Source organism: Adiantum capillus-veneris, chromosome 5, assembly GCF_014529385.1.
Source record: "Adiantum capillus-veneris isolate H3 chromosome 5, ASM1452938v2, whole genome shotgun sequence".
NCBI lineage: Eukaryota > Viridiplantae > Streptophyta > Polypodiopsida > Polypodiales > Pteridaceae > Adiantum > Adiantum capillus-veneris.
Genome location: NC_140935.1, coordinates 100,943,122 through 101,087,300, shown reverse-complemented (window position 1 = coordinate 101,087,300; position 144,179 = coordinate 100,943,122). Strand labels below are relative to the sequence as shown.

At 42.0% G+C, this 144,179-nt stretch overlaps 1 protein-coding gene across 1 annotated transcript; it reads left to right on the top strand.

Moving 5' to 3' along the window:
* The first annotated feature begins 45,704 nt into the window (after positions 1-45,704).
* Positions 45,705-105,902, top strand: LOC147457826 (uncharacterized). Its single transcript, XM_086512614.1, has 9 exons — positions 45,705-45,888; positions 46,622-47,579; positions 55,323-55,564; positions 55,920-55,938; positions 56,119-56,321; positions 104,493-104,602; positions 104,680-104,778; positions 104,915-105,368; positions 105,491-105,902. Exons 2-9 carry the CDS (start codon positions 46,672-46,674, stop codon positions 105,577-105,579), a joined length of 2,124 nt encoding a protein of 707 aa, XP_086368740.1. The 5' UTR covers positions 45,705-45,888; positions 46,622-46,671; the 3' UTR covers positions 105,580-105,902.
* Positions 105,903-144,179: the final 38,277 nt, after the last annotated feature.

Genomic DNA, 144,179 nt, shown 5'->3' with positions numbered 1-144,179 from the left:
AAGCTGAAATTTCTTCCAAGTGCTTGCCAGCGATCAAAATGTCATCCACATACAAAATAAGGATCAGCCAACTGCCATCCTTAGCCTTCTTTGTATATAGACAGTGATCGAACTCACTACGTTTGTAGCCTTGAGAAGGCATAAACTTGTGGAATTTATGGTACCATGCCCTCGGTGATTGTTTTAAGCCATAAAGACTCTTTAACAACTGGCATACCCAATCTTCCTTGCCTTTCTCAACAAACCCTTCTGGCTGCTGCATGTAAATTTCCACGTCTAAATCACCATGCAAGAACGCTGTCTTGACATCCATTTGGTGCAACACCAAATCTAATATGGCAACCAATGCAAGAAAGCATCTCAATGTAGTCATCTTGACCACCGGAGAGAAGACTTCATCAAAGTCAATGCCTTGTTCTTGCTTAAAGCCCTTGGCAGCAAGCCTTGCTTTGTACTTTGGCTAACTATCATGAGCGGTGATCTTATACCTGTAAACACATTTACAAGGTAGAGCCTTTTTGCCCTGTGGTAATTTAACTAGCTTCCATGTCTTGTTTTTATGCAGAGCTGTCATCTCTGACTGCATGGCCAATTGCCAATTCCCGGAGTCCTTCATTTGCACTGCTTCCTTGTAACATGAAGGCTCATTGCAATCAGTCAATATGACATAGTTCATAGATGGAACAAACCTATCAGGAGGTCGCGTGACACGTCCAGATCTACGCACAATAGGTGGCTCAGGCTCAGCCACAACCTGTGGTTCCACTCTATCCTATCCTTGCTCCTCTTGAGCTCTGACATTTTGTCTTCAACGTGCAGGTCCATCTTCTTGGAAGACAACTCTTCTAATCTCCTCAACCCTCTCTGGTTTAGAATGATATTTGGATTCATTAAAGTGAACATCATTGCTGGGGACAACCTTTCTGGATTCGGGATCCCAAAGTCTGTACCCCATCTCACCAAAATTACCATAGCCTAGAAAGATGCACTTTCTACTCTTTGGCTCAAGTTTGTTCCTAAATTCCTTTGGAACGTGAGTATATGCCTCACAGCCAAAGACTCTGAGATGCTTGTATGAGGGCATTTTGCCTGACCATACCATCTCTGGCACTGAATCCTTCTGCAAAACCTTGCTAGGAGATCTATTTACAAGATGAACAGCTGTTGATACAGCTTCAGCCCAAAACCCATTTGGCAGTTGTGCATTAGACAACATACTTCTGACCTTCTCTTGTATGGTCCTATTCATCCTCTTAGCAACACCATTTTGAGGAGGATTGTAAGGAGCAGTAAGTTCACGTTTTATACCTTTTGACTCACAAAAGTCCTGAAAGGCCTTTGAAACATACTCTCCACCACTGTCAGTGCGTAAGCATTTAAGCTTCTTGCCACTCTGATTCTCCACAAGTGTCACAAACGTTTTGAAAACACTAAACGCTTCATCCTTGTGCTTGAGAAAGTAAACCCATACTTTCCTCGAGTAATCATCTATTAATGTCATAAAGTAAGAAGCTCCCCCTAGAGATAGGTTAGGCATAGGTCCACACAAATCACTATGAACAAGTGCCAACTGTGTATCTCTTCTACTACTTCTATGCTTATGTGGCTGCTGTGTTTGCTTACCATATAGACAATGTTCACAGAATTCAAAATCATTAAATGAAAATCCAGACAAATAACCAGAATGAGACAAGATTTCCATTCCCTTCTTGGACATATGTCCTAACCGGCTATGCCACAAAGAAACGTTCGGCTGCTCGGTTACATTGATTACATTTTTAGAGACATTTGATACATAAATCATGTAAAGTCCTCCAGACTTTACTCCATGTGCTATTGTTATAGCACCCTTGGATATCTTCCACATGTTCTGTCCAAAAGTGGTGACGTAGCCAGCATCATCAAGTAAACCTGTGCTGATCAAGCTCTTTGTAATTGCGGGAACATGTCTCACATTCTTCAGCGTGAAAGAAGAGCCATTCTGAAACTTCAATTGAACATCTCCAACACCTAAGATCTCACATGTCTACCCATTGCCTAGCCGAACATGATCTTTAGTGGTCACATAAGAGGTAAACCACTCCTTATTTGGAGACACATGAAGTGATGCCCCTAAGTCCATAATCTAGTCACTCAGTGCATTTCCATCAGATGCTGTAAGAAGAGCTGAGTCCATTGTATTCTTCAAGAAGTAGATGTCTCCTGACACTAGACTGTCATCCTCTACAAGAGTGTTTGTCACATTTATTTCTTGAATCTTCACTGAGGACTTGTTCTTCTCACCATGGTCTTCAGCTTTCTCTTTGCCTTTTTCTGCTTTCCATTCTCTACAGTCTCTTTTCATGTGACCCTTCTTGCCACAATGGTAGCATTCTATGTCACTCTTGCCTTTAGCACTGCGGGACTTGCTACGAGACTGATTCCTCTTTCCACCTTTGTACTTTTCTTTGGTCCTTCCCCTGACAACTAAGGCTGTTCCTTTGCCTTTGTCCATTGTCTTTCTATTGGTTTCTTCAGTAAGCGGACTTCCTTCTACACCTGCTATGTTCAAACCATCTGGAGGTGCAGAATTACTCAAAGCTGTGCGAAAAGTGTCCCAACTTTCCGGCAATGTGATCAACAGGAACATAGCTCTAACAGGTTCATCAAACTTGAAACCTTGAGTTGACAACTGACTATAGATTGTGTTGAATTCATTTAGATGATTGGACATAGGTGTCCCTTCTTTCATCTTCAAGTCAACAAGCTTCTTAAGCCAGTATACCTGTGAAGCTGCACTCTGCTTCTCATAAAGATCACTCAGCTTTAACCATGCTTGATAAGCCGACATCTCGTCTGCTACATTGAAGTAAACGCTTTCTGCCAAAGTCAGCATAATGGTAGAAAGTGCCAATTTATCCATTTCGCTCCATTCATCTTCGTCCATATCTTCTGGTTTTATCCCTTTGAGCTTTATAGGTTTTATCTGCTTCTCTTGTACCAACACGTGCCAAATCTGCTTCTTCCACAATGGGAAATTGGTTCCATCCAACTTCTTGATATTGTAAAGAGCAGTGTCCTGTGATCCAACCATAGCTACGCTTCACAGTAGTTTACTTTCCTGGGAAAAATTCGGCAGAGTTTCCCCTGTAAACTGACCTCTGAACCAATATGAACCTGTCAAATGAAACAAGAAATCTTGAGATTTTGCAGAAATTTTGGCAGAGTCTCCTTTGTAAAATGGCTCTGGTGTACTAAAAAACAGACCCAAAAAACAGCTCAAAACCACTGTCGCTCTGACACTGTAAGCTGTAGGTAAACCTGTCCTGCACCTGTACTGTCTCTGACTGTCCTGTCACTGTCCTGTAAGCATAGACTTCGACAATGCCTCAACGGCAGTAAAGAAAAGATGCAATCCCAACTGTCTAACTCACAGTCAATACATCCTAGCTGCCTATCTAAGGGTGCTCGAGGGATCTCTCCAAGACCTGTATCACCGAAAGGATCTCAACATTCGAGAATCCCCCAACTCAATAAAACCTCACTCGACCCTCAACAAAGGCTACAGTAAATCTGACAGTACATAGACTTCCCACAAAGTCATACATCCACAAATTTCCCACTGTATGCTGTAACCGTTGCGGCGGTTGTTTGCTGCGTGACTCACAGCCAGCAAACCCTCAACAGACATACATCATCTCTGACAATACATCCCATGTGGAAGTACCTGCAATGTCAGGATGAAATCTGGAATATCAAGCAGCAAACACAAGCTACCTGATGAACTAGTGGATGTCGCCTACAGTCTGTGTGTAGATGCGCCCGTGTCGTATGTGACACGCCTCCAAGAACTGTGAGCCGTCCTTCGATGTGTAGACAGCCACAAATCAACACTCTAGGAGTGTCGATATCCTCACCACCTGCAATCGTAGGCCGAAAACCCCAAATTTGCAGAGTCGGATCTGCACCCGCTGAGACCACGTCGTCGAAAATGGCCTGCGCAGACCTTTGTCGAAGCCGAACGGTGGCCGAGATGACCTCAGAATGAAATTCTGAGCACACCAAGCCCTTCGAGCTGTCCCACAGGATTTGAGGCCGTGTCTTCGCCTATCGAATTTCACTCCAATTTGAGCTTGTGACTCTAGCCTCCTGCAGTGATGCCCCGAGCCTCGATCTGAGCTCTGATACCAGTTGAAGGAGTACGAGCGAAAGTGCGACACGAGAGAGAGTGCGAGAAGAAGAGCACGACGATATGGTGAACTCGCTCTACTATAATGTGTAGAGCATAGTGGTTCTTATTAGGTTTTTACAAAAGAATATGTGTACATACCTGGCGGCCCGCCCACTTACCTGGGCGACCACATTGGGCTTTATACCCCAACAATCATATGACCACTATTCATTTTCTATGTGCATTGGCAGCTCATTTTGGATGGAATGTACATCAATTAGACATTGCTCCTACTTTTTTGAATGGTGATATATTTGAGGAAGTTTATGTAATGCAACCTCGTGGTTTTGTCAAGAAAAGGCAAGAAAATAAAGTGTGCAAATTTAAGAAATCTTTGTATGGGTTGAAGCAATCTCCTCGTGTTTGGTATGAGAAATTTGACACTCATTTGGTTAAACAAGGCTTTCATAACAGTCCAACTGAAAGCACTTTGTGTATCAAGCTTGAGGGTGATGTATTTCTCATCATCGTTCTATATGTAGATGATTTGTTGATTACTGGTTTGAATGAGACACACATTGTTGAATTCAAGGATGATTTGAATGCTGATTTCAAGATGAAAGGCTTGGGGCTTTTGCATCATTACTTGGGCATACAGTTTAAGTAGTGTGATGGACGTACTATATTGTGTCAAACAAGCTACATAGAGATATTACTATGTAAGTTTGGCCTTAAGGAGACTGCAAACTTATTGCTACTCCAATAGAAACAAATTTGAAATTAAGTCTTCATGATGCTGGTAATCTTGTCGATGTTACTCTTTATCAGACTTCTGTTGGGGATGCCTTATTTATGTATGCAATATGAGGCCAGATATTCAATTTTAATCTCATAAATCAACAAATTTATGCATAGCCTAGGGTCTAAGCATTGGTAGGTTGTAAAGAGGATCTTTTTCTATTTGAGTGGCACTTTACAACTTGGGTTATTTTATCCCAAGGGGGGATCCTTGCCACTAGATTTTCATGCCGATTGAGACTCAAATTGGGTGGGGTTATTATGACATGTGAGTGTCCACAAGTGGTTTTTGTTTCATGCTCGGCAGTTCATACATATCATGGTTGAGCAAAGAGAAACCTATTGTGGCCTCTTCTAGTTGTGAAGTTGAGTACGTTGCAATCTTCACATCTACAGTTAAGTGTGTATGGCTTAAACGCCTTATCGCTAATTTGGGCGTTGGACAGGACATTGCCAACATCATCTACACTAACAGACAGCAGTTGCAAGGAACCCAGTTTTTCATGCTCACACAAAGCACATTGAGGTGCATTATCACTATGTTAGAGAGAGACTCTCAGCAAGAGAAATCAACTTGGTTTATGTGCCGATATAGGACAATCTTGCAGATTTGTTTACAAAGGAATTGCCTTGTGAGAAGTTTGAAGCTTTTTGTAAATTTTGGGCTTGCTGCCCTTTGTGGATTGATCATGTCCTTGGGGCATGGCACTTCTCTATACACTATGTGCCAGCTCTCGTTCACCACATCACTCCCATGGAGGATTTGTTACCATATATGTGGTAGTGACGTGTGTGAACACACTGAGGACTGTTCGGGCATTTTTTCCCTCACTAGGAGGTTTTTTCCTATGCACTGTATTTTAAAAATCATTCTAGGGCTAATTTATCTTTCCATTTGTGCACTAAGCAATACACTCTTCGTTGCATGCCTTGAGCTTATTTGTTGTCTCCAAGCTGTGTGTGTTTCCTTGCAACCCTAATTCTAGCATTATGATTGATTCCTGTTTTAGAAAAGGTAGCCATAAATCTTTTCACAAGTTTTTGAAGATTTTCTCTACTTTTAATTCCCAAAGTTTAAAACCAAGTCAAAGATTTTTCCTCAACGATCATGCCAAGACCCTCGTATTATGTATGGAAATCATATACTCACTCGACGTGCAACACTTGGTTAAAACTCACCATATAATCATATGAATCTCCATTTCCATTATACTTTTCACCCATTTGAGGAAATCTGTGAGTATTCTTGAATCTACTCTTGCTCGTCTATGAGCTAGAGGTTTTGAGCCCATACCAACTTGTAGCAACCCAAAACCACCCAACTCATCCAGTTAACTTTGGAGGCATCAAAGACCAGATAGCAATCAGTTGATTACACTTGTAGATTCAAGCCAAGGTAGTATTTAGAAGAGTGAAGCATTGGAAAGTTTTCAAAGCTCCTTCTATGATGTCATCAACTCATGTGGTGCTACAAGGCATTCGCAATTATTTGTCTAAGTGGAATCACTTTGATGGTGGCGGATCGGCTAGAAATACAAACCTATTTTATGTCAGCAAACATGACCCTTTGACAGAATTACCACATGGGGAGTATGCAGTGGGAGAATCCAACCTTGTGTTTAGTGATTTATAGCTAGCTTAACAATATTAACATGCAACCTATGTAGGTGAGAAGCTTATAGCAAGGATAAGTATATTGAAGCTCTACTAATTGGGTCGCTCTTTAAAGAGTTATGATTTTTTCCCTACTTAAGGCAAGGAGATTCTTATCACAAGAAGGGAAGAGTTTTGACTCCCCACAAAAATATTGTCCAAAACCAGGCAATATGTAGGCCTCTATGTTACCATATACATGTGGTAGTGATGTGTGTGAACACACTAGGACCGCCGGGGCATTTTTTCCCTCTTTAGGAGGTTTTTTCCCCCGTGCATTGTATATACGCCCATCACTCTAGGGCTATCTATCTTTTCCATTGCACACTAAGTAATACACTCTCTATTGTGTGCCTTGAGCTTCCTTCGTCTTCTCCAAACTGTGTGTGTTTCTCTGCAACCCTAATTCCAACACTCTATTGGTCCCGTAAGGAAAAAATTACAAATGGCAAGGTGGGTAGAATCTTGAGTGTATAGCTGGTGATGGAATCATAGTGTACGACAAAATGCAAGTTTTTCATGTCAAACAAGGTGAGTGTTTGCAAAGGCCATGATCTCTTCATGGAATTGTCATATTTTCCGACATGCACATGTAAGGACTTTCAAGAAAAGGAAAGTAAAAGGCTCACGTAGGTGTCTTCTAAGGACCATTTATGTTTTTAGGCTTTTAGGCTCATAAGTTCTTACATCAACCTACGTTGATAACATATGCACTTTTTCAAGCATTGAGAGGTGCTAGGGTGAATCATAAGCAGTCATACAATGTTTCCATGAATATGAGATTGTATATATCAGACATATGATTTCAATTAATCATAATAATATGGGAAAGATGTTGGTGTATACTCAATTGTATACAGGGGTAGTTCTTGCTAAGCAGATAGATTTATTCACCTATTATGATTTCTTTAAAGAACACAAGCAGCCACTAATGGCTTCAAAAAAATTAAAAGGTACTCTTACTTCAAATATTCCCTCAACAACAACAAAAATGATACGCTAGTCTATAGCACGTCGCCACGGGCAATGACGAAGCATGTAGATCTACAACGATGTTAGCTATAAAAGAAGAATGCAACATTGAGAGAGAGAGAGAGAGAGAGAGAGAGAGAGAGAGGACACTTTGAAGAAAAGAAAATGCTAAAAGAAAAATAAAGTAAAAGAGAAACACCTCTTTATATGGACACAAAAGGTCTTTTTACTTTCCACCTTTATGTGTCTTTTGATTTTTTCCACCTTCATATGCCTGTTGACTTTCCACTTTCATCTGTCTTTTCATTTCCTAAACTCACCCTTCACTTATGCACTTAATATGTTTTGAGAGAATTTTTATTTTTGTGAGATTAGGGAGACCTAATGGCTTTGTGTTTGTTTATTTTGAAACGTTTAATGTGAGACCAACTAAAAGCTCAAAATCTATCTACGTGAAACTCTGTTGCATCCAATAGAAGATATATTTTAGGTTGTTTAGCATTGCTTCCATTTGTTTAATTGAGTTCAAATTCAAATAGTGATCTAAGTTTGGCTACCACTCTATATGAATTATTTTAAAATGAGGGGCTAAGCCAAATGTTACTTGGGTTTGCATAAGTCGGATATTTTTCTTGAAATGTGTATTTCCTCCCAATGGCGCTCCACATTAACCACTACACCAATGTGGTTTCCATGAAAAAAATTTGCATGCACAATATCATAGGGGCTCTAGCTCTATAGCAATGTGGGCCACCATGATATGGATCCTTAAACAGATGGGAAAAATCCCCTCTTATATATGCATCATTTGCTTGTTAAAATAAGGTCCTCAAGCAAGGTCGGGGGGACAAATAAAAAAGGCAACCAAGGTGATGGGACCATTGTGGGAGCTTGATAGAATGCACACAACAAAAAATTATTGAATCCCTTGCATGATGAAAAGGGCGGGAGAAAAAATATTTGATTCTCTATTGATTTACTCTGATAACAAAGTCAGCACCCACTAAATACTGCTTCCAAATTTTAAGTGCATCTTCATCAATTGTAACTTGTGAGTTCTTTATTGCAAGTGCTATACTTATTTCTTTGCAACTTTCAAATGGAATGAGATGATTTTCTTGCATAAGTGGAGCACCAATTCCCTTACCACTCGCATTACTAGTAACAACAAAAAATGAAGACAAAATCTAGTAATTTCAAAACTAGTTCAAATGGTAATTTGTTACCATATACATGTGGTAGTGATGTGTGTGAACACACTAGGACCGCCGGGGCATTTTTTCCCTCTTTAGGAGGTTTTTTCCCCCGTGCATTGTATATACGCCCATCACTCTAGGGCTATCTATCTTTCCATTGCACACTAAGTAACACACTCTCTATTGTGTGCCTTGAGCTTCCTTCGTCTTCTCCAAGCTGTGTGTGTTTCTCTGCAACCCTAATTCCAACAATTGGTATCAGAGCAGGTCACGTCCTCCCGGGCTTAGTCGCCAGCTGCTCCAGCACACGCCTGCTCACTTTCTCCGATTTCAGTGAGCTTTGGCAAGCGTTCGCAGGTCGACAAATATTTTGGGAAAGCTCAAAGAGCTGGGTCTGCTCAGAATTTTGATTTGGGCTCATTTCGGCCTCCGTTTCCACTACGGGCAGTACTGCACAGGTTATTTCGTCATTTTGTGCAGATTTTCTATCGGTGCCGTTTTCTGCATAACAGGTGCCTTATAGTCTTCTACGGTTTGTGCTATATAGCACAAGTTGTTCCCGCTCCATTTCTCCTATTTTCGGGCAGTTTTCACATCAGGTGCAGCATTTACCATGGCTGACAACAACAACACAGATGTGTTCAAGATGTTTGCTGCTGAGGACAGGTTGGATGGGGACAACTACCCTATGTGGGCTTATATGATGCAACATGTTCTTGTGTCAAAAGGTGTTTGGAACATTGTGCAAGGCATTGATGTACGTCCTGGTTCTGAAGATGTAGGCGATGTTGAGGATGTTGCAGGTCTTGCTGCAAGGATTGCAGCTGTTAGAGTTGTTTTGCCTACAGCAGAACAAGCTCGTTGGGATGTTAAGGATGCGCAGGCTCATGCATTGATTGCGTTGTCTGTGAAGCGCACCATTATTCCTCACATCCGTTCAGCAAAATCTGCAAAACAGGCTTGGGATATTCTAGCAGGTCTTTATGCAAGCCGCAATGAGGCTAAAATTGCATTGCTGCGTAAAGAGCTAGAGTCGAAGATTATGCATGAGGAAGATGATATGGACACTTTCCTTGCTAGTGTCAAGGATATCAATGAGCAACTCATTTCTGCAGGTGAAGTCATTTCTGACAGTTCCCTTGTGCAGACTGTTCTTGATGCCTTACCAGATTCCTACCAGACTTTTGCTAGTACTTGGAGACTGATGACCCAAGGAAATCCTGAAGTTGTCAAGTTTGATGCATTATGCACATTGCTGTTGCAAGAGTCACTTTCTAGAAAAAACAGGACTAGGCAGCGTGCAGTTGAACAGGCTTTTATTGCTTCTCAAAGAAAGGGTGGTAACAGTAATGCAGCCACTTCTTATGGTTCTGCTGCGAGTGGCAAAATTTCTGTTCCTAATGCTTCTGCTGACAGCACTTCGTCTGGCAATTCTGGTGATAAGGGCAAAAAGAAGATGCGTTGCCATTATTGTAAAGCCAATGATCACTTGATCAAGTTGTGTCCTAAGTTGAAGGCCAAAGAGGCTAAGAAGAAAGAGGGTGGTTCCACTGCAAATGCTGGTTCCACTACAAATGCAGCCATTGTTGAGTCTTCTGTGAAAGGAGATTGTGATGCTGATGTTGATGCAGAATGGGCTTTTAGCGCAGAGTGCACTTACAATCCTGTTGTCCATGATGCATGCTTGTCAGTTGCTGCAGATTCACATGTGTGGTATTTCGACAGTGGTACTACAAAGCACATTACCTCACATCGTGAATTGTTTACCTCTCTCGAGTCTGTCCCTCATGGGAATTCAGTCACTTGTGCCAACAACGCCTCTTATCCAGTTCAGGGAGTTGGAAAGATTGTGCTCACTACTGCTAATGGCAGTTCCTTCACACTTGTTGATGCACTTTATGTACCTGGGATCAAGAAGAATCTCTTGTCTGTATCCGCACTTGCTAGACTTGGACTTGTAGTCAAATTTGTGGATGACAGATGTACAGTTCATGATCTAAGTTTTGGTTATGAAATTGTTGCATCTGGGCTTTTGTGCCGTGGGCTGTATAAGCTCACTTTGTATGACAAGTGTGGACAAAATTTTGCAAATGCTGTTGCACATTCAAGGGCTATTTCAGATGCAAAACTTTGGCATGCACGTTTTGGTCATCTGAATTTTGCCAGTTTGCTGCGTTTGCAGAAATCTGATATGGTTGCTTCTTTGCCGCCTCTTGAAGCACCTATCAAACATGTTTGTGAAGGCTGTATTCTGGGTAAAATGCAGCGTTCTAAGTTTCCAAAGGATGGTTCAGTTAGGGCCACATGCAGGTTGCAGCTTGTGCATGACGTTTGTGGGCCCATGCAAACTCCGTCCTTGGGCAATTACATGTACTTCGTGACTTTCATTGATGATTACTCCAGGCATGCGTGGGTATTTCCGCTTAAAGCGAAGTCCGAAGTTTTTATGTGCTTCAAACAATTTTTGGCTATGGCTGAAAATGTCTCAAAATGTACTATGGGCACCCTCCGTTCCGATCGAGGGGGGGAGTATATGTCTCATGAATTTAATGCATTTCTGGCTAGTCGTGGGATAAAACACCAATGTACAGTGCCTTATACACCTCAGCAAAATGGTGTTGCTGAGAGGAAAAACAGGTCACTAACGGAAATGGTACGATGTATGGTCAAAAGTCAAGCTTTGCCGCATTCTTTTTGGCTTGAGGCCATCATGTGTGCCACTTATGTACTTAACAGGTGTCCTACGAAAGCTTTGCAGTCTATTACTCCATATGAAGCATGGCATGATAGAAAACCTTCTATTGAGCACATGCGTGTTTTTGGCTGTTTGGCATATGCTTTGGTGCCACAAGTGCAGCGCAGAAAATTGGATGATAAGGCTGTCAAATGTATTTTTGTTGGTTATAGTGCTGAAAGGAAAGGTTACAGGTTGTATCATCCGCAAACAAAACGTATTTTGGTTTCACGGGATGTAGTGTTTGTGGAAGATTCTGTTCAACCCTTGCTGTCATGTACTAGAGACAGTAATGTAAGCTCACAGGACATTTATGACACTTTGTTGCCTCTTTTCAGTGGTGGAAATACGAATGTAAGTTCCAATGAGGCAAATGTACAGCCTATGGGGGTTTCTGAAAATGTTTTAGAACAGCCTATTACTGATGCAGATGTACATGATGTACTTGATGAGGAAAGGGCTGAAAATGAGCAGGCTAGAGGTATGCCAAAATGGCTGGTGCACACTTTGCGTGACAGTAAATTGGATGCACCTTTATCTAGTCGTACTCGTTCAGGCTCTCGCCATGCATCTTATGCATCAGATTGTTATGCTTTGGCTGTGTCTAGTTTACATGATGTTGAGGAGCCTCTGTCTTTTGATGAAGCACAGAATTCAGAAAATTGGATTGCTGCCATGAAATCAGAATATGATGCACTTATAGAGAATGACACATGGACTTTATGTGATTTGCCTCCTGGCAAAAAAGGCCATTGGTACGAAGTGGGTTTACAAGTTGAAACGCAAGCCAGATGGTGAGATCCATCGCCATAAGGCTCGACTTGTTGCAAAGGGTTATGCACAACAAAAAGGCATAGATTATGAAGAGACTTTTGCTCCCACTTGTCGTATGACTACTGTGCGTTTTCTATGTGCATTGGCAGCTCATTTTGGTTGGGATGTACATCAATCAGACATTGTTACTGCTTTCTTGAATGGTGACATATTTGAGGAAGTTTATGTAACGCAGCCTCGCGGTTTTGTCATAAAAGGACAAGAGGACAAAGTGTGCAAATGTAACAAGGCTTTGTATGGGTTGAAGCAATCTCCTCATGCTTGGTATGAGAAAGCTGACACTCATTTGGTCAAACAAGGCTTTTGTAAGAGTCCAACAGAAAGCACATTGTATGTAAAGTGTGAGGGTGATGTACTTCTCATTGTGGTTCTTTATGTCGATGATTTGCTGATCACTGGACCAAATGAGAGACATATTGCTGAATTTAAGGCTGATTTGAATGCTACTTTCAAGATGAAAGACTTGGGGCTGTTGCATCATTACTTGGGTATACAGTTTAAGCAGTGTGATGGTGGTATTGCCTTGTGTCAGAAAAGTTACATAGAGACATTGCTATGTAAGTTTGGACTTGAGGATTGCAAACCTATTGCCACTCCCATGGAAACAGGTTTGAAGTTGAGTCTACATGATGCTGGCGATCCTGCTGATGTCACTCTTTACCAAGCTGCTGTTGGCTGCCTCATTTATGTATGCAACATGAGGCCAGATATTCAGTTTGCAGTCTCGCAGGTCAGCAGATTTATGCATAGCCCAGGGTCTAAGCATTGGCAGGCTGTCAAGAGAATTTTCCGCTACCTTAGTGGCACTTTACATCTTGGCTTGTTTTATCCCAAGGGGGGATCATTGCCGCCAGACTTACATGCTTTTTCGGACTCAGATTGGGCTGGTTGTTTTGACACGCGAGTGTCCACAAGTGGTTTTTGTTTCATGCTTGGCAGTTCATGTATATCATGGTTGAGCAAGAAGCAACCTACTGTGGCCACTTCGAGTTGTGAGGCTGAGTACAGGGCAGTCTTCACAGCTACGGTTGAGTGTGTATGGCTCAGACGCCTTATGGCTGACTTGGGTGTTGGACAGGACACTGCCAACACTATCTACACTGACAGTCAGAGCGCATTGGCAGTTGTGAGGAACCCAGTTTTTCATGCTCGCACAAAGCACATTGAGGTGCATTACCACTATGTCAGGGAGAGGCTCTCAGCATGAGAGATCAGCTTGGCTTATGTGCCAACACAGGACAACCTTGCAGATCTTTTCACAAAGGCATTGTCTCGTGAGAAGCTTGAAGCTTTCCGCAAAGCTTTGGGCTTACTCCCCTTTGTGGACTGATCCTGTCCTCAGGGCATGGCACTTCCCTTTACTCATGTGCCAGCTCTCATTCACCGCATCACTCCAGAGGGGATTTGTTACCATATACATGTGGTAGTGATGTGTGTGAACACACTAGGACCGCCGGGGCATTTTTTCCCTCTTTAGGAGGTTTTTTCCCCCGTGCATTGTATATACGCCCATCACTCTAGGGCTATCTATCTTTCCATTGCACACTAAGTAACACACTCTCTATTGTGTGCCTTGAGCTTCCTTCGTCTTCTCCAAGCTGTGTGTGTTTCTCTGCAACCCTAATTCCAACATAATTGAATCTTATGATGCTTCGAATGAACAATCATGCAAATCAATACAATATGTAGTGTGGTCTTTCTTGACAACAAAGTGAATGGTGTGCCTCGTATGCAAAATTATTGACAAATTTACTATAAGAGGCACACAAGCCAAGGAAAGGCATATATTATAAGTTTTTGGCCGAGATCTAATGGGATCAACAAGAATGCTTGCTTTAGAGATTGTGTGATCTAAGTACTCAATTTCAGATTGAAAAAAAGTGCTTTTGTCAAGACTTAAAACAAATTTTTCATTCTTAGCAAGTCCGAAAACATGTGCAAGATGCTCTTTATGTTTCATCCAGACTCATCATGCGAGTGAAAGTAGAGGTGCATTAGCTACCCCAAATGGCATAACAAGAATTTCATACTACTTTGTTTAAGTCCTAAACGAAATTTTGTAAATGTACTCTTGTGCAATTTTTACATGATGATATCTTGACTTAAGGTCAATCTTGCTAAAGACACTAGCCCCTTTCAACTTATCTAGCATGTCATGTACCCTAGGAGTATGAAGCCTATTCTTGATAGAGATCTTTCTTTAAGGCTCTATAGCCAATCCAAAAATGGAAGGTACCATTCTTCTTCTTAACAATGAGAACATGAGCTCCATATGGTAAGCTACTAGGCCTTATGACATCCTATGAAGTGAATCCTCTGCTTGTAACTACTACCTAGATCTTGCATTGTGCTAGAGGATTCACTCTAGAATGATGTCTATCCTATGGTCTTCTAGCCGAGAGGGTGGTACTCCAAGAGGCAAGTCATGCATGAAATAATCTTTGAGAAATGACTTGTATATCTTCACAATTCATGGATGCATCAATAGACACTTCATCTACAAGAACTAAATATGTTTTTGCTTCTTCAAGGGTTGCTCGTTTTGCTTGTGTGTGAGATAAGAGTGTAAGTTTTTTGTGTTTCAATGATAGCTTGCAAATGGATTTGTTGATCTTTTTGTAAATGTAAATGAGAGAACTTGTAAGATAGCTAATTGAGCCAAGTATCATATAAGCATCATGCAATGGTTGTAAGGTTTCCACCTTTTTGAAAGTAGGAAAATGAACCCTAAGCTTTATTTGAGAGCATCGAATATCCAAACTAGTAAACCCTTATCCTGAAACATAGTTGAAATTGGTATTTTTGGATTCTTAACACTAGTTTGGTACCAAAACAGGACACTTGGTGTCCTTTTTTTACAAATTCAAATTAAATGCTACTTGCATTAAACGGTTTATTTAAGAAATCCTCTTGATATGCTTAAATATGCTATCTAGAGGGTCTTTTAAAAATATGATCTTGCATTTTAGAATCTACCATGATCAAGAAATATACTCATCAAGTTGACCCTGGTAAGACTGCAATTGATGGTTTGAAGAAATCAACTTTATAAGCTAAAGAAAAAATGAAGCGACCTTGTAGAAAATTTTAGGTGTCTTTTCCACAATTTTTCTATACATAATTGAAAGTTTCATGTGAAAAAAAATTGACTTGGGAGTATAAAATAATGGAAAGTTCTATATGTTTGATATAACCATTTCAAGCATATCGTTGTAAGAAAAATATTTTTTTGATGTATTTGTGAGTTTTAAAAAGTGATACATTGTTTACCCTTTCCATTGAGGGCTGAAGGTGGCAAGTACAAGGGCTTTAGTATTCAACAATTATTGGATTATTTTAAAGATTCAAAACTGCATAAGAGAGAACTTTCATATTTTCATTCTTGAGACATAAGCATTCAAAACCTCAAATAATATCAAACTTTCTATGTAGATCAACTAAATGTATCAAAGTACGTGGTACATACACAATTGGGGTACCCAAAATCTTGGTTTTATTGTTATTATGGAGAACTCAAGATTTTCAAGAGTTTTTGCATGAAAAAAATTTCAAGATAGAGTTCAAGCAACGAGATTTAATTGAGTTAGGGAGCCCAAAAAAATGCGTAGTTTCTTGGTTTCAACATATAAAGTCATTTGTAGTTGTCAAATTGCACTAGAATAGCCCCAATTTCATGAGGGAACCTTTGGAAGACCAAATTATGCTCTTATTCAGCACATGCTCAAGTATGAAATTATGTCTATAACATGCGTGTGACTTGGAAACTTGTCTTTAAAGTGCACTCCGTTGTTTTGTAACACTAAGTGCTAATACTTGACTTTCATAAACAAAAAAAGTCCATCTCTACAAAAAGATATAAGAATTTCATGATTTTTTGGCAAAACAGCTTGAAATTTTACTAGAATTTATGAGTTAGAACTTACCAAAATTCTATCGATACGGATTGTAATTTGACATGGAGAAAAATCCAGTGTTTTCTTTCCCTCATAACAAACCCTTGGTAGAAGCAAGGTATAAAAAACTTCTTTCTAGCCTGACAAATAAATTGTCAAAACTTGGAATGAAAAGAGGACACTTTAGTGTCTCAAGACACTTAAGTCTTCAATTACAGAACTAGTGTTAAGCACAGCTTTGCTTCAGCCAGAAATTTTTGGAATCGACTTCGGACAAAAATTGACCCCTAAATCGTTGCTAAACGTTTCCATGGTCAGGACTGTCCCACCCCCCTCTTGTGGGTCCCTTGTACTTTGTCTATGAAAATTCTACTTTCCTCAAAAAAAAAAGTTTTCATGGTCATTTTAATTAAATAAAAGAATTGGAAACCTTTAAAATTATTAAATCACATGGGCTTTTCACATGGCCTAGTAGATATTTTAAATACATGGGCTAGATAATTCCAGTTAAAGCAAAAAATTAAACTCGACATAGCAGATTTGAAACCTTAAGATAAGCAGGTGATAAGGGGGGATATTCTAGACCTACACAAATTAGATTTAGCAATAGGGGGCGCTAGGGGCTGCTAGAGGGTTGCTTGGGAAGTGGGCAATTGCCAAATGGAGGCCCTGAGTGCCAAAAAATCTATAAATAGGTCCCTAAGCTTCACATTTTCTCACTAACTGGGAGACACAATCTCTCTATAACAGAGAGAGAGTCTACCCAAAAATCATTAGAGAGAAAAATCTCAAATTGATTAATCAAGGTATTTAACCCTACTGATCACGTTAGATTATTGTTAATTTAGGTCTAGTTCCATAATTATATGATTAATTAGAAAAGATTAAGCTTCTCTCTATTAATAATTACTCTCTTATATCTAATCAAATTGTAAAATACTAGATCTTTGATTATTAACAATAATATAATTAGTTATTAACCTATGTTAGGATTGAAATTACCTAATTTTGGCTTTAATTAAAGAAGAAAAATACCAAATCAATTTAGATAATTATGAATTAATTTTTAGAGCTTCTACACACTGCTAGAAAGTTGTGGAGATTATATCAAAACTTTTTACCTATTTTTGATATTTATTAAAGAAAACATTATTTATTTTTAGCCTAAAATTAATGATAAATTTAGAATTATAGCTTAATAAATCATGAAAATTTTTCCAAAGGTAGATTATAGTGTCAAAAACATGTGATAAGTATCTTATAATTAGTTAGTTAGCCTTAAAAATTACCATTTCTTAAATTCACTAATTCTAACACAAAATTAAGTAAGATAATTTATAAAATAGCTTGAAGTTAATGAGATAATTTTTAGAGGTGGACTACAATGTTAGAGACCCATGATAAATATCTCAAAATTAGTTAATTAGTTTTTTTAATTACCATTTCTTAAATTATTTTATATAGTAAAAAACTAAGTAAGATCATTAGTAAATCAGCTTGGAAGTTGATGAGATAATTGTTAGAGGGAGATTACAGTGTTAGGGACTTGTGATAAATATATCATAATTAGTTAATTGGTTTAAATTCTTTGATTTTAGCAAAAAATTAAGTAAGATAATTAGTAAATAATCTTAGAAGTTGTTGAGGTAACTTTTAGAGATAGATTATAGTGTTAGAAATCCATGATAAATATATCATAATTAGCTAATTAGTTTTGCTAATTACCATTGCTTAAATCTTTGATTTTAATAAAACATTACATAGATAAGTAATAAAGTATCTTAGAAGTTGATGAGATAATCTTTAGAGGTGAATTACAATGTTAGAAAGTTGTAGTAAATGTCTCCTAAATATCATAATTAACTAATTAGTTTTGCTAAATTATAATTACTTAAACTTTTCAATTTTAACAAAAAACATATAGAACCCACAATAAAGATATCATACAAAAAGAAAATTTATAATACTATAATTTAATAAACATGCTTAGACTCTAGAAAAATTGAAATTAGAGTAAATTAAAATGCGTCATGGAAAGCCTTATGGTAAGTTTTGAGTTTTGATACTTTACCTAATAATTAAGCAACCTTTTATAAGGATAAAGACTATGGCCCCCAAAAGAATCCGTGCAAATCAACAACCAAAGGATGATGTCAATACCAAGAAGGCCAAGGCCACTCACGACCATGAGGTGGGTCCAAGTAGCATCCCGATGGACGAGAGTGTTCGTACCCTCGAGCCTCAACAGATTTTGGACCAGTCACATGAGTCGATATGTACTTAGGAGATATTAAACTGACTGACAACTGAAGGATACCTTCCAAGAAACATTGTGCATTTGTTTGTTAAATTAGGAAAGAAATGTTTTGGTTTATTTGGTTGAACTAGGAAAGATCTTATTGATCATTGTTAAGACAACTTTGTCTCAAGTCAACTCTGATTCCTTGAAATATTTTCACTTCAAATGATGAGCAATGAAGTCTTTTCATCCAATGATAAGTTGGTTACACCCATATACGGAGAGTTTTTACTCCATGCATGTGTATGTATGTACATATCTTAGGATACCATTTTTATCCTAGAGAAGCCACCGGGTTGTATGGGCAACTAGTTTGGTGTAGAGGTGCCCCGAACTTTTTGGTGTTATTTTTGAACCTTGAATTATGAATAAGGAATGGGTTCCATTTTTCACCATTATGTGATCTTGAGACAAGAAGAGTACTGGCCATGGTTATTATAGTCAGGAATTTGGTTGAAAATACCCTATCTTAAGTTTAAAGATGTTTGTTTGATAAATAATGGTTTTCAATTGTTTCAATATTTGTTTTAAGGAATCATTGTTATTAAAAATTAAAAGGATAGTAATTAAATAATAACAAATCATGTGTGAGTGAGGGGTGGTAAGTGGGGATTAATTAAGGTTATCAATCATGGACGACTGGACCCGATGAGTCATCCCTATGCATTAATGTTTAGAAACTCTTTAGTGGAAAAGGATTCCACCAACGGCTATGCCCTCGCTCACGCAGAGGGAAAAAAGAGTTGGAAGAGGATTCCTTAGCCCATTTGTAGAGGTTATATAGCCAAAAAAAATTAGGTCTTTGGATTTTGTCTCGTTTTTGCTTACAAGATAGGAGTAGGTTTTTTCTAGGGCTATAATCCCAAGCCATTGCCAATGGTAAGGGTATGTTCCTTGGAATTTTTCTTGCTTAGAGACCCTAATTTTTATTAGGCCTAGAGATCTGTCAAGGACCCCATCATGACTTTAGAGTCGGCAGGTTGGGGACCTCTCAATGGTGCACCCAGAAATTTTCTTTCTTGTGTGACATTATGCATGCTTATCTTTAAATTTTCAACTTGGTGCTTGCAAAATTGTATCTTTGGTCATTAAACACAAATTTGTTTGTGCATTGTGAGCTAATTTAAGTAAGTGAAAGTTGTGTGCGCCAAATGTATAGAAATAAAATCATGGCCATGCTCATCGTCAAAGACAAGGTGATGCTAGTATTTTTCACTATGCCTTTGACCTTAAAGAGTGAGTTGAAATAGAGTCTCTTTGAGAAATTTGATTGTGATTACCATCATAGCTTGGGTCATAAGCCTCTCCAAAGTTGCCATCGACTTCAAGGTCATCTTTAATTTAAAGTTCATGTTCTATCATATTGATAGATCAGGGTTATTGCAGTTGTTGTGGTCAGTGCAATTATTATTATTAGAGTGTTTATGGGTATTGTTGCTAGACCCCTTGGGAAGAGGACACCTATCTGCAAAACGACCAAAATCGATGGACATTCTTCATAACTTCTCCATTGGGTTTTAGCTCATAATTAACATTGGGGAGATCATGAGGAGGATTCATTGCAAGTGAGCATAACTTTGCCTTCTCAAGCTAAAACCCAGAGTGTCCTTCCTCTAGAAGAAGGGTCTCTAAAAGCTTTAGACTTGTCAAAATTGGAAGAGTTTTGGTCCTTTTGTGATTAGCCACTTGAAGTCCATTAGTAGGTCGACCACCACCATTCTTTCTTTTGTTGTTGAGATCTAGAGAAATAGCTTTTGCAAGCTTGTCAAGATTAAACACATCCACACCTAGAGATGATGCTAGGCTAGAAACAAATTCTCATCTAAGATTTATCTTGCTAACACGTTAAATTGACTAGAATTCTATTAGATGGTTTTACAAGCAATGTGCATATTCTTGCACATTCTTGCTCGTACTTTTCCTCACAAGATTCCATTGTCTATACACTTTGGATTTGTATTGTGCACAAAATTGGTATGTAAAGAGATTTTGGAATGGATTCAATGGCTAGGATGCTTGTCATGTTGCTTCATGGCATTCCACCATAGAGCAGAACTACCAATGAGATGGTTAGTAGCAAGAGTTGCTATCGCAACAATTGGAAATTGTAGACAAAGAGATGAGTTCCAAAGAAATTTTTGCTCTTGCAATAGCATGCAACACTTGTGAGTTGAATTTTTTGGTTTTGAAGGTCCAAGTTTTGCAAAAAACTTTGTCATGCCTGGGTGCATGCAGTCATCAAGTTTGCCCTTTTTGCTTTGTAGCTTGAGTATTTTCTTGTATTATTTATGAGAAAGAACCCCAAAAAAGGGATGCTCAAATTGAATGCCCCAACCTTTAAACTCTTGGGTTCACTTAATGTGAACATTAAACTCTGTAGCCCATGGTGATGTGGAGCCAAGGACTTGCGGAGAAGAATTGCTTGTGGGCTACACACGAGGGATTTTTAGCTCTTGCTTCAATAGGTATTGTATATCCCAATGCAACCAACATGGGTGGTAGTGGCACAAAAAGTCATGCAGGTTGCAGCCCACCTCTTGTATGTTTAAGAGAAGGTTCACGCAGAGACCCCTCGAAATCTCTCTCCAATTTGTTGCAAATAGTTTTCCAAGGAAACCAATATTATGAATCCCTCTTTGAATAGTTTTGGAGGTGCTTTGGAACTTGCTATTGCATGAGAACACCACGTGCAATCGACCTCACCGTGTGTGAACACTTCAACTTCTTTTGCAAGAATCTACCATTACCAAGATCATCGAACCCAGATTCTTTAATGCCACTATTGTCAGAAGGGATGGAAGAAACATCCCTTATTCTCTCTCTCTCTCTCTCTCTCTCTCTCTCTCTCTCTCTCTCTCTCTCTCTCTCTCTCTCTCTCTCTCTCTCTCTCTCTCTCTCTCTAAAAGGAGGCTCATTTTCTATTACTTGAAAATCTCCCAAAACGTCCAAATGGTGCCTATTCTTAGAGCAAGTACATCATGGTTTACATGACAGGCCCGTAGGCATCAAACAAAAAAATGAAAAATCGGATACAACTAGGCACAAATGGAAAAGACTAATGGCCAAGGTAAAAACCCTCTCCTAAAGAGAGTAAAAAGTATACCGGCAAGCTACATGGAGAGAGAATGTCAATAACCTCTAAAAGATATGTAATTGCAAAAAGCCTAATCAATAACTATAAATCAAGAACCAAAACTGTAATGGAACTAAAAAATCTCTTATTTAATGCAGATGACAAGTGACAAAAGCTAAGGCCTGTGCAAAAGGATATCACATTTATGTACATTTTTTTATTCAATTGCTCTTTATGAGCTAAGATCGTTATTATGGTATCCATTTTGAGCATTCAAGAAATCTATAAATAAGTACGTACAAGAGAACAATGATTGCTCTTGCACACGGGGAGGTTGCACCCAATGCGAATGAGAGAGAGAGAGAGAGAGAGAGAGAGAGAGAGAGAGAGAGAGAGAGAGAGAGAGAGAGAGAGAGAGAGAGACCTAGCTTGAATACACAAGCTTGAATCTGCTAGTTAATGGGAGTCCTAGATCATTTCAAGCAAGGGGAGTAGCATTGTGACAAGTGTCCTTCTTTCCCCCTTTGAGAGAGTGTTTAATTCATTAATTAAATGGAGCTAAATTAGTATAGGCTCTCATGGTCAACTGGCCAATAGGAATTAAGCTTACACATGGTCTGCTCAATTCTCATTGCACCCCTTGGTACACTGTCCAATAGGAATAAAGGAGGTCCTAATTCTTATTGGTTCATTTAATGGCCCATCCCATAAGGTTTAAGCTTGTTTTTAGAAAGCTTGATTCTCATCGGTCCTTCACATTGGCCATCCAATAGCAAAACAATTAATTTTCATTGGGGGGCAACATGGCTAGGAGTTTAACATGTGTACTATATGCCGTATGTGAAAAGGTGACTCTTGGTGAGTGAGTGAGTGTGTGTGTGTGTGTGTGTGTGTGTTCTCTCTCATCCCTATACAAGGAGGGCTTGCCCCTTGCAAGTGGGAGATCCACTTGGCCACTTGCACCCAGTAGGAGACCTTAGACCACAATTTCAAAGGTTAAAATTACCTAGCAATGGCAATAGACTAGCCCATTGGTCTTGGCCCTAAGGACTTTTAACACTAACCTTTGGAGGATTTAATGAATCTTAACATAAGGTATTTTGAAGCTTCATTAAGTGTACATTGCTCTTTGGTAGACCTCTCTCCATTTGGACCCTTAATGAGATAAGCTTATCTCTATTTTGAGTCCCCTGCTGAGGGTAGATCTAGCAACACATATCATATCCTAACTCTTGTTCCCTTTTATCTTCCCATATTAAATGATTTGTTTAGTATGGGAAAATCATTTGGGATAGGTAGATATTAGATTTTATGAGATATTGTGTCGATCTTCTCCCCCGTCTCTTTTGGTTAAGAGTTTATGTATTTATAGCTTGTCGAGTATTTGCATGCACTCCCATTTGTGATAATGGTATCAAAGCTCGGTCGCCTCTCTTTTTCTACAAAGGAGGATGATCTGGAGAAGAAATGGGAAAAATCATGACGAACCACCAAACGCTCAAGACGGGTCGAATTGCAGTAGTTTTTCACGTTGTTGGCTATCCATAAGGTTTTGAACGGGATCAAGGAGCTGCAAGGATAGGTGTTGATGGGTGTCAGGAAATTCCTACCGGTGGTAATAACCCACAGCTAGAGGAGAACGTGAAAAGAGGTGCCAAAACGCACAAGGAATCTCCAGATTGGAACAAATGGCCTTCCAAGAGCAAGGGCCAAGAAAAAGAACTATCTCTGTTGAATGAGAGCAAGGACATCTCTATCTCGTCTCCATCATACTCTCGTGATTATAGTACTACTTCCAATTCTCATATAGTATCTAAGCCTTCGTCAAAATAGAGAATGCCTACTACTTCCCTCTGTAGTATTAAAGAGAAGCCCAAGTTCAAGAAGGATAACCGCAAGCGTCACCACAAGATGCGGGTTTTTAAATCCAGTGACAAGGATGTCAAGTTTGACAATTACACGGGACAAAGAGACATCTCCAAGGTACTATCTTTTATCAGATAGTTTGAATTTGGTTTTGCCAATGGAAACTTTATCAAAAAATCCAAGTTGCATCATGTGGGGATATATCTCAAGGAGACGGCAAGTAACTGGTGGGTAGACAGGATTTTGGAAGGCACTGAAAAATATCAAAATTAACATAGTACAAGCCATAAAACGACAGATCTACATATCTAGCAAATTCCACAAGCATGTAATCAACACTATACATTATCTGAGAGAGCCAAAGAGCGGGATAGAGCAATGGAGCGTGTGCATGTGCACCTCCTAGAGCGGAGTGCTACATTGTCACAACGTGAGAGAAAATATAAGAAGGGAGAAGAAGATGAACACACACATTGGGTGCAATCTCCCCCCGTGCAAGAGTGATCATTTCCCTCTTGCACGTATTTATCTATAGATTTCTTGAATGTTCAAAATGAATATAGACTGCCCAGCTAGACATAATAATTACTATAGCTCATAAAGAGCACTTGAATAATAGAATGTACATAAACGTGATATCCTTTTGCATATGCCTTAGATTTTGCCACAAGTCATTTGCAATAAATAAGTGATTTTCCATTTTCAAGTAGGCAAAAGCGTGCATATTGCGTAGTGCAATGCCTGCTTATTGATTAGGGCCAACACACTAACACAAAACCGAGCCCACTTGCATAGCCCACTCCTCCTCCCACAAACTGCCCTCTATGGCACAGAACCACCCTTGCAAACCAGATTCCTACCCCCACCAACTCCTAGCTTGCCATGCAGCAGTCAGAAACCAACTCGGTGGCTCGCCCATCAATTAATTATTATTTAGTTTTTGATATTGTCACCAGCATGCAACGGTCACTGTTGTGCCATTTTTCATTAGTTGATGTACAGCCGCCTTTACACACCACAACGACCACCTAAAACCCTCTCTCTCTCTCTCTCTCTCTCTCTCTCTCCACACACCATCAGTCTATCCAATTAATGCATCTGCCCACCATCCAACGATGCATACATTCTCAGCCTCTCAAGGCCTGAAGACCTCCCAATCTCATCATCTATCTCTTCTTTGACTAGCGACCACATGCCAACCTTAACTCTCTCTCTCTCTCTCTCTCTCTCTCTCTCTCTCTCTCTCTCTCTCTCTCTCTCTCTCTCTCTCTCTCTCTCTCTCTCACACACACACACACACACACACACATGGTTTCCCAACCACTCGATTGTGTGTCTATGCAATGCCATGCATATGAACATGTACAAAAACATAGCTGCAACAAGCTCTCAAACTACTCTGCATGGTGGTGGGAAGGGCATTGGCTCTTAACCACTTGCATGCATATTGGTGATGCATCCATATGGAAGCCAATCCACCCCCTCACCAAAATAGCACAAACCTTCATACAAGCCTGCAAATTCTCCTCGCCTCCTTTTTTCCAGTTGATGCCAAACCACGCCTTAGTTTGAAGGGTGGCCACTAGCATCCATTTATGGAGTAAATTATAATTTGCCCTTCATTAAAATAAACTTCCTCTCCTATTCACTTTCATTAGCCAATTGAAGCCTCCCTCTCCTCCTCTATCTACTCTCTCTCTTGCTCTCTTTCTTTTTCATGTGCTTCTCTCTCTCTCTCTCTCTCTCTCTCTCTCTCTCTCTCTCTCTCTCTCTCTCTCTCTCTCTCTCTCTCTCTCTCTCTCTTTGGTCTTTGGATTGGTATGTGCCATCCCACTACCACCTCTCAAAAACCAACCGAGCTTCCTCTCTCTCGTCTCTCAGAGAAGCCACTCAACCAATTTGTTCGTGCGAATCCAACTTGTAGCCAACCTCTACCCTTTCTCAACCCTCCATTCACTACATTATCTAATTTTATTGCACGCTCAAAGGTAGATCATTTTAATTATGCTTCTAGACGAGTAGGACAAACTTGGGGATAATCAAATGCTATGATCATCTTGATTGCTCTCATCCCTTTATCAAAATACCTTATGGGTCTGAAGAGATCAACCATGGCATCATAGTCGATGGTTAGCACAATTGCAAGACGCATAAGAGTTAATGTTAGTAACTAGGGTATAAATTAGTGAATTTGCACTTGTGCTACCTAAACCAAAAAAATTGCACTGATATTATTTAAATTAGTGAATCTGTTGTTTGTTGATGTGCTGCCTAACTTGGTAAATATGCACTTGTGCTGTCTAAATCGGTGAATTTGCATACATAACTGGTGTTGCCTAAATAAGCATATCTACACAAAGATGTGCATTTATACACTGCCTAAATTGGCAACTCTGTGAGCACGTGACCAATGGACTAAGCAAGGCATAAAAAACAAAACATTTACTATCTGCTTGGTACCAAATTGGAGTAGGTTGGAATGCTAAAGTATGTATCAAATATTAATGATCATCCCAAATCAACTGAGCTCAAGTGAGTATTTGTATAGTTTCATGACAAATCGTGTCAGTAGAAGCTCCAATCAATGTGAGTACAAGCCATGATGTTAGAGATAATTGATTTTACAACTTATAACACAATGTAGACAAGTAAAAGAACTCTATCTTCTAAAAGTGTTCGACAATATTCTTGCTTGTTGTAAAATTGCTTAGGTATAGCCTCGTGGAAATATCCACAAAGAAAGTCACTTATAAGAAGTGAAATATAATGAGCATTAATTTATCAAACAAATATTAAACTGGGGATTGTCATATAAGAAGATGTTGTAAATGATGGGAGGGAATTTGGAGTTCTTAGATAAGAAAGAAGGTGGAATAAGCACTTGGGTGGTGTATCATATATACATGGCATTTGGGTTTAAAGATAAATAGAGAAAGCTTACTCAGTAGAGATAATTGAAATGATCTTGCTAGATATATCTTATCAAAATGCATTGAAAGATTTAATACATGGAGGGTCTTTGATATGGTAGCATTGTACTTAGCTTGATTTTCCAAAGTGTTTCTAAAAGAAAAATTCCTAATGATTTCTTGTTGATTTCAAAAACAATTTAACCACACACTAAAGAAATTAGCATTTCATTTATAAGCCGTTAATGGTAAAAAGTTGGGATTGCTTGCTAATGAAAGCATACAAATTTGAGTACGGAAAAAGAGAATAAGGACTTGAGGTGCTATATAATTTATAGAGTGGTTTGCAAGGGTTATAGGGGTTGTATCCTAGTAGTACTAAGCTCAAATATGACTCCAAATGAAAGACTAACCATGGGGCTTTATTTAAACAATCACCAAGAAGTATATCCCTGAATGATTATGCAAGTGCATAACATTATCCTTGGGAATGAGTTCTAAGATTGATAAAGTGTAAAACTAATCGACGAATATTTATTGAGCCCATGATGAAGCACACAAACATATAATGTTTAATGACTAAATTTTTGGGTAGGCTACTTCTTATTGGTGTAGATTTTCCGATTTAGGCAACACCAATCACAAAATCATAATACAGTGGTTGGCCACCATTGTCACTGGTATGATTTTCTTACTGTGTACATAATGGAAGCTATTTGGACTTAAACTTATAATTGAATTTGGTATATGATAATTTTTTGTCTCGACAATGGTTTATGGAATTTGACTTGAAATTTATGAAAATTGATTATTGAATGATGAGTGTGATCAATGATATCCTAATACATCAGGATATGACATATACTACTTATTCTATTGGTATGGGACACTAGAATATGCATTATGTGGATGACAACATGCATAAGAAAATGTTGTTTAATTTCATAAATTTTTCTTTCAATATATGATACTTTTGACACAAAATGCTAACCATTGTTTTTTACAAGTATGATTTGCAAATTATTATTTTGTCAATTGAGGACAAATGCTTTCTAATGCAGAGGTATGTAATGGAAATGGAAAATCACTTTTTTATTGTAGAGATAACTGGTGACAAAAGTTAAGGCCTATGGAAAAGCATATCACTATTATGTACATTTTATTATTCAACTGCTCTTTATGCTCGAGCAATTATCATTATTATGTCCAGTCATGGAGTCTGTATCCATTTTGAGCATTCAAGACATCTATAAATAAATATGTACAAGAGGAAAATGATCATTGTTGCACAGCGGGGGATTGCACCCAGTGCCTATGTTCATCTTCTTCTCTCTTCACATCTTTTCTCTCACACCATGCCAGTGTAGCACTCCGCTCTAAGAGGTGCACCTGCACCTCTTACCTTGCTCTATCTAGCTCTTTGTCTCTCTCAGATCCTGTATATTGTTGATTACATGCTTGTGGAATCCACCAGGTATGCAGATCTATCATTTTATGGCTTGTATCATGTTAATTTTGATATTTTGTGTGCCTTCCATGCTCCCAACTATAGCAAAAACCACCAAAAGCCACTAGCGGTGAAGATGATAATGAGTAGCTATGAGAAACTTGGGGAGAACTTGGGCCAACTTGTAAAATTTGATTGTAAGAGGTAAGGGATGAACAAAAGGGAGAGAGCAGTTGGTGGAGAAGATGAGGAAGAAGAGGCAATTAACATCATCAAGATACTTTAGGAGTATGACATTAGGTGGGTACCAAAACATTCCATCGGTGCTGACAAGGAGCTTCCATCCAGAAGAGCGAGTAGTCCACTTTTCTAAAGATGGCTCTTGAAGATCATACTTGGAGAGGTAACTACAAGGAGGCAGTGTAGGAGGCTTTGACATGGCATCCAAGTGGAAACTGGTAGAAGAAGCTTGGTAGAAAGAGCCGAGATAAGCGCCACTAGCCAACCTCGAGAAAATCAATCGTGAACAAGCAACAACCAAAACTAAACGCCCAAACAACCAACCCAAGCCAATCAAAAGTAGATAAAAGAAAACAAAAGAAACAAAAATGATAGAAACAAAAACTAGACAAAGAAAACCTTAAGGACAAGTATCTACAAACACACACTTGCACAGGCACACACATCCAAAAGCAAACCTTAAGGACACACACACTCAGACTCTAAAGGCAAGCTTCCACTCACACACTCAAAGCCACACACACTCAGAAGCAAACCATTAGACACACACACACACACTTGGACACATGCTAGCACAAACACAAGAGCAAAAGTAAAACAAGAAATAAAATGAAAAATCAAACCCGAAACTAGCAGGGCACGAACGAACCAACATAACCAACATGAGGAGAAACACCTGAACAAGTGCCAGAGACTCTGCAACACCAGGAAGGGAGGCTGGTGTGGGAGCAAGGGCACAAAGGTAGCCTTCTCTCTCTCTCTCTCTCTCTCTCTCTCTCTCTCTCTCTCTCTCTCTCTCTCTCTCTCTCTCTCTCTCTCTCTCTCTCTCTCTCTCTCTCTCTCTCCTACAAGATCGAGACATGACAATTAAGCTCATAGACATAATATTCGGAGAAAATCATAAGACATAGGAAGAGAGAATGTGCATACTATTGGATCAAAAGGAGGGGGAAGGGGGTGGGGGGGGGGGAAATGCAGAAGGGTGTTGAAAAGATGATCTTGGATTTTTTTAACAAGAAAAGGGTCCCTTCTATTGGTGATAAATTCATAGCTAAGGGGTTTTATAAATAGTTCTTCAATGCACGTGATATATATGTTCTACATACAGTGACCCCCCTCCCTCTTCGGAATGTTGGGCTCAAATTTTAGCCCTCAAGTGCACAGCACACTGTGCACAGTTAAGTATTTGATGTTATCAAAAGTACTTGTGCAAACATATATACCTCTCCTTTTACAAGTAGTTAACATGTTTTGGCTCTTCCACAAGAGCTAAAGGGAGGTGGTCCAATTATTTAGCTTATTCTATGTACAACTTAACGTATTGAAGAGCACCACTATGGCTAAATTTTGGAGAGTCAAACCGCATCACATACCTCCTTGCTTCATGAGCTCCAATCTATTGTTGGATGCCTCATTTATGTATGCAACACGAGGCTTGTTGATGCACTTTATGTACCTGGGATCAAGAAGAATCTTTTTTTTGTATCTGCACTTGCTAGACTTAGACTTGTAGTCAAATTTGTGGATGACAGATGTACAGTTCATGATCTCAGTTTTGGTGATGAAATTGTTGCATCTGGCCTTTTGTGTCGTGGGCTGTATAAGCTCACTTTGTATGACAAGTGTGGACAAAATTTTGCAAATGTTGTTACAGATTCAAGGGCTATTTCAGATGCAAAACTTTGGCATGCACGTTTTGGTCATCTGAATTTTGCTAGTTTGCTGCGTTTGCAGAAACCTGATATGGTTGCTTCTTTGCCGCCTCTTGAAGCACCTGTCAAACATGTTTGTGAAGGCTGTATTTTGGGTAAGATGCAGCGTTCTAAGTTTCCAAAGGATGGTTCAGTTCGGGCCACATGCAGGTTGCAGCTTGTGCATAGTGATGTTTGTGGGCCCATGCAAACTCCGTCCTTGGGCAATTACCTGTACTTCGTGACTTTCATTGATGATTACTCCAGGCATGCATGGGTATTTTCGCTTAAAGAGAAGTCTGAAGTTTTTATGTGCTTCAAACAATTTCTAGCTATGGCTGAAAATGTCTTGAAATGTACTATGGGCACCCTCCGTTCCGATCGAGGGGGGGAGTATATGTCTCATGAATTTAATGCATTTCTGGCTAGTCCTGAGATAAAACACCAATGTACAGTGAATTATACACCTAAGCAAAATGGTGTTGCTGAGAGGAAAAACAGGTCACTGACGGAAATGGCACGATGTATGGTCAAAAGTCAAGCTTTGCCACATTCTTTTTGGCTTGAGGCCATCATGTGTGCCACTTATGTACTTAACAGGTGTCTTACGAAAGCTTTGCAGTCTATTACTCCATATGAAGCATGGCATGATAGAAATCCTTCTATTGAGCACATGCGTGTTTTTGGTTGTTTGGCATATGCTTTGGTACATCAAGTGCAGTGCAAAAAATTGGATGATAAGGCTATCAAATGTATTTTTTTGGTTATAGTGTTGAAAGCAAAGGTTACAGGTTGTATCATCCGCAAACAAAACGTATTTTGGTTTCTCGGGATGTAGTGTTTGTGGAAGATTCTGTTCAGCCCTTGTTGTCATGTACTAGAGACAGTAATGTAAGCTCACAGGACATTTATGACACTTTGTCGCTTCTTTTCAGTAGTGTAAATACGAGTGTAAGTTCCAATGAGGCAAATGTATAGCCTATGGGGGTTTCTGAAAATGTTCTAGATCAGCCTATTACTGATGAAGATGTACATGATGTACTTGATGAGGAAAGGGCTGAAAATGAGCAGGCTAGAGGTATGCCGAAATGGCTGGTGCACACTGTGCGTGACAATAAATTGGATGCACCTTTGTTTAGTCGTACTCGTTCAGGCTCTCGCCATGCATCTTATGCATCTGATTGTTATGCTTTGGCTGTGTCTAGCTTACATGATGTTGAGGAGCCTCTGTATTTTGATGAAGCACAGAATTCAAAAAATTGGATGGCTGCCATGCAATCAGAATATGATGCACTCATAGAAAATGACACATGGACTTTATGTGATTTGCCTCCTGGCAAAAAGGCCATTGGTACGAAGTGGGTTTACAAGTTGAAACGCAAGCCGGATGGTGAGATTGATTGCCATAAGGCTCGACTTGTTGCAAAGGGATATGCACAGCAAAAAGCCATTGATTATGAAGAGACTTTTGCTCCCACTTGTTGTATGACTACTGTGCATTTTCTATGTGCATTGGCAGCTCGTTTTGGTTGGGATGTACATCAATCAGACATTGTTACTGCTTTCTTGAATGGTGAAATATTTGAGGAAGTTTATGTAACGCAGCCTCGCAGTTTTGTCATAAAAGGACAAGAGGACAAAGTGTGCAAATGTAAGAAGGCTTTGTATGGGTTGAAGCAATCTCCTCGTGCTTGGTATGAGAAAGCTGACACTCATTTGGTTAAACAAGGCTTTCATAACATTCCAACAGAAAGCACATTGTATGTAAAGCGTGAGGGTGATGTACTTCTCATTGTGGTTCTTTATGTCGATGATTTGCTGATCACTGGACCAAACGAGAGACATATTGCTGAATTTAAGGCTGATTTGAATGCTACTTTCAAGATGAAAGATTTGGGGCTGTTGCATCATTACTTGGGTATACAGTTTAAGCAGTGTGATGGTGGTATTGCCTTGTGTCAGAAAAGTTACATAGAGACATTGCTATGTAAGTTTGGACTTGAGGATTGCAAACCTATTGCCACTCCCATGGAAACAGGTTTGAAGTTGAGTCTACATGATGCTGGCGATCCTGTTGATGTCACTCTTTATCAAACTGCTGTTGGCTGCCTCATTTATGTATGCAACACGAGGCTGGATATTCAGTTTGCAGTCTCACAGGTCAGCAGATTTATGCATAGCCCAGGGTCTAAGCATTGGCAGGCTGTCAAGAGAATTTTCCGCTACCTTAGTGGCACTTTACATCTTAGCTTGTTTTATCCCAAGGGGGGATCATTGCCGCCACACTTAAATGCTTTTTCAGACTCAGATTGGGCTAGTTGTTTTGACATGAGAGTGTCCACAAGTGGTTTTTGTTTCATTCTTGGTAGTTCATGTATATCATGGTTGAGCAAGAAGCAACCTACTGTGGCCACTTCGAGTTGTGAGGCTGAGTAGAGGGCAGTCTTCACAGCTACGGTTGAGTGTGTATGGCTCAGACGCCTTATGGATGATTTGGGTGTTGGACAGGACACTGCCAACACTATCTACACTGACAATCAGAGCGCATTGGCAGTTGCGAGGAACCCAGTTTTTCATGCTCACACAAAGCACATTGAGGTGTATTACCACTATGTCAGGGAGAGGCTCTCAGCAGGAGTGATCAGCTTGGCTTATGTGCCAACACATGACAACCTTGCAGATCTTTTCACAAAGGCATTGTCTCGTGAGAAGCTTGAAGCTTTCCGCAAATCTTTGGGCTTACTCCCCTTTGTGGACTGATCATGTTCTTAGGGCATGGCACTTCCCTTTACTCATGTGCCAGCTCTCGTTCACCACATCACTCCAAGGGGGATTTGTTACCATATACATGTGGTAGTGATGTGTGTCAACACACTAGGACTGCCGGGGCGTTTTTTCCCTCTTTAGGAGGTTTTTTCCCCGAGCATTGATATATACGCCCATCACTCTAGGGCTATCTATCTTTCCATTGCACACTAAGTTATACACTCTCTATTGTGTGCCTTGAGATTCCTTCGTCTTCTCCAAGCTGTGTGTGTTTCTCTGCAACCCCTAATTCCAACATGAACCGACCTGGTTAAAGAGTGTACTTCATACTGAGTGCGCACCTCGTATGGTAGTTGGTAGATCCACACTAAATCTTATAGAAATAGTACATATGTGGTGCAATATGCTTCGTAAGTTATCTTGTCCATGAATTCACATGCCTTTCCAAACAAGCATGTGCTAAACACTAGGGCCCGTAACACTCAGTGTGCATGCATTCAACACATCTAGGTACCAACAATGAAACATTTTCATTAACTGAGTATAGCTGTGCTATATATGTAAACAACCATCCGTCAATGTTGTTTACAGTACTTGTCACCTCAACAAGTCTGTAATTAGTTCTTGACAATTTTTGGCCACTGAAATTGCTCCTGATACTATGTGCTCAAAATGGTCGAATAAACAGATGTGACCAGCACCTAGGGACTCTGTTGCAACACATCATTAGGAAATAGGTGCTAGTGTCAGTCCCAGAGACTCATATTCTCTACATGTGGAATATGTCTCATAAAATGATGTAATTAAAAAAATGACATTTAGCAAGTACAAGATGTACTTGTTTGTCTCCGGAGGTAAATGCAAAATACTGGGACCCTCATGAACCTCTCTCCACACTAGCTAAACCAAACTCCATGAGTTCCTAGACCATGTTGCACACCTTGTGACTAACAACATGTGCCAAACAAAACCGTACCATATAGGCCTATCACTGCAAAGTGCAAAAATTGTCTGGTACAATACTTAAAGTGTTTTGCTCCAACATGACCTTGCCATGTGTCTGGCAAGCAAAATGCAAGCATCATATACATCCCATTCTGGGAACATGTAATCAAAGCATATACAAATAGGAACAGCCAAAGTACATGTTGAGAGTAAGTTAGAAACATATTGTGGAGTACCAAAGCCCTGCTTCAAGGGGCTTAGTACTGACACAACATGTCAAGTGAATACTAAAGAGAAATTATTGAATAGACACTGACAATTACCTAATGATTATTGTCCTCATCTTGGTAATCTAAAACCCTTGGTAGATTGCAAATGATACAACAACTAATTCTTGGCAAATAAGAAGATCTTTCCTTGAAAGTTCAAGTGGCAAGGTTCCAAGAATTGACCACGAACACTTAGTAAGTGATTTAGTAACCGTGAGATGGGTCTTACCCCGAAACTATGCTTGTATGGACACTCTCGGTGCTATAAACAAAATAGGAGATCCACAGAAGTTGGAATCAGATTCACAACTAGACTTTGGTGAACTTGAAAATCCATAATCTTGGGTTTTTAATGGACAACCATGCTGTTTGAAATGTTTGCTTCATCTATACACCTTGGTAGAAATAAGTCTTTACGAGTTTAAGACTCTCAAATACTCAACTTAATCTTCACACTAAAAGTATGTAGTGCTAAAGTAACACCCAAAAAATACTAATAGCAAGACTCTTGCTTGTCCATTAGGATGGATGGGCACTCAACTGGATAGAATTGTCCGATCTTGATAGCAATCACTGATGGATTACAAACAGATGGCTCTTAGCCATTCCAAAATAGATGACTATTAGCCCTTCAAAAACAGATGGCTCTTAGCTCCTCCTTTTATCATACCGGCATAGAAAGATTTTAGTAAAATCATGCCTAGTATCACTATCCCAACAGAGAATTAGGAGAGAGAGGGAGAGGGAGAATGCTGTGTTGGGATTAAAGCCCAAGTGGCCTCTTATGCGGATATGGCCGGCCGCCCGCCTAACTCACTTACCTCTAACTCTTTGTATATACTAACATATTCTTTGTGAATACTAAGGATTTTGGGAGATAACCCTTCTAACATCTCTCTGCGTACTGTACTGTGTAAGCTCACTGTGTGTGTGTGTGAGAGAGAGAGTCGACCCACGCTCCGCTCCGCGACTTCAATTGGTATCAGAGCCTTGGTGCCTTGGTTCAGTGCGGATTTGCGCAATCGCGCGCGCGCACTTTTCCGGCAGATTCTGGATCCGGAGTTCGAAAATTCACACTCGGCGTTCCGGGAGCGTTTCCAGCAGGTGACCTGCGGTTTTACCCCCCTTTCGAAGCCGTTTATGCCCTCAGAATTTCGTTCTGAGCACTACAGCAGAAGATAGATTTCAGCCGCAAAGAAATCCGTCTTGTGTAGATTGGCAAGCAGGAGGTGGTCGACATCAATATCGACATCGACATACATCACTTATTCGTCTTCAGAGCATCATCTATAGACCAGGTACACATATATATCATCAGATATATATATTGCAGTCTGCATTGCTACTTCTTGTGCTTGCCAGGTTCCAGGGGAGGTGTGGCCATACGACGGCTTGACACCACTGGCATGTATTGCAGATTGATGTACTATGATTGTGGGTCTGCTAGTTGTGAGTCACGCTAGCAGACAGACCGCCACAGCGGTCATAGGACAGTGATTGGTCTATTATAGGATGTATGCTAGTTCTGGGCAGTTTGCTGAGCCATCTGAGAGGGTCGTGTGTGAGGTTTTTTGAAGCCAAGCACTGGGGGCTGGGTTACCCAGTGTGAGGTGGATTAGGTTGCTGGAGTTCCCCTCTACACGCATCCTCTTCGGCGACTTTTATCCCTTAGGATGTATGACTTTGTGTAGACACTGGATTGCATCTTATGCGTCAGGCCGTTGAGGCATTGTTCAGAGTTCAGTCTTGAGACAGATACAGGTTCTGTCATCGCCCAGAGAGGAGACAGTGTATGCTTACAGGATTTGTCACTGGTCAGCTATTTATGATTTTTTTTTGAGCTATCTTTTGGTTCCCAGAGCTCAGTTTACAGGGGAGACTCTGTCAAAAATTTTCAAAATACTGACAGTTCCTGAGGAGAGGTGTTCAGCTTGTTGATTACAGCTTGTTTACTGTGTACAGAGGCCAGTTTACAGGGGAAACTCTGCCGAATTTTTCTCAGGAGTAAACAGTTTGGCAGATATGGCATCTTCTCAAAGTGAGACTCTTTACAACATAAAGAAGCTGGATGGCACAAACTTTCCATTCTGGAAGAAGCAGATTTGGCAGGTTTTGGTGCAGAAAAAACAAGTGAAGCCATTGAAGCTCAAAGGGGAGAGACCAGAATTTATGGCTCAAGATGAGTGGGAAGAGCTTGACGAGTTAGCTTGTTCCACAATCATGCTGACACTGGCAGAAAATGTTTACTTCAATGTAGCAGAAGAGACTACAGCGTATGGCGTATGGCAAAAGCTATGTGATATGTACGAGAAACAAAGTGCTGCTTCTCAGATTTACTGGCTCAAGAAATTGGTGGATTTGAAGATGAAGGAAGGGACAGCCATGTCAAATCATCTGAATGAATTTCACTCAATTTTCAGCCAGTTAACAGCACAGGAGATAGTCTTTCCAGATTCAGTGAAGGCTATGTTTCTCTTAATCACTTTGCCAGACAGTTGGGATACTTTTCGTACAGCGTTAAGTAATTCTGTCGCGCCAGAAGGTCTTACGAGTGCCAATGTAGAAGGCAGCTTGCTCACAGAGGAAGTGAACAGGAAGAACATTGACAAAGGCAAAGGCAATAGTGCTTTGGTCGTTCGAGGGAGACAACAGTTTAAAGAGAAGAAGGGTAAGAAGGCACAAAACCGAAGTAAGTCTCGTGATTCGAAGTCAAAGGATGACATAGAATGCTACCATTGTGGCAAGAAGGGTCACATGAAGCGAGACTGTACGAAGTGGAAACAAGAAAAAGGCAAAACAAAGAGTTCTGAGCAAGATGAAAAGAAGAGTTCAGTGAAGATTGAAGAGGTGAATGTCACAGGATCTGGTTCAGACAGTGATTCTGGTATAGCAGCTGGTGACATCTTCCTTACAAGCAATCTTGATTCTGTTTTCTTGACTGCAGAGGATGGACATGCTATGAGTGATTGGATTATCGACTCAGGGGCATCTTTACATGTTTCTCCGCACAAAGAGTGGTTTACATCATATGTGGCTACTAAAGACTATGTCAGACTTGGCAATGAGCAGGTTTGTGACATACTTGGAGTGGGAGATGTGCAGTTGAAGTTTCAGAATGGCTCTTCTTTATGGCTCAAGAATGTCAGACATGTTCCAGCAATCCGAAAGAGCTTGATTAGTACAGGGAAGTTGGATGATGCGGGTTATGTGACAGTTTTTGGGAACAGCGCTTGGAAGATCTCCAAAGGTTCGATGACTGTAGCACATGGCAGCAAGTCAGGAACTCTGTACACTTTACATGTTTCAGAGGTTAAAAACCATGTAATTAATGTGATTGAGCAGCCAAGTGTGTCACTGTGGCATCGTAGGTTGGGACATATGTCAAAAAGAGGAATGGAAATACTTTCTCATTATGGTTATTTGCCTGGCTTTTCATTTCAAGATTTCGAGTTTTGTGAGCATTGTGTTTATGGTAAGCAAACACAGGAACCGCACAGATCAAAGAGGAATCGTAGGGACGAACGGTTAGCTCTTGTACACAGTGACCTATGCGGACCAATGCCTAGTTTGTCACTAGGGGGAGCAGCGTACTTTTGTACATTCATAGATGACTATTCTCGCAAAGTATGGGTTTACTTCTTGAAGCACAAGGATGAGGTGCTCAAGGTCTTTAAGACATTCTTGCAGCTGGTGGAGAATCAGAGTGGTCAGAAGCTGAAGTGCTTGAGAACTGACAATGGTGGAGAGTACGTTTCCAAAGCTTTTCAAGACTTTTGTCAAGAAAAAGGGATTAAGCGGGAACTTACTGCACCATATAATCCTTCACAGAATGGGGTTGCAGAACGTATGAATAGGACCATACAAGAGAAGGTCAGAAGCATGTTGTCAAATGCTGAGTTGCCTGATGGATTTTGGGCGGAAGCAGTGGCTACAGCAGTCCATTTGATCAACAGGTCTCCTAGTAGGGTTCTGGATAAGAGTGCAGTGGCCGAGATGCTATGGACAGGCAAGGCACCTTCGTATAAGCATCTCAGAGTCTTTGGTTGTGAAGCTTATAGCCATATTCCTAAGGAGTTCAGAAATAAGTTAGAACCAAAGAGCAAGAAGTGTATATTTCTTGGCTACGGAGAATCGGGCGAGATGGGTTACCGGCTTTGGGATCCTGAGTCCAGAAAGCTTATTCGTAGCAATGATGTGCATTTCAATGAAGCCAAGTTTCACGCTAAGCCAGAGAAGACAGAGGAGATCATAAGAGTTGTCTTCAGGGAAGATGGACCCAGTGCTAGCACATCAAGACAGCATGGTCAGGCTCAGGAACAGCCTATAGTGGCTAGAGAGGCAGAATCAGTTGTGGTGAGACGTTCTGAGCGTGTCTCCAAACCACCTGATCGTTATGTGCCATCTCTAAATTATGTCATGCTCACAGATTGCGGAGAACCATCTTGTTACAAGGAAGCATTACAAGTGGTTGACTCGAAAAAATGGCAGTTGGCCATGCAGTCAGAGATGACAGCTCTGCATAAAAACCAGACATGGAAGTTGGTTAAATTACCACAGGGCAAAAAGGCTCTACCTTGTAAATGGGTTTACAGGTATAAGATCACCGCTCATGATAGTCAGCCAAAGTACAAAGCAAGGCTTGTTGCCAAGGGCTTTAAGCAAGAACAAGGCATTGACTTTGATGAAGTCTTCTCTCCAGTGGTCAAGATGACTACATTGAGATGCTTTCTTGCATTGGTTGCTATATTGGATTTGGTGTTGCACCAAATGGATGTCAAGACAGCGTTCTTGCATGGTGATTTAGATGTGGAAATTTACATGCAGCAGCCAGAAGGGTTTGTTGAGAAAGGCATGGAACATTTGGTATGCCAGTTGTTAAAGAGTCTTTATGGCTTAAAACAATCACCGAGGGCATGGTACCATAAGTTCCACCAGTTTATGCTTTCTCAAGGCTACAAACGTAGTGAGTTCGATCACTGTCTATATACAAAGAAGGCTAAGGATGGCAGTTGGCTGATCCTTATTTTGTATGTGGATCACATGTTGATTGCTGGCAAACACTTGGAAGAAATTTCAGCTTTGAAGTCAAAGATGGCAAAATCGTTTGACATGAAAGACATGGGTGAGGCAAGTCATATACTTGGTATGCGCATTGAGAGAGACAGATCAAAGAAGTTGATTTGGTTATCTCAAACAGAGTATATTGACAAGGTTTTGCAACGTTTCAATATGGAGAAGGGAAAGGCATTGAGTGTTCCATTGCCACCATATGTGAAACTTAGCAAACAAGATTGTCCTGTGTCTGAGGAAGAAAAGGCTGAAATGGATAAGATTCCATATGCGTCTGCAGTGGGTAGTTTGATGTATGCAATGATTGCTACACGTCCGGATATTGCATTTGCAGTGGGAGTGGTTAGCAGATATATGTCAAATCCCGGCAAGAAACATTGGGAGGCAGTGAAAGGTATCATGAGATACTTAAAACATACAAAGAGTATGCGCATATGCTATGGTAGTCAGGATTTGAGTGTCAGAGGATACACTGACTCAGATTATGCAGGAGACTTGGATAAGAGGAGATCTACATCAGGCTATGTCTTTACATTGGCTGGAGGTGCCATATCATGGCGATCTCGATTACAAGATTGTGTTACGCAGTCTACTACAGAAGCTGAGTATGTTGCAGCAAATGAGGCATGCAAAGAAGCTATTTGGCTTGGTAGATTGGTTGCAGACTTGGGAATCAATGCAGATATGCCAGAGTTATATTGTGATAGTCAAAGTGCTATACAATTGGCAAAGAATCCAGTGTTCCATTCGAAGACTAAGCATATTGATGTCAAATATCACTTCATTAGGGAAGTACTTGAAGACAAGCAGATACAGCTGCTGAAGATCCACACCAAGGACAATCCTGCTGATCTACTCACAAAGGGACTTCCAGGAGAGGGCTTTGTGCATTGTCGTGAGTTATTGGGCATTGGATAGATGGCAGTCATGTAAATCTTTGTACATTTATGTTCATAGATTTACAGTTACTTAAAGTGCCACATTGGACTTTAAGTGGGAGGTTGTTGGGATTAAAGCCCAAGTGGCCTCTTATGCGGATATGGCCGGCCGCCCACCTAACTCACTTACCTCTAACTCTTTGTATATACTAACATATTCTTTGTGAATACTAAGGATTTTGGGAGATAACCCTTCTAACATCTCTCTGCGTACTGTACTGTGTAAGCTCACTGTGTGTGTGTGTGAGAGAGAGAGTCGACCCACGCTCCGCTCCGCGACTTCATGCTGGACTAAGGAAAATCACTTCTTCTAATGTGTTGTATGTCCCGTGCGTATGCTTCTGTGAAAACGATGTATGTGTTGTAGCTTATCCTATAAGCATACAATAGTGTGCTTGTGAAATGCTCTCTCATAGAGATGCAACAAAAAACATAAGTCACAGCTTGATCCACCTAACCTTGGTAGTGATTTGATTGTATCAGATTGACTTACTTTTGGTGCTTCGCCCTTGAATGAAGTTCGTTCGATTTAATGGTTTTAAACATTCAATATTTGATTGTATCCTTGACAGAGTGGTTGGTGTTATAGCGGAAGCGTAAAAAATGATGAGGTGGAATTAAATACAAACGCATAAGAAAAAATGATAAGCCCTTGGCTAGAGTGACGGTCTCAACAAAGGGAGCCGAAACCATAAGAGTTGTGCACAATCAAGATTGGCATGGATACATCACAATTTGACGTTTCCAAACATAAAATGTAAGCTTATATCCCTATATTGCCAAATCCCCGAACCTGTATGCCAATGCCCTTGATCCCAAGTCAGTGGGAAATACCTAAGCATGGGTTAGAAGCGTTGCTTCTTGTGAATTCTGTCAAAGCACGTTGCTCTGTTTGACAAGTAATCCTTTCAAAATTAAAGGAGAAAACATAGAAAAACAAGAAAAACTTTATATTATCTGACCTTCTCACCGTGTTGTGGCCAGTTGTCTCTTGAAATTCCGAGGGAATATCTCTCTTTGAGAGTGAATTTAGCATGATTCTGATGTCCATGCTGGAATCTAGCTCATAGTCATTTCTTCTACTAGTGTGAGAGCTGTTATATATACCATATAGGCTCTCTTGGCACATAATAACCTGCAGGACACCTTGGCAAGTTTCCCTAAGTTCGTATGCTAATAGCATATTCCAAACTTTGGAAACCATGATGCCACATGCCGAAATTGAAACCTTGCTTCACATGAGTACTGATGGAGTTCTTGCGCTGATAGCTAACAAATACTCTTGTCAACTTACAAGTGTCATAGCAAAAAAAGGTCGACCTTGTTGAGCATTCACAGAGAATCGACCTTGTTGAATTGTACATCGTATTGAAAAACAAAAAAGTACACGATATGCTAAGAGCATATGTTAGCAAAAATAAATTTGATTGGGAAGATTATCTCCCTATATTGTCAAACATGTGACGACTGGTTTTAGTCCTTTCATGCTCATGTATGGTTTTCACCATAGAGTAACGATTATGGTGGGGTTGGCAACTGAGAAACTTTAGCAGGTCAAGGATTTTCTCCAAGACCACATGGATATGCTGAAACTTGCTGATGAGAAACAACAAAGAGTAAATTCACGGAGGGGAAAGAGGTATTTTTACGTGTTCCAGAGCATTCAATAATTTTGAAGGCTGGACCAACACCTAAATTATCTCTAAGATATCGTGGGCCTTTTAAAACAATGAAGCGAGTTGGAGATATGGCCAACAAACTCTCTTACCAGTGCACTCTCCCATTCATGAGGTAATTCATGTACGTCCTTTATATAAGCGCTTGCATATGTATGACAATGTTATTGGCCAGTAGATTTTGGTTGATTTTCATTGAACCTCCAACCCAACAGCACGAACTTGAGTGCATTCTTGACTATCATGATCTTCATACGTGTCATCATGTGCATCGACGAGCATTAGTTAAGTGGAAAGATAGACTTGAGGAAGGTGCCACTTGGAAATACATTAGTGTTCTTAAGAAGAGATTTTTCCACTTTTGTTTTCAAAGACAAAAACACTTCTCCAAGGGGGAGTAATGCCAAGCCAAGGGCCAGAGGCTAGGGGCTAGTCTGAACTGAGTTTGAGGGTTGCCTATATAAGGGCAAGTGGTTGGGAGGTGAGAGAGGTTTTGGACACCCTAGTCTCACATCTCTCATCAACGTGGATCTGCATTTTTCTTCACAAAAACATCCTTTCAATCTTGATATTGAGGTGGCAATGCTTCTATGCTTTTTTTTTTAAATGTGTCAATCGGCATTGTGAATATCAAGAAAGTTGGATTCCTTTTTGCTGCATGCATGAAGATCTTGGCTCCAATGTATGTATGCTTCCCTTTCTTCTTTTGAACTTGTCTTGGCTCAATCCTTCGAGCCCTCCAATCAATGCTAGGGTTGTGCAACTCAAGCCATGGTAGACCAATACAAATTGGACTGCTTGGACATTGTATGATATTGAACACAATCCTTGAAACATGATCCTTTACTGTTACTTCTATGGGGTGAGTTTCGTACCTGACATCCCCTAAAGTGAGGGAACGACCATTAATTGCTTATGTGGTTACTAGACTAGAATTCTCCACAAGTGGTATGCCTTGTTCTTTTGCAAATTCTTTGTCCATGAAGCACGTCGTTGTGTCTAAATCCAGTAATGCTTCACAATCCATTTCTCTATCCAACATATGGATCTTGACTGGTAGCATACAACTTGAATTGGGATCAGCGGGGAGAAAGAGACCTTCTTTTACTTGGATTTTTTCCAACTCCTCGGTCTCTATTGAGGTTGGACGTATATGTTTCCCAAAATGTTAAGGTTGTTGCACCATGACCCTTCATCCTTCTCTTCTTAACAATGTTGGGCAATGTGTCCAAGCTCTCCATACTATATACACATGCCATTGATGCATCACCTTTGCTTCTCTTGACCTGAGAGAGGTTTAACCTGTGTTGAATCAATTTGCATGGGCTCAATGCTTGGTTCATGGCCCTCTTGGATTGTAGGATTGTCATGTGTCATCGCTATTCAAGACTGTAATGATGCCCCATCATGCTTCTCTTGTCGTCTCTCAAATAGCCGATTATCACATTCTATTGCTTGAGGGATGAACTCGCTTAATGCATGAACCTTTGGCATAGTCAATATGTAATGGAATTGGCCTATTTAACTTGAGAGTAGGGGAAGTTAATGAGTGTACTTTTGAGAAATAACTTTGTGAGCATAGCGGGTGAAGATAATTGAAGATAGAAACATAATCATAGCAATTAGTTAACTTGGCATGAACAATACTTTTGCAAGAGAGAGAATTTAGAGAACATGACAATAGTTGAGGACCGGATTTATGTGGAGCCGGTCCCCCCTCCAATAGGCATTTGTATTATGATTTGTCCCATTAAGAGAGACTTGTTACAATAGAATCTTTGTGTTCCTTGTGACCTAGGTGATGCAATGAAGATGGAAAGCTTCATGCATCACAAGCATAACATAAACTTGAAGAAAGATTTAACTATCCTAAGCCTCAGTCCCAAGATCTCAAACACCTTCGAAGGTGGATTAGAGCTAGCAGGGAATGAGGGTAGGGAAGAGGAAGAAGAAACATTTCATACGAGAAAGAATTAGTTCCTCACTTATCATACTCTTCTTGCTAGCATACATAATAGCATAGTAATGAAGATGGAGAAGATGGCAAGCTTAAGCATTGAAGCATGGCTCTTGGTTGGATTTGCACTCCATAGCCAAGAGTGTTGGTGTAGGCTCTCAACCTCTACTTGCTTGGAGAAGGAGAGGCACTTTGCACATTGCATAATGACAGTGTGTGTGAGTGTGTGTGGGTGAGTATACCCCATAAGCAACCCCCTAGCTTGCTTGGGTCGACCCCCCTTGTAGCTCATGCTTGAAGCTCATTGGACCCCTCTAGGCCTAGCCAATCATAAGCAGGAGTCATACAAAGCAACAAGGGTAGCCTTGGGACAAGTGTCCCCCTTTCCCCTTTGAGAGAGAGGACTTGATAAATGCAAAATCAATCAATTAAATCTCGTAAATTATCATTGGACCCCTTGGGTGGCCAACCAATAGGCTTCAGGCACACCATGAGGGCAACACGAGGAGGAACTTGCCAAGTGTCCTTTATGCTTTCTTTGTACCAAGTAGATCTTGTGTGAGTGTGTGGGTGTTCTCTCATCCCCCCTCTTGTAGGGCTCGCCCCCTCCTTGTAGGGATTGGATTTTTGACTTTTTGACACCTCAACCCCTCATGCATAGGCCCAGTTCCCACCACAAGCTTGGCCCTTAAGCACTTTAAGCTTGGGCTGGGTTCTACAGCCCTAGCATCTCAAGCATGTCAAGCACCTCCAACATCTCAATCATCAAGCACCTCAAGCACCTTAGTCATCAAGCATGACAAGCAGAACCAACACCTCGAGCTTGGTCAGGTTCCCACCTCAAGCTCATCCCTAGCTTACATAAGGTCAAAAGACTTTTACACACATTGTTGGAGGTCTTCAATGAAGCTAACCCTAAGGTCTTATACTCCATCGGTTAGACTTGCTCTTTAATAGACCATCTCTCATTTGGGCCCCTTTACCATTGGCCCCGTGTTGAGATAGATCTATAAGCATATGTCTATATCTTAACCCTTCTTCCCGTTTATTCTCCCACATTAAGTGATCACTTTAATATGAGAAAATCATTTGGGTTGGTTAGATATTAGATTTTATGACACAATAAAAGATCTTTTATATCATCTTTTAATCCCCATCAAAATTGGCTAATGAAATGTTCTTCATGCCAAGTTAAATCACATGTGAATTTTCACAATTCAGATGCATAGACTGATGCAAGCCTTGACCCTTGGTGGAGATCTCTAAGCTTTGTTTCAACAACCCTTACTCTATCAATATCTCCAAAGGTCGTAGAAAACTCCCATAAAAAAGCATCAAAGTCATGGAGAAGGGGAGATTCCTTTTTAAGTAAAGGAGTAAAACAAGAGAGAGTCATACATGAGAGGAGTGTGCCAACAAGGCCCACTTGAGAAGCTCCATCATTCGGATGAAGAGCCCCACTTGTTGGAGAAAGCCTCTAAAGTTTGATGTAGTTTCATCAAATTTTTCAAGCAAACTGACCTTTGGATCTTTCTTCTGTTGTTGTTGGAAATTGCTAGATCTTGGGGCTTTTGCTTGATGTATGCTTGTCTCTTGAAGCTCTTAGTTTTGACGTTGCAAATCTTGCACCAGTAGACCAAAGACTTGGGGTTGTTATGCTTGAAGTTAAGCATTACTCTCATGTAGCTCTTGAAGTTGTTGTTGGATGCTTTGCAAGCTAGTGATGACACCTTCCATCATTGACTCCATGAAGGCTCGACAAGATTAAGAGATGAGAGTCTTGCCAAACTGTTATGAGCACGTCTTGAGCTAGAAGAGAGTGAGAGAAGGCGCTCACAATATATAAAAGAGTGAGACTTGATTATAAACTTAATATTGATTACAAGACTTAATACTTGATTAAAAATGGGAGGATATTAAGAACGATGTGTTGTCAAGCCTAGTTCCACTCTTCATCTTTCTTTGTGTTAATGAAGTGGGTAGTATTACCTTCCATTACAAGGGAGGCGTGTATGGAAAGAAAATTTGTGGCTTCAAAAATCACTCCCTTTTTCCACATGTTGGCTCCACTGACCATCGTTTGTATGCCAACGTCCTAAGAGGTTTAGAATAATTGATGGGATGACTTAGGCAAGTACTGTAAGGATTGGTCAATAAAAAAAGAACAGCTCATTCTAAACTTGGGAGCCTTCCACCCTTGGACTTGAGGGTTCCATCTAGCTTTTAAACACCAAAGACCACTAAAGGCTTTGATTTGGGAGGCCTACACGAATCATGTAATAAATAGGCAGATTTTTGCTTCAAATTCTATAAGTTTTATGCAAAGTTTTGATGTTGGTCCATTGTGGCTATGCATAGCAGAGAGAGAGGCGATTTGCTGTTGGTGGATAAGTGAACGCATTGGCAAACAAGCATTGATGCATTTCTTCACAAATTCAACGTAATAGCTCGCAGACGGCCCGACGGGGCGTCATCTTCAGCCTCCACAACCATTTGTCTGCTATCGGTTAAGGTAAGCTCTTTCTATCTTCTCTTGTGGTTTCGATTTTTCATGGACTTTCAGTGCAGAATTCCTTCACGTTAACTGCTCAAAATTCTTTATGTTTCGACCGATTTTGGTGCACATATCGTTGCTTTCAAAGCAGAGCCTTGGATGCATCAATTGCTGCCTTTATCTGTACTATCAATTGAGGTTTTTTCACATTAGGATTTCCTAAAGGACGGGGTTGCTCAAGTGTAAACGTATGGTAATGCCTACTTATGCCATTTGCATGTTCAGGGATATTCAACATTGTGGGATTACTCGTATGTACAGTTGTGAACCCAAAGTACAATACAGATGCAAAGGAAAATAAAGTATAGCTTAGATTCATTGATCTTGCGAGTGTAAGGAATATATTCCAATATATAAGAAGTTTTTGAAATATGAATGAGGTTAGAATTTGCAGTTTTGTGTGCATGCAATTTTCCAATCATGGCACGGTAAGGTTACCGCATCAACATTATTCAACCTTGTGTAATTTACAGTGTCAAAATGGGGCAAACCTTTCATCAAGATAGAGGATGTCAATCCATGTACCAATACTGAATTCTTGGGGGAGGGGATTCACCAACTGTACATGTTTTCACTTGTGACCCCTCACATGATATTGATGCTTTAGGGTTTTCGCATTGGTCATGTGTGTAAAAAGGGATCATGCATTTCAACCCGTGCTAAGGTGATGTTATTTGGGTTTTATGTGCAGGCATGCTTCTCAACTTGAAGATACATGTTTCTCTGCTGGTCTTTTTGTAAATGGTTGTGCTGCTAGTTCCTTCCTCAGCAAGTGCAGCTGTGCTAGAAACCTCTTCTGTTGCCTCTGCATATGGTGGTGTTGTATCCCCTTCTACCAGTGATGCAGCAAGCTTAGTGCTAAACGTGAAGTCACAGAATCTAACTTCCAATGGTGATGTTTCATGCTTTCACTCTACATACTTGAATCATCAGGCTCACAGGAGGAGCAGGAGGTTTTTGCACAAGTTCCGCGCAGATTCAGCAAGGAGGGATACGGTTTCAGCATTGAATTTGGATCTCTTTGAACTGGCTAGGAGGACACCCAGCTTCCGAGCTAGTTCAACTATCTTGGAGGAAGATTCAAAGAAAGATTTGCAGGAGCTTAAAACCACCAACTTTAACTTAGATCCTCTGAAAAGCAGTCGTTTATTTTTACCAAAATGGAAGCGAAGTCTTGGGCAATATCTGGGGAGCAGTTCGTCAAGCTTGGATGCACCACCCAATGCTCCTGTACCACCCTTTACAGGTGGTCTTATTTCTTTACTGGGATTGGTGCTCATTTGCGGAGTTATCCTTGATAAGTGGATATGGCGCTCGTCCAGAAAGGGGCAGTCAACAAATGCTGGGAATACACAGTGGGAAGGTTCAGGCCCTCAACTGTCTTCGACTGGGATCGCCATGTTTTTGCGAAGAGACCTGAGGACAAAGGAATCTGTAGAGTGGGTCAACATGGTTCTTGGAAAGCTTTGGAAGGTCTATAGACTTGGTCTAGAGACCTGGCTTGTTGGTTTGCTTCAGCCTCTCATTGATAACCTTCAAAAACCTGCCTATGTCAAAAGGGTTCAAATCAAGCAGTTCTATCTCGGTGATGAGCCAATCTCAGTTAGAAGTGTCCAGAGAAGAGCTTCACGACGTTCTAACGACCTGCAGTAAGTCATGTTTCTTCTTTATCTATGGAAAAGCTCAATGGCAAGTACCTTCAATCACACTTGGGTACTCCATTGGAAAAATTAATAGGACTACAATATGCCTCTTGGCAAATAAGGTTTCAAGGTGTGGACATCGATATGTATTTGGAAAGGATTATTTATGTTGTTTGATTAGGAGGCTATAGCACATATGGAACAATACAATAGATATGCATTTTGGAGGGGTTAATGATGTGATTTTATGTAGGAGGCTATGGCACACAAGGACCAAGGTACATTAGACATGAATGATGCTTATTGATTCATAATGATTTGATTTGGCAGTGTGCTAATATCATGTCTCTACTGTTAGACGCTGGCCAGGTTACAGAAATTCAATAGAAGTGCCCTACATAGTACACGTTCTAAGTGGTACCTTTGCAGCTTGGTTTATTGCTGATGTATTGGTGGGGCATTTTGAGCTAAAGAAACAATGAAGATGTGTTTCTATAGCAAGCTCAAATCATTTATCATAAAGGCAAGGGAAATTCCTTGAAGCATTTGCATTTGGTTTTGAATCGCATGTTTTGGCAGACTAGCAGTTTTTAAGGAATAATTAGTTGATTGCTTTTCGCAAAATGACAATTAGCAGTTCATATATGTTAGTGATAAAGTAATTTATTGCTCAAGTAACACATAGAACTAGTTCGAAAGGTTCCTACATGCTTAGGGAACGTTATGGAGTAAAGAAGGTTCGATATATTGATCGATTGATCACTTGGAAAGTACATAAGATATGGACCAAATCGAAAGGGATGGTCTCCTCATGGATCTTGGTATCTCCTATTTGGTATCTCGTATATACCTTGAATTTGATTATAGCTATGAAGAAAAATTGCTCATTACTCTTCATGTACCTTGAAGGCAAAGATTCATACCATCCTTTTGTCATTGCCTTTGATCAAAATGCATGTTTTGCTTGTGAGTGTATTTTAACACCGGTATAGTTCATACGTTGCCATAGTGTATTTGCTCTCAACACTCTAATCAAGGGAAAGTTACCAAAATGCCCCCTAAAATTTGCGAGTATTTCTACAATATCCCTCATTTTTGGGACATTATCAAAAAATTCCTAAAATAGTCTTTCATTTGGAAAAATTCCTTGTACACCCCTTCTCAATTTCGCCTTCACAAAGGCAAGGAGGCCAAAGAGGGACTGGTGGATCAAGGATGCTACAAGCTCTGAGCTCTTTCCTTGGTTGGACGCTCCCCCATATGTAATCTTTGGCATTATAGTTTTGGTCACTTGAATGTTGATGCTCTTCGCCGAGCCTTTCGAGAGTAGATTGGGGGTAAGCAAGATCAATGTAGTCTAGCATTTGTGGGAAGCGGCATGGAGAGGTTATTTGTCACGAACAAGAGCGCATAACAATATTAAATATACTATGATAAATAGACTTTATCACTTAATATGAAGCTAATTGGTATATATATATATATATATATATATATATATATATATATATATATATATATATAGAGAGAGAGAGAGAGAGAGAGAGAGAGAGAGAGAGAGAGAGAGAGAGAGAGAGGATCGACACAGTACTGGACCAGAAGATGGGCTGGCCTCCCCTTGTAAAGAGTATTTTTATTACTGGGGGAAGGCATCATACAAGCACATGAACCAAATGTATTACGATGTCCATTCTAGATTTTAGTCTCAATTGAACTCGAAAGCCTCTGCTTCCTCATCTCAAGGAAAACCCCTAGTCCTAGGAAACTCTTTTCCTTACCTAGAATCCTCAAGAACCAAGGTGCTCACCTCTAGAACCCACCTTCAAGTCTCAGGGCATGGCATCCCTATAACTCTATTCCGAGAGTCCTCTTCCGTAGAAATCTTATCAACTCTATTCCGAGAGGCCTCTTTCGTAGAAATCTTATCAACTCTGCTATCTTGGACACAAAGCCTCTCCTCGGGAATCTCTACTTGTTGATCCCAACTCGAGAGTCTTACCATTCTCAGATTTACGGGTCTACTTCCAAGCTTAGGGTGTGAAACCCTTGGAGAGGAATTGCACGTGCAAACAAACACTCATAGATCAAAACATGAAAAGCATCACATGTGAAGACTCGAAGCTTGGAAAGTAACTTGGTTCTTTGAAAGCAACTCCCTAGAAGAGTTCTCTATATGCAGATAAGTTTCTTTATAATTCTACACACAAAAGAGGTGTTTTCTCGGCTAGCTTGCTTTTATTGGTCCAAGTACCTGGCAAGAATAGAGAGAGTTTGCTAAGAATAGTTGGGATATAGGGCGCCTAGAGAGAGGATGGTCCTTAGCTTGCTGCCCAAGCCAGAAAGAAGGGAGAGAGATCACCTACTGCTAGATAAAGCAAAGAAGAGGGGGCGCCAGCTTTTTGGTCTCTAAATCTGCACCTGGCTGGGCGGCCAAACAACTTTAAAAATGGTATGAACCTGGCAAAAACTCAGTAAAAACTTATAAGCGAGAAAACCCTCTCACTTATGTATCTGGTTGCTTCCAATAATTCAATCAGAACCATTTTCTTTCAAATAAAATTAATTTAGCAACATCCCTCTCACTTATAAACAGTTGCACTCAATTGTAGCGGTCCAACCGAACTTCTCGGGGAAGCTGGAAAATCGCAAATCTCGCTCAATGATGAGTTGAGCTGGTTCTTGCTTGAGAGAATACATAAAAATGTAATCAAATAGAAATTCAATACTTACTTTACTAGTTCGAAACGAGATTTGGAACTTGAGGGTAAAGGTACTTCTTCAGGATGGAACTCGTCTACATGGTCTTGGCGATGACTGGTGCACTTGGGGCAGCCATAGGAGTTGGCGACATCATCTTGGCGTCTGAAATTTGCAGCGGCACAGGGGAAACACTGGCGCCTTGGTTTTCTAACCCTGCAACTCTCCAACTTAGCGGCTGAAGTCTGCAGCAGCATGGGGGAAACACTAGTACCTTGCTATTCAAACCCCGTGATCCTCCAACTGATGCCCAGAATTGATGGGGCTAGCTTGCTTTATAGGTGCTAGTACTTGGCAGGAATAGAGAGAGAGAGTCCGCCAAGAATAGGGGGATTATAGGGCGCCTAGAGAGAGGATGGTCCTTGGCTTGCTAGTGAGAGTTTTCTCGCTCATATGTTTTTACTGAGTTTGCAGTAGGTTTAGACCATTTTTAAAGTTGTCTGGCCACCCACTTTAGCGCAGAGTTAGAGACCAAAAATCTGGCGCCCCCTCTACTTTGCTTGATCTGGCAATAGGCGATTTCTCTCCTCCCTCTTTGTGGCTTGTGCGGTTTTTTCTAATAATCAGAAATATGTTTCTTTCAAAGTCAATTTAGCAAATTATTCCAAAGCACTCTGCACAATGAGTTTCTGTATTTTGAAGTTGGTTCACACTGATCACCTATAGTCGGAGATTTTGGGATACTTCTATACTTCAGCTTCTTTTGGAGAGGTGTCTCTCAAGGATAGATGGAAAGATACTGTTGCAGTATATTGAAAGAAATTCAACGCTACTGTCAAAAACGTACTTTCATGTGCTCTTTCTACAACTGTGTCGTGCCAAGGAAGAGACATGGAATGTGACTTCCGTGAATGCATACTTTTCAGCTTTTCATGAAAAATCCGCATAATTTTGTGCTCATTCATGAGTGAAACGTGCTCAACGTACAATATGCCATGCCTAGGAAAAGGGATCACATAAAGACGCTGACGAAAATACAGGTAACGATCACGAATGAAACACTCGTACAATGCGTGTTGACCAATCATGCGAACACATAGTACTTCCTGTAAGGGTTCTATGGACCTAGGCTCGAGAGCCAAGATCGATCCTTCGTGAGTGATCGAATCTGCAACGAGGTTAGCTTCGCTAGAAAAAGCATCCTCTAACACATCATCCTTGTGAACAATCACATCATCTTCATGCAAATCATCATGCTTGTGAGAAATTACATCGTGATCATCCTGCAAATCATCACGCTCGTGATAAATCACATCTTGATCATCATGCAAATCATCATGATTCTCATAATCATGCAAATCCTGTGTCATGCTTGGGAGAAGAAGGGAGTGAACGAGGCTCCTTTTCCTAATTCTGTGCAAAGTATGCGTGCACTTGAGAAAAAAGTCGCCACAACTCTTTCATGTGTTGGTCGCCCTTCTCTTGTCCTGCTTTGTTCTCGCGATCATATTCTGCTTGTCTTTCGTTGTTCTCGCGATCAAATTTTGCTTGTCTTTCTTTGGCTTCCAAGCGTGCTTGCTCGTGCTCACGCTCTATGGCTGCCATTCCTTCTTTGTATTCACGATCTATGGCTGCCCTTCGTTCTTCGTAGGCCTTTCTTTCTGCTTTTCTTTCTTCGCGTTCTAACTGTCTTTCCATAAACAATTGCTTCAACTCATCCATAGGAGTTAGTGCAATCCTTGGTGTAGATGGGGAAGGGGAAGGGTCGGAAAGACCTCCTGGTGGGGAAAATTCTTCTTCGCCTCTCTCATGCTCATCACCTTCATGCGAAGTATCCATTCCGCTTCGGGTGATAACCATCCACTAAAGTCTTGGGTTCTTGTGGGTTCTTGTGGTCTTGGGTTCTTAAGTTCACGAGGAACTTGGGTTCTTGGGGGTCTTGGTTTCTTGGGGTTCTTGAGGTTCTTCTTTCGCTTGCAATCTATGTTAGGGAAGGATCTTCTCTTCACCCGAGTTCTGCTCTTTTTTGCAGGCGCACCCCTTAGCGGCCTTGCGCTCACACCAAGGTTGCTTTTTCCCACCTCACGTCGATTGGCCGGCCGCTAAGTGCACGGTCCGCTCTCAATGAGTGAAAAGAGGCACAAGGGGAGGCTGGACAAGCCCTTCTTTCCTGGGATTCCTGTCACTCTTCAAAAACACGATTAGGAATTGACACGCCCAAGCGAACTTGGGTTCGTGCGACCGCAACAAGCAAAAAAATTCTTGTGATTCTTGTGGTTCTTTCCTTGAGTGATATAGAACACTGCCAAAGCTCTGATACCAATGTTAGGTGCAGCGGAATGAATGCTGAACTTTGCTCAAGATGAGTGCTCCGAAGTGTGCTCAAGGTTCCTTTTGTTCTTATGGAAGGGAGAGCCTTTTGTTCTTAATGAGAGAGTGCAATGATCATAAACAAAGTGAATGCACACTGTGCATGAGAGTGTATGAGACTGAGAGATAGAGAGAGAAGAGAAAATACGACACCAGAGACGTCGTAAAACCTTCCTCCGAAGGCCCCACTCTCGTTGGCGAGAGTGGTCTACTATTGATTGCACAAACTGGTACAAAGTGGATGCATGTGGCTGATGCAAGTCTAGGCTAGGTCGATGTCGACGACGGGGATGACGAGACCGACGCTATGGCTGAAATCTGATGCTCCTTATCTGTTGTCCAAAAACGCTAATAGGCTGAATTCTGCTGGGACCAAAAACGCTGGTCTCGGGCTGAATTCGCTGAAAATTCTGCTCATAAAAACGCTGATCTGGCTGGTTCTTAATGGCTGAAATCTGCTGGTCTTTAGGTGGTCAAAGGCTGAAAACTGTTGGGGCTTTATCTGCTGAAAACGCCATGCAAAAAGGGGGGCGATTTGGGGTTCTGGAAACGCTAGGGGCTTAGGTTGTCTGGCGAAGGATGCTTGATGAAAAACGCCAATGCTTGCAAAGGCTATGGCGAGGGTGACTTGCTGAAAACGCCAAGGGCTGAAGCTGTATGGCGTTAGGTGCTTGCTGATGAAAACGCTAGGGCTAGGGTGTCTTGCTTGGAGGAGAAACGCCACCAAGGGGGGGATCTTGCTGAGAAGTTGCCTGTTGAGCAAGGTGCTCCTGCTGCCTCTTCTGCCAATTAGTGCTAGCCTAGGTTTGCTTATATACAAACTTACTCAATTTGCCCTACCTACTTTCCAACAAAAGTCACTTAAAAATAATAGGAAAAATAGGCTAAATGCACTGGAAAATGTCAAAAATAGAAAAAATAGGCTAAATGCACTTGAAAATTCCCGTGAAGGATTCTGATGGGAATGCTTATGATCATGCTGTGTGCAACCAGAGGATATGCATCTACTTTAAGTGTCTGGACATGCACGGTTTGCGAATAGACTCACAAAAGTGCCGGATCACTTCTAAATCTAGACTGACTGGATTGACTGAACCCTTGTCGTGTTGTAGCTTGTCCACGGACACATAGGGTTGGATGTGTCACGTGACACATGCAAATACTAACATGGAATGGTAGCAAGATCTGCGCCACAAAGTGTGACTGCCACGTGGCAGTCTGTATAGCAGGTTTTATGGGAGTTTGTGAAGAGATTTTGGTGTGGAGTTTTTAGCATGCAAAAAGGAGAGCTGCTGGGTGCCTAGATTTAGGGGCCCATGTACTCTTCAAAATAGTGAATTGGGGGTGGCTTGGACCTTGGTAGATTAGCTTGGGAGCCGACCTAGAGCACACCCCTTCGGCCACTGTACTTTGTGAACCATCAATAAAGAAAGAATTACCAAAAGGGGCGCCAGTCTTTGGGGAGAGTGCATTTGGAAACATAACTCCGTCGCTTTGCATTGACTCTCTCTCTCTCTCTCTTCAAGTTCAGTTCTCACAATTTCTGTTCGTGTGTTGCTGTTGTTTCTCACTTGAGTGTCCAAGCTTGTTCTGCAGATGGATGGCGTGGCATGACCCGTATTGGACCTCCCGAAAAATGCGACAGGAATCATGGCAGCACTAGTCGCGATTGATTTTACGTTGGTTGGTACGGACTTTGTTGATGTGGCTTATTCACGCCGGATGCTTTCGCGGCATTAGTTTTTGGGAAAGTTGACTTTTTAGAGTTTTTTGTTATGAATTCTTAAATTTTTTGAGCTTTTGGGTGGCAGCTTTTGATATCAGTTGTTTTTAAGAGCTTTGAGCTCCATATAATGCACGGCTAAGTGCCTATAAAAAGAGGCCGTGTGTGTGCTTAGTTTTGGGATTGGAGCCCACACCCGTAGGTGTACACATCAACTCTTGGCAATATAAAGAAAAATTGTAAGGGCCACTTAGATGAGAGGCCAATGCATCTGCCACCTAGACGAGGGGCCAATGCATCTAGGAGTGGAACTCTGCCACTCGTCGTCTTGTCTCAAGTGTTAAAGTTCTCTTTCAGTTCAAGTATTTAAAGTGTCAAGATTTGTTCCGGTTGCTTTAAAGTTTGTTCGAGTTGATCTTCCTGTTAGCATGTCATGCCCTCCGGCTACAAGTGAGACTAGAATTTTTCCAAGCATGATTGGGGAATCTTTTGGAGTTCAAGTCTACAGCATCTCTCAAGATAACATGCTTGTACTACTCCACAAGGGCCTATATATCTTGGACTGTATTGCCACCTTGCTGCTGAGTCCTTGGTTGGACGAAACAGGAACAGAGGTCAATACCTAGGCTCAGTCACTACCGCTTGTCAAAGCTTGATAAAAAGCACAGGATCTGGATCATTAAATTATTCGACCCTGATGTAGCAAGTTACATTAGTTATATGCTTCCTTTTTTCAAGGTATTGCAGCCTTCGGAATTTTTCCTAGACCTCTACTGGCAAAGCACCTAGGAGAGCTGTTATTTTCTCAAGAATCTGAGACATATGGAAAAGAATGCATAGAATCTCACCTTCATCTTTTGTAATGTGTGTCTTGGAAAATTATGATAGCTATGCCAGCTGTTTTGGTACTTCAAAAGTTGCTTTATAAGATGATTTTGGAAGTTCATGTTTGTTTACAGGTATCATATAGGACTTCGCTACACTGGTGGTGCCCGTATGCTTTTGCTGCTGAAATTAAAAGCAGGATTTCTTCCCATAACTATACCTGTTGGTGTTCGCAATCTAGATGTGGATGGGGAATTGTGGGTAAAGTTGCGGCTTGTGCCTTCCCAACCTTGGGTAGGAGCTGCAACCTGGGCTTTCGTTTCCTTGCCAAAAATAAAGCTCGATCTGTCTCCATTTCGTCTCTTCAATCTCATGGGTAAGTAGGTTTTTATGTACCCAAACAAACACAACCCCCCACCCCACCCCACCCCACGCCCATCACCACCACCACAGTGCACTCAGTACTTCAGACTTATCTGTGATGCATGGGTGTGTTAGTGTTTCTTCTCTTGCAAAAACGCCCTTGCCTGTTTTTTTCTCTGCACATAGAAGCACATAAGTTTGCTGTGATACACTGGCTTGCTTACATAACCAATATTGTGTTGCATTGAGAGGTGTGCCGATGCAGATGCTTTAAAGTTACACAAGACAGCAGCATACAGCGGATTCAAAGCTTCAAAATTCTGCTGACATGTGTTTGTTTATCTTGTTTCATGGAATCAACCATGCAGCCATTCCCTTCCTTTCAGTGTATCATTCTATCCCCCTTCTTTCAATACTCTTTTGTTAGTGAGTTTTGTTGATGAATTGTATGGAACTATGCTCAGTTTTGATCGCGTTTGTTAGTCTCTTTGCTTCAACACAGAAATGTTTCTTTTGCATTTGGTATTACATATTTGATGGTTTCTCAATTGTATTGTTATTTATCAGATTTTTGACGAAGCTTTTAGCTGAAGACCTTCCGCAGCTCTTTGTTCTACCGAAAAGGATTTCAATGGACTTTCTAAAAGGTAGAGCCAATGGGCCTGTACCTAAAGACTTCAAAGGAGCCGCATCAGAGGGCAACAAAGACTTCTCAGGGGAACTTTCAGTGACCCTTGTGGATGCTAGAAAGTTAATTTATACACCCTATGGTAATACTTCAAGCTCATTTCTTTTTGAATTGTTTAAAAAAAAAGAAAAGGGCTTGGCAACGTCCAGAATCAATCCCAGAGCTTACACATAATGTTTCTGTGCCAGTTAGTTCCTTAACAAAAACTCAGGATGCAGGCGCCTTTGTGGTAAAGTATGCTCATGTGCGTGTGTGCATGTGTGTGGGAGCCCATATTGATACCTGTTTCTATACCCACAATTGGCCTGGCAGTGATGGTATTAGGAACTTAGTGGGGTCGACAGTGTTTCGTCAATATCATGTAGATGGTAAAATTTTATTCTGGACAACGACCATGTGTCTACAATTTGCGCTTTCTTTTAGGGAGGAATCTGGGCTTTTCCTGGGTTTCTGTAAGTATAGGTGTCAAGATATCAATTAGTTTAATCCAGCAAAGTAGTTTTGGAGACGCATCCCTTTGCCTGCTCATTTCTTGCAGGATCTATGTCTCTCAATACTCTAAAACCTTGTTCACGGCACCTGTGATGCTTTGCTACATACTTGGAGAAATAATATCAAAGAATGTGCCTACATACCGCCTTTGCTCTCGAAAAATCCTGTTCATCATCCTGTTGAACATTGTAGGAGCATTGATAAGCCCAAACGGCATTACCGAATACTCATATAATCCAAAGGGCAAATTGAAGGTGGACTTAATATACATCCAAGAGCGATCCTAATTTAATGATATCCACTCTTCATATCGATCTTACTGAAACAAGTAAAACCTTGTACTCTTGTCAAGTATATCATCAATGATGGGTGTAGGAGACCTGTTCTTGATGGTGATTTTTCTAAGAGCTCTATAGTCTAAGCACATTGGCGAACAAAAAGGCGATGCATTCAACTGAATCAAGCCCTTTGCTGATAGCATATTTATGATTTGGTTCTCAATTCCTTCTTGCTATGCTCGGCTAACATTGTACAGGGATCTGTTTGGAGGTGAACTCCTTGGAATTAAATCAATAGCGAGATCTTCAGGCCGCATAGGAGATACCTCACCTGGAAGCATAGTTACCCGGAACGGGAACGGGAACGGGAGGGTCCGGAGCGGGGAGGAGGAGGGGGGGCCGTAACGGGAACGGGGCTGGAACGGTCCACCTAAAGTAAGAATTGAATTACCTCCATTCAGCTTAGTCCCAAATAAACTCCTAAACAACCCCAAAACTGCCCCCAAATCTGCCCCCTAACCTGCCCTCAAACTGCACCAAATATGTTCCCCGAACAGCCCTAAATCTGCCCCCAAAAGCCCACTTTTTTTCCCCAAATGCCTACTTTTACCCGTTCCGCCTCATGTTCCGCCCATTCCGGAACACCGTCCCGGTTACACCCTGTTCCAGAACGGCGTTCCGTTCCCATCTCCGTTTCGGGAACGGGACTCATCCGAAACACCGTTTTAGAACGTTTGGGATGTGTTCCCCCCGTTCTCTGTTATAGTGCCTGGAAGACCCCCTGGGAAGCAATCCCCATGAGACTCGAGGAATTCCAGACATGCTGATTGTAGTTTAGACAAATTAGATGAATTCTCAGATTCTCTCTTCCCTTTTGACATATATTGACTAGGTAGAAAGACTTGATTTTGCTAATTTAGAATCCGATACAAGATCTACATACTTGTCAGTGTGCAACGGAAAAGAGAAAGACATATGCAAGACAGATGTAGACAGTGAAGCTAACAACTCAATAACTCTTGGCGGCAATACTCGTGCAAGTATTGGATATGTGTCATGTAGTGCATCGTTAATTAGAGTCAATGTTTACTGAGCTAGTTTTTGTCCTATGTCAGTTTTTGTAGGCGTAATCGAGGGTGAGTAATATTCTTTCAAGAGGGGGGAATGCCACATAGTGATAACGTGGCATGACCTAAAGGACGGACTATGGACAGAGAAGGGAAAGATGCAGAAGAAGTTTCACCAACTTGCAAATCTTGCCGAGTGGCTTATTTTTAAAAGTTCGGTTCCTACCACCTTATGGGACCCTGTTCGATGGGGCCTAAGGGACACAAGGAGATTAAAAATAAAGCAGGACCCAGAGATTGCATAAAAAGGTTGATGATGTGGCAGTTGACACCTTTGAATCGCGCTACTGACGTGGCAAGCAGTATGGATTTCTGCAAATTGTGCTGGTAGCTTCTAGTGGTAGCTAATGGGCCAAGATGCTTTTAGACTTGAAGCTTTTCATGCACATTGCTTTTGGAAGGCCCAGAGCCTATAAATTCATGAGGCAGATTAGGTTGGGACTCGGGCCGCTAAGAAGAGGACCCTCGGACATTGTACTTCGTGAAGCATTAATAATAAAGAAATATCGAAAAGGGCGCCATTCTTTGGGGCTAGTTTCTCTGGGCACAAAACTTTGCTGTGCCGTGTCGTCTCTCTCTCTCTCTCTCTCTCTCTCTCTCTCTCTCTGCTTTGTTCTGTTCTTTAAGTTTTCTTTCGTTTGTTGTGGTAGATTCTTTGCTCGGAGTGTTCAAATCTATTACTTGGTACCTAGGTAGTCCCTGGAGGCTGGAGGACCTGATGCTCGAATGGAGCGGATCACCATTGAGGAGTGGTGCCATGACTTTGCCTACCATACATAGTTAGGCTTCTCTTGGACCCAGTGTTGGGGTCAGCCCAACTTGGGTGGTTGCCTATGTGTGAACTTGTTTGTAAAGCCTTTATAAGGCTCACTAAAACCTAATTGAATCTCTCCTTTTTCATTTCTACAACATACTAGTCTTATCTTCTTCTCCTCTCCTCTCTTGTCTGTTCTCTCACTCTGTCACAAACTGCTAACATGTCAAAGCCTAAGAATGGAGCCAACTTACAGATGCCGGCCGAGGGGCCTAAACCCTAAGAAGAACAAGTAGCAGAAGAAGAAGAAGTCCTACCAACTTATGGGGACCGCGTGCGATGGGGCCCAGTGACATAAAGGGATTAAAATAAAGCAAGACTCACACACACACTCTCACGCAAAGCTGATGACGTGGTAGCTATACGGAAGTTCCGGAAATTACGCTGGCTGATGACGTGGTAGGCTGTACGGATTTTCGTAAATTACGCTGGCAGCTTTTGGCATTGCTTTTGGGACCAGAAGCTTTTGAGTTTTTAAGGCTTTTCACTGTAACTGCTTTTCAGGCCAAGGGCCTTTAAATATGAGGTTAGGGCTCATTCTCTGGCATGCTTCCTGGAGAAGGTGCAGAGTCTGGAGTACCGGCTTGTACTTTGTTGATGCAATAAGAAATACCGAAAGGGGTGCCAAGGTTTGGGGCCAATACTCTCTAGGGTGGAATTCCGCCAGTCCGTGTCGCGTGTCGTCTCTCTCTCTCAATTCTATTTTTATTGAAGTGCTAAAAGTCTGTTCAGTCTGTTCTTTTCTATTGGCATGTTGTGCCCGTCTTGTGACAGTGGTATCAAAGCATAGCTTTTACCGGTCCTACAAAAGAGCAGATAGACAGAGCTATTGGAATTTTATTTGAGGTATCTTCGGCCTCCGACCGTGGACCTATTAGCCACTCCCACCCTTACTTCATCGCGCATCGGGCGCGCTCCTGCCTTCATCGCTATGTCTTACAGGGCATAAGCCATAAAGATCACTTGCAAGAGAAGGATCCAAGATTTGTTCCGAACTGTTATTTTTCTGAGAGGCAGTGCCATGCAGATGTTGATAGCTACCAAGCGGCATACTCCAAGTACTTGGCAAGCTTTCAAGAAATTTTTTGCCTGAAGTTATATGGTTTCTGACATCTTCCTTCGGAGTGCAACTTCTGTCAGAGTGGGGTATCTTGAAATGCTTGCCATGAAACCCTAGCAGATTATAACTTGAAATTTCTCAACATATCCCATAAGATGTCTCTTCACGAGCAGATGATCTTAAAGGTCCAGTGCGATTGCTATTTTGGGACTACCATCGCCGCCAAAGACACACTGTCTGTCCAAGAGCTGATGGACCATGATGTCGTCGACTACGACCTTGTGGAAGGAACCTAACCCTAATTTTTTTGGTGCAGGTTTTAGGATGGAAAGTCAGTCGACTTTTCGAGCTCGGCTGATGTCGAATTGCTTTTTAAGTTTGAGTTCTGTTTGAGAACTTGTTTGGTGAACCTGTTTGGAATTTGTTTGAAATGGATGGTTTCTGTTTTGAACCCGTCTTGGTGCCGATTTCAATTGTTTGACTCTGGTTTGATATTGGTTTCAATGATTGGTGATTTTACTCCCTGGTGGAGAAGTATTATTTTGGTATTGTTTGAACCTCGGAACGACGCAAGCTGATGCTTGGGGAGTGTTTCGTTGTATGTTTGAAAACCTCCGAACGACGCAGGCCAATGCCTGGGGAGCGTTTGGTTGTATGCTTGTAAAATAATTGTTGTTGTGACTCCCGGCCTAGACTTGGATGGTTATACGGGAGGAGTATTAAGAAGTCTGAGCAGTGGTTACTCTCAGCACCTCCAAACGACGCAGCCTGCGGTCTGGGGGGCGTTTGGTTGTAAAAGGCCTCTATATCTCCCGGTCCGGTATAACCGGCCTATACAACATAGAGGGCGGTACTAGTTCAATTACATGTTAACTTTACACAGAGCACTGAGAAGGGAAGAGAACACAGTTGCGTCAAGCGACTAGAATGTCACTGTGCACACGAGACCGACACCCTGTAGGCCCCAAAGACTGGCGCCCCTTTCGGTATTTCTTTATTCAAATTAAGGTAGACGATCCGACCACTTAGCATAAGCTTTCACAAAGCTGTCCAAACCTGGCGAGGGCTGAAAACGTAGGTTTTCGACCGGATTTCGACAGATTAACGGCGCAAAAACCCCTGTAGGTCAAAAACACCTGTCTAGGACGGATTCCCTCGATATCTGGAAGCTTTTTGGTGAGCTGTCACAGAAATTCAGCGGGCTGTAATTCTCTGTTTTTCACTGCCGGGAGCCCAAAAGCTTGTACACGCATCCCAAGGCTCTCACGAGGCTCCCCCGATGTTCCCTTGCAGTTTAGGTGCGAAACCCTAAACCTGCAGAAAAACACAGCAGGCTGTAATTCCCTGTTTCGGATCGTTTTTAGCGGAGGGAACACGCTTACGCGTGTCCTAAGGGCTCCCGCACGCAATGGGACAGTTCCCCTGTGAATTGGACGAGTTTTCACGCGAGAAAACTCTCCAAACTCGCAATCTTTCGTGATGGAACTGTGCGTACCTGTGGGGGATTAGCAATTAGCTAATCCGGTTCCTGTTCAGAAGGCTCTTGCCTTGGCAAACGCGCATAAACCCCCAGAACTGTACATAGGTCAAATGAGAAGCCCACTAGTGGGGCATAACATACTGTACGTAGGGGAGAAAGAGAGCAGTATGTAGCGTGCGGGGCATCACTCCCGTCACCATACTGTGCATAGAGGGCAAGGTAAGCATTCCATAGCTTTTGTACCTGCTACAATCCACCTGAGGCTGAAAATGGCACCCCCTTTGTTGATATGCAGCTCGTTTTTGCCTCCCAGAGTGGCAGAATCGCTCACAGGCTGACACGTTGCCCAATTTCCGAGTTTGGGCTTTCCCTGCTAAAAATATCTCAACTGGTGCGTCAGTTGACTTGGCAGCAAAGCAATAAAATGTTCCCCTTGTCATTCCAGAGCTAATGACGCGAACACATTTTCCGGTCAAAAATAGCAGTTCCCTAAATTTTAGGAGATGCTTCCATGGCGTCCCTATCGGTCTCCTGACCATCATTGAAGACTACCATTTGACCAACATCTACAATGTGGGTTAATTTACTGGCCCCTTTCAACTTATAAAGTTGCAGTGACTTGACGAGTGGCCCAAATTCTAGTTTGGCGCACACGAGCTTCCATACTCATCAGAATTCAGTGCTAACTGGCCCGGGCAGTCCCTGTCTGACCGGCCTAGATCCCCGATGTGAGAAACCCATTTGGCTGCAGCCGTTTCACACTGGCCATGCAATGTCCACTTGCACCTTTTCAAGGGTTCCGGGACAAACAAGTAAAAAAATAAAATAAATATATCTAATACTTATTTACGGAAGGCAACAGGAAAAATACACCTCCTGGTGACATCCGGACCATTTTAGCTACGCGGGAGGAGTGATGAGGGAGTCGTTGAATATCTCCCGACCCAGACTTTGTTAGGTTATGCGGGTGGAGTGTTCATCGGCGGCTTTATGTTTCTATGTCTTGTAACATGCATATGTAAGCATTTGTGTTGCATTGTGATGTGCCAACTACTGAATGTTCCTAATTGGATGAGATTGCTTGGGTATGTAATTTTAGTGCATCAAGAGACCCATGGCAGATCAATACGGTCTGGGTGTGATGGTTAATTTTACTACGCCGGAATATCAAGAGTTCCGATCTGGACAAAAGGAGAAGCTAACTCCTTGATCAAAAGAGCCGAAAGGAGAAGCTAACTCCTTAACAAAAAGAGCAAAGTGATTGTCCCTCGGAACGACCCTCGGAAATTTTTTGAGCTAACTTGAGTTGTTATAAAGCAAGACTCACACACACACTCACGCAAAGCTGATGACGTGGTAGCTGTATGGAAGTTTCGGAAATTACGTTGGTTGATGACGTGGCAGGCTGTACGGTGCCAATCTGTCATGACGCCGGCGTCAAATTCATTTGACAGCCAAGCAGATGCAAACATTTGCTTGAAGTAAACCCAAGTGGCGGGTGCCTGTCCTTGCATTAACAATGTCGTCCACCATGTAAGCGCATTGTCCTTTAAGAAAGTGGCAGCTTTCTTGACCTTCGAGGCCTCTGTAAAATTCCCTCCCGCATAAGCTGTATCAAACTGCTGGAGGAAAGTGAGGGCCTTTGTCTTATCCTCGAAACCACTTAAGGTACTGAACTTTACCGCTGCACCACCTTCTTTATAAGCCTTCGGCTTCTCTAGTGCCCCCAAGTTGTCATACGGAATGGTCTGCAACATGGGCACTGTAGTAGGCATGATCGGCATGTCTTGGCCATTCACATTTTGCGTCAGAGGTGCGATATCTGGCTGCTGTTAAAAAAAACCAGCCATGCCAAAATAACCCTGTGGCACCCCAAACTGGCCCTGGTTGCAGTGGAAACCTTGCTGCATGCCGATACTACCATACATGGGGTTTGGCATGATGCCTTGCTTACCCCCGAACACTGTTCCTGGCATGTACGGCTGACTTCCAGGCGCATAACCAGCCATACTTTGGAACATTGATCTACCCCCGAAATACCCAGGATGTACCGTTGGTGGTGGAAAAACTGAGTGCATAGCCTGGTATCCAGCTCCCTGTTCGTTTAAGACAGCATGCTGGCTCTGAAAGGTGGCGGGCTGAACTGGCATAACCTGTGGAATAGGCGTTCTAGCCACCTGTTCAAGCACGGGAGGAACTTGCTTTGGAGCCCCCGACTCCGCAACATGCGAGTGTTCCCTTTCCTCCTGCGCCACATGAAGTACTTGGGCTTGAGCATCAACAAGCTCCGTACGCGGCGTAGGTTGCCTATTTTGTTGTTGCACTGGTGGTGCTTGCAAGAATTCCATAAACCTCGGATTCTGCACCAGCTGCGAAAAGACATTCACCGCGGCAACTAACTGAGTCTTGAACGCATCATCCTCAAGTTGCCCAGTCATAAAGCCCTGTACTACTGGAGGGACATTCACGTTGACAGGAGGTGCAGACTGACGTGGCCGTGAGCTCTCTCCAATCTCAGAAACCATAGGAATCTCCTGCCTGTCCTTTGAAGAAGAACCCTCTTCCATAGTTCCCTTCCCCTTGTCGGCCATAGTGTAATCCCCGTGTTCCTGCACTCTGTGTCTTTATCCCAAAACAATCCAGGCTCACTCTTTAAGAAAAAAGTGATTGATGTCCCGGCAATGGAACCATGAAACCGGCCCGTGGGGCGGTAGGCATTGGCTTTCACCCGAAATTCTTTACTTTAAACACACAGAGAGAGCACTTTGCAAATGAGACCTGTAACGGGAATTAACACTTAATCACACACACGGCTCGGAAGCTAGAATGCTCCGAGCAGACGCCGACAACCTGTAGGCCCCAAAATTGGCGCCCCTTTCGGTATTTCTTTATTCTTTAGGAGGGTAAAGTACATAGAAGAGTCCTGGGAATTCTTTGACTGTATCCCACTAGATACTGCTTGTTTTGGCCAAATTTCTGCAGCATAACAGCCCCAAAACTTGCGGGAAACCAATTCCCCTGCTGGAACTCGCTTCTACTGGCGTGTATCCTCTGATTCCTGCCCAAAAACAGTAAATTCAGCACGCTGTATACTGGTTTTTTCCCTGTTTTCAGTCCCAAACAGTCCCCTAACTGTCCTCTGCCAGTGGGGCACGATTCCCAAAGGTTCTGGCGTCCGTATGGCTGAAAAACAATAAAATTACAGCGCACACACAGCGATGATTTTGCAACTGTATGGTGAGGTTATGACCCTCACCAATGCCTGCTTTGGAGTAGCAGCTAGCTATCCTTGTTCCTGCTCAAGGAGGCTCTTGCCTCAACACAAAAGCATGAACCCACACAGCTGTACATCAGTCAAATGAGGAGCCCTCTTGTGGGGCATCACATAATTGCACGTAGGGGGGAGAGAGAGCAGTGTGTAGTGTGCAAGTCATCACTCCTAGCACCACACTGTACATAGAGAGGAAAGCAAGCACTCCATAGCTCTTAACCTGTGACAGGTTCTCAATGAAGCATCCTCCCAGCATAAATCGAACGCCCTCTCTTCTGCCCTTGACCTGTAATGCATCTGTGAACAAATAGATGCAAAAAGGGGAAGATTTCCATAGTTGCCAAAACCTGCGTATCGCTGAAAACGCGCCGTGTAAACACGCATCTGATGCCTTCCAATGCTGAAAATGAGCTTCTGGGTCCAAGGTAAAGTCATGGGAAGCTCAAAAATGCAAAGAAATGGCTGAAAATCATAGTTAACAACCTCCAAAACTGCTCCAAAAAGTCAGTTATTACGAGTTCTCTTCTCCCAAACTTGGTAAATTGGCCAAAAAGTGCCCCTTGGCACTCATACATGCGATTTCTCCTCATTGGGCTTCCTGCTTAAAAATCTCTCAATTGGTGCATCGGTTGACTTTGCAGTATAGTAATAAAATGTTCCCCGTGTCATACGGGAGGTAATGACGCGAACACATTTCACGGCCCAAAATAGCAATTTCCTAAATTTTAGGAGATGCTTCCGTTGGGCTCCCACTAGTCATCTGACCATCTATCCTCATTGGGACCGCATCCAAAAGTGCAATGTAGCCCAACTGTCGGATACTTTCTGTTGGTGATCCCACCTTGACTTTATGCCTTTATTGAGTTCACTTCCTAGTATCCACCAACTTGCTAAGTGCAACGGGGGGACCTGTATGATCTTGCTCTGAGCCTAGACATCCTCTTATCGTACGAATTCCAATGCCGACCACTTCCCATCTGCGGGTGAAACTATCGTACGCATTGGCCATATAATGTCCGACCGTTTGCAACTTCAAAAAGAGGGTCTCAAAAATAAAACAAAAATCATTGGAAAGAAACCAACAACTAAGGTTAGCAGTTGCCACGTCCTCGTGACAGCTACCCTTTAAAACTTAACTCTCTTTGAGAGAATTAGTAGTAACTTAGTTGTATCACTAAACAAATCTTACACACATGCTCTTTTTCTCTTTGAAAGAAGAAAAATCCTATTTCTTAGATCTAAAGACAACCTTGTGAACCTTTCATTAGAGCATTATTTTTAGAGTAAATTATAATGCCACTTTGAATAGAATGGTTAATTCCAAAAAAATTCAATACTTAATTGTCCGTGATTATGTGGACCTTAAAAATAGAAAAAATATATTTTTGGCGGGGTTTAAGGGTACACATATATATTAATCATCATTCAACATGCATACTATTTTAGTAAGATCTCCAGTCACATATGGTTAAAGAGAGCGCTTTCTACTTTCTCTATGCCATATTAGTTTGGTAATCTAGAGAATTTGAAACAACGGAACTTGAAATATAAGTATGATCTCCAGTCACCTATGGTTAAAGGGAGTGCTTTCTACTCTCTCTATGCCATATTAGTCTGGTAATCTAGAGAACTTGAAACAACTGAACTTGAAATATAATTATGATGTCCAATTAACTATGGTTAAAGAGAGTGCTTTCTACTCACTCTATGCCATATAGTCAGGTAATCTGCTATTTTAGTAAGATCTCAAGTTACCTATGGTTAAAGAGAGCGCTTTCTACTCTCTCTATGCCATATTAGTGTGGTAATCTAGAGAACTTGAAACAACGGAACTTGAAATATAAGTATGATATCCAGTCACCTATGGTTAAAGGGAGTGCTTTCGACTCTCTCTATGCCATATTAGTATGGTAATCTAGAGAACGGAACTTGAAATAACATCAGGTTAGTGCCGATTAGCAACGTGGTTATTTTGTAATTTATTCTTCCAAACAAAGAGAAATCTTGCTTAGGAAATTCAAGAGCTTAAGCATGAATTGATTTAGGATGAGAAATAACTCAATTGATAAAGACAATATGCAAAACCTTACCTCAGTGTATGCGGTAGTCTTCTTCTTGATTGTGGGGAGTATTTGAAGAAGTATGTTTGTTGTAGATGGCTCTCTCCACTTCTTTCCTTCTCTTGAAGACCACCAATTCGTTACTTGGAATGAGAAGAGGAAAGGAGATAAGGACGATTCAAGCTATGGAAAGCTTGAATGTTAGGGGAGAGAAGAGGGAGAGCGTAATGAAAAGCTCAATTATGGTTTTGGCCATGGTTACTCACGGAGAGAAAAGTGTGTGTAGAGGGTGTATATGTAAGAAGGCTTAACTGTATGGATTGCTCCAAGCTTACTCTCAAGCTTTTCTTCCAAAAAAAGGAAAGAGAGAAAGTAGTGGAAGAGTGGAGAAAGGCTTCTTTTTATGTTTTTTTGATAAGTGCTTTAATTTATCATTGATAGCTTTTCAATCTTACAATTCCCACTCAACCTCCTAGAAGCCCTCTCCTCCGAAAGTTGTCTCTCATAACACTCGAAAACCTTTCAAGAAGCCTCCCCCTTTGAATAAAATTTCCCATGTAAATTTCACCTTTCAACCCTTTAAAAAGCCCAAACCCTCTCCCCCATCAGGCCACCCTTGCACTACTTTCCCCTCCTACAATCCTCCCATTTTAACCACTCCAAAGAAGTCCTGCCCTTCTCCCTCCTCATCTAACATCACCCTCTTACCCTCTCTACTCAAAACTCCCCAGTACCCCCTCAACTCTTTCACACCACAACCCAATTCTTTGTACCCTAAGTATAGCCTACCTAAAACTTCAAAAAACTTGCAATGGAGGGAGAAGTAGGGAAGGAGCACCCTAGTACTTGGGTCCATTTGCTCTTCTCTCAAGCCCCCCTCTTTCCTCATATCTGGACCCCTCCTCGTGTGTTCCCTTTTCTTTCCCACTTCCCCTACATAGGTAGGAAGCGTTGTAAATTTTGGCTACCCCTCACCTAATCCCCATCTATTTAATATTTTGACTCTTAGCAAAATTACCGCGTTTTCCCTTGAGCACAAGGTTACTAACCTCTCCTTCCATAATCTTTCTAATCGTTCCCTCTCTCCCTCCAAACAAAGGCTTGTAGGCCTTGGGCTCAATTATATTCCCCCCTCTCCCCCACCCCCCCTCTCCTTTGTTCGTCAAGCTTATTCTAATTTGGAAAGGAGTTTGCAACTTAAAATGTTTTTTAATATAGAACCCTCTCTTCCTCCCTCTCCTTTTTCTATCCCGAATCCTCTTTGGAATCCTCCCTCTCCCTCCACAACTCTTAACCAAGCCTTTAGTCTTATCTACTCTCTCCTTAAACCTCTTCTATCCTCTCTTCCTCCCTTTCACTCTAAACCTCTTTTAATGAACTCCATCTCATCCTTAAGAAATGATCGTAACATCATTATCAAACCGGCAGATAAAAATCTAGGACCAGTTATCCTTTCTAAGTCTTGGTACTATAATGAAGCCTTTCGTCACCTTATGGACGCCCTCACCTACTCCAAAATCTCCACAACTCCTTTACCCTTTGTGCAATCCCTCCTTTCCTCCATTGTCACCAACTATCCTCTTCTTCCCTACAACGAAAGAGCTTTTATCCTCTCCTCCTCACTTGAAAACCTCCAGCCTTGCCCTTTCTTCCTTTTACCTAAGATCCACAAACCCATCCTCGTAGGCTGTCCTGTCTGCTCTTACAAAGGTTATGTCTTGGAGAACGCCTCTAAGTTGCTCCATGCACAACTATACCCCATTCTTTTGTCCAAAACACAACACGTTAAAGATTCTCACACTCTTGTTTTAGACTTGGCTTCTACTACTTTCCCTCCAAACATTATCCTCTTCACCTTTGACGTTGAATCTCTCTACCCTAGTATCCCCATCCACGAAGGCCTCCTTGCCCTTAAAAGTTCTATCCAAGGTTTCTTCCCCTCCCCTAAGGTCAACTTCATCTTGTCCTTAGCCTCTCTTATCCTCAACCACCATTATCTCTCTTTCAATGGAGAAATTTGGCACCAAATCAAAGGCACCGCTATGGGGTCAAACTTTGCGGTTGTGTATGCTTGCCTTTTCCTTTGCTTTTTGGAAGAGGGCATGAATCTCCTATCTTCCCCATCCCTTCTCTACTTCAAGAGATTTATAGATGATGCCTTTGGAATTTGGGATGGTCCTCACTCTAGCTTAAACAAACTCCTCCAAAAGTATGGACACCTTCTCCAAGAACATATCAAAATTTTCCTTTCAATCTCCTCTCAAGAATCTTTTATTCTGGACATCCATTTTTTCAAGGGACCCTCCTCTACAGCTTATGGGATCCTTGATACCCATTGTCACCAAAAAAACCTAAACTCCTACAACTATATTCCTTGGCAATCTTGGCACCCCACTCACCAAAAGATTGCTTTTATTCTCTCAGAGCTTAGGAGGTACATTATTAGGGAAAGCTCTCTTGCAAGCTTCATCTCTATTCGTAAGCTCTTCTATGCTAGGCTTAGAGAAAAAGGATATCCCTCCCCCCTGTTGAAAGCTTGCTTTCTCCACCTTTCCTATGATCTAAGACTCTCTCTCCTTCAAAAAATGTCCAAAACCAAACCTTCTGCTACCATCATCAAGATTCCTTTCTCACCTCTAATCCGCCATCTCAACTTTATCTCGCTCCGTTAACCAACCCCTCACGAATCTGCTTAAATCCAGCACGGACCTCGCGCACTTACCTAGACCTTTGATATGTTGGATGAATGCGCCCAATCTCGGAACCCTTCTCTCTAAACCTCCTTCTTCTTTTCCAGCGCACCCCCCCCCCCCCCCCCCCCCCCCCCCCCCACCCCCCCCCCCCACCCCCAAGGAACTACACCCGAATTTGACTAAACCTTTGATTCAGTTAGCTTCGGCCTCATGTATATATGCAGCCCCTCTAAACTCCACCCATTCCCTAGGCTAAGTCAAATTCCCTTTTTTTTTACTAGTCTCTTTCTTGTATAGCTTTCCACTCCTTTAAATGCCCCATTAACTCTCCACTTTTCCCGCCCTTTTTAGTAAGTACCCATGTAAGGTGAGCAATAACCGATTGCGCTCGCTACTACTGCTCGCCCCCACCCCCTGCTGCCCCCCCCCCCCCCCCCGTGCTGCCTCCCGTCCCCTGCCTGCCTTTGTGCGCATCTGCCCATCCCAACCCACCCGCCCGCCCGCGCGCACCAGCCCAGCCCGCCCCGCCTGCCCTTGCGCGCATCAGCCCGCTGCCCTCACCTCGCGCCGTCCCCCAGCCCGTCCGCTGCCCCCTTCTCGCGTCGCCATCCCCCCCCCCCCGGCCCGCTGTCCCTTGAAATCTCGCTCACTGCCTTATCCTTTCTCCCCGCCCCCCGTCTTCGTCATTCCCGAAGGTTCTTGCAATTGGCTCTGCAACATTGTTTCTTCGGACAGTGCTCGGTTGCAGAGTTTCTTCACCGTCCGCTTCTTTGCCACAGCAGTAGACACAGATGGAGGCTCCAGCTCCGCCACAGAGGGACTCATCCGAAGCCCCCTCGCCCGACCCCACTGAGCCCACCATTCGACTTGCTCTATCGCCGACAGAGCAAGCGAGCCTAGCAGCTGAGGTTGAGCGTTTGCAGGCGACTTCGGTCATCTGCAAAATTCTCGGCACCCGTCCTAGCAGAGGAGAGCTGCGAGACCTTCTCCAGGCCCGCCTTCTTGCAGAGGTGGGCAAGATCTTGGATGTCCAGATTCTCTGACGGGGGTACTACCAGATCGAGTTCGAGACCTCCAAGATGGCTTCCAAGGTCATAGCTATGAGTCCACTGGCCATCCGAGCATCACGCGCCCACTTTCGACAGTGGCGACATGGTTTTGACCCGACTTCGGATGTGCTAGTAGAGGAGGCAGACATCCCCATCTCAGTCTACTTTCCGAGTTTACGGAGGGAGTACCTATCATTTCTCTCGAGGATTGGCTCCGCCATTGGGACTGTCCTGGAGACACCTCGTATGGCGGCATCAGTAGTAGCTGCCTAGGCCTGTCCACGGAGGAGGCCACGACCTGCACCTCAGCCCCAGCCCCAGCCTGCCGAGGCTGGGCCGCAGCCATAGCCAGCGGCACAACGCACAGATTCAGAGCCACCCTCCGAGCCTGGGGCTCCAAAGGAGGAGGGGTCGAGCAGGCCCATGGCAGTCGACGCCAGGGGCCACAGCGACAGCCTGGCACTCAGAGTGGCCCTCAGGTGCCTACTCAGCAGCAGTGGGTTCCCACGGGGAACCGCTTTGGTCCTCTATAGCAGGAGGAGCCCCCTACGCTAGCCTCCACCTCCGCTTCACCCTCGCCAGTCGCCCCACTTTCAGAGTTCCCCTCCTCTTACTCATCCTCCCCCCCGCCCTCTGCTCCCGTCCACTCCCCACCTCGCCCCTCTATCTCTGTTGCCCCACCCCGCTTTTCTTCCCCTCCGCCCCCCCCAGCTCCTTCTCCCCCCCCCCCCCCCCCCCTCTTGCTCCAGTTCCACAGTCGACTCAGGAGAGTGGTCTCTCGCTGGCGGCTAGGAGATCTCTTGGCAGCGCCTTTGCCACGAGTCGCCTAGCGAGAGAGGGTCAGCCCTTCTTACGGCCCCCTCTGCAGATTCAAACATCTTCCCTTGTAGCTATCCCTCGTGGTCTGACGAGCATTGACCTCTGACGCCGCTGGGATTTCTTCGACTACGGGTTCACTCGCTTTCTCGGCGATTCCGCAACAGACCACGAGGCAGCCTGCTTCAGGGTCCATGCTTTGTTCCTCGCCGCTAGGGGGACAGAGGCCTTGGACTCAACAGTTGGTTTCTCCTTCCCCCTCTGTGGTAGGACCGAGTCAGAGTGGTCCCTCGACTCAGTGGTGGGATGGTTGCATACATAGGTTCTCGAGTTCTCTCACCACATGGGAGAACTTGGAGTTACAGATTTGCTGCAGACTTTGTGGCCACTGGCCAAGTTTGCGGTGACACCCCCAGACTCAGCAGGATGTAGGCACATTGTGGTGTACTTTTTTGCTGATACGCAGTGTTTGCCTTGCTATGTATACATTCATGAGGACTCCTGGACAGAGGAGGTTGCTTTACGCACGACTCGCTCTGCTTGGGCTTGGGCTAGGCACTCACTGCAGTCTCGCCTATCTAGAGGATGCCCAGATGCGGATTACTCCCCATCCAAGCCAGCCTCGAAGATAGCTCGTCTTGCTGCTGCGGCAGCATCTGTTCTCTCTCGCTCCCCATGAGGATCGTCTCGTGGAACGTGTAGGGACTAGGTGGGCCCCAGTTTCAGCGACAACAGGGCCGATTGCGTCAGGAGCTTCAGCGTTGCCTTGTGGGAGGAGAGATTGATCTCCTTATGCTTCAGGAGCACCATCTGTCTGAGAGCCGCATTCGGCGTTGTGGTCAGATTTTGCATGGACGATATGATACCTTTTGGTCAACTGCTTTTGGACCTGGAGGCATCCAGGGTGGGGTATGTATGACTATTGCAGACTCATTGCAGCAGACCATTGTGGGCAGAGGGATTATTGTGCCAGGCAGGGCTCAATGGATTACTATGCAGGTTCAGGGTGGCCTTGTGGGCTTCCTGAACATCTATGCGCCCAATGTGGCGAGTGCTCGTGCCGAGTTTTGGTCACAGATTGTTGAGTCTTTGCCACAGGCTGACCATTGGTGTGTAGGAGGGGACTTCAACATGTTGGAGGACCCTTCTGACAGGATTGGAGGCAGCCATGCTACTGTGCATGGAATCGAGTTAGGAGCTTGGGAGAGGTTGTGTATGACTTTGAGGGTCTCAGATACATGGCAACACTCTGGCTTTGTGAGGCCTCCAGAGAGTCTTGCCTTCTCTAGATTGGACCGCAGAGTGGGAGGAGTGAATCTATCGCGGATAGATCGCTTCTACACTAGTGACCACTTCAGTGACTTGGGGGGATCAGTGGGCATCCTGGCAGGGACATCCTTCTCGGACCATGCACTAGTGATCCTCACAGTGGCATACAGGTAGAGGAGTGGGAGCACGATGCTTTACATCCGAGAGCGGGTCTTGTTGGACTCAGCACTCAGAGAGAGGGTAGAGGCTCTCTGGAGAGAGGGTATGGACAGACAGGATTCACCTGTAGACAGAGTGGCCTCAGGCCTAGCTCAGCTTAGCCACTTTTTTCTTCAAGAGTCTCTAGCTCGCCAGGCTGCAGCGAGAGAGGCGGAGCAGCGTCTCAGACGGGGCATTGCTTCACTGCACAGGATGCAGCAGCAGCATCCAGACAGTCCATGGTTGGAGGAGCAGTTACAGCAGGCTCGACAGGAGCTTGCTAGCACAGAGGAGAGGCGTCATGAGTTTGCCTTCCACCGACAGGCATCTCAGTGGACTCAGGTGGGTGACAGAGTGACTTGTGCTTTTTTTGAGACAGTGGGGCCTCGGCATTCGCATGCCAAGGTCTGTCAGTTGAGGAGGCCCGATGGGTCAGTTGCTTGTGAGCCCGAGGATATGCGTGTAGTCGCTACTGACTTTTACCGAGAGTTACTGTCGGCTGAGCCTCAGTCAGAGCGGCAGGATGCATGCAGGGAGCAGGTTTGGGCACAGATGCTATGTCTTGTGACAAAGGAGATGCGCCAGAGGCTAGAGATGCCACTTCAGCTTGAGGAGCTGCACACAGCTCTGAGGGCCCTCCCTTGTGGTAGCTGTCCATGTGAGGATGGGTTGACTCCCAGCTTTTTCTTGGAGTACTGGGACCTGCTTGGCCCAGATCTTTGTAGTGCTTTTCAGTACCTCATCTACCTCATTCCCAAGGAGGGTGGCTCCTTGGATGAGATTCGACAGTGGCGCCCCATCACCATCCTCAACTCAGCCTACAAAATCCATGCCAAGGCTATGAGTTTGAGGATTCAACCACTTTTAGAGAGCCTTATACATGGGACTCAGACAGGTTTTGTCAAGGAACGCAATATCCTTGACAACATCTTTACTTTTTGGGAGGCTTCTGCCCTGGCACGGCTTCGTGGTGAGGACCTTGTGATTCTTCTTCTCGATTTTGAGAAGGCCTACGACCGAGTTGACTGGGACTTTCTAGAGGGCACTCTTCGCAGGATGGGCTTCTCAGATGCTTGGATCAGAGGGGTGTCAGCTTTGTACAGACAGGCTCACAGTCAAGTGCTTTTGGCAGGGGGGAGAGGTGAGCTCTTCATGCTCACACGCTCGGTCAGACTGGGCTCTCCTCTTGCCCCCTTTCTCTTTCTGTTCTATGCGGAGGCGATGAGCAGATTTTTGGTGTCACAGTAGGTTGGTTTGAGGGGCTTAGCACTCCCTATACGGGGAGATGAGCTTCTGGACGCTGAGTTTGCCGACGACTCAGCCTTGTACTTAGAGGGCCAGGAGGCCAATCTCCACAGATGTGAGCAGGCTTTGGAGACCTTCTGTTGTGCATCGGGCGCACTGATCAACTGGAGAAAGACAGTGGCTTTCTTGGTTGGCAGTGCTCCTGTGCCAGTTTGGATGCCAGGAGAGGGTTTCAGGTGGATTCCCCCAGGGACTGCAGTTCGGTACTTGGGTTGTCAGGTTGGTTTGGACTTGTCCCCCGAGCAGCAGATTGCTCCTCTTCTCCTGTCCATCAAGAGAAAGCTGTTACATTGGAGTTCCGCACGACTTTCGCTGGCTGGTAGAGTAGTAGTTGCCAACCAGGTGTTGTTGGCGACTATGTGGTACATCACTTCTTGCTGGATCTTCTCGAGTTCGTATATCAGCCAAGTAGAGAGGCTGATCAGGAACTTCCTTTGGTCAGGTCATGACACTCAGATTGCCCAAGCCAAGGTGGCTTGGTTGGTCATCACACTTCCTTGTTCTCAGGGAGGGCTTGGGATCATTGATCCAGCACAGCAGAGCAGAGCCCTTCTTGGGAAGTTCGTTGTTAGAGGATTTCTTCCAGGCGAGGAGCCTTGGAAGGAGTTCTTGTTGCAGAGGCTTCGTGCCAAGGTGCCTCAGTCAGGAGGCCCTTGGCAACCTTCGACCAGATGGATCTTTACAGATTTTCGCCGAGTTGGTTTGAGCAGAAGACTGGAGGACCGCTTCGCTTTGAGTTTGCTTCGATCATGGGAGCTCTTACGGCGTGGCCTAGAGTAGAGATAGCCAACGTGCACGGAGGAGCGCCTACGGCAGCCCCTCGTCTGGAACCCCATGGTTAGCACTCATAGAGGCCACTTGGTTGGGAGTCGGCCTCATGTTTCTTGGGGTCGCATGGCAGCAGGTCCAGCACGCTCTCTAGGTGACTGGCTAGAGTTCACAGGTTTGTCAGAGGAGGTGCAAGGTTTCCAGCTACAGGGCATGAGAGGGGTGTAGAGCATGTGTCAGGACATCTCAGAGTCAGTTCCAATTGAGTGGCTCACACCTCTCGAGCCACTAGCACCCCGGTGGATGGGAGCCTTCACAGGACTGGAGGTTCTCATTTCAGTCAGGGCCTGCTCAGAGACTGTCCCAGCCCTGTTCTTCGAGCTTCAGGGTGGGGGACGATTACAGCGAGTTAGAGTAGAGGCCCCGCAGGTAGCAGAGTGTTGTTTCCAAAGGATCCGAGTTGTGGGCATCTGTGGGAGGACTTGCGTCATAGAGCCTGACCCAACAGCTCTTGAGACTGGACACTGGAGGCTATGGGCTTGGGAGTGTTGTTCACTGTCACGAGTACAGTGGGATCCTGGTGAGTGGCTATGGAGGGACCCCTTCTCTTCTGTAGACCGCCCAGGAGTCCCCTTCTTTCAGTACACTGTTCGGCTTGGACGTCATATACTTGCAGCACACAGAGAGGCCCGCCCCGCTGCAGCACGTCATTGGCAGGAGGAGGGCCTCACAGTCGAGTTCTTGGCAACCTTTTGGCAGAGGCTGTGGGACTCCAGAAAGCCGAGGCGCGTCACTTTGTTTCAGTGGTTGGTTGCACACAGAGCCACAACAATAGGGAGTTGGCTTGTGCATAGTGGTCTCTCGGCCGCATGTGCAGCCTGTGACCAGTTGGTGGAGAGTCAGTGTCATTGTCTTTGGGACTATCCCTCGGCCCAGCAGGTGTGGCTACGAGTTCTTCGGCTGATGCCTGCTCTCTCCACGGCTCGACAGTACACTTGGGGGGCAGCGGCCTGGTCCTCACTCACAGGCCCGGCACTTCAGTTTGAGCTATCTTCCACCAGATGGATGATAGTGATGCAGGGGGGGCGACCTACACTCCAGCCTGCTACAGAGCTTACTCCACAGGAGTGGTACAGTGAGAGAGAGGAGTGTTGGGAGCTCATCAGTGGCCTGACACTTTGGTTCATGTGGCGGGCCCGCTGTTTCCGCATCTTTGAGGCTCGCCCTGTGCCACCAACGGAGACTGTTCGTGACTTTTGGCTAGAGCTGATCCATACTCTCAGAGGACAGCTTGAGGGACTACAAGGTAGTTCCGACCGCATGTGGGAGCGCCGTGAGGCTTTCCTTCGACTCTGGCGCCCTTGGCCTTTCTACACCATAGTCCAAGGGGTGCTCAGATGGCACTACTGTCCACCTGTGTGGCTCTTCCCTCCTCCCATCTCTTGATTTAGCCTCATTGTATATATGCTTTTTTTTTTTTCATTGGGAGAGTCTCCCCATCAGGCTTGTTGTAGCCCTCTCTTGCAGAGGTGGATGTAGCCCTATGGGAAGTTTTCATTAACTAATAGAAGGATCTTTTTCTCAAAAAAAAAAAAAAAAAAAGGTGAGCAATAACCTGTCTTTAAGTAGCCTCTCCCTCTTCAAATGTGGTACCATTACAGTTTTTTGAGCCGCACCACACCTTACTATTTATACCGCCTCCATATCCTCCTTTTTGTTTGCACCACTGATGAGCTAATGAAAGCGAAACGCGTTTGGTGTAAACTTGTCTCCTTTTCTCCCCCTCCCCCCCCCTTAACTTTCTTCCAAACCAAAGCACATAGCCTGGTTCCCTCTTCCATTGTATTGCCGTAGCAAAATTCGCTCGCTAAGTTTGTTGCTTTTAAACTTGAATATAAGTATGATGTCCAATCAATATGGTCAAAGAGAGTGCTTTCTACTCACTCTATGCCATATTAGTCTAGTAATCTAGAGAACGGAACTTGAAATAACATCAGGTCGGTGCCGATTAGCGACGTGGTTATTTTGTAATTTATTCTTCCAAACAAAGAGAAATCTTGCTTAGGAAATTCAAGAGCTTAAGCATGAATTGATTTAGGATGAGAAATAACTCAATTGATAAAGACAATATGCAAAACCTTACCTCAGTGTATGCGGTAGTCTTCTTCTTGATTGTGGGGAGTATTTGAAGAAGTATGTTTGTTGTAGATGGCTCTCCCCACTTCTTTCCTTCCCTTGAAGACCACCAATTCGTTACTTGGAATGAGAAGAGGAAAGGAGATAAGGGCGATTCAAGCTATGGAAAGCTTGAATGTTAGGGGAGAGAAGAGGGAGAGCGTAATGACAAGTTCAATTATGGTTTTGGCCATGGTTACTCATGGAGAGAAAAGTGTGTATAGAGGGTGTATGTGTAAGAAGGCTTAACTTTATGGATTGCTCCAAGCTTACTCTCAAGCTTTTCTTCCAAAAAAAGGAAAGAGAGAAAGTAGTGGAAGAGTGGAGAAAGGCTTCTTTTTATGTTTTTTTGATAAGTGCTTTAATTTATCATTGATAGCTTTTCAATCTTATAAAGATAAGATTTCTTACTTTTCAAAACTTCTCCAATAAGTTACTTCTTCAATAAGTTACTTACTCATCTTCTTCAATCAGTTACTTACTCACCTTATCCTTATCTTCAAAACTTCTTCAACACCTTATCCTTATCTTCTCTTTATCCTCATCTTTATTTTTTCTGTATAAATTTTCTTGAAGAAAAATGCTAATTTCTTTGGTTAAGTTCATGTTTCCACGGCGTCAACCAAAAATGTCACATGGATAAACTTCGGTGCTGGGATTTGGCCCGATTCTTATTTTTTTAACCCGAATATTTATTATTATTATGTTTACTCTTACTCTTTCAAGTTAGTGACGTAATGTGTTGGTTATGAGTACGAGCTAGAAGGAGGCCCTTACACATCTCTGATCAGAAGACTCATTGGGAATTTTTTTTGCCCTTGGTGGAATTTACCTACAATAACACGATTCACTCTTCGACGGGGAAGGCACCATTTGAGATCATTGAAGGTGCTCCGAAGGTTCCACCCTTCCTTAGCACTAAAGTTAAGATTTTTGAAGTCAATCAGTACACGAGGGACTTGGACACTACTTTTGCCAAGGTCCGGGAGGCTTTAGCGAAATGTCAAGAACGACACAAGAAGGCAGCACATCGACATCGACAAGATTTGAAATTAAAGGAAGACGATTGGGTGCTCTTACGTTTTGAGAAGGCACGTCTAATAAATAGAAAAGGAAAGGAGCGGCTTTTTTCAAAGCTTAGCATGAGGTATTATGGCTCTTTCCAGATAAAAGAAAAGATAAATGATGTCTCCTTTAGACTCAAGTTTCCCGATACTTGGAAGATTCACAATGCTTTCCATGTGAGTGTATTGAAGCCTTTTAAAGGCGATGTGCCAGTTGAGGTAAGTCCATTAATATCCCTGAAACCCAAAGTGGACATCAGTGACTTTATTAAAAAATCGGGGTAATTTGTTGACAAAGGAGCGGAGTAACTCTCCTCTTGGGCAAACCCGTTGCACTAAATTCACCCTCACTGAATTCGGGGTTCTATCAGAGTAGACTATGCTAAACCGAATGCTTTATAAAATTTGAGGAGTATCTACTAGGTCCTCCTCCTCCATCCACTTCGCATCCAATGCAGGATAGTTCTTAAATTTAACAAGGAACCACCTAATCACTTTACCTTTTATCTTTCTGTCCTTGTGTGCCAAAATCTGTTCTGGAACAAGTATCTCCTCGCTTTCCTTCACTTTGGGTTGCTCATCAGGCTCCCCAAGTATTCTGTTGTATGACTTTATGACAGGAATTCCCGAAAATAAATATGATTGATTTGTACTTGACTTGTTTGATTGCAAGAACTGAAAGAAGAAATTACTACAGCATTTCGGTCTTATAAATCTCTATAGACATGATTGCAATAAGGATTAGTTATTCGGGCATCAGTGAGGTCCGGAAGGGATCTAGATGCGATTACTAAATACGTTGCCGATGGTCATGGTCTGAGATTTGAATGAAGTTTCCTGTGAACTGTGATGTCGAGTGATGTCCTCTAATGTCTTATGATGTGACTCTCGTTTTGTACAAGTGCTAGATGTGTCGTGTCTAGTGCGTCGGTACTAACAGTCAGTGTCTACTAAGCCAGTTTATGGCCTCTTTCTGTTTTGCACGCGTAATCGAGGGTGATTACAATTCTTTCAAGAGAGGGGTATGTCACAAACTTGTGACGTGGCAAAGCCACTTGGACACACACACCCTAATAAAGTTGTCCCAACTTATGGCCAAGGGACGAGGGGCCCCTGGGACATCAAAATAAATCGAAGAATCTGCTGACGTGGCTGCTGTACGGATAGCTGCAAATTACGCTGACTGCACAAATGGCAGCAAAACGCGCTGGCTGCTCACGTGGCCTGATTGTACGGATTTCCGCGATTTTTGCTAGCTGTTTTTAGCGCTGGCAGATTTTGGAGATCATCGCTTCTGAGTTTGAAGCTTTTGGGGCTCTGCTTTTAGCATCCCTTGTAAATTATTTATAAGTGGCCTTAGGGGCTCACTCCTCAGAGCATTTGGATGTAGAGTGTGAGAGTGAGCACTTGCGGACTCAGTTGTACTTTGCTCAAAGATGAATATAAAAATAAATACTGAAAGGGGCGTTAGTCTTTGGAGCCAATACCTCTTGGCACGGAACTACGCCGTGTCGTCTCTCTTGTAATCTGTGAACTAATTTGAAGTGAATCTCTGCTGTGTTGCATTAGAATCTTGACTTGGGGTGTCCAAGTTTGTTTCAAACATCCACATAATGTGTATGCCACATGATGCAGAGCCCCACATGTGTCTCATCATGTGTGTGATTGCCTATTGGGATATTTTGTCAATGATGTTCTCAATAAGTATGTTATATGGGATTAGACATTGCCCCTACGTGTGAATATGGTTGGCGGTAAGACCTTCCCAATGCAAAACCCCATTCCTTGTAAATCACTACTCATGAGGTTACTGGGTATACCTAATCCCAAGGTTAGCTAGAGTAAACCAAAAACTGTAGAATTTGGGCATAAACCAAAAACCCCTTGAGTTGGTAGCTCGTTAGTAGCACCAGGTTATGGGAAAACCTAAAACCCTTGGTTGTGAGAAAACCTAAAACTCACAGTTGGTGTGTATACAAAAACTTGTTGTTTCATGAGAGTTAAGAGTTTAGTTCTAGGGTCACGGGACAAAGATTATGCCAAGTTTGGCTGAAGGGGGCGATTGTTGGGGTCAGCCCAACTTGGACGGCCGCCTTACAATGTAGCCATGATTAATGGCCATGACACCAAGGTGTGGAATACTCAAGTAAAAGATGTACAACTGGAGTTTCAAGGGTATCACAAGTCCTTGAAATTTCAAATCATGAATATGGATCGGGTAGATGTGGTCCTTAGTTGGAGTGGTTATATAGTTTAGGATCATCATTAAAATGTAGCTATGAGCACAATAGTTTGATGCTGGAATTCAATGGCATGTACGTGCTGCTATCAAGGGAAAAGGATGTTCCTTTCTCACCACTTATTTGTACAACCAAGCTAATGAATCTCTCTTCTCAAGATGAAATAGAAGAACTCTTTTTGTGTTACTTAATGTGTCTTTTTTTTGTCCAATGCTTATGATATTTTCAATGACAATTCCTCAACGCCACAGGGCTACCCTCTTACCCCCCTCCTGTTTGTTCTACCTAGAGGCGATGAACAGATTCGTGGTCTCACAAGAGGTTGGTTTGCGTGGCCTACAATTACCCATTCAAGGAGAGAAGCTTTTGGATGGTGAGTTTGCTGATGACTCAGACATGTTTTTGGAGGGCTATGAGACCAATTTGCACAGGTGTGAGCAATCCTTGGAGGTGTTTTGTTGTACGTCCAGAGCATTGATCAACTGGCGAAAGACAATGGCTTTTTGGGTTGGTGATACTCCCACGCCTCATTGGTCGCCTGGAAAGGGTTTTCGTTGGATTCCTCCAGGGATGCGAGTTTGCTGCTTGGGCTGCTAGGTTGGCTTGGACTTGTCACCAAAGCAGTAGCCCTCCTCCTAGCCATCAAGAGGAAGCTTGTTGGATTGGAGCTTGGCACGATTATCTCTTGGTGGTAGGGCTGTTGTGGCAATCAGGTCCTCTTGGCCACCATGTGGTTGATTAATTCTTGCTGGTTTTTTTTCGAGTTCTTGCATCAGCCAGCTAGAGAGGTTGATTAGGAACTTTCCATGGACAAGGAGAGACATGCAATGCTCATTTCAAAATCTCCTGGTAGGTCCTCACCCTACCTTGCTCTCAGGGAGTGGGTATCATCGATCTAGCACAACAGAGAGCTCTCCTTGAGAAGCTCATTTTCAGAGGTCTTCTCCCAGGTGAGGAGCTCTAGAAGAAGCTTTTGTTGCACCAAATTAGAGCCCGAGTCCTACAGACTGGTGGCTCTTGGAGCCCATCCACTCGTTGGATTTTTACAGAGATGTGAGAAGTGGGCTTGAGAGGAATGTTTCGCGTTGAGCTTGCTTCGGTCTTGGGAGCAGCTGAGAGCGGGCTTGAGTAGCACCAAGCCACATGCAATGGGGAGTGCTTGAGGCAGCCTCTTACATGAAACCCTTTGGTAAGTACACAACAAGGTCACATGGTTGGTAGTAGACTCCATGTCTCATGGTATCCCATGGCAGAGGGTCCAACTCGCACCTTGGGAGACTGGTTTCATTTTACAACACTTCTTGAGGAGATTGAGAGCACCCAACTGCGCGGCATGAGGGGGGTACAGAGCATGTGTCGGACATTGTCAGGGCTCTACGAGTAGATGTCTCATGGTATCCCATGGCAGAGGGTCCAACTCGCACCCTAGGAAACTGGTTGCAGTTTACAACACTTCTTGAGGAGATTGAGAGCCCCCAACTGCGTTGCATGAGGGGGGTACAGAGCATGTGTCTAGACATCGTCGGGGCTCTACCAGCAGAGTGGCACACACCTATTGATTGGCGATTGCTAGTTGGATGGGGACCTTCACTGGCCTTGAGGTCCTCATTGCAGTTAGGGCTTGCTCAAACTCTAGCCTTTGCATGCTCTTTGAAGTTTAGCGAAAGGGTCGCCTCCTTTTTCTAGTAGCTCCTCTACTTGGCTCGTAATCTCTTTCTGCTTGGCCACACTAACCTTGTAGGGAGGCCAATCTGGCGGGCTACAACCTAGCACCAAATCTATCGCATGATGCTCGGGCCTCTCTGGCGGCAACCGAGATAGTAATGAGTCAGTAAAACAGTCACTAAACTCTCGCAAAAATGCTGCCGTTCTTTATCTAACGTAGATAAATTTGAGTGACAATTACTTGAAATTTCACGTGGAAAAGTCAAGTACGTAAAGATGAGTTTTAATTACAGAAGTGATAGCGGAAGCTGATACAATAGGGACAGACTCCCCTTTAAACTTTACATCCAGGATGTGAGTTTTGCCCCTATGCTGCAGGCGACCATTTCGTTGAAGACATCCAACACTCCATGTACACGGAAGATCCATGGGATTCCCAACAATGCATCGCACCCTTCCAATGGCAAGATATAAAATTCTTTCGTGCCCACATACGATTGGATATGCAGATGCAGCTTTCCAATGATGGGAGTAACGCACTCGGAGTGGCCAAGACATGCACAAACCTACCTCGGCTATGTACCCCATCTCTTCAGGTGATGCCCAATTCTGATATCCAACTCTAATGAGATAAACTTTGCTTTAGCACGTGGATCAAAGAAAATAAGAGCCGTTTGATCCCTATTTTACCCCACGCTCTGCATAACTCATTGGCATTCTAGTTTGGCCTATCGCCCACCATATCGGACACTAAACGTGCCGTGGGTTTGGGCTTCGTTCTTTTTCTTGTCCTCTTTGTCCTCTAATGTCAGTTGCAGCGGAATTGAATATGGTGAAGATCTAGTTTTACACTTCCACATTCAACTTCTTTCCTTGCGTTAGTGATTCCATTTAACTTCAATGATGGTTCCTTTTCCTTTCCCCTGAAGAGAGGGACTGAGAGAATGCAATAGAGATGTGTAGAGAGCAAGAGAGAGAAGAAGAGAGCGACACCTGATGGGGTCCCAAGTTCCAAACAACCCTCTCAAGGGCCCCCCGCACCATTGCTGATTTGGTATTTGCTTTAGATTGCATAAATGGAATGTACACACAATGCAATACCTCAATGCAGACTGTACTGACTCGAACGATGACAATCACCTCGGCGACTCATCCAGACAAGGCACCTCCGGGGCTGATTTGATGCACCTTGGATACTTCTCGATGTGGGATTGTGGATGGCCACCAAGGGGCTGATTTGCGCTCCCAATGTGAGAGGAATAAAGGGCTGAATACTGGGTGCAAAAACGCAGACCTGCGACGAAAAACACAGCAGATCTCTCGTGTAAAGGAGGGCTGGAAAACGTAGAGCTCAATGACGGTGATGATGGGCAGCAATGTGAGCACTCGATGCCGATGAGGGAATGGCCAAGGTGTAACAGACTTGGACACTCCAAGTCGAGATTCTACCGCGACACCACAAGAATTCTCTTCAAAACAGTTCACGGTTCACAATTGATTCAACACTAGCCCGAGGGAGTTCCGTGCCTAGAGATATTGGCCCCAAAGACTGGCGCCCCTTTCGGTATTTCTTTTTGTATTAATCTGCAACTCAAAGTACAAGTGAGTGAGAGGCTCTCACTCTCAGACTCTGCGTCAAGATGCTCTGAGAAGTGGGAGGCCTGCCCACTTATTTAAAGGTTACAAGGCATGCCAAAAGCAGAGCCCCAAAAGCTGAAAACTCAAAAGCCCCTTCTTAAATAGGCTTAAAAAAATAAAGCAAAGCTCTCTCTTTCTCTTTCTAATGCCTTGCGTAGAGTTTTTTTTATGTAACCAAAAGCTGGCCACGCAAAAGTTGATTTTCCGTACGCTGCTTCCGCGAATGGCGCCGCAAAACGCGGGCATCCGTACAGCAGGCCACGTCAGTATCTTCAGCGCCGTATAGGGCATTTGTGGGAGCAATCGGCATTTCTGGCCAAGGGAGGTGTATATGTGTGTGCTGTGGGGATGCCATGTCACCTGTTTGTGACATACCCCCCTCTTGAAAGCATTGTAATCGCCCTCGATTACGCCTGCAAAATAGACAGGAGCCATAAACTGTCTTAGCAGACACTGACTGTTAGTATCGACGGACTAGGAACACACATCTAGCACATGTACCAATCGACAGTCACATCACATGACATCACAGGACATCACTTGACATCACAGGACATCTCATGACAAATCACATTCAACATTCATTCGGATCTCAGACCATGATTTATTGGCAATGCAATTAGCAATCGCATCTAGATCCACTGAAGACCTCATAGATGCCCGATTGACTAATCCCTATTGCAACCATGTCTATTGAGATCATTCAAACGAAAATGCTGCAGTCATTTCGTCTATCAGTTCCTGCACTTAAACAAGTCAAGAACAAATCAGTATCATATTATCGGGAATTCCAGTTCATAAAGTCATTACAGCAGAATACTGTCAGCTCTCAGTATCCCTGAAGCTCAAAGAGACATCGGTGACTCTAGTATCAAAAATCAAGGCATCTGTTGACAAAGGAGCGGAGTAACTCCCTTCTTGTGCATACCCGTTGCACCAAATATCCGGCCAAGCTGTATTCGGGGTTCCATTTGGAATAAACTATGCTAAACCAAAAGCTTCAAGAGGTAAAGTTTCACAATCTGAGGAGCATTTGCTAGGTCCTCCTTCTCCATCCACTTCGCATCACTTGCAGGATAGTTCTTGAATTTAACCAAGAATCGTCTTATCACTTTACCCTTAATCTTTCTGTCTTTATGTGCCAACATCTGTTCTGGAACAAGGATCTCCTCGTTTTCTTCCGCTTCGGGTTGCTCATCAGGCTCCCCATCTTTGGGCACATTGCCTTTAAAAGGCTTCAAGAGACTCACATGAAAAGCATTGCGAGTTCTCCAAGTATCGAGCAGCTTCAGTCTAAAGGAGACATCATTTATCTTGTCCAAAATCTGGAAAGGTCTGTAGTATCGTATACTAAGCTTTGGAAAAAGCCTCTCCTTTCGCTTTTTCTTTCTCAGGGGTGCCTTCTCAAAACGTAAGAGCACCCAATCGTTCTCCTTCAATTTCAAATCACGACGATGGCGATCTGCTGCTTTTTTCTATCTTTCTTGAGATTTATGCAAAGTCTCGTGGACCTTGGCAAAAGCCATGTTCAAGTCGCGGATGTACTCATCGGCTTCAAAAATCTTATCTTTCGTGCTTAAGAAGGGTGGAACCTTCGCAGCACCTACAATAATCTCAAAGGGCACCTTCCCTGTCGAAGAGTGTACCGTGTTGTTGTAGGCAAATTCCACCAAAGGTAAATACTTTTCCCATTGAGTCTTTTAATCTGAGATGGTAAGACTTCTAGTACCACTGAATTGGCAATCTTAGATTGCTCGTCAGTCTGCGGGTGGAAAGATGACGAGAACTGCAACCGTGTGCCAATGTTCTCCCAAATAGCCTTCCAAAACAAACTCGTGAATCTGGTGTCCCTGTCGGAGACGATCGTGTCGGGCATGCCATGCAATCTAAAGATCTAGGCCACAAACAGTCTCGCTAAGTGATCCGGCTTGACTGTTTTCTTCACTGGTATGAAATGAGCTTGCTTGCTAAATCTGTCAATAACAGTCTAGATACCATCGTGACCACTCTGTGTTCTCGGGAGATCAAAAATGAAATCCATTGCAATACTTTCCCAGGGGTGGGTGGGTATGGGCAAAGGCTGTAACATTCCCTGTGCTATATGCTTGTCAAACTTGACCTTCAGCAATTGCGCACAAACTCGTCCACATCCTTCTTGAGTCTCGGCCAAAAGAAGTATCTCTCTATCCCTTTCAAGGTGGTAGCAATGCCGCGATGACCCGTAAAAGGTGGACAGTGGCATTCGGTCATAACCTTTTCCCTCAACGGCTGCGTAACGCACAACATGGTTTTCCTCATCAAGTAGCCATCCCGAATGGAATATCCCGCTACCGTCTCCCCATTCCGTATACGAGTGAAAATATCAGCAAAATCTGTATCTGTGGCATACTGATCGACCATATCCTCGAAGCTCCTATGATGTATCGCGGAAATAGCCAGAACCAACGGCTTCCCAGACAAAGCATCCACCACCAAATTCTTCTATCCCTGCACATGGACAATCTGGAAGTGAAACTGTGACAAGATGTTCGCCCACCGCATGTGCTTTTCCGATAGCTGCTTCTGTGACAAGAAGTAGCGTAAACTCTAATGGTCTATAAAGACAATAAAATCCGCTCCGAGTAGGTAATGTGGCCATTGAGTAAGAGCATGGATAACCGCCAAAAGCTCTCTGATATAAATCTGTGCTGTCAATTCCGGCCTTGAGAACAATCGGCTCTCGTAGGCAATGACATGGCCTTCTTGCATTAAGACCGTACTCAAACTACGATCACAAGCATCATAATATACTTCAAATGACTTCTGCAAGTCCGACAAAGTCAGAACTGGTCCTTAGTCAATTTCTCTTTCATTGTCTGAAAGGTAGTCACCTCTATGGGTCCCCACGAGAAATATTCTCCTTTTTGTGTCAAGATATGCAAAGAGGAAGCAATCTCTGCAAGCTTTCTAATGAACTGCCTGTAGTATGAACACAATCCCAAGAAGCTTCTAACTTCATAGACATTCTTCAAATCGGGCAAATCACGGATAGTCTCTATCTTGGTAGGGTCCATGCTCACTCTTGCTGCTGAGACAATGTGTCCCAAAAAGTGTATCTCTGGTAGGAAAAATTCACTTTTCTTCGCATTAATCACCAACTTGTGATCTCGTAATGCTTGAAGACCTGAAGCAGATGTTCTCTATGTTTTGCCTCATCCTTGGAGAAAACAATGATGTCATCAAAGAAAGTGCGAACAAATAGTCTGTATTCTCGAAAAATCCTGTCCATCATCCGGTTAAATGTCGCAGGAGCATTGGTTAGGCCAAAAGGCATCACCAAAAACTCAAATAACCCAAAAGTCGTCCGAAAAGCTGTCTTATAGACGTCTTCCGGCGCGATTCGGATTTGATGATATCCACTTTTCAAGGCGATCCTGCTAAAGCACGAGGATCCCTGTGTCGGTCAAGAATATCATCGATTCTAGGAATCGGAAATCTATTCTTGATGCTGATTTTGTTGAGAGCTCTATAATCAATGCACAATCTCCAAGATCCATCTTTCTTCAATACCAACAACACTGGAGAGCAGTATGGTGAAATACTAGGCTGGACAAGACCCTTTTCCAAGAGGTCTTTCACTTGGTTCATAATCTCTTCATTCTGGGCTCGGCTCACACAATAAGGTGGCCGGTTCCGTGGTGTGCTTCCAGGTAGCAGATCAATGGTATGATCCTCAGGACGAGCGGGTGGTAACTCGCCTGGCAGGCCCTCTAAAAAGCAATCGGCATGAGTGTCGAGAAAATCTCGGCGTTCTTTATCAAGTTCAAACATATTTGTCCTATTCTCATCATTCAATTGTAACCGGCCTGTTCAATCCAAAAAGGGCGGTAGACTTTACTTCAAACCTTGATTTAGCTTTCACCCATTATTAGTCGTCTATTCTACCTGTCCTATTATGACACAAGAGAGGGGAATGGGATACAGATGCTAGAATGCACCTGTATGAGAAGACCGACACCAGATTGGCCCCTAACTTAGGCGCCCCTTTCGGTATTTCTTTATTGTTTAAAAGAGGGAATAAACGCTGTGGTTCTTTCTAAGCTGCCCCGCACAACCTTGGCTGAATTTTAACTGTTCTGGCCTGATTTCGGCAGCATAACTCTACTAGGACCCTTCAAAGTCAGTATTCCCATGCATTGACTGACTTTCCCGAGCATACAGGCACTTTGCAAAACCTGGCGAGAATCTGCAGCATGCTGAATTCTCTGTTTTCAGCCCCGAAAATGTGCCAGATCGCCTGTACAGCAGTCCCCTTGCGTCCCCGAACCTCCTGGGGGTATTAGGGTCCGTTTAGGGCCAAAACCCTAAACTTGCAAAAATACACAGCAGGCTGTAATTTACTGTTTCGGGCTCCGTTTCGCGTGCCGGTCGCATCCTTAGCAAGTCCTCGAGCTCCCGCACCTGTAGGGCTACTTGCCCTTTGAATCGGACGAGATTTCTGGCGTGAAACCTCTCCGAATTCACCTGTACCTGCGGGGGGATTAGCCGCTAGCTAATCCAGTACCTGTGCAAGAGGCTCTTGCCTCGGCAATCGCGCATGAACCCACACAACTGTACATTGGTCAAATGAAGAGCCCACTAGTGGGGCATAACATACTGCCAAAGGGGAGAGAGAGGGCAGTGCGTAGCGTGCAGGGTATCACTCCTGGCACCGCACTGTGCATAAGAGGGAAAGCAAGCACTCCATAGCTCTTAACCTGTGACAAAATCTGAAAATGAGCCTCTCCCAGCTTAAAATTCAGCGCCGCCTTCTCTTGCATGAGGAAAGTGCACCAGAAGGTGCCACTTGGCGCATTTATAAGCATTTTCTCGTTTCGGGGTTGCCGCCTAAAAATCTCCCAACCGGTTGCCCAATTGACTTCACGGCAGAGTAAGAAAATGTTCCCCTTGTCATTCCGGAGGTAATGACACAAACACATTTTCAGGTCCCAAAATAGCAGTTCCCTAAATTTTAGGAGATGCTGCCATTGTATCTTTCTAGGTCATCCGACCCTCTTTGTACACTGTGGCCACATCCAGAACTGAAATGTAGCCTTTGTAGCAAAGGATTCCACTTTGGCTAGTCAATGACCCCACTTGGCTAACCATAGTCCTTGTCCAACTTTAGTGCTCTCTTGCTCTCATGCCTGGACTCCCTCTGGACAGTTCCACACTAGCTATGCAATGCAGGGCAGGTAGATTTCTCGAGGGGTGTTTCCAAAAAGTGAAAGTAAATAGATAATAAGAAAGAAATCAACAAAAAGGATAAATAGTAGTCACGCGTTGGTGACATACCCCCCTCTTGAAATCTCAAACATCCTCGTTTGCATCTATGTCGTACATGCTTCCAGTCAACACTGATGTATTCAACACCTGTCGACACATGTACGACACATACATGCTCATTGTCAACCCTCATGTATTCAACACCTTGTCGACTCATGTATTGCCTACGTGTGAACCCTGTCCCAATGACATAGTGGTAGCTTTGCACTCTGCCATTGCTTTGAGTCACTAACTTTCCAATGACAAAATGGTAGCTGCACATTTTGCCACTGTCTTGTAGTACACGTTGGATCCCGTAACACTTTCGAGCATACCCAAACCGACAGTTTAAGAATGCAGTTACACATGTACTCTTTAATAGAAGCAATTACTGTATCCTTGACAAACTGACAAGAAATACTCACTTCTATATCACTAACCAAACTTTTGGACATTCCATAAGAGCAATTGCCAAACTGACAATCTGTACAGCTCTAACATTCATGTAACAAGTATTTCATTTGAGCTCACTTTAAATACCATGTACATCATTTGTTTCAGAAGCCATTGTCACACTGACAATCCATGTAGCTTTGAAACTCAAGGGGTCAAGGTAGGTTGCAAATCGAAGGCTTCCAGGTAAAGTGATAACACAGTTGGTGACTCTGCAAGTTCACCTTCTTCCATCCACTTAGCATCCATTGGTGGATAGTTTCTGAACTTTACTAAGTAACGCCTAGCAACCTTGCCTTTCACTTTCCTTTCTTTGTGTGCCAAAATCTGTTCTGGGACCAAGGTCTCGTCAAGTTCCTCGACTTCCGGCTGATCTTCAGCTGGCATATCTTCTGGCACATCACCCACATAGGGTCTGAGAAGACTCACATGAAACGCATTGTGAATCTTCCAACTGTCAGGCAATTTCAGCCTATATGCAACATCACTGAGTATGTCGCGTACTTGAAAAGGCCCATAGTAACGCATGTTGAGCTTTGGAAACAGTCTTTCCTTGCCCTTTATCTTCTTTAACCTTGCCTTTTCAAAGCGTAAAAGCACCCAATCACCAAGTGAATATACCACTTCACGACGGTGACGATCAGCTGCTTTCTTTTGCTTTGCCTGAGTCTTTTCTAAGGCTACTTTGACCTTCTTGTACATTTCATCCATGTCCTGAACATACTTATCTGCTTCAAATATCTTGTCCTTTGTGTGCAGTATGGGAGGAACTTTCTTGCCACCTTCAACTATCTCAAAGGGTGCCTTGCCAGTTGATGAATGCACTGTATTATTGTATGCATACTCCACCAATGGCAAATACTGCTCCCACTTTCCTTTATGCTTGACACATAACACTTCAGCAGATCTAGGACAGTAGAATTTGCCTCTTCTGACTGCCCATTTGTTTGAGGATGAAATGACGAAGAGAATTTGAGCGTGGTGCCCATATTCTCAAACAAGCCTCTCCAGAACAAACTTGTCATGCGTGGATCACGGTCGCTAACAATCGACTGTGGCATGCCATGATACTTGAAAATATTGCTCATAAACAAGCGTGCCATCTGATCTAGCTTTATCTTCTTGCTGACAGGAATAAAATGAGCCTGCTTGCTGAATCTGCAAATAATAGTCCAAATACCATCGTTTCCTGTCTGCGTTCTCGGAAGATCAAAGATAAAATCCATAGCAATACTTTCCCATGGTTTATCTAGAATAGGTAGTGGTTGCAATAACCCTGGCGCCTTTTGCCTGTCAAACTTGACCTTCTGGCAAATTAGGCATTCTCGCACAAAGGCATCCACATCTCTTCTCAATGTAGGCCAGTAGAAGAATGTCTCAACCGCTTTAACTGTAGCATCAATACCACGATGCCCTGCATACGGTGGGACATGACTCTCTTCCATAACTTTGCGTCGCAATGGCTTTGTGACACACAATCTGCCATGCGTCATCATGAACCCATCTTTGAGAAGATAGTGTTCATGACGTTGTCCATGCATTAGCTGCTCGAAGACCCTTGCCAAATCTTCATCATTTTCATACTGTTCCCTCATATCATCAAGTGCATGCTGATAAGGAATCGACACAGCTGAAATTTGTGGCTTCCTTGACAAGGCATCAGCCACAACATTCTTCTTGCCTTCCACATGCACAATCTGAAAATGGAACATGGACAAGATATTTGCCCATCGCATATGCTTCTCAGATAACTTTGTCTGTGTCAAGAAGTATCGCAAGGTCTGATGGTCCGTTTGGACAACGAAATCTGTACCTAGCAGGTAGTGTTTCCAACTTAAGAGCGCATGAATCACAGCCAGTAACTCTTTCTCATAGACCTGCATGGTCATTTCTGGCCCTTGCAAAATTCTGCTCTCATAGGCTACTACCCTGCCATCTTGCATTAGCACTGCACCAATGCTACTACCACAGGCGTCGCACTGGACCACAAATGACTTCCTAAGATCTGGCAACACAATGACTGGATCTGAAGTCATCTTTTCCTTTAAGAGATTAAAAGCTGAAATCTCTTTCTGTGTCCATCTAAAGGTGACTGCCTTCTTTTGAAGAGCATGTAAAGGTGAAGCAATCTCAGCGAAATTTCGGATAAACCTTTTGTAATAGGAGCATAGTCCCAAAAAGCTTTGGACGTCGTGCACCGTCTTCAAATCTGGCCATGACTTGATCGCTTCAACTTTTGCAGGATCCATTCTGACACCATCCTTTGAGACAATGTGTCCCAGAAAGTGGATCTCTTCCAGAAAAAATTCACTTTTCTTTGCATTGATGAGCAACCTATGACTGTGTAGCTCTTCGAACACGATGGCCAAGTGATGCCTATGCTCCTCTTCATTCTTTGAGTAGACTATCATATCATCAAAGAATGTACCAACAAACTGCTGGTGTGGACGGAAAATTCTGTCCATCATCCTATTGAACGTAGCAGGAGCATTTGTGAGACCAAAGGGCATCACTAGAAATTCGTAAAGGCCAAACGTCGTTCTAAAAGCAGTCTTGTGCACATCCTCTGATCTAATGCGGATCTGATGGTACCCACTCTTTAGATCGATCCTACTAAACATAGCTACTCCTAATTTGTCCATAATATCATCAATTCTAGGTAGAGGGAACCTATTCTTGATGGTATTCTTGTTCAATGCACGGTAGTCGATGCACATACGCCATGAGCCATCCTTTTTCTGCACCAACAACAGTGGAGAACAGAATGGAGATGAACTGGGCTGAATCAGCCCCTTTTCTAACAGCTCCTGTACTTGGCCCATTATCTCTTTCTGCTAAGCCGCACTAACCCTGTACGGAGGCTTATTTGGTGGGCTACTGCCTGGCACCAAATCTATCGCATGGTCCTCGGGTCTCTCTGGCGGTAATTGAGACGGTAATGAATCGGAAAAGCAATCACTATACTGTTGTAAAAACATTGACCTTTCTTTATCTAACACAGATAAATTTGATTTATCACAATCTGACACTTCACGTGCAAAAACCAAGTACGCAGAAAGATGCTTTTTCATTACAGAAGTAATAGCAGAAGCTGATACAGTAGGAATAGACTCCCCTTTAAGCTTTACATCCAGAATGTGAGTCTTTCCCCTGCTCTGTACAGTGATCTTTTTGTTGTAGGCATCCATGATTCCCTGTACACGAAACAACCAAGGAATACGTAGCAACACATCACATCTGTCCAGTGGCATGATATAAAATTCTTCAGCATCTACATAGGACTGGATATGTAGACGCAACTTTCCAATGATGGGTGTCACAGCCTCTGTATGGCCAGGACATGCCAAACCTGCCTCTGCTGTATACCCCATCTCTTCAGGTCTGATTCCCAACTTCAAAGCCAATTATGGGGAAATGAAGTTGGCTTTGGCACCTAGATCAACGAAGATAAGCACTGTTTGATCCCTGACCTTTCCCCATGCTCTGCAAAGCTCACTTGCATCTGAACTTGGCTTGTCGCCCACCATATCTGGCACTAGACCAGCCATGGGCTTCTTTCGTTTCCTGTCCTCCTTGTCTTCAGAATTAGCTGGCCTTTTCTTTGTAGGACAATTGTAAGCAATGTGGCCAGGCTGCTCACAAATAAAGCATTTGTTCTCTGTCCTCAGGACCTTTTTTTGCTCCTCAGACTTGCGAGGAAAACGTCTTTTCCATTTCTTTGCTGGTCCCTTTTCTGATTCAGCCGTAGCTTTATCTTTCCCTGAGTTGGCTGACTCCTGAGTCCCTTTAGGAGCCTCATTGGGAACGTGCTTCTTGGCTGAATTTTTCTTGCCGGATCTTGCCTTGACGCCAGTGTTAAATTCACAATCTTCTCCCTTGAGCAAACCATTGCCAGTGTTTGCTACCTCGATGAGTTGCGTCAAAGTAGTGACTTTTGTCTTCGTACAGTACTTTCTCAATCCTTTAGGTAGGCCACAACAGTATTTTTCAATCTGTTCTGTCAATGGCACAAACCTATAGGAAGTTACTGGAAGTAGAGCTTTCCAAAACTTCCGATTGTAATCATCCAGATTCTTGCAAGTAGCAGCATTAAGCTGGTGCCATTCTGTCATGACATCTACTTCGAAATCATCAGATAACCATGCTGCTGCAAAAATCTGCTTGAAGTAAATCAATGTGGACGGAGCTTGCCCTTGAAGCAATAAAGTTGTCCACCATTGTCCCGCATTCCCTGTCAAGAAAGTGGCTGCCTTGCGGACCTTTGAAGCCTCTGTAAAGTTTCCTCGTACATAGGCCTTGTCAAACTGCTGGAGGAATGAGAGAGCCTTCTTCCTGTCATCAAACCCTGTAAAGGTCGTGAAAGACACACCTTTGCCACCTTCTTTGTACGGAGTTGGCCTCTCCAGCGGCGTTAAATTGTCATATGGAAGTGACTGAAACATGGGAACACTATTAGGGTTCATCTGTGTTTTTTGGCCGCTATTAACTTGACCTGGAAATGCCATATTTGGCTGCTGATTTGTAATTCCAGCCATACCAAAATTTGCCTGTGGCATCCCAAATTGGCCCTGAGTGCTTTGAAACCCTGGTTGCATACCCATGACACTGTACATGGGGTTAGGCATCATCGTTTGAGCACCTCCGAACACTGTTCCTGGCGTGTAAAACTGATTTCCAGGTGCATGACGAGCCATGCTCTGGAATACCGATCCACCTCCAAAATAGCCAGGGTATACTGAAGGTGGTGGGAAGACTTGTTCCATAGCCTGTAGGTTGCTTCCCTGCCCATTAGAACCAGCTATAGGCTGCTGAAAGGTGGCGGGCTGAACTGGTACAGCTTGAGAGACTGGCATCTCAGCCACCTGTTCTTGCACCTTAGGCATAGGTTGTGGAGACTACATGTTCTCCGTCAAGTGTACAGGTGTTTCCATTGACTGTGCAGTATGAATCACCTGTGCTTGAGCCTTAACAGGCTTTTGAATATGATCCAGTGACCCAACTTGCTGAGACGGAACAGGAGGTTGCAGAAAGGCTAAAAACCTCGGATTCTGCATTACTTGTGTTGAACATAGCCACAACAGTAGCCAATTGGGTCCTGAATATATCATCTTCCGTCTGTGGTGGTCTTGAAGACTCACCCACTTCATGTGTCTGTTGACCCTGTGAAGAGGAAACCACTTCAATCACATCATCTGGTCTGTCAGCCATAATTGCAATTCCCTGTGTCTGGTCTATGATCCCCTATGTCTTCAAGCTCAAACTGACAAAGGCTCACTTCTATGAGAAAAAGTGATTTAATCCCGTCGATGGAACCATGTAACCGGCCTGTTCAATCCAAAAAGGGCGGTAGACTTTACTTCAAACCTTGATTTAGCTTTCACCCATTATTAGTCGTCTATTCTACCTGTGCTATTATTACACAAGAGAGGGGAATGGGATACAGATGCTAGAATGCACCTGTATGAGAAGACCGACACCAGATTGGCCCCTAACTTAGGTGCCCCTTTCGGTATTTCTTTATTGTTTAAAAGAGGGAATAAACGCTGTGGTTCTTTCCAAGCTGCCCCGCACAACCTTGGCTGAATTTTAACTGTTCTGGCCTGATTTCTGCAGCATAACTATACTAGGACCCTTCACAGTCAGTATTCCCACGCATTGACTGACTTTCCCGACGCATACAGGCACTTTGCAAAACCTGGCGAGAATCTGCAGCACGCTGAATTCTCTGTTTTCAGCCCTGAAAATGTGCCAGATCGCCTGTACAGCAGTCCCCTTGTGTCCCCGAACCTCCTGGGGGTATTAGGGTCCGTTTAGGGCCAAAACTCTAAACCTGCAAAAATACACAGCAGGCTGTAATTTACTATTTCAGGCTCCGTTTCACGTGCCGGTCGCATCCTTAGCAAGTCCTCGAGCTCCCGCACCTGTAGGGCTACTTGCCCTTTGAATCTGACAAGATTTTTGGCGTGAAACCTCTCCGAATTCACCTGTACCTGCGGGGGGATTAGCCGCTAGCTAATCCAGTACCTGTGCAAGAGGCTCTTGCCTCGGCAATCGCTCATGAACCCACACAAGTGTACATTGGTCAAATGAAGAGCCCACTAGTGGGGCATAACATACTGCCAAAGGGGAGAGAGAGGGCAGTGCGTAGCGTGCAGGGTATCACTCCTGGCACCGCACTGTGCATAAGAGGGAAAGCAAGCACTCCATAGCTCTTAACCTGTGACAAAATCTGAAAATGAGCCTCTCCCAGCTTAAAATTCAGCGCCCCCTTCTCTTGCATGAGGAAAGTGCACCAGAAGGTGCCACTTGACGCATTTATAAGCATTTTCCCGTTTCGGGGTTGCCGCCTAAAAATCTCCCAACCGGTTGCCCAGTTGACTTCACGGCAAAGCAAGAAAATGTTCCCCTTGTCATTCCGGAGGTAATGACACAAACACATTTTCAGGTCCCAAAATAGCAGTTCCCTAAATTTTAGGAGATGCTGCCATTGTATCTTTCTAGGTCATCCGACCCTCTTTGTACACTGTGGCCACATCCAGAACTGAAATGTAGCCTTTGTAGCAAAGGATTCCACTTTGGCTAGTCAATGACCCCACTTGGCTAACCATAGTCCTTGTCCAACTTTAGTGCTCTTGCCCTCAGGCCTGGACTCCCTCTGGACAGTTCCACACTAGCTATGCAATGCAGGGCAGTTAGATTTCCCGAGGGGTGTTTCCAAAAAGTGAAAGTAAGTAGATAATAAGAAAGAAATCAACAAAAAGGATAAATAGTAGTCACACGATGGTGACATCAACTCTTTCAAGAAGATTGAGTAAACGAACAGACTGGATTTTATTAATTTTGAAACGGCCAAAGCCAATACAATAGGGACAAACTCGCCCTTAAGTTTTACATCTAGTACAATGGTTCTACCCTTCTTTGTAGTCAAAGTTGCTTTTCTCGCTCGATAGACGACCACGGCGTTGTTCTTGTGGTACCAAGGAATTCCCAAGAGGACATCACAACCTTCCAAGGGCATTATGTAGAAGTCCTCATGCCCAAAATACCCCTGACAATGCAACCGAAGTTTGCCAATGACGGGTGTAATGGCTACGTCCTTGCCGGGTGCCGGTAGAACTGCCTCTCCTAGTGGTCCTATCCGATCGGGTGGGCTCTCGAGCCGCGCCGCCAATTCAGGTGAAATGAAGTTGCCTTGGCTCCTCCATCAAAGAAAATCAGGGCTTCTTGGTCTTTCACTTTGTCCCATGCTCGACAAAGTTTGTACTCTCGTCCATCGTGCTTGGGTCATTACCCACGCAATCTGGAACCAGTCCTGTTTTCATCTTGCCTTGGGGAATGGCTCGTTAGATTCTCTAACCTAAAACTACATGCTCGTTGTGCCAGATGTTCACCGTAGTGTAATAACATCTATCAAAACGCGTATACAAACCATTTATGCAAGAGGGTTCCAAAACTAGAAAACCTAATGTCATGAACTTGTCCCGACATGCAGGTCCTACGAACAAGCTCACAAAATTGCCGGTACTAATCCTCCTAGGTTTCTAGACATCCCTATCTAGGAAGAAGGGGAAAACTGGCTTTGGAAGTCGATGAAGCATGTCCACGTGGCACACAGAGCCATGTGCACGTGACATCTGAGTCAGCTGACCTCTTACTCTATGTACAATCTGCAGCAAAATGACCAGGCTGCTCACAAATAAAGCAATTATTCTTAGCCATTAAAGCATTCTTCTCTTTGAATAACTTGCACGCAAAAGGCTTCTTCTTCTGTTTCTTAGCCTCTCCTCCATACGTCTCGGCTGAGTTTGTAGCTTTCTCTGCTTTTTCTGACCCCACGGACGCTTCAGGAGTCGCTTTGGCACAGGGCTTCTTTGCTGAATTTTTCTTTGACTGGCCTCCTTTCACATTGCCATGGAATCCAATGTCTTCTCCCTTCAACAGGGCATGACTAGTGTTGGCAACTTCCATAAGTTGAGTAAGGGTAGCCACTCTTTTCTTTGTACAATAGTTTTTTTTGTGAGCCCTTTAGGCAACCCACAACAATACTTCTCATGCTCTGTCAATGGTACGAGCCTATAGGAAGTTACTAAAAGCAACGCTTTACAAAACTTCCAATTGTACTCCTCTAAGATTTTGCAATTAGCCGCATTGAGTTGGTGCCAATCTGTCATGACATCGGTTTCTGATTCATTTGATAGCCATGCATATGCAAACATTTGCTTGAAGTAACCCCAGGTGGTGGGTGCCTGTCCTTGCATCAACAAAGTCGTCCACCATGAACAACGCATTTCCTTTCAAGAAAATGGCAGCTTTCCTGACCTTGGAGACCTTTCTAAAATCCCCCTCTTCATAACCAGTATCAAATTGTTGGAGGAAAGTAAGAGCCTTCGTCTTGTCCTCAAACCCGCTGAAAGTATCAAACTTCACAGTTAAACCACCTTCTTTGTATGGTTTTGGCTTTTCCAAAACTCCCAAATGATGATAGGGAAGTGTTTGCAACATGGGTACACTGGTAGGAATCATTTGTGCCCCTTGGCCGTTAACATTTTGGTTCCTAGGTGCCATATTTGCCTGTTGATCAGATAAACCAGCCATATTAAAACCAGCCTATGGCCCTGATTACATTGAAACTCTGGCTGTAAGTCGATATTACCATACATGGAGTTCGTACCCCAAAAGACTGTTCTTAGTATCCAACCATGCTTTGAAACACAAATCCACCCTCGAAATACCTAGGATGTACCGTGGGTGGTGGAAAAACTTGATACATTGCCTAAAAATTAGTTCCTTGTCCATTTAAACCAACATTTCGACTCTGAAAGGTGGCTGGCTGAACTGGTAAAGCCTGTGGAATTGGCGTCCTAATCACTTGTTCGTGGACATAATCTTGGAGTCCCAGCTGACTACCGCAACAGGCGAATGCTCTGTGCCTTGTTGGGACGCACAAGGGACCTAGGCTTGAGCCTCAACAGGCTCTACTGCATGAGAAAGTTTCCTTGTTTGTTGTGACACTCATGGAGCTTGCATAAATTCCATAAACCTGGGATTCTGCACCAATCGAGTAAACACATTCACAGCAGCAACCAACTGTGTCCTGAATGCATCCTCGTCCAGTTGCCCAATCATAAACCCTTGAACTTGTGGAGCATTCATATCAATGAAAGGTACAATAGTGGTGGCTGTGAACTCTCGCCCACCTCAAACATCGGAGGAACTGCCTGTCTGTCCTGTGAAGAGGAACCCTCTTCCCTGATGTCATTCGTCCTGTCAGCCATAGTGTAATTCCAAGTTTCTACTTTGTGTCTTTGTTGAAAACCAACCAAGTCTCACTTCTTGAGGAGAAAGTGATTCTGTCCCGGTGATGGAACAATGGAACCGGAATGTATACTCACTAAAGGGCGGTAGACTTTGGTTTTTCACTGATCTTTACATTGATTAATTTTACCTGTTCTTAACGACACATAAGGACTTCACGAATAAACTTTTGACTGGAATTCAACACTTCAAAACAAATAACGACTTGGCAGCTCCCAAGTTGGCAGTGACACTGCATTGGCCCCAAAGGACGGCGACCCCTTTTCGGTATTTCTTTATTGCAATCAAATTCTAGAGAGAATCTGTAAACTTCTACGTGTTGTCCCACTTTCATTGGGCTGAAAATGGCCTACTCTAGCCCAATTTCAAAATTCTGCAGCATAACGACAATAGAATGCTTCACAGACAAAAGCCCCATGCACTAGGTGACTTCCCGCGCACTTTGACAAACCTGGCAAGAATACAACACGCTGAAATCTCTGTTTTTCGCCTCTAAAATGCACTAGGACACCTGTTTTGCAGCTCCCTAGCTACTTTGAAGCTCCTCTGACTTTTTGACATCAAAAAGGGTCGTAACCCTAAACTTATATAAAATTATAGCAAGCTGTAACTCTCTAATTTGGGCTCCGTTTTGCATGCCGGTCACACCCGTAGGAAGCCCTCAAGTTCCCGCACCTGTAGGGCTACTTGCCCTTTGATTTGGATGAGATTTCGTGTGGGAAATCTCTCTGAATCAGCATGTACTTGTGGAGTATTACAATTAACTAATTCGGTACCTATACAAGAGTCTCTTGCCTCAGCAATTGCTCATAAACCCACATAACTGTACATACAAATGAATAGCCGTTGAGTAGGGCATGTGTTCATAAGGGGGGAGAGGTGCACGAGAGTGAAATCATCGTGCTACATAAAACATAGGAGAAGGAAAGCTTTCCATTAAAGCTGTTATCACTTGCACCAACTATTCACACACACAATAGGCACTTAATGAAGTCAAATCAGCCTCCCTCTCTCTCTTGATGATTTGGGTGCCCAAAGCTGCTGATGTGTCTGGCGGAAGATCTCTTAGAGGCCGACATAGTTTGCCCTTTTGAGTTAATTTCCTTGTACCCACCAACTTATAATGTCACGTACGCACTGCACTTGCACCACGTGGACAAGCTTTTGCTACAGTCTAGGTCAGTCTTAGTCTAGCGTAGGACCTAGCCTAGCACTTTGTGAGCCTCTAGCAGGACGTGCATGCCCAGGCATTATTTTCCCAAATTGTGAAATCCCCCTTATGGCTGCTCAACCCAACATTATTTGAGTAGATAAAGCAGTCTGGGGGTCATTGCTTAAGGAAGGGAAACATAAGAAGAGTACCCGCAGCACCAAGGACAAGTACCAGCGTTTTCAGCCTTCAGCCCAACGTTTCGAGGACCTCCGGCACCATCAAATTTCAGCCCTCATCGCAAGCAGTTTGCAGATTTCAGCCTTGCACCCAACGTTGTCAGCATTCAGCCTTTAGCCTCACAGTATCGGTACCTACAGCAAGTACCTTCAGTACTCAACATCATCGCAGAACCAAGCATCTCCTGCAAGTCCTCAAAAGCATCCTAGCAGTACGAATCCCAAAGAGCATCTAAGGAAGTTCGGTAGTTGTGCCTCACCTGTAACAAGGGGGGAAGTCAAGTGCACACTGCATTTGCGCCACGTGGACAAGCTTCCGCTACAATCTAGCATTAGTCTTAGTCTAGCGTAGGACCTAGCCTGGCACTTAGTGAGCCTCTAGCAAGACGTGCATGTCCAGGCCAGTCATAGTGCATACCCGCTCTTGCACAGTTAAGTCACTTAAGCATATAGGCATACGAACAGGCACGTAAGTCAATGATTAATAAGTGACATTAGAGCATTATTTTCCCAAATTGTGGATTCTCCCTTATGGCTGCTCGATCCAACATAATTTGAGTAGATAAAGCAACCTGGGGGCCATCCCTTAAGGAAGGAAGACAGAAGAAGAGCACCCGCAGCACCAAGCACAAGTACCAGCATCCTCACCAGCGTTTTCAGCAGCATTCAGCCCAACGTTTCCAGGACCTCCAACCAGCGCCATCAAATTTCAGCCCTCATCACAAGCAACTTGCAGATTTCAGCCTTGCACCCTAGCGTTTTCACATTCAGCCTTTAGCCTCACAGTATCAAGTACCTACAGCAAGTACCCTTCAGCACTCAGCATCATCAAAGAACCAAGCTTCTCCAGCAAGTCCTCAAAAGCATCCTAGCAGTACTAAGCATCTGCATCAAGTTTCCCTCAGCATCTTAGCATCTAGGATCATTGTAACAACATTTGTGTAAGAAATAAAGAAAGTACTTGCTCTGGCAATACAACAAGGGGCCCTTGGGGGTGGTTAAGACCTGACATCCTGTGTGTGTGTGTGTCTCATTCATTGTGTTCAGTTCAATTTCTCTTTTTGCAAGTGAAGTAAAGTAACCTTGTGTTTGTGTGGAGTACTAGAACCGAGCTAAATCCTTAAACACTTCCACTGCACCTGGCATATAAAGTGTTGTGTGGGGCCTAAATGACTTTGAACTGAGCCTAGCCACCCTTTTACCACTCGGATCTCAGTGCCAATCGGCCCAACCAGCTCGTGGCGACGAGGCCTTCACTGCTGCGGGTGAAACTCTCAGGCATCGGCCATTTCACACTGACCATACAATGTCCGTCCATTTGTGACTTCAATAAGGGGGCTCAAAAAATTAAATGAAAATCAAGGGAAAGAAACCAACAACTAAATTAGTTGTTGTGAGAGCCTCGGGACATCCTCATCATCATCTTCATTGTCCTCTGACGATGATGATGAGCTTTGAGTGCAGTGTGCGGTTTGCAGTACTCGTTAGAATCAGGACTTCAAACTTCAATGTTGGTTTATCATTATGTATTTCTTTTTAATGCTCTTATTTTTATGAGACCATGACATTAAACGTCTGACATTTTTTGGTTGTAGACATTGGTCAGCTTTGTGTTTCCATTGTTCGGTAAGAGTCGTGGACTCTACTTTTTTGCATTTGTAATGGTCTATTGTTTATTTGCTGGTCTATATTTGAAGTCTTAGAGACTGCATAAGTAAATGTATGAAGTACTCTCCTATCACGTGCGCACTACACTTGCACCACGTGGACAAGCTTCTACTACCGTCTAGCGTTAGTCTTAGCTTAGGACCTAGCCAAGCACTTTGTGAGCCTCTTGCAAGACGTGCATGTCCAGGCTGGTCATAGTTGCATATCCTCACTTGCACAGTTAAGTCACTTAAGCATATAGGCATATGAACAGTCACTTAAGTCATGTTTTAATAAGTAACATTGACATGACATTCATTAAAAGTAGGTAGGGCAAATGGCTAAAAGACCTATAAAAGAAGCCCTTTGGGCGCTAGAGAAGGCAGAAGAGGCAGAAGACGAAGTAGTATCGACAAGACTGTCTTCTCAGCAGTACCCAGTAGCCATCAACGTTTTCAGCCAGCCTTGGCGTTTTCCCTCAACCTCTCCCACCATTGTTTTTCAGCCCTAAGCACCTTGAATTCAGTGGTCAGCTCATGCGGATCAGCAGCGTTTTCAGATTAGCAAGCAAGACCTGCGTTTTCAGTTTTTCAGCCATCGCTGTCAACGGCGATAGCAGATCAGCCCGCAGCCTCGTCATTGTCTTTGTTGTCATTGCCGCAGTACCAAGCATCTCCAGTAGTACCCATTAGCACCTCAGCAGCACCGCAGTACAAGTACCCTTCATCGTCGTCATCGTCGTCGTCGTCATCATCATAGTACCCTAGCATCTAGCACTCCTTTCGTTTTGGCTTGGCTCCTGCCTAGCTCAACGTAGGGATCATCAGGACCTCCATGTCCTTAGCACCCAAGTACCTGAGTACCCAAAGTACCCCGCAGTACCAAGCACCAAAGTACCGGCAATACGTAGCACTTAGCCTCTCAAGTAGCCAGCATCCACTGCAATACCCCTCAACATCCTAGTAGTACCGAGCATCTGCATCCAATATGCATCAGCATATTGGATCTGCAATACCCCTTAGCATCCTAGTAGTACCGAGCATCTGCATCCAATATGCATCAGCATCCTAGTAGTACCGAGCATCTGCATCCAATATCCTAGTAGTACCGAGCATCTGCATCCAATATGCATCAGCATCTCATCATTTGGCATCATTGTATCAACATTTTTGTGCAAGTATCAAAGCAAGTACCTGCTCTGGCAACAGAGCAAGGGGGCCCTTGAGGGTGGTTGGGACCCGACATGCGGTGTCGTCTCTCTTTCTCTCTCTCAATCTCTCTGGTTCATTGTGTTAAGTTCAGTTTCTCTTTTCAAGTGAAGTTTAGTAACCTTGTGTTTGTACAAAGTACTAGACCTGAGCTAAATCCTTAAATACCTGCACCGGACATCTCAGTTCTAGGCTTTGTGAAAAAAAGTACGAATTTCTACGTGCCTAAAAAATCAATCCATTATGTACTGCGTACCTTGTACCAACACTACGTACCTAACCACCTTGCGTGCGAGAGGGAAGCTCCTTGTGCCATGAGTTGCCGAAGCAAAGCTTTTCAAATGGAATCTATTGTCAGACAATATATCTTGCATGTGATATATTCTTTGTGTAGACTCCTGACACTAGAGGACCAGCTCGCGTTTCCTCACGTCTAGGACTGACCGAGAAATAGATGGTCCCTCTAATGTGCGAGGAATGACAGCCAAGTGGGATCCCTCCCCTACTTTGGGCAATGAGTTTCGGGGCAATATATCTTACATGTAGCTTGCCAAATATGTGCGGTTGCTGACATTGAGCCTATTGACAGGAGGGATGACTATGTGAAGCACATTCGAAGCACATTCAAGCAGTGATCCTAATGGATTAGTACATTCCCTTTGAGCTCTAAGCCCAATGTGGGTGTCTGCCTTCAAACACCTAGAAGTACTGATTGCTGTCAAATCATTACAGATGAGGCAGAGTGCTCTTATCTTTGAGGTGCAAGAGGAGGCAGGGATCTTGCAAGTTTGATGCGAGTCTTCCGTGGGCTCTTACTGCAATTTCCGAAGGATCGGAGTTCTTTTAATGGCATTTGTGTTAGTGGGTCATTGACGCAGCTCCTGAGGAGGCAGTCAAATGGGGTTGGAGGTTCTGGGCCTCTGGGGCACGATGCTGAGAGTCTTCAGTGGTGTGCTGGGGGAGTGGCCAGACGTCAGTTTTGTAGGAATACCGTTAATAGCTTAAGCTGATTCATAGAGATATAGTATGTTCCCTTTCAGGGCCTGCTCAGATCAGGCTGAGAGGCGTGTGACCTTAATTAGCATTTGGTTGTTTCAATCTCTCCCTAGGGAGCATGGTCTGCGCTGACAGTGCAGGCCACCTGTTTTGCTCTTCTCACCTCCCATGTTGTAATGTGATTGTTGTATTTACTGCTTTCATCTTTGGGGCGTCTCCCCTCTATGTATGTGTTCCCTCATGGTAGGGGTTGATATAGCCCATTGGGTGGTTTATAACTAACAGGAGTTATTTTGTGCGAGAAAAGAAAAACTGAATGTAGGAGGTGTAGTTTTGTAGTACGTTGCTGATCTACTACCCCAGAGAGTAAGCTAACCATTGTTATCATACCTATTACCAGCTATTTTGAGCTTATATCTAGTTTTGTCCATGATGTGGAAACTATCTATCATATGACAATGTGCTCATGGGCTAAAGAACTGAAACTCTTCATTTGACAGGTAAGTCAGATCCTTACGTACTCCTTACTTTAGGTGATCAAGTGATCAAGAGCAAAAGAAACAGTCAAACGTCAGTTTTCGGGCCACCAGGAAGCCCTATATGGAATCAAGTATAGTGATTTGCTTATTTTCCTGAAGTTCAATGTGCCTAGTTGTTGCTGGCTGTTTGAATCTGCCAATTTCCCAGGATTTTCAATTTCTAGTGGTTGATCCAAAAACGCAACGTCTTGTAGTGCGTGTTCGAGATTATTTTGGACTTACAGCTATAACTATTGGTATTGCAGAGGTAAGCTCATTGTCTGATGTTTTTAATCTATGTTTCATATGAAAACATTAATTTGATATTTGGAGATCCTGCATTGATGTTGCTTTAATTAATGGGGAGATGTTGCATTGATGGGGCATTGTTGTCTCTTCTGAAGGTGGATCTTAGGGGTCTTCAAGATACTGTTCCAGTTGATCGAGTTGTTAATTTAAGAGGTCGTTGGGGACCATTTGAGAAGCGCTTTGTTGGGGAACTTTTGTTGCGATTGACCTATACAGCCTACGTAGAAGAAGATGAAGATGAAGAAAAGGATGAAGGCACACCTTATTCCAGTACAAATGGCTATTTAACAGAAGCTGGAGAGAATGATGCAGATGAAGTGCCCTTGTTCAAGGAAGTGATCAACAAAGCCGTAGAATCTGCGGAGAGAGAAAAACCTTTGGCCAATGTGTTTGCAGCAGTCATTGCAGAGCTAAGCAAAGAAAGTATAGAAGATGACTTGACGACGAAAGGGGGCAGTGGCAATGGAGCTGCATCAGAGGGCGAAGGTTTTGTAAATAAGGCAAAGATGGGTGGCCTTGTTGCAGATGAAGCAGAAAGATCAGAAACAAGTATGTCATCTAAGAACCAACATATTGTAGTTTGGGGTTTCAACAACAGCTTGACCTTTGCATGTATTTAGTATCTTCTAGGTTTTTCATGAGGAGTAATTGATATGGGCTAATTGTTACAGGGACAGGTCTTTTATTGCTTGCTTTGGTGACCGTCCTTGTTGTTCTAGTCGACATCAGCATAAACTTTTCGAATTTCTTGAACCCATGAAGCTTTCTCCTTGAGGTAGCTTGTCTTGGTTATAAGGGAGAGGTTCTGTATTAGTCCATCTCCTTATTCTAGAGAGGAGTCATAGCGGAGCAGGAGTTAGTTGATTCAGAGTCTGATAATGAGGATTTGGGAGAAACCCGAATGAGCACTCTGAATGGAAAATCCAAGGGTCCTTTGTAAAGAGGTTGTGGCTGCGTTGCATAGGAACTAATGTCAACCCTCAAATGCTTGAACTACAGATACAGATACTCAATATGTTAGGAGCCCCATTGTAGTGTACTATAGTCATTTTTTTGAGAAAAGCAAAGATATATTTTCACACCTGTTTCTTGCTACAAAAAAAATTGCTGTATTCTTTCAAAGTGCTCAAAAGTCACCATTTATGCTTGCAAGACTGGGACAAGAAAAAAAGACTGATATATTATGAAGCCAGACGTGCACACAAAAATACTTAAAAAGGAATTAGAATTAGAAAATCTATCTAAGAGAGTGGATTGCCGTGTGGCCATTGCCTTGTGTTCCATGCCGATTTCCTCCATACATGCAGTGTCTCTACTATCCTCATTCAGCTTGCCTTTGCCTTTGTCCTTTATGCCCTTGCATTTGCCTTTGGCTTCAGAACCTAGAGACACGGGGAGCCGCTTATCCCTCGAGGACTTCGACAGCAGCGAGGCTGCTAACTGAAAACGAGTTGATCCACTATCCATATCCGATAGTTGTACTTGGCTCACTTTTGTTGCTCGAAATGCGAAGGACATACCTTGCCATTGATGCTGAGGGCGTACCTTTGTGGGGACGACACCTTCTGCTGAGGCCCTACTTTTGCCTGCAAAAGTGGCCGTGAATCCAGGGCACCTAATCAAGCATCCAAACTTCATGGCCGCCAATGAGGCCTCTCTGGAGAGGCTGCCTGATTCACATCCATGGCCTAGGCAGCATTTCAAAATGCTGCTTGGCACGTAAGGCCAAAAAGCATTGCTGCTCTTGCGTCTCAAAATGCCATCAAGGCTCCCTTGCCGAGGCGCTGCATTGTTACAAAACGCAATTGGAACCTCTGGCCAGACATGGTGCGAAAATGTACTCAAAGAGGCAGCGTCCCAAGACGCTCTAGTGGGGACAAGGTGAAGCTATATTTCAACACGTGCATGCGGGGGGCAGCCGTTGACGGCTACTCTTTGACAGGGTTTTAAAACGCTCACCGGAAGATCCCAAGGTGCACTGCCCTCGTCTATTAATGACACGGGGTGAGAGTGGAGGGATCTACAGTGAGGGCACTTTATCGGCGTGGCAGGGGGCTTTGGGCTGTTGGATCAACGCAGTAGGGGCGGGGGGGCGTGCAGATTTATATTACATTGCCCTCACCACCCTTTCAGCAAGTCGCGACAGGTGGGGTGGATAGGGAGTGGGAGCGCTGAGTGGGAGGTGGGGGGTTCGAGTCGTGACGTGGCGGCGGGAGCCTAAAATATTTGTCACCATGGAGATGGGATCAACAGCGGATTAGATCTACGCCATAGATCCCTCGACTTTGTCCCGTGGCTTTTGTAGATAAGGGTGCACCGCCACTGTGGTCAATGAAAATGTGATCGTTTTTCAACGCTATTTGCATGAGGTTATTGGTGCTACCGCCAACTATCAATCTTCTTCATGGATGCTATTCTCCCACCAGGGCTTTGATACCATGTCAAAGTCAACAATGTGAAAGCATAGAGTTCACACGCGCGCAGAGAGAGAGAGAGAGAGAGAGAGAGAGAGAGAGAGAGAGAGAGAGAGTATTGAACCAACCAATTGGGCAGTTAATTAGATTATGATACAATGGGGGCTAGGTGTTTCTTATTTACAACTTTGGGGTCCTTAAGTACCCCTCTCAGAGAATTGCCCTACCCAGAATCTTGTCAAAGAAGTAAAATAAATAAATAAAGACAAAATAAATGGTAGGAACGCATTCACTCGAGATGCTATAACTTTAACACAATTCATAGTCCTATATATGGCCAAAGGAAATGAGGATGGTGGTAGCCTAAGTCCTCTTAAGTACAAAACCACATTTAACGTTTTCTTGAGGTTGTTATATCTGAAAGCATTGTGTGGAGGAGACAACATTTTCTTGAGGTTGTTATATCTGAAAGCATTGTGTGGAGGAGACAACCTTTTGAGCACAAATTTGCACCAAATTTTGAGAAGAGAATACTCATGGTTATGGATGTGGATGTGCAGTAAGGATGCCAAAAATGTATGTGTATGAGAGAGCCTTTTCATGATGATCATCATGTTTTGGAGCTTAACGAAGGTTTTGAAAGGGCAAGAGTGATGTAAATTTGGCACATAACAAGCAAGGCAACGCAAGGAAAACTACATAGCCATGATGCGTACTTGCACATACCCAGCAAGCCCAATTGAGAAGGTAAATCCATTGAGAATACCCTCATCTTCCAGAGTAAACACTCTTGATGAAAGAGAAATTGAGCTCATACTCACATACACAGCCATATTTTCTTTTATGAAACTAAATTTCCATAAACTATGTGCAAAGGAGGTCTAGCTTGGTTGGTTGAGCACTCGATTGTTGTGACCCCGGTCACGAATGTTTGCTTCGACTCGCATGGGAATTGTGTCATTGGAACAATTTTTTTTTTTTCATAAGCTACAATAATGTACAAAGCGTAGTCACCCAAAATGGGGTGAAGCCACGTAAGAACGCTAGAAACATTCATAAAAGACATGTGTGTCTCCTTAATGGAAGTAATAGCAAAGAGATTGAAGGAGTTTATGGAAGTATGAGTAGGGTAAAGCGAAATAATCGATGCCACGATGAAAAGTCTACCAAAGATGATTTCGTCATGATAAACATCCCACAGGCCAGACTACACCGCCTAAGGAAAAATGTAGTCGTATTTTGGGAAGAGTGGATTCAATTGTCCCCAAAGAGTTGGTTTAACGGTAAGGCTTTGGCCTCTCAACCTACGGGTTGTGGGTTCAAATCCCCCGTTGGGTCACACTCTAGAGGGACACCTTGTGCTCACTTGGTGTTCACCTTGCTAGAGCTCTTGCCCTTGTGCTCACATGGTGTTCACCTTGCTAGGGGTCTTGCCCTTGGACACTTGAGTGCATCCTCCTCCTGGGTTCATTGACCAATATGGAGCATTATAATTTAACTTCTTGCTCCTTTTTAACCAATTCCTATGCTAAGGCTTGCATAGAGTTTACAAAATGAGTGTTTTTGATTGCTTAATCTATGCCTCCTTGCACTTATTTCTTCTAATGCATAATATGCGCGCCCCCTCGGCCCCCCCTCTCCTTCTTCGCGACCCAAAACAGGTTTTTGAGCATGGTATTTGATCATGGCATTTGTACAAACCCATTTGATGGAGTCATTTGGAAGTGCGACATCACTGCCTTCAAACCCATTCAATGGAGTCATTTGCACAAACCCATTCAATGGAGTCATTTGGAAGTGCAACATCACTGCCTTAAAACAGTTAGAACCACTCTCAATGTAAAGTAACTCTAAAATTGGCCCTACCTTGGTTGTGCTACGCTTTGGACAAGCATTTTTAGACAAAAAGCCCTTCAATGTCATGATAAAGTACTCTAGGAAAAACATCCATTTAGAATGCACGGTCTCTACAATTTCTACCTGTCATGTATGTGCACTAGAAGATGCACTTAAATGGTAATCATGGTGAAGAGGAAGGACATTTCAAATATACAAACCACTTTCAAATATACAAACCACTTTTGCTGCATTTTTCTCGATAATTGGTATAGAGTTTGTTCCAATCTCATTTGGCAAAATACAATGGACCACCTCATAAATGGTAGAGTGAACACAAGGATCCATCGATGATAAAAATAACGTGCAAACAAGAAAGTTAGTACATCAAACAAAAAATGGAATTTAATTCATAAATGGTAGAGTGAACACAAGGATCCATCGATGATAAAAATAACGTGCAAACAAGAAAGTTAGTACATCAAACAAAAAATGGAATTTAATAACCAAAGCAGAGTATTGAAGAGAAAATATCTTGCACATTTGACACATATTATGCCAATCTTTCAACTTTTGACCAATGAGATTTCCATCCTTGCAAATGCCATACTAAGAGGGTTCCTTATGAGGTGGCCCCACAACAAGCTTTCTATATTCTTGAATATGCGCATCGGATCCATCAAGTAGTTGATATCATTCAATAGGGCAATTCAAACAGTGTTGAGAACTTGTTCATCCTTGCGAAAGGCCTTCATCATGTTGACAATTTTTACCAACAACAAGCAAACATCCTTTGAGACTCATGCCGGAAAAACATGAGGAAGATCATGGGACTATGGAAGAGATGCTTGATGACCTCCATAGGTCATTTCCTTAGCAGTCATAATCAACAAGTACACAACCTTGGTCCACACTAGGAATTTCCCATCATTTTACAACATCACAAAGAAATTTTCACTTTAGTGTCCCTTCTTAGTTGCAAACCGTGGTGAGATATTGTACTTAACAATGACAATAGGCCATACAATCTAGGATGGGGAGCATCACCCAAATGCGTTTACATCTAGTCTTCTTTGGTTACATAAAGTGTGGGCTCATAACCTCACCATGCAGCCAAAATTAAGCTCCAAAATGAATGCGAAATTCATGTCCACTTTTAGCCTTGCCGCATACTCTGTGGTCTCAAAGCTTTCATCACTCGGTAACTTGCCGAGCCGTCGGCTCTCCACTACATCCAACATCTAGTAGAAGAGGGTTGTGCATGTCGAAACTCTGAGATTTCGAGGGCTGTGCTGATCTTGACATGCCTCCTTTTGCATGGCATGAAGAATTGATGTTTTTCCGATGTCGAGGACCACTACCGTGGGCACAGCCTTTACCTTAGTAGGGTGCCCCAATATCAGGGCACCTAAAAAGAATGTGAACACTCTCCACCGACGATGGCCAAACAGAAAGCAACATTGTCAAAAGACCTTCAATTTTGGGGCTAAGTTGAATCTCCTGCTCATCGCGCAACTCTCAAAGTAGCAGGCAATTTTGTGAACCTCGATTGTGTGTGCAAGCAGTTTTCTTGCGGCCTCTTCGACACTCCTCAGCTATGCATGAGCCGTTTCCCATGACCCGACCAGAATAGCGAGATAGAGAAATCATCCTTCATGAAAGCTTCAATCCGCCATGATAATCCACCAGTGTAGCATTGTGTGTGTGTGTGTGTGTGTGTGTGTGTGTGTGTGTGTGTGTGTGTGTGTGTGTGTGTGTGTGTGTGTGTGTGTGTGTGTGTGTGTGTGTGTGTGAGAGAGAGAGAGAGAGAGAGAGAGAGAGAGAGAGAGAGAGAACATGCATAGCCATGCAAGGCCACCACCTCTGTGTCTGCTTTCCCCCTCCTCCATAGCTTCCCTCTCCCTTGAGCTTTGATACCAATCTGAGACCAAACAGGATTGGACCATGCAACTCTCCACCCAACCTCACTATATATAGAATCATATCCCATAAAATATGGACTCTTATGTTAGACATACCATGGTTGATGATGACTACATTTGCACATATGGCTGGTTTGATGTGATGTCTATGATTGCAAGTCATTGCATAGATGATTTTGTTGAGAATTCTCTCATGAACTCTCATAATGATGAGATTGGAGATGTGGATATTATGCTTCCAATGTGACATGGAGCCCAAATATATGCACAATGCTATGTTAGTTGCCAACTATGTTCTCTTTTATGGTTTGCTTGATGATATGTGTGTGCTTGCTGACTTCCGTACAAGTTTTGTGGCTTTTGGTGAAAATGTAAGGCAAGGTTTTCAAGTGCATGTGGTGCTTGATAATTCTAATCATATGTCTTACCATGTGCCCATCAATGATGAGTTTGATGTGCAAGAAAAGGAAGAAGATATGGGGGACACTATGTATGATTTCTTTATTGAGTGCGGGATACACATGTTTGAGGATATGTGTATTGGAAAAACGAGACAAAATATTGTGGGATGTTGTTTGATGATGAGAGATTTAAAACACTTATGAGAAGAGAATTTTTTGAGGTTTATAATTATGGGTTTAAAGTGTAAGGCATGCAATTTTATGTTTATGATAGAGGCAGAAGCTATGCACTTCATATTATGAGCCAATTCTATGGGGGAAGCTCTTTGTGTGTTATGTGTATGGTTATTAGATGCAAAATGGAGGTGGGTGGTGAGAGAATCTATATTTTTTTTAAATCTCTTAGTTTACATGGTGATTCCTTTGTGTCATGCAAAGTGGATGATGCCTACACCGTTGAACACTTAGAAGTGTTCCATGCTTGTTGGGGGAGAAATATGTCACATGCTTTCACGGAATGATGTGAGACACCCCTAGGCCTTTTATAAATTTTGTGTTTGTGATTTTGGAACCCTTGAATGTAAATAAATCATGATTGTATAAAGTGTACAAAGGCGGTGTGTGCGACCTGTGATCTCTATGCATGCGGACCACTTGTGCGAAGGGCATATTTTTGTTGTTTTTGTACATAGAAGTGCCCACGCTTCAAAGAATGAGTAAGGGATTTAAAATTATGAAAAAAAAAACTTCTATCAGCTTTGGATTGTACGTGAGTTGGGTTTTCTAGATGTAAAGAAGATTAAAGCCTCTGTTGCTGCAGCCTACAGTGGTGCATAGGGGTTGTGTAGTCGAGGTGCCCGTATGTGTGTATGAGGGCCTAGATATTTGATTGGAGAGTGTGTATCTCATGAATAATTCCATGAACATGGGTGGTAACATTTGCACTTTCACCACTCCTCTTGCTTTTTGGTGATGGAAGTTGCATGAATCAGAGCTCTCTTATACGTGTGTGCCTTCTACTCATGTTTGACAGTGAAATCCCTTGGTTATCGTTGTGAATGGGAGAGTGTTTCCCCATGTTCACCATGGTTGTTTTTCAGTTTTTTGACTTAACGTCATCAATCTTTGTATAACTCATGTTGGCATGGGCTTTGATGGGTTTATGCGCATGGTTGGGAGCGACTATGGAGCCCCATCTCGCATATGTAAGGGACTTTTCTTTGTGGTGGTTTGAGGTGTTGTAGAGGCCAGCGCCCCAGTCCTTCACACCGGGCATTCAAGGACTATTCATAAAATCCCCTAGCTAAGAAAACATCACCAATAAAAAGAGACCCTTTTTCTATCCAATCTATAAATTTTTTTCCAAGATTCTTTTTTCAACACACTTTTGTATTAAAAAAATGTGAGAAAACATAGAATGAACTAATCCCTAATATTGAAAACACATGATAAAGTGTAGTGACCTCCTCGAGATCACTTATGCTAGCACATCACCACGAACAAGTTCAAGGGATAAGCCTAGCCTTGAGTATCACCTCTACACTCTCCATGACATGACCCATGAGCATGCCACATGACACATGTGCCATAGGGCATGGGGCTCATTCAATGATCCTCACACTTTCCTCTTTCTCCATTCATGGATCTCTAGCATTGAAGAAGATTGACTTAGACTATATGCATCATGCCCTATATCACCCTCTAACACTTGCCAAGGCTATATAAGCCTCCATTTGTATTCAAGTTTGAATGAATTCAATTTCCACTATGCAATACTTGTTGGTCCATTGTTTTCATTATTAGTTAATGATCATCAGTAGCATAATGCCTAATGAATGCCACTAACATTAATCCACCCTAACACGCTATGTCGTATCAATCCTTACGATTGTCTAGCAAGCTTTAAACAAGTTTTGTGAGCAAAGAAAGTATCTTCATATGCCATACAAGGAATTTAATATGACCCTTGAAGGGAAAGCATTGACATGGGTTCACACAATGGGAATAATAGATATTCAAACACTTGCAAGGAGATTTTTAGCTGCCTCTTCCAAGACTAGGATCAAACATGATACTGTATGCAAAGTGTATGATTTTGAGGGGGAAAAAGGGGAGATAGTTAGAGATTGTGCTAGTTGCATGACACAATATGTTTCTAAATTTCTTGAGCAAGAAAAGAAAGAAGAGGAAAGAATGGTTCCTTATTCTTGAAAGGGCTTATAAACAAATTATTACATGCTACCTTGTATAGCATGGAGCATATGACTATGGAATCTTGCATTTTAGATGCAATTGACCTATGAGAAAACTATAAAATTTATGGTGAAAAAGAGAAAATGAATGATGCTAAAAGTGATAGGTAAGTGTCCGCTTTATCTACATAAATGGGACCAATACAACTCAGCCTCCTACCTCTACATATGAGAAATCGATGAAATGGTTAAAGTCAACAAAGGCAATTACCATTCAGAGAAATAGGGCAAGGGCCACCAATAGGTCAGCCAATGGGCCAAACAAAGAAAAACTGGTGTGTTGTGGAGCAAAACTGGTATAATCATGAGACCCACGAGTCCGATTATAAGCCAAAATATGGGGGAAATGTGCAATATGTGCCAATGAGATCACAAGGGAAACCTATGTATAGGTATCATCTGATGTCTTAAATGCAAAAACTTGCAATCGGCATAGAGAGACCTCAATGTGTGTTAGGACAATAGTCTCTATTGCTAAGAAATAGTGCTATTCCCCTCAAAATGATGCAGTCCAAAGAGCCAGTGGATGAGAAGTCATTATTGTCAACAACATCATGTGGAAAAGGTAACATTCTATCAATGTCTATGGAAGAAGGATGCATGTGCAACAATCTATACCAATGTATTTCAATTAGAGGCTAACCCAATGTATTTCATTGCAAATCAATCAGAGGCTACCCCAATGTATTCACTTAGAGGCTACTACAATGTATTTCATTGCAAATCAAGGGGCTACATAGTCAATAATAGAGGCAACAACGATAGGATAAGCCAAGGTCTGGGATTGGTAATTGTCATAAGTGTGGGGTTGATAAGCATTAGAAGAATGAATTTTCTCATCAAGATAAACACCTAGTGCTTCCAACAATCTATTGCTTTCATTGTTTCTTGGAAAGGTATACACTTCACACATGATTTTCATTAAAAAACCCAACAATAAGGAAAATTGGTGGGAGTAATTCCATTAGGTTCAGTGGATAGTGAAACAATTGTACTATTGAAAGTCATAATGGAAGCACAAGCCAACCTCCGAGGGTGACAAATTGCTGAAAATTTGGACAAAGGAAAACGATCATCTCAAACTAGGAAATGCTACAAAAGAAAACAACATGAAATAGCCAAGAAGGTTGAGAAATTGCTTGTGAAAAGGGCTAAATTGAATGATCAAGACAAGAAAGAGGCGTCCATTAACCATGCAAGGGGTTCTGTCTTGGTTGATAATGCGTTTGAGCTAGCAAATGCGGCACTAGAACCATATCAACCATCGTTACATGCTTGGTAGAACTTGGAAAATAGGAAAAGAAAATCTAGAAGCTTTGGTATAGATTACAAGACAAGAATCTCTGGACATGTTAAAGGACCATCAACACTAGACAAAAGTAAACTAGATAAAGCAGACACTAATGAAAAAGTGGATGAAGTAAAAGAAAAAGAGCTTGACTATGAGAGAACCAACTCTTATAGTGACAGATACTGAGGATCAATTAGACAATTTTTCCATTAGTGGAATACTGGCCTAACCATCTATGGAATGCCATGAGAGATAGAAATGACAATAGCCAAATATTAGGGTCTACACCATTTAAAGAGTTGTGTTTAGAACATCCATGAATGGAAGTGGGCATGCAATCTTTGTATGGAGATTGGGGTTCAAGAAAATTGGGGAATTCAAAAGAAAATACCCTTCAAATTGGGTGAGCATGAACAAAATTATTTAGTTTGTGGGCAACCAAAGTGGTGCAAGCCAAGGAGGCTTTGTCCCATTGAAGACTTGCATTCTATAACGTCCATGGGAATATAATTCAGTTTATTGACATTAAAAGAAATGTTAAAACTCTATGGAGCAAATTGATAAAATTCTTGAGAAAATAGGTATTAGGGGTCTAACACAAGAGCATGTTGAGAAACTAAAACAAGAACAAGCTCCAGTAAAACTATTAAACGTCTTCCACTGAACAAGGTAGAATACTATTACGAGGTTGAAGAGGGAAAGACCACCTTGCCTCTAGAGTATATTGGGGTAAAATGTATGGCTATACTAGACTGTGGGGCTATTAGGAAGACATGTATGAAGTTACGACTTGCAAATAGACACACAAAAGACCGTTATGATTTCTAGAATGTGCTATGGTCAATTCTTATGGCATTGACTATCAACATACTTTTGCAATTGTGGACTTTGGAATGAAATTCAACTATGATTCCATCTTGGGAAGACCATTCATGAGATAGTTGCAAATGATTCAAGATGGATATATACCTTATACAAGTAGGATCAATCCTCGTGAAGATTGATCAATTTGATTTAGAAGATCATTCTTTAAAAAAGGATGTGTAAAAAAGGTTGTATTTTATTGGCGAGTTTTTCATTTTGAGATTTTTAGGTATCTTTAAAACCTTTTCAAGTTTTTTTTTTTTTACCAATCATGTTTTCTATTATGTAACATATGGCTATGGCGTACATACAAAGATAGAGAACACTTAAGGTGGCGAGAAAAAAAAAATCTAGTGAGGGAATTTTTTTCTTCAAGTCATTGTGGATCAATCAAGTTGACTTACAAACAAAGTTCAAGAACAATGAAATGTGGTGAGAGAAACAATGGAATGCCGTGAGAGAAAACATAGACTAGGAGAGGTAGACTAGCATGCATACACAGTCCACATTCACGTATATATGCAAAAATTTGATATGGAGAGTGGGAGAGATTGTTTTTGGTGGGCCATAGATGATTCCTTCTTATATATTAATAGTAGGTTTTGTGTGAATATGCATGTGATTGGAAACTCAAGTGGTCCTTGTTTTGGAAATGACATGTCCTTGGGATAGCGAAAGACATAAAGGGTACTATTAAAAAGAGTACCTATGAGTGATCAAGCATTGCAACACTCATTGGTGGTCCACCAATGTAGAAATCTTTTGTTAATTACGATCAATCATACCAAGTACTTTTCTTTCTTCCACTAACTGATCCACTCTATATATATTCCAGAATGCAACACCACATGCATTTACCCGAATTCATTTTTTGAGAGAGATTTAATTAAGAGCTTTCTTTTATCAAAATGGCCTTTGTTGTTGAAGAGGAGGTGATTAAGCGTATTCTTGTTAATCTCCTTAACCTCCCTCCCAATACACCTCTTGCAAAAAACCGTTGTAGACCCAAAGAGAGCATGAGACAAACACTTCAACTAGAGCAAGTCAAACACATAGTCTTGATCATGTCCTAGTTTCTCACAGGTTACCCTAATTAATTTTTTGGGAGAGATTTAATTTAGAGCTTTCTTTTATCAAATGGACTTTGTTGTTCAAGATACGGAGATGATTAATTGTACTCTTTTTTATCTCCATAACCTCCCTCCCAATGCACAACTTGAGGAAAAATAATTGTACTCCCAAAGGGAGCATGAGACAAACATTGCAACTAGAGCAAGTCAAACACATATTTTTTATCATGTCCTAGTTTCTTAAAGGACACCACAAATGGGGCACTCAATACACTGTAATTCACCAAGACCAAAAATCATTTTTCCAAGTCCCATGCCTCAAACAAGCAAATAAACCATATAAATCCAACCTTAAAAGTTAAGGTTTATTTGAAAGATTTTCCAAAAAGAGGAGGAAGTTTTTTCCATAATCTCTCTACTGGTGAACAACCCATAGTTTCCCCTTTTCACACAGAGAGTAAGACCTCAAAAATTTGTCCATTTGTGAAATGAGAAAAACAAAAATAGTATCAAGCACAATGTATATCGACCATAACCTAGTTAGGATCTAAGTATGACCATAATGCATAGTTTACAATATTGAACATCAAGCTAGGTTTTTAAGAGATCTAGTACTCCAATTGTTTAAAAAAGATCTATTACCAGAAGAAATCCTTGAGCTAAAGGTAATGAGAAAAATTTAAACCTACAGAATTCCATGTCCAAATAATATGACATCTTTTATAGCCAGCAAATCAATCAGGTAATGTAGTGTATCTATCCAACATGATGAATCGAAGGTGTTAATCCAAAGTCTCATACACCCAAGACAAGTTAGAGTGGTAGAAATTATTCCCAACCATTAGTTAGAGCCATACCATAATCTAGGCTTTATTCCAAGTAATCTATCCTCAAATGGCCAACTAAAGAGGAGACTCGAGATGAGTAAGCTGCCAATGCTCACTCATTTATTGTAAATTTAACCCAAATAAATCAATCCAAAAACAATTTTTGTATAAAACACTCTAGTAAAGCAGTATCTCCCAAAGCCAAAGACACATAAGCACCAACTATTTTAGAGTTTTTCCACAGTACAGAACGTATATTTTTCAAGCTTGAATTAGTTTTTTAGAAGGAAACCTATGAAAAGGAGGCATCCTTCATAACCTCCATGTTGAAAACAAAGTTGTAAAGTCAAATGTGTTCACAATTCAACATAAAAAATTCAACCAAGTTTGAAATCATTCACATTCTCTCATTCTCTCCTTTAACACTAGTTCTGTAATCGGACCCTCAAGTGTCTTGAGACACTAATGTGTCATGTTTTTCCATCAACTTGTCATAATTATTTGGTGAAGCTACAAGACACATTTATAGGTCACATTCATAACAAAAGTCCTTTATGAGGTGAAGAAGATTGCCAAATTTTAATTTTTCCAAAACAATACCAAATTAGGATAAGGGTGAAGATTTTTAAGATGAAAAAATCATAAAAATTTATTGCAATTTTAACAAATTTCCATAAATTGAATAACTTCTCATCAAAATTAGATTTTGCATAGATTTCAAGGTGTATGGATAGGAAAAAGCTGACTATAACAAGAAATTGAGCTTCATAGCTTAGTTATAAGAATATGTTTTTTTAATGATCGAAAAATCCAAATCCTTAAAATGCTAAGAAAGAGAAAAAAATTGGTCTTTCAAGGCCTCTTTCATTAACATGATGCGGTTATGAGGAAAAATTTAAGGTCTATAATGTATCTATAGGACAATACTCATCAACTAAAAAATTTTCAAGGTTTCAAACTCACAGGCATGTTATAATTTAAGCCCATCTAAAGATAATTATGATGCATAATTTCTTGCAAAAAAAGCATTGCTATGAAAAAATAATCAAAGTGTGTATATAAATTCCCCAATTGTATCCATATGATGTATTCATTTAGAAACAAGAGGGATGAAAAAAAATCTACGCGTGGACTTTTTTTAAGGCTAATATTTGATAAATAAAAAATAAGAACTACAACATGCACAATTTTTGGGATATGACATAAATCACCAAATGTGGCTTACATAACCATCAAATAGTATCACCTTAAGTATCGGAGTCATAGATCTAGTATATGTGCATCATAAGACATTGCAAATTTAGATGAACTAAATGTTTCATGTGGTTGTTAATTGAATTCGTAAATATTGCATATTTGACCCATACAATTTTCTATATTAAAGTCTAGTCATCAATACTTTTTGTCACATGACAATTGCAAAAATGTGAAACATACATATAAGTAGTTACCATGGATTATTGCATGCACCCTGCTCATTTTTTTTCTTAGACTTGAGTACAAGTTTTAGTGAAACATTGACTGTTGTTTTGTGTAGGTGCTTTACATGAGTGTAGTTACTATTGAGGTTGAGTAAAAAAGTGACTGATTATAAATTTTATGAGTACTTTGGATAACATTTTGTAAGTTTGCAAAAGCATTCCTTGATATGTTTCCTAGATTTCATGTACCGTTTTATTTAAATTCATGAAAATAGGACACTTAAGTTTCCTTTTCGGTACCAAACTAATGTTAAGGAAGAGTAGAAGATTAAGTAACCAAAGGCTACATGAGGAACGAAATCCCTCACCTTTTAAATTAGAAAGGGGGATGAAAGCCAAATCCTCATGCACCTTCCACATCTAGTGTTAAGTAGGCTAGGCAATAAAAGTAGCCTTAATAGCATTAATATGTACCCGTAAGTAGGCAACTACAAATAAAAGCAAGTGAAAGGCATAGGAGTACCTTACTACTACTATGGCATAAAATGTTAATACAAGAGTGCTCTTCAATACCTTCCCCCTAATACAAGAGTTCAAATTCATGAATATCATAGTTGGGGTATTACCTCACATCAACTAAGACCCCTGACATTATGAGCTTCTTAGCTTTCTATCTCTTAGGGTAACTCTTTTAGGGTTCATCTAGAAGTGCCATTTCCATCCTCCTCTCTGATGATAATCCCAAAATGCCATTGCTACGTGTTGAAGCTGATTCATAAAAGAGGGATTAAATTCCTCATTGAAAGATCTTCTTTTCATTAGTAGAAGATATTTTTGGTGTCCTTTCATATTGGGAGAGTATGCAACTTAGTAGACGTGATTCTAAAAATTGAGAAGGGAGGCCCTAGAAGGATACAAATGTTGTTGGTGCAACAACTAGTGCTAGAAGTTTTTCTTGTAGATGAAGTTATGGTAACAAGAGATGGGGACTTCAATGCTTTTTTTGGAGGAAATGATGCCACTTGTTCAGACCAAAGGAATGCAAAAAAACATTCTTTATTCTCTATTTGTTTAGTTTTTGACTTGGTTTTCTTTACCTGTCTTGGATTACTCATGTGGGTTCAACTGCATTGATTTCAAAGAGAAGAAGAGCAAAGGTTTTGTGATTGGTGATGGTTACAACAATATTCTATAATTGCTCCAAAAAATTTCCATGTTTTTACCATGCTAGTAGATTTTTAGTTGAAGGTGGGGAAAACAAAAGGTGCTACTTGTTTAAAATGTTTACAAAAGGGCTAGCTTCTGTAAATTACTCTAGACATTTTGCAACTCTTAGTGTTGGGATTAAGAATTCCATAGGTGGTGTAGCATTAAGTCCAAACACCATGTTGTACGGTATTGTTCCTATCGAGGTTTTGTAAGCAATCATATACGCCCATAAACTTGAATGTAGCTTCTCATCCTAATATGTTCTAGACTCTGATACTATCTTAGTTAAGACTGTGCATAGAGTCTTATTTGTAGCTTCTGCTTGGCCATTAGCATGTGGGTGGTAAGGAGCTGACTTCTTATGAACTATCATGAAGTCTTCAAGAATATTTTTTATTATCTCATTTATGAAATGTGTGCCTCGATCACTAACAGCTTCTAGAGGTAGACCATATCTAACAAAGACATCTTTGTATAGAAATTATGCAGTAGTCATGGCATCAGCCTTTTGTGTAGCTTTAGCTTCTACCCATTTGGTGAGATAATCTATGGCCACGATGATATACTAGGCATGTGTTTTGTAAGCAGGGGGTGATATTGGTCCTACAAAGTCTATTCCCCACTTGGAAAAAGCTATGGCTCCCATCATGGCCATAAGGGCATCTCATCCCGCTTTATTGGTACATTGGTTTTGTCTTCTTAATTTCACCCATAGAATAGAGGGTTGGGCTAAATTTCATGCTCGGATTATGAACCAAGATAGTTTTTGGTTATTTTACATTAATGTCTCTTACACATTATGTTGTGTATTGATATTTTGAAGCATACAATCATTGAAGTAATTGCAATATGTGAGACTAAAGAAGAGGATACAAAATCCCAAATCATCTTTTGATAGAACATAAAAGAAACAATGGAGAACTATGGACATAGTGCAACAAATTTTACTAGCTTCATGTCTGATGAGGTTGGTGCAAATTGGAGTGCTCTTTGAATAATCTACAATAAAACATTATGGAGTCACATGAATGTTTGTGTTTCTTTCATTGGGACTAGAGCGTGCACATATATGCTAAAAATTGGATAGCACAAAATCTAGCCAAAGATCACATTACTATGTCTGAAGAATGGAGAGCATGTGGGACCATTGAGCATGCATCTAAAAAGGCAGATTATATTCAAAATGTTTGAAAATAGAATCTCATAGCAAATAGCATAACTGAATTGAAAAGATGGTTTGAATGGTGGCAATGAATTTTTATTTGGATAGAAGTAGAGACAAATGTAAGTACCTTTGTGAATACTTATAATGTTAATATTTATTTTGATTACTTCATATATTAAATCAATAGTTTCTTCATCATATTTACTTTTCTAGGTTGAGCTAACTCCATGGGAATGGGCTCAAATGCTGAGTGAAAATCTATTAGAGAGTGTACATGTTAGCTGGTTAGCAAGTTTTCTACTTGTAACTTTGTATTAAAATTGTTCTTCTCTCTCTCCATACAAAGAGCCCTGCCTTCTAAAAATGTCCACCTATGTTTATCAAGCGAGTATATTAAATTGGGGTATTTTTGTATAAAAATACATTGTAAGTGGTGGTGTATAATGTGGAGATTGTAAGGTAAAACAAACATTAAGATGGTGCATTGTATATTACATTTAGACCCACAGATAAAAATATTTTGAGTCGTTCAAGAAAATGAAAATGCTTCTGAAAGATGTATTGGTTCTTAATGAATACTTTGTATTTGGAATATAAAAGAAACTAGAGCGAAAAAATAACCTACCTGAACGATTCTCTCCAAATGTGCTTTTTCTTGATGGTATGCAAGCATTAAGCCAAAACAAAAGTAGGTAGGTCACGTTATGTTCTACATAGCTCTTTGTGAATCATTAGAAGCTAAACAATTTATAAAAAATGAAGGTCCACAAAAAAATCATTTGGTTAATTTCATTTAAGATAGACAATTGGATTATCTTAAACATTTTGTAGACTAAACAGAAGTATGGATGTTAAACCACTTATAATGTAATCACAATTAGAAAAATATAAGAATGAGTCATTTTAAGAGGAAAAATAAAATAAAATTCCTCATATTTATAAACTCGACGATTTACATGGTAGCCACCTTGGATAAATGATTCACACCATCATGGTATCCTAGTCAGGTGTCCACGTAACTTGACAAGTTATGTGGAAAACACGTAACTTGGCAAGTTACGTGCACACAAAACTCATCGCGTCATGTCCACGTAACTTGACAAGTTACGTGGCTTGCCACATAACTTTCCGAGTTACGTGGACATGTGACCCAGTGGGTTACGTGTCCACTTAACTTGTCGAGATGCAATATGTCAAGTAAAAAAAGTATATGCATGCTTTAAATTTTAAGGCACACTTTTACTCGAGTCATCAAGCTCGAGTTTGTGACATTGAGGAGCTCAAGGATGCCATTACCAGGTTCTGTAGAGAGGGGCCCTCGACATCTCATTCATCAAACGCAATGACACACCACATCTAGGAGACACATCAGAGGTCCTCTCTCTCACTCTCACGTGCACACAAAATGGCACAATGACCCACTTCTTTCTCTGACATGCACACACATACACGGATTTGCTTCTCTCTCTCTCTCTCTCTCTCTCTCTCTCTCTCTCTCTCTCTCTCTCTCTCTCACACACACACACACACACACACACACACACACAATGGCACCCTTGGTTCTCCCAAACATAGCGCGCGTGCGTGTGCATGCGCGCGCGTGTGTGTGTGTGTGTGTGCACAATGGCACCCTTGGTTCTCCCAAACATAGCGCGCATGCGCACGCACGCGTGCGTGTGCATGCGTGTGCGTGTGTGTGTGTGTGTGTGTGTGTGTGTGTGTGTGTGTGTGTGTGTGTGTGTGAGTGTGTGTGTGTGTGAGAGAGAGAGAGAGAGAGAGAGAAATGGACACTAAAATCAAACATCTTCAAGTGGAAACAAACAAAATCTTACCTATTCAAAAGGAATGCTTGTGTGGAACTAAATCCATTGTATGGACACATCAAGTGCATACTACTCAAAATACTTTGATAAGCCCTTGTCCGCAATAAAGTACCTAGCTTTATAGTGTTAACCAATACCCTAAAGTGCCTTGGATTATTGAGAAATTTGAAGTCTATGAATAGAGCATGGACATGGGGTACAAGCCCTACTTCCGATTAAAGAATGGTATTTTGTTTGGTTTTTGGTCTGAAAATACAAGCATAAGTTCTTGGTTGAAAGGAAAATTCAATCTGATTTTGAAATCCTTGATTCAATCTGGCTCATAGCCATAAATTTTGAAGTTTGCTACTCTGGCTCTGCTCCTAGCCATGGGTTGTGCTATACTTAGAACTCATCCTATCTAGTTGTAGGCCAATTGGCTTTCTCCGTATTGATCGGTTTCTTGCAATGTAGTCATCTGACAACCAGGTGAAGATATTATTGGCATCAAGACCTCAAATCTTACAGGTGTAAGGGAGTCAAGGGGAACCACCTTTGGCATCTTAATATCATTGCTAATCCTTTGAGCATCGAAAATTCTATTACTAGAAGCTTTGGGATCTCTAGAGCATTTATAAAAATATCCTAGTATCTATGGAGACAAGCTTTGTGTGACATCCGTGAGAATTATGAAGTTTAGGCTTTATGGTTTAGGTTTGATATTCAATTCCCACAAGGTAATAGTTTAAGGGTTACCTTATTGACCTATTAGAATTTTGCTGCATCCTTTTGCATTTTGTGATATTGATTGGTTTTGATTTTCAATGCTAGCACCATGTCGCAATAGTTAGAGCATGTAGGTGGTCACCCCCCACAACAACTAGTGCCACTTGAGCAACCCACTTTCTGACAGTAGCCATAACCACTAGAGAAAGCATTGGCACCTCCCATTCATACACCTTCTCTAGCAAACATACACACTTTGGCGCATGAGTCATTTTGTGGGGTAGAGTGCCTTTGTAGTCTTTCAGTCTTCCCATAGTCAAGGTCAATGAAAGAGGCCTTGGAGGCTACTGCGACTATGCTTGGCACAATGCAAGACCCTTGTGCCTTCCAAAAGTGGAAAATCATGCACCATATTGGGCGTGGAGGCTTGTCTTGGCATCAGGTGAAGGCCCTTACTTTGAATTTTGTCCTCAGCTAGAATACTTAGTGCCACAAGCACCCTTTTGCATAGAAGATTTTCTACACCCTGGCATGAGAGAGCACACCCTTCTATGATATGTGACATACTACAGTGCCTTGCCTCACAATTTAGAGGTGCCTACCTACTTTTCCCAGAGTTTGTCCTTCGGCTCGACATGGACTACTACGACAGACATCCAAGAGGGAATCATGGAGTTGTGAGGCAAGATACTAGCACTGCAGCTCGCTACTATGCGAGTTCACCGAGATTCAAGTTGACGTTTGCTGCAATTCCTCGTGTTACTTTCTTTCCTACTGCTTTGCATGTGGAACAAGGCAACACTACCAAGTTTTTTTCCGCCCAACTATCTAATCAAGCCGAGCAAGTTGCAATAATATTTTTGCCATGCATGCAGTTCCAAGGCAACAATGGAGCAAATTTTATTTACCAGGGTACAAATTTGGTGCTTTATGATGATATTTGTGGCAAACATTGTGATTGTTCCACATCAATTTACCTTAGCCGCTCCCCTAGCACACACATAGTTCAGCCCTTGATACCTCTCTACCCTTACACGCCTGATGTGGGTTTGGGAAAAAGAGAGCTTCTGATGGCCGTACGGGCCACACTGGGAGACCATGCAGAGTACTACATTTTTCTCAACTTATTTGACGACGTCAGCTTCTACACTTTGGGTTGTGGCCATTTCTTCCACCTCTACTACCTTATCCACAGCATGTATGTGCGTTCATGCTGTCCAATGTGCCACGGAGAGATCCCAAACACCCTTTACCGCTACTAGGGCATTGACAACCTTTTTTAACCATGAGGAAAAAAGTAGATCTCATCACTCGCCATGCCCTTGCGGCGAGTGACAAGTTAGATAGACAGGTAGTCATTGATGTATTTCTAGAGGACGGGGTGCCAGAGGACAAGGCACTACAGATGGTAGAGTGAGTGGGTGCAGTTGGGCTAGGGGTTACAGAGTCAGAGGAGGTCAGGCAAGAGCACTTATGATAGTGGGACGTCCTCCCAAAGCAATCTAGAGAGAGAGCACTGAGGAGGCCACCCAGTGGTGCTTCTTTTCTCCCAGAGATAGACTTTACAGACCCAGTACTTGCTGCAGAGCTGCAAGCGGCAAAGGAGGGTACTCACTCACAGTTTAGCTCGCAAGTATATGCAAATTTTCAAATTTGGGAGATAGGATAGTAGACCCATCGCACACTAGCCGACCAGGATCTAGCGTTTGCAAGGATTTAGTTCCAGCGTGACAGAGCTCAGGCAAAGATCAGAGAGTCTTCAGCAGCAACTAAGGCCCAGGTTGAGCAGACTGCAGCACTTGGCAGTCATTGCACCATGTCATAGAGTGTAGTGCAGGCCCCCCCTGCTAGGGTGCAACTCGCACAGTACATAGAGCATGTAGCTTCAAACTCTTATTTAGGTTGATTTGCTTGTATATATTTGTGTATTTGTTGCATTTTCTATATGGTTGTGGCTACCATGTTCTACTTCATGCAATCCATTTGTACCATGTCGTTGCATGATGTGTCCTTATGATTGTAGTCACAATGTTCTAGTTTTTGCAGTTCACTTGTACCACACTTTTGTACAATGCATCCTTATGAGTGTAGTTCCCATGTTTTACTTTTGTAGTCCATTTGTACCAAACCTTTGAAAAAATTGTGTTTATGTTTGTAGTTGTCTTGTTCTAGTATGGACTTTACCCACAACACACCTTTGTACGATGTGTCCTTATGATTGTAGTCACCATAATCTAGTTTTGCACTTCACTTGTATCAAACCTTTGTGCAATGTGTCATGTTGAGTGTAATTGTCATGTTTACTTTATGCAATCACTAAGAAAATTTTGAGCTCGTTTTTGGACCTTTCAAGGGGGCATGCCACATCATCAAAGCTACACAAAAGAGAGCAACCTGGTAAACCCCTCTAAATATTGCTCAAAACCGCATGATATGACCTATCATTGGAAGTCTCTTGAAAAATGGATTTTAAAGAGCCAAAGTCCAAAAAATTTGGATAAGTTCTATGAAAGTTATGCCTTTTTTTTCAATCAGTGAGTTTTTGTTATCGTTATGATAATCTAAAATCACCTTTTTCTAGCTCTATATGAAGGGAATGTCTGATACATGCATGCTATATTCCAATAGATAGAATTTGAAGAGTAGATTCTAGATATCCAGCCTTCGAAAAATTTGGATCATGTAAAAATTTTATTAGTCCCCAAGGTGCCAAAATAATGATATCAAACTTAACGTTGAGTGAATCTTCCTACAGTTGTAGGGCCATCCGCTCCATAATGCAGATGAACCGCTCTATTTTGCTCAAATATATGCGTTTTATTATGGCCTATCCATAATGCAGATGAACTGCTCTACTTTGCTCAAATGCTTTATATGCATTTTATTATGGATAGGCCAGTGGACTTCTCATCCTGAGATGTCAGCGTTAGCACCCATGATATACGTGAGGAGACAGTGACATTCACAAGACAAGAGCTTGCTCTTATGGTGGAAGGGGCTGAAATGGAGTTGAGCAAGGTCAAGGAAAGCAGAGAAAGAGCAAGAAGTAGTGAGACTATCGCAAGCGTCGACCACCCCCCCCCCCCCCCCCCCCCCCCCCCCCCGAGCACCGCAAGGGTTGAAGTGAAGCGTGAAGAATCTCATCTAGAAATTCAATATATTGCACTTTCAAAGTCTCTAAGTGCCAAAAGTTAGGGTTTTTGAAAAAACCTTGGATTTAGAAAATGGGAAGTTCCTTACATGACTTAAGAACTCAAGATGCATACAGAAAATGCTTGATAGGATCATGAAAAGTAGCATCAATGGAAGAAGGGTCAAACAAACTCAGATTGTGGTAAAAATTGATACACGGGTGGATATAAAGTTGTTTTTCATCATCAAAGCATTACATAAGAGGTAACTAACACCTACCATACCATAGAATTTCAACAAAGAGGGCTCCAAAAATTAGTTTTGGTCAAATTCAAAAAAATATGTCCATAAGTTGGGAATTTTGTCTAGCTTAGAAAATTTTGATATGAATTTGAAAAGATTTCATCAATGTGCTAGGATTGGCTATTAGGGAACACTCCCCAAATCTCAGCTAATTTTGTGACCAAACATGGATCGTGACCCATATACCACTCCCAAATTTATGGGCTAGCCTGAAACAACCTCATCTCATTCCAAGCAGAAATGCTTGATCTTAGGTTGGCGGAAAATTTGTGATACTCGGCCTTCATTTATTGCCAAGACTCTTTGGAGTGCATCTAAAAGACAACAAGTTGGGTGCACTAGGGATTCCCCATTCAATATGATCCAAGAGGAAACCCAGCAAACAAAATGCTCAAAAGACAAAAAAATTGAGTGCACTAGGGATTCCCCATTCAATATGCTCCAAGACAAAACCCAACAACAAGCAAAAACTATTGATAACATAAGTAGAGGATAATGTATTTTCAAGTAGGTAATGTTGGTGGTCTTTATGACCCCATCATGGCAACACATTGACCTTGGACATAGAGACTTTTGTATGTATGATTGTTTGCAGCCCTTGAAATTTGACATAAGGAGGTAGGAGGTTGTGTAGAAAATATTCACTAAGAAGAAGCTCTCCATTTCTTAATGAAACACTATGCTCCACGGAAGCACCATTTATTGTCCGCTAAAGCATGGAATAACTTGTCATGTTTGTAGCAGAGATGAAGAAGAGAACGGGGAAATGAGTTTAGAGTAGAGACACTTATAATGCAGTGAGAGGATGTGTAAGGCTAAAAAGGAGTGTAGTTAAGATAGAGAGAGAGTGGAAGAGAATATAGCTAAGTTGGAGAGAGTAGAACTGATTGTATAGCCAAGAGTTAGTGTTCTCACAAAAAGCCATAGTAAATGGATATTTAATGGCCATCCCTCAAGGTAAGTGCATTCTCTAAATCAAATAAAATCCACCCAAACATTCTTGTTACAACTTGTCTCCCTCACAATCACTCAAAGCACGTGAATTTGATTACATAAAATTTAAATCAATATTATTTCATGAATATCAATAAATAGTACATGAACATAATATTAATTAAATACAAAAACGTGGTATATTATACTATCATATATAGTAAGTCACATACTATACATACTATATATCGTGCTCCCGCTATATATAGTTCATACTATACATATATATATTATAGTCACAATAAAAAATTTATAATTAGATCACACATTCTTTGTATTCTTCTAGATAGTTGCTAATCTTACCATGTGTCTTTGGTATCGTGTTGGGCATCCCTTGTCGTTCTTTGATAGGGAGATCGGGGATAAGATTGTTGAGAGGTTGTTTCCAACGAATTGTAGCTACATGATATATGATTTTGTCTCCCCAACAAAGATTGATAGTGTTATTCTTAGAGGAGGAGTAGAGAGTTCTTATATGTTTTATCAATAAGATAAGTCAGATGAATGTATATCATCAAGGTTTTAGTAAATGCATTTTTTCATTATGTTCTTAATTGACTTTTTACATGATTAGGTGGCTATTGGCTACATTCACTCAATATTACATTTATGTTTTGGATGATGTGTTCCAAGGGTGTGGTGATCTAGATTGAGCTGATGCAAAGGATATGAGGCATTGTATGTGTCTAGAGCTAAACGACATGCTCTATGAAAGATGTCTATCTAGAATGGCAAGTGAACCAATGAAATGTTGATGCAGGGGAGCCTAATTGCTTTAGGAGACTCTCTCTAGTGATTTCTTTTTGATGTTTTGATTGCGTGTTTTATGTACATGTGGCCACATGGCTTGGACATGGCATTTTGGTGGTCGTGTTACTTGATTATGTGATTGGAGGCTTGTTATGTGATATGGTGTTGTTATATACGAAGGATGTCTATCCACCATGGCATTTGCACTAGTGATATGTCGATGCAGGGGAGCCTACTTTCTTTAGGAGACTCTGTCTAAAGATTTCATTTTGATGTTTTCTTTGTGTGTTTTATGTACATGGTGGTGACATGACATTTTGGTGGACATGGCATTTTGGTGGTTGTGTGACATGATTATGTGAGTGGAGGTTTTCTACATGGTATCATATGCATGTCATATTGCTACTTCAAATCTAGTTTGGTTTTGAGGTTTCTTGAGTTGATCTGCTAGGTTACTTTGAGACTATGTGTATTGTTTTGGTATTCTTCACATTATGATATTCGATCAAAATTAATTAGAAATGGGTTTTTTTTTTTAAGGTACATTTTAGGCTAATAAGAGATGTGCATGAGTATACATTCCCACAAGCAAAGACATGCATGCATATTACATTTTATTTTTTGGTGATTGAAGGAATGCACAATCTAATGTAGACTTTTCTCAAGAAACACTAATATTTTAAGGTATCATTAGTGTAATACGAGCGTTAAAAAGCTCGAAAACAAAAGCTCGCAAATATCAAATCCCCCCCATAGATTCCTTGTTTTCCATGCTTAGAGTACCCAAAGACTTAGATTGGACATGTCTTGAGCTATTTGAGAGGCTTTATATTCTTGAAAATCTAGATGAGACGTGCTTAAGAGCTGTTGCGGGCATTTATGCTCAAAAAAGATGCTTGAAAGAATTTCATGATCAACATGTGATCAGTAAAGAATTCAAAAGGGGAGACTTTGTGTTAGTCTACACCTTGAAACATCACTCCAAGAAATTACAAAATCAAGGTAATGGGTCCATTTGTAAATCATGCTATATCATCAAGTAGAGCCATGAAGCTTGCTATAGTAGAGGGAGAAGAGATACCCAATTGGATAAGTGGATGTAGGTTAAAGACATATCAATTTCCACTAAGCACTAAAATGTTGGAGAAGATCCATAAGGTTGTGGAAAGAAAGAAACAAGCCAAGGCTAATAAATAAAAGGCTTAGGAGGAAGCTAAATTGCTAATTTTAAAGTGCAAAGAACGAAGAAATAACATGCAAATTCAACCACAACCAAAAATGCACCTCCTCAAATCAAAGAAATTGAGACAGAGCATAATTGTCTTGGAGGCATGAATGTACACATCAAAATATGGCTTCTAGATGGATCAATAGAGCAAGCACTTGTGGACACAAGAGCAAGATCCAATGTCATCAATTATTCTACATGTAAAAAGATGACAAAATGCACCACTATAAACAAATCAAATAGAGCTAGAGGCTACAAATCAAGGGAAGATTGTGAGCTTAGGGAAAATCAATTTGCCAATCATTATTGATGGCCATCAATGCCCATATTAATTTCATGTCATGGTAGATATAGATATCAACGAGGTAGTCATCTTAGGAGTTTCTTGGCTCCAGATATAGAAAGCAACACCCGATTGAGAAGAGGATGCATTAAAGTTCATACTTTATGACACTTCTTATGTCACTCCACTAACAAAAAGTGATTAATTGTGGGAAGTACAACCAATTGTTTTAGATCCACACCAAGTGATGACACATATGTATACACGACATTTCAATGAAGAATTCACAAGGCAGGTATGGGTGAAGAAATTACTCATGGCCAAAAAACCCAATAAAATTAGAATGCCCAAGGTAAAGATCACAAAGTAGCAATCGAAATGAAACGGCAGATTACTCCTACCAAATCTTAACAAACCCTAAGAAATTATGCTTGGCACTGGCAACCAAACTAATAACCAGTTAAGATCCACCACAAGCCTACAAGCATCAATGTGTTATAAAGAAACACAAATCCATCAATTCCAACCAGTGCAAACAATTTGTCAATGGAGACCAAAACAACCAACTCAACAACTAGCCCAATGGTCTCCACCAGCCACAACAACCAAATGCATGTTGATATATAAGCCTCCAACAACAAATGAACTAATACAGGTACTTCCAAAACCCACATTCAAAGAGAGAGCGTGACATCTTCAAATACTTTTATTCAAAAAATGCAATATAGATGAAGCATGTATAGCAAAGACCATTGAAAAAGTAGTTCAATATCCACATCTTACACAGTATAGTGTGACCCCATGCATTTCTTCCATTAGCATAATAGGATACATGGCCTTGCATAGACATAGTGTTATTACCCATACATATTGCACAATCTTTCGTAGGGGATCACTTTGGGAAGTAGTAGCCTGTGGATATTACAAGATGATTAGATGCAAGATAATGAGAATTCATGTGTATAGTGTACAAAGTGTGTTTTTTGTTTAATTTTTTTCTTAAGTTTTTGCTTTTTATTTGGATTCTACCTCTTATCACGCATATTAATGAGCCATACTGATCAAATTTTGACAATCATTATGTTTAAAGTGAGAGTATGTATATATGAGTGTAAGGAAATATGAGTTTTTGCTTTTTATTTGGATTTTACCTCTTATTATGCATATTTATGAGCCATAGTGAGCAAATTCTGACAATCATGATGTCTAAAGTGAGAGTATGTATATATGAGAGTAAGGAATAATTTTGGCTAGTTTTTGGATAAATAATAATAAATTTTAGTGATTTATTTTACCTTTTAGTTAATAAGGATCAATATTTAATAAAAATTACCCAAGAGAGCAAAAATCTAATTTTCAAAGCAAACACCAAATCAACAGTTTCAAGCATAGCACATTTCAAAAAATCTAGTGCAGATCAATTTTTGGGCTAACTTATGACTAGGAAAATTCACAAAATCAAGGGCAAACAGCGACAGGATGTCCATATCACGAGCCGTTTGAGCCACAAGTGATATAACGTGAGCAATCAAAGCAAATAAGATAAAAGTATGCTTGGGATTCCAAATATGTTGGATACCTATACCCAAGGTAGGACAAATTAGGCCTCATTTTCTATTGTGAGTGTGTGTGTGTGTGTGTGTGTGTGTGTGTGTGTGTGTGTGTGTGTGTGTGTGTGTGTGTGAGAGAGAGAGAGAGAGAGAGAGAGAGATTCTTGGTGACCTAGAGCATGCATCACATTTTTGCCTGCTATAAGAAACTGAGGCCCTCACTCTTCACCAGATTCAACAGATATTGTCTACATACATTACCCGACATGTTTATGTGGTTTGCACAACATAAAAACACCAAAATGACCCCTAGTTCTTGTAGTTGTCTTAGACATACTGGTGAAATTTTGTCAAATTTGGATCACATTTACTTAATATTGAATTTTCAAATTTATGGTCCAGTTTATAGTAAAGTAGATTTTTTGACAAGTTTGCGATCAGATTCTTGGCACTAAAGTGATATATTTTTTTAATCAAGATTCCTTAGATGTGTGCCCAAGGAGTGGAGAGCCGCCCCTTATGAGGTGCTGGACATTTCATTGAATGAAAAATCACACATCAAAGATGAATACTTGGAATAGATTCCAATAGATATCTTCATTGGGAAATTCCAAGCTATAGATGTAAAAAAAGTCAAAACAACCATATTTCCCAAAGAATTATGGACTCTACATCAAAAATAAATCTCATAACCACTCCTACATCAAGTAATAGTCATGGCCATTGGATTATCAGAGCGTTGCATCATTAAATGTGACTTGGGAAGCTACATTTTGGAGAATCTGATAGAAGTAATCTCAAGAGAAATGAGAAGAACAAAAGTTACATGAATGCTAGACCGATGCTCACCCGCATAGCACACTAAACCCTTGGAATGATTGATGATTTTCTAGATGTAGAGTTACAATTGGATCTATCACTATCTTCTATTTTCCATTCCAAGGTGCATCGGTTTGCTCTGCTTGCTGAAAATTCTAGATACATGTGAAAGACAAGTTGAAGCAAATAGCATTTTCAAGCAAAGTGGGACAAAATTGAAAAGAGTGTGGAAAAGAAGCAAAAGAGGTATTCCAAACTATGTGATTCTTATGATGCTCTTAAGCATACCCTTTCCAATATCCTTGCCAACCAGGATGTAGTACTAATAGCCTTGAATTCTCTCCCTTCTACAACAAATTTAGAAGAAGTCAAAGCACTCAAGGCAAATTTGGAACAAGAGAGCTGCAAAGGCAACTACTAATGACTGCCATGCTCACCACCAATGCTTAGAAGGTGCAATATATTAAAGAGTTGTAGGAATATCTTACCAAAGAAAAAGAAAATTTGACTACACAAGTAGAAACACATGCTGAAGAATTCAAATCAAAGGCTATGGACTTAAGCGGCACTTCTCAAGTACCCGAACATGTACCGATCACCCAAACCATGCACATAGAGTTTGAAAGTATTGAGAAGCTACCATTGATGGACCTGCCTTATACTTCAACCGTGGGGGGGAATCAGGATCTAGACAAATACAAACCCAAAATAGATGCCTGCGATGAGCTCAAGCAGTGGCTAGCAAAAATGTTGAATGGAGTAGCCAAAGAGTACATGGAGTATGAGCTCAAGGTTCTAGAGTCTGTGGCACTAATAATGATCCAACCCTACCAGCATAAAAAACCTTTTTGCCACAACATGTTGGTCTTGCCCTTGATGAAGCAAGAAGCTATCTTGTGTAAAATAAAGTTGCTTCCAACTTTAGAGCCAAATGCACATAGATGGGAAGTTATCCCTAGAAAAAAAGTTTCTCATAGGGCATGCTCATGTTAGAAGGATCTTGTGGTTATAGGAAAGAAATACCATTGTTAGTGAAAAATAAATTGTGGTTAGCAGCACTTGCATCTTGCAGTGAGTGAGTATCCCTAGAATTTAGCACAATAGAGAAAGTCTTGATTTCCTACTTTGCATTTAGGAAATAAGAAAACCTTTGCAAAGAAAGGCTCTGTTGGTTAGAAAAAGCAAGTCTACAAATAAAAGGAAACTCATAAAATTAGATGATTCTTTTTGTTAAAATATAGGATTGTCTTCATTAGATCCTGTTTGAGAAAGAATCGTTTGGGTGATGTTTGAAGGGCTTTATGAAATAATCTCTGGTCAAAATTAATAAAGGAATCTTGATTGTGTATGTAAAACAGTGTGGTAGTAATAAGAAAACAAGAGGAATGGGTGATTGCAGTGTGGAAATTGGGATAAATATCCAAATGGAACTATGTCTATGGGTAGGTGGACTTGATTAGTTGAGTAATTTTTACAAGTCTACCTGTCAGTTTAAGGTAAATCTCATATCAAATCTAGGACTTTATGAATGGTGATCGTGCCTCTTAAACGTAGGGAAAAAGTTGTTGTTTATATATTCTACCTGTATGTCAATGAGAATTTGTTTTTGTGATATAGGATATAGCTCCCACTATAACCTTTGGTTTATGGACCTGGCTTGTGGTGTATAACTCTTACTACCATGACAATGAAAGATAGAGTACTTCCTCGCTTCTATTGCTCATATCTTTGCTTCTTTGAATTGAGTAAGGTGTCATAAATAGAACTTCAGAATAAGGGAAGGCAAACTATCAAGTCACCCAATCTCTAGGTTAGGGATGTAGCATCATCTATGAAATTGAGCATATTGATTAGGTGTCCCCAAATTTGGTGATACCAAAGAAAACGATAAGCTTAGAATGTGTTTTAATCTCAAAAAGGCAACTATAAGATATGACTACCCTCTTCCTATCATTGATCATATTCTAGAAAGAGTGATTGGAAAATAAGCTTACAACTTTTTAGCTGAATTCTTTCGCTATAACCAAGTACCACTGAACCAAAGGACTAGCATAATATGGGATATTTTTACATATAGAATCATGCCTTCTGAGATGAAAAATACTCCAATAATAACAAGCCACGCTTTCAAGAAATAAATTCTTAGAGGTTTATATGGATGACCTGTGCATGCATTCATCCAAACAAGTAGACCATTTTGAGTACCTCAAGTGTGTCTTTGGAAAATGTTGTCCATATAAGATTTGTCTAAATCCTGCAAAATGTGTATTCATGGTTTTATAGGGCAAAATTTTTAGGCACATTGTTTTCAAGAATGGGATTGCTACGGACATGAAGAAAGTGGTGGTGATTGGGAAAATTTCTAGACCAACGGACGTCAAGGAAGTTCAAGAATTCATGGGGAATTATGGCTATTATCAAAGATTTATCTACATGTATGATGTAATTGTTGAGCCCATGTATGGCCTAATTACTCAATTTGTCTCGACTAAAGAGTGTGAAGAGTCATTTCAAAAACAAGATTTTTTTAAAGCTCCAATCTTTAAAAGTCCATATTGGAATAAAACTTTCCATGTGTATATGTTAATGCTTCAAACTTTTCTGTTGATAGAATAGTGGCACAACCAGGAGAGGGAACCATGGATTTTTCCATCTCATATGCTAGCAAGCAATTGAGCTCATCAGAAAAGAATTACATCATGATAGAAAGAGAATAACTTAGAATGGTTTATGTCTTCAAAAAGTTTAGGCATTACTAATTGGCAAATAAGTTTGTCTTCTTTGTAGACCACCAAGAGTTACTCTATCTTGTCAATAAACCATGCAACACGAGATGAATAGTGAGATGGTTTGTCATCTTATTGGAGTTAGATTGTATGATAGTAGTTAAAAAGGGCACCACACATTAGAGAGTTGATCACTTATCAAGGATCACCTCAAGGGAACATCCCAAGGGAGTCAATGATGATTTTCTAGATACATATCTATTCTTAGTTGAGATGATACCAAGATGGTCAAAGAATCTCATCTCTTTGAAGACCATAGCACAAGTAGATTTGCAAATTCCACTTCCTATAACTCCATGGTTGATCGAACAATTGGCTATGTACGTATTAATTGTTAGAAGGAGACTGTACTGAAAGAAGAGAGATAAAATTCTACTCTTTTGTATAAGTTTAGAGGAACAAATTGACCCACATGAATCAAGCTCATACAAGAGTAGTGGAAATCCATTATTTAGTAGATCAAACCTTTAAAATACTTACATGGTTAGGAGTTTACAAGCCAAAAATGAAATAAGATGTTCATGCCTATGTAGAAAATTGCTCCCAATGAAAACATAGAGCATCCATACCACATGCTACTTTAATCCAAATATCTATTACACATAGTTGGAGCAAATATATGGTGGAGCACTTGACTAGCCAAAAAATCCTTGAAGATATGAGTAAATTCCTCTTACCATATACATGTGGTAGTGATGTGTGTGAACACACTAGGACCGCCGGGGCATTTTTTCCCTCTTTAGGAGGTTTTTTCCCCCAAGCATTGTATATACGCCCATCACTCTATGGCTATCTATCTTTCCATTGCACACTAAGTAGCACACTCTCTATTGTGTGCCTTGAGCTTCCTTTGTCTTCTCCAAGCTGTGTGCATTTCTCTACAACCCTAATTCCAACAATTGGTATCAGAACAGGTTGTGTCCTCCCAGGCTCAGTCGCCAGCAGCTCCAGCACAAGCCTGCTCACTTTCTCCGATTTCTGTGAGCTTTGGAGAGCGTTCATAGGTTAATAAAAATTTCAGGAGATCTCGTAGAGCTCAGTCTGCTCAGATTTCTAATTCGGGCTCATGTCAGCCTCCGTTTCCACTACAAACAGTACTACACAGGCTATTTTGTCATTTTGTGCAGAATTTATGTCAGTGTCGTTTTCTGCATAACAGGTGCCTTACAATCTACTACCGCTTGTGCTATATAGCAAGTGTTGTTCCTGCTTTGTTTCTCCGCTTTTCGGGCAGTTTTCACATCAGGTGCAGCATTTACCATGGCTGACAAGAACACAAATGTGTTCAAGATGTTTGTTGCTGAGGACAGATTGGATGGGGACAATTACCCTATGTGGGCTTACATGATGCAACATGTTCTTGTGTCAAAGGGCGTCTGGAATATTGTGCAAGGCGTGTACGTCCTGGTTCTAAGGATGCAGGTGATGTTGAGGATGTTGCAGGTCTTGCTGCAAGAATTTCTACTATTAGAGTTGTTTTGCCTACGGCAGAACAATCTCGTTGGGATGTAAAGGATGCGCAAGCTCATGCATTCATTGCATTGTCTATGAGCGCACCATTGTTCCTCACATTCATTCAGCAAAATCTGCAAAACAGGCTTGGGATATTTTGGCTGATATTTTGGCTAAAATTGCTTTGCTGCGTAAAGAGCTGGAGTCGAAGATTATGCATGAGGAAGATGATATGGACACTTTCTTTGCTGGTGTCAAGGATATCAATGAGCAACTTATTTCTGCATGTGAAGTCATTTTAGAGAGTTCTCTTGTGCAGATTGTTCTTGATGCCTTACCAAATTCTTACCAGACTTTTGCTAGTACTTGGAGACTTATGACCCAAGGAAATCCTGAAGTTGTCAAGTTTGATGCATTATGCACATTGTTGTTGCAAGAGTCACTCTCCAGAAAAAATAGGACTAGACATCTTCGTGCAGTTGAACAGGCTTTTATTGCTTCTCAAAGAAAGGGTGGTAATAGTAATGCAACCACTTCTTATGGTTCTGCTGCGACAAGTAGCAAAACTTCTGTTCCCAATGCTTCTGCTGGCAGCACTTCATCTGGCAATTTTGGTGATAAGGGCAAAAAGAAGATGTGTTGCCATTATTGTAAATCTAATGATCACTTGATCAAGCAGTGTCCTAAGATGAAGGCCAAAGAGGCTAAGAAGAAAGAGGGTGGTTCCACTGCAAATGCTAGTTCCATTACAAATGCAGCCATTGTTGAGTCTTCTGTAAAAGGAGACTGTGATGTTGATGCTGATGTTGATGCAGAATGGGCTTTTAGTGTAGAGTGCACTTATAATCCTGTTGTCCATGATGCATGCTTGTCAATTGCTACAAATTCACATGTGTGGTATTTGGACAGCGGTGCTACAAAGCACATTACCTCACATCGTGAATTGTTCACCTCTCTTGAGTCTGTCCCTCATGGGAATTCAGTCACTTGTGCCAACAATGCCTCTTATCCGGTTCATGGGTTGGAAAGATTGTGCTTACTGCTGCAAATGGCAGTTCTTTCACACTTGTTGATGCACTTCATGTACCGGGGATCAAGAAGAATCTTTTGTCTGTATCCGCACTTGCTAGACTTGGACTTGTAGTCAAATTTGTGGATGACAGATGTGCACTTCATGATCTCAGTTTTGGTGATGAAATTGTTGCATCTGGCCTTTTGTGCCGTGGGATGTATAAGCTCACTTTGTATGACAAGTGTGGAATTTCTTTTGCAAATGCAGTTGCGGATTCAAGGGCTCTTTCAAATGCAAAATTTTGGCATGCACGTTTTGGGCATCTGAATTTTGCCATTTTGCTTCATTTGCACAAATCTGATATGGTTGCTTTTGACGCCTCTTGAAGCACCTATCAAACATGTTTGTGAAGGCTGTATTTTGGGTAAGATGCAGCGTTCTAAGTTTCCAAAGGATGGTTCAGTTAGGGCCACATGCAGGTTGCAGCTTCTGTATAGTGATGTTTGTGGGCCCATGCAAACTCTGTCCTTGGGCAATTACCTGTACGTCGTGACTTTCATTGATGATTACTCCAGGCATGTATGGGTATTTCCTCTTAAAGCAAAGTCTGAAGTTTTTATGTGCTTCAAACAATTTCTGGCTATGGCTGAAATGTATCGAAATGTATTATGGGCACCCTTCGTTCCGATCGAGGGGGGGAGTATATGTCTCATGAATTTAATGAATTTTTGGCTAGTCGTGGGATAAAACACCAATGTATTGTGCTGTATACGCCTCAGCAAAATGGTGTTGCTGAGAGGAAAAACAGGTCTCTTACGGCGGAAATGGCAAGATGTATGGTCAAGAGTCAAGCTTTACCACATTCGTTTTGCGCTCGAGGCTATCATGTGTGCCACTTATGTACTCAACAGGTATCCTACAAAAGCATTGCAGTCTATGACTCCATATGAAGCATGGCATGATAAAAAGCCATCTATTGAGCACATGCGTGTTTTTGGTTGTTTGGCTTATGGTTTAGTGCCACAAGTGCAGTGCAGAAAATTGGATGATAAGGCTGTCAAATGTATTTTTGTTTTGTTATAGTGCTGAAAGCAAAGGTTACAAGTTGTATCATCTACAAACAAAGCGTATTTTGGTTTCACGGGATGCAGTGTTTGTGGAAGATTATGTTCAGCCCTTCCTGTCATGTACTAGAGACAGTAATGTAAGCTCACAGGACATTTATGACACTTTGTTGCCTCTTTTCAGTGGTGGAAGTTCGATGTAAATTCCAATGAGGCAAATGTACAACCTATGGGGGTTTCCGAAAATGTTAAAGATCAGCCTATTATTGATGTAGATGTACATGATGTACTTGATGAGGAAAGGGTTGAAAATGAGTAGGCTAGAGGTATGCCAAAATGGTTGGTGCATACTTTGCATGATAGTAAATTGAATGCATCTTTGTCTAGTCGTACTCGTTCAGGCTCTCACCATGCATCTTATGCATCAGATTGTTATGCTTTGGCTGTGTCTAGCTTACATGATGTTGAGGAACCTCTGTCTTTTGATGAAGCACAAAATTCAAAAAATTGGATGGCTGCCATGCAATCACAATATGATGCACTTATAGAGAATGACACATGGACTTCATGTGATTTGCCTCCTGGCAAAAAGGCCATTGGTACGAAGTGGGTTTACAAGTTGAAACTCAAGCCGGATGGTGAGATCCATCGCCATAAGGCTCGATTTGTTGCAAAGGCATAGATTATGAAGAGACTTTTGCTCCAATTTGTCGTATGACTACCATGCGTTTTCTATGTGCATTGGCAGCTCATTTTGGTTGGGATGTACATCAATCAGACGTTGTTACTGCTTTCTTGAATGGAGACATATTTGAGGAAGTTTATGTAGTGCAGCCTCGCGGTTTTGTCAAGAAAGGACAAGAGGACAAAGTGTGCAAATGTAACAAGGCTTTGTATGGGTTGCAGCAATCTCCTCGTGCTTGGTATGAGAAAGCTAACACTCATTTGGTCAAACAAGGCTTTCGTAAACAGACCAATAGAAAGCACACTGTTTGTAAAGTGTGAGGGTGATACACTTCTCATTGTGGTTCTTTATGTAGATGATTTGCTGATCACTGGACCAAATGGGAGACATATTGCTGAATTTAAGGCCGATTTGAATGCTACTTTCAAGATGAAAGATTTGGGGATGTTGCATCATTACTTGGGCATACAGTTTAAGCAGTGTGATGGTGGTATTGCCTTGTGTCAGAAAAGTTACATAGAGACATTGCTATGTAAGTTTGGACTTTAGGATTGCAAAGCTATTGCCACTCCCATGGAAATAGGTTTGAAATTGAGTCTACATGATGTTGGTGATCCTGCAGATGTCACTCTTTACCAAACTGTTGTTGGATGCCTCATCTATGTATGCAACATGAGGCAAGAAATTCAGTTTGCAGTCTCACAAGTCAGCAGATTTATGCATAGCCCAGGGTCTAAGCATTGGCAGGCTATCAAGGGGATTTTTCGCTACCTTAGTGGCACTTTACATCTTGGCTTATTTTATCCCAAGGGGGGATCATTTCCGCAAGACTTACATGCTTTTTCGAACTCAGATTGGGCTGGTTGTTTTGACACGCGAGTGTCCACAAGTGGTTTTTGTTTCATGCTTGGTAGTTCATGTATATCATGGTTGAGCAAGAAGCAACCTATTGTGGCCACTTCGAGTTGTGAGGCTGAGTACATGGCAGTCTTCACAGCTACGGTTGAGTGTGTATGGCTCAGATGCCTTATGGCTGATTTGGGTGTTGGACAGCACACTGCCAACACTATCTACACTAACAGTCAGAGTGCATTGGCAGTTGCGAGGAATCCAGTTTTTCATGCTCGCACCAAAGCACATTGAGATGCATTACCACTATGCTAGGGAGAGGCTCTCAGCAGGAGATACCAGCTTGGCTTATGTGCCAACATAGGACAACCTTGCAGATCTTTCCACAAAGGCATTGTCTTGTGAGAAGCCTGAAGCTTTCCGCAAAGCTTTGGGCTTACTCCCCTTTGTGGATTGATCATGTCCTCAGGGCATGGCACTTCCCTTTACTCATGTGCCAGCTCTCGTTCACCACATCACTCCAGGGGGGATTTGTTACCATGTACATGTGGTAGTGATGTGTGTGAACACACTAGGACCGTCAGGGCATTTTTTTTCCTCTTTAGGAGGTTTTTCCCCCCGAGCATTGTATATATGCCCATCACTCTAGGGCTATCTATCTTTCCATTGCACACTAAGTAACACACTCTCTATTGTGTGCCTTGAGCTTCCTTCGTCTTCTCCAAGCTGTGTGCGTTTCTTTGCAACCCTAATTCCAACAATTCCAGCCAAAAGCAATCAAAGTAGAACCTACAAATTACATCATGATCAGCCAACAACTATATTGAAGAGAAAAGGACAAATAGCTCAGGCTATGTGCCCATGAAGATGAATATATTCCTATATCAAAGCAGGCACATGTAGGTCTAGCGAGGGGTTATTTCTCTCATGAAACCACAACTAGAGAAATTTTGATGGTTGGTATATGGTGGCCAACTCTATTTTTCCAAATGCTAAAGAATTTTTCAAAAGATGTGATTCTTACCAAAGGGATAAAATGCCAACTAGAATGGACAGCATGCCATTGCAACCAATCATGGGAGCAAGAGCATTTCCTAAGTGGGGTATTGACTTTGTTGGTCCTATACATAATTATAGCCATAGATTATTAGACCAAGTGGGCTGAAGTGAGAGCCACTAGGAAAACAATGTACGAGCTAAGGTTGAAAACTTATATAAATATACAGTCACAAGATATAAAACTCTTATTGAGCTTGTGAGTGACTGAGGAATGCATTTCATCAATGAGGTGATAGAAAATTTAATGAACAAATTTATGGTTATCCATAATAATTTTGCACCATATGATCTTCAAGGGTATGGCCAAGCATAGCACACTAACAACATCCTTGGATTTGTGCTTACAAATATTATAACCTTTGGATGTATTTATTGAGAGAGAAATTGCCGTTTTAACTCTTTTAGCTTATAGAGTTTTCTATAAAGCAACTCTGCATGCATGTTGTTGGGCAGATACACTACTCATAGTTGCTCGCAAAGTGAGGACTAGGCCAACAAACAAGATGTCAACCAAAGACAGAGTTGGACCCATAGGCACATGAAAGCAAATAGACGGGTGTCAATCACCTACGACCTTGTAGAGACAATCACTACCAAGGAAAATCAACTCAAAGCACAGTTGTGTACGCAATCGCTACCTTATCTACGACTCTTATGCTCTCCAAAACATGACTTGATGTTGTCGAATCATGTCAAAACTCAAGGACTAACCTCTACACATTTAAAAGACACTACCCTAAGGTCTCTAAACCAATTTACTACCTGCAAACACTTGGTGCAAAAAATGCGTATGAAGACATGCATAAATTATAGGTCACAAATTCTCATCGTATTTATGCCTAAAGTGTAGTTTAACTCATCTCGTGAATGCAATGATCTAAAGCAATCACAAAACAGATACACGGTTAGAGAGAAAACTCACTTTGAAGCTTGTGGGAGAGCTCTTTGCAAAGAGACAGGAATCATGCAAGCTTGACATCGAAGCGTAGCTCTTTCCGTTTCTAACATTATGGTGTAGTTGCCTTCACAATGTAGCTTTTGCAGTGTGCATAGAGAGTAGAATAAGACAAAGAACAAACACAAAGCACGCAGTCATTGTACACTTACTAGAGATCAAAAAGATGATTCGTAAATTATTTCTTAGGGTTACAAAAATTGGCTTATAAACGTCAACCTTGGAGGTACTAACTCATCAAAATTACCTCCTACTATCAGCATGGGTTTAGTTGATCCACATATTTAATGAGTTACAATCTGGAAACTTGATTGAGTCTCAAAAAACGATTACGATTGAGTTCATCAAATTAAATAATACAAAAAATGGTGTAGCTTTCCTGTGTTCAGCTGCCAACACTACCTCCCTCCAGATCCATGTTGTCCCTGACATGACCTTTCATGTGCCCTCCATGTGTTGAGGCCTTGTCTTTGTCGTGCTTCTGGCTCTTGTCTTTTGAGGTTGTAGTAGTCTTCTTCCATTTCCATCAATGAAAACCTAGTGGCTTTAAGCGCTTTAGATATGACATCTTATGTTGCCCATGGTGATTGTAGGGCCAAAGATTCTGATGTTGTAAGTGAAAAATCTGATGTAGAAGGCTCCCTCAAATACTTGCATGTGGTAGCTTGGCACAAACATTAATCTTTGATAAAACATGAGTAGCACCTCTAAGGATGGCTGCTTTGACAGATCGTAGGTCATTTTAGTGATGATGTCGCTCGTTGATATTAATGTTGAGTCTGTTGCTTTGGATGGTGCAAACACTTCAAGGCAGGCCAGCAATGTATTACATATCTTCCTAAGCATTACACAGGTCAAGTCAGGGGAGCTAGTGGAAAGCTTAATGGCGCCCATGAGGGTTTTCACCATATAAGCTCGACTTATTCTCTCTCCTTCCTTAGGTGGTGGAAGCCTAGGGTAATTTAGCCAAGTGGGATGTTTCTCCAGCAATTTGGAGTGATCCTACGTAATCACGTGAATATTAAATCCCTGGTGCCTTCCGTGTAGAAGTATGAATATTACTATCATATGCATACTCCACTAACGGAAAATAATTTTTCCATTGATCTCTTTGATCTACCTCCATAACATAGGCTTTAAGTAGATCAATAATGGTTTATTTTTCTATTTCACTTTGGCCATCCGTTTGCGGGTAATAGGCCGAGGAGAATTCAACTTAGTACCCTAATTCTCAAAGAGA

Bases quoted from the DNA above. Each gene is read 5' to 3' on its own strand.
- LOC147457826 (XM_086512614.1), top strand. From the start codon at position 46,672: ATGGTTGTGCTGCTAGTTCCTTCCTCAGCAAGTGCAGCTGTGCTAGAA. The intron at 47,580-55,322 runs GTAAGTCATGTT...GTTTGTTTACAG, and splicing joins CGACGTTCTAACGACCTGCA to GTATCATATAGGACTTCGCT. The intron at 104,603-104,679 runs GTATAGTGATTT...CCAATTTCCCAG, and splicing joins GAAGCCCTATATGGAATCAA to GATTTTCAATTTCTAGTGGT.